At 50.1% G+C, this 143,484-nt stretch overlaps 1 protein-coding gene across 5 annotated transcripts; it reads left to right on the top strand.

Moving 5' to 3' along the window:
- The first annotated feature begins 29,156 nt into the window (after positions 1-29,156).
- CPLX2 (complexin 2) lies at positions 29,157-118,382 on the top strand. Of its 5 annotated transcripts, none has more exons than XM_012180649.5 (4): positions 29,157-29,387; positions 113,085-113,204; positions 113,348-113,523; positions 114,283-118,382. In XM_012180649.5, the coding sequence occupies exons 2-4, from the start codon at positions 113,174-113,176 to the stop codon at positions 114,478-114,480; spliced, it is 405 nt and encodes a 134-aa protein (XP_012036039.1). In that variant the 5' UTR covers positions 29,157-29,387; positions 113,085-113,173; the 3' UTR covers positions 114,481-118,382. The 5 variants fall into 5 exon arrangements, with proteins under 5 accessions (XP_012036039.1, XP_060274505.1, XP_004010239.1 ...); XM_060418522.1 differs by lacking the exon at positions 29,157-29,387 and adding an exon at positions 104,843-104,950; XM_004010190.5 differs by lacking the exon at positions 29,157-29,387 and adding an exon at positions 105,256-105,371.
- The last annotated feature ends 25,102 nt before the right edge of the window (positions 118,383-143,484 follow it).

Genomic DNA, 143,484 nt, shown 5'->3' with positions numbered 1-143,484 from the left:
AAAAAAAAAAAGGAGACTAGAGAACCAAGGAACACAACCACATAAACAGACTCAACCAATTTTTGACAGGTATAAAAGCATTTCATTGGATTTCAACAAACAATACTAAAGTAATTGGACATCCATAGGAGAAAAAAAACTCAACCTTAATCTCATTGCTTATATAAAAATTAACTTAAAAATGGATTTCAGTGTTCAATGTAAAACTATAAAGCTTTCTGGGAAAAAAAAGAAAAACATAGGAGAAAATCTACAGGGCCTAGAGCCAGGCAGAGAGTTCTTAGATTTGATGTGAAAAGTCAAATCAATAAAAGGGAAAATTGATAAGTTGGATGGATCTCATTAAAATTTTTTTTAAAAAATGTTTCTCTGTGAAAGATCCTCTTAATAGAATGAAAAGACAAGCTACCCACTAGGAGAAAATGTCGCAAACTACGTGTCCAACAAGGATGAGTATCTCGGGTAAATGAAGTATATATTTATTATATATGTATTTGAGAAGTTCTAAGAGTATGTAATTTATATATAATAACATTATATATACCATATAATGTAATGTAATATATATACATATCACTCTCTGTTGTAATTGTTCTATATCTCAGCTCTATTATTGTTAATATCTTAGTTTTGATACTGTAATTTGATACTATAATTTTGCAAGGTGTTCCCATCGGAGAAACCGATTGAAAGGTATATGGGGTCAGTGTGTATCATTTCTTACAAGTGCATGTCAATCTACAATTATCTCAAACTAGACCATTTAATTAAAAAATAATTGTAACATTGCTTGTATTCAGGGGAAAAAAAACTGGAAACGGAATACATATTCGTAAGGGGAATGGTTGTCTATAACATTAGCTCCATAAAATGGAATATTGTGTAGAGCCTAAAGGAAAAAGAAAAAAACTCTCTCTGACCTGAAAAGCTATGTCACAGAACTCTTTCTGTAGCATGGTGCCATTTATATTAAAATTCACACACATAGAGCGTGGTTACTGCGTAAATACCCACACCCTACGTTCTCAACGACAGCAATATTACCAAAGGTCAAAAATCAATTTGAGGGAGGCTAAGAAGTCTTACCCTCCTTGTATAAAAAGCACAGATATGCATGACTACATAGCAGATAAACGATACAGTAAAAATACTTCATGGGTGAGAGGAGATGTGTTTAGTATTTTTTTAAGTATTTAGGAAAAAAAAAGAGAGAGACTCTTTAGTGGGGGGCAACAGTAAAAAAAAAAAAAACAAGTTAAGAATTCCTAGCCTAAGCCAGTATTTCTCAACCTCAGCCCTACTGACATGCTGGAGAAGTCTTCATTTATAAGGCTGTCCTGTCATTGCAGAGTGTTTGGCAGCCTCCCCGGCTTCTACCCACTCGATGCAGGTAGTACGCGCCCACCTGTGACGATCTGAAATGTCCCTGGAAGGCACAGTTGCCCCTGGTGCAGAACTGCTAGACAGAGGGCGTCACAGACCAAACCCCAGCCATGCGGCAGGCAGCTCAGCAGGAGTGATGGGCACTTTCATTGTCGACAAGGAAAGTATATTCAGGGCTTACTTGTGTCATTAAAAATTAATTTTTCAAAAATGACTCTGACTGGGAGATGTAGTGCCAGAGGGAGGAAAAGACCTGAGAAGCCCTTGGACCTGGGTCCAGTCCCAGTCCTCCCCCTTCTGCTCTAGGACACCAGTAAGCACCTGCCCCCCGCTCTGCCTCCCCCAGCCCTGCCCCAGGGGAGCCTCTCGGGCTGCACCCCATGTGTCCTGCTTTGCGCCCAGATCGCCATGCTCAGGCAGCACGTACTCATCCCTAGACCCCAGGGTCCTGTCGTCCAAGAAGCCCTCCTCACTCCCACCAGATCTAGAGTCCTCTGCTGTGATGCCACAGAACTATCTCCCCATGCAAGATGCGCGCAGCGTTCCGGCTGTTTACGGAACAGAGTGGAGGTCCCAAATTGACTGCCGCTCGCCCTCCACCTCTGCACCTTCCTCTCAGCCGGGCTCCTTCACCTTCTTAATCTGTCTGGCTTAGCAAATGGGAGGCGCCAGCAAAGGATGGAGCGGGGAGGAGACTGGGGTGGGGGTTGAGTCTCTGGCTTCCTTCCAGCTGCCCCCCACCCCACCCCGCCCTTAGGCAATGCTCCTCCTAGAAGCACAGCTCTGGTCTGGCTCAGTTCAGTTCAGTCGCTCAGTCGTGTCCAACTCTTTGCCACCACATAGACTGCGACACACCAGGCCTCCCTGTCCATCACCAACTCCCAGAGTTTACCCAAACTCATGTCCTTTGAGTCAGTGATGTCATCCAACCATCTCGTCCCCTGTCGTCCCTGTCTCCTCTGCCTTCAATCTTTCCCAGCATCAGGGTCTTTTCCAATGAGTCAGCTCTTGACATCAGGTGACCAAAGTATTGGAGTTTCAGCTTCAGCATCAGTCCTTCCAATGAATATTCAGGACTGATTTCCTTAATGATAGACTGCTTGGGTCTCCTTGCAGTCCAAGGGACTCTCAAGAGTCTTCTCCAATGCCACAGTTCTCCAATTCTTTGGAGAACACAGCATCAATTCTTTGGCACTCAGCTTTCTTTATGGTCCAACTCTCACATCCGTACATGACTACTGGAAAAACCATAGCCTCGACTAGACGGGCCTTAGTCGGCAATGTCTCTGCTTTTGAATATACTATCTAGGTTGATCATAGCTTTTCTTCCAAGGAGCAAGCATCTTTTAATTTCATGGCTTCAGTCACCGTCTGCAGTGATTTTGGAGCCCAAGAAAACAAAGTCTGTCACTCTTTCCATTGTTTCCCCGTCTATTTGCCATGAAGTGATGGGACCCGATGCCATGATCTTTGATTTTTGAATGTTGAGTTTTAAGCCAGATTTTTCACCCTCCTCTTTTACTTTCATCAAGAGGCTCTTGTATAGTTCTCCCTCACTTTCTGCCGTAAGGGTGGTGTCATCTGCATATCTGAGGCTGTTGATATTTCTCCTGGCAGTCTCGATTCCAGAGTTGCTTCATTCCAGATTGTGCCACAGCTCTGGCAGAGCTCCAGTAACCATCTCTTCTTCTTGTCCTCTGTCCTCCAAGGGTGGTAACGGCTTCCCAGGTGGTACGCCATCTCTTGTTAGCCCTTTAACCTGGTCCCCGTCCTCCGAATGTTTCCTCCACTGAGCCCTTCTCAGTTGGACTCACATTGTTCCTGACAAGGCCCTGACCTGACACACATAGCCAACCCTGCAGCTCGACTATGAGCTCCCAGCGCATAAACACTGTGTCTTCGTCCTGCTTGGGTTTGTTTTTTTTTTTAATTTTTAACTTTTACTTTATTTTGCTTTACAGTACTGTATTGGTTTTGCCATACATTGACATGAAGGACTCCAGGGGTCGGCGCTGATAATAGCTAGAACGTGTGTAAGGCTCAGTGAAAGTTCATTGAATAAATGGATGAAAGAATGAAGAATAGGTGGATAGATGGATTTGCCAGTGGATGGAAGGACAAATGACCAGATGGATTCGTGTATGGGTGGGAGGATATTCAGACTCTACTTTTGCAAACATGAATAACCAACAGAAATTCTTGAATACTCACAGCTTGCCAGGCTTCACACCAAGCCTTTTGTGTATCTTCACTCAACCTCCATGATAGCCTATGAGACAAGAGTATCAACATGAGGAAAGGGAGGTTCGGAAGGGTTAGGTCACTTGCTCAAGGTCACAGTTGAGAGGTGATAAGACTATAGGATTCAATCCCACCAGCCTCCAGAGCCTGCAATCCTGAGAGCAAAGGGACATGGCTGGATGACTCCTCCAGGACCCCGAGGTCCACCGCTGTCCTAGGGATGGTCTCCTGGGGCCTCTTCTGTACCATGCCTGTCCCCTACCTCCAGGCCCTGGGTGGTCCTTGCTCTTTAAACAGTGGGCCTAGCTTCAGCACGCTTCCCTCTGAAATCGCTCTCTACCCCGTCCATCCTGAGTGTCTCTAAGGACATCTGGCTTGCACGTGTGGGGCGCAGAGAGGCACCAGGTCCCTTCCACTCCAGCTGACAAGCCCTTGTGTATGTCTTGAGCAGGCAGGAGCTTTGCAGTTCTTTGGGTTTCTGCTCAAAGGAAAAACCTCCTCCCCGGGCAAGAGCAGCCTGGGACACCCACTCCCCATGGGGTTGCATCCTGGAGGTAAAAAGCACCAGCCTAGGAGACAAGTGATTCCAGATCTGGGGTGTCATGCTGGAGCCTTCCCCTCTGAGCGCTGGTAAACCTGGGCTCCTGGTGCCTCCTGGCTGGGCCACGGCGAGCAGCAGATGGAAGGTCATCCACCTAAACTGCACGGGTAGTTAGCAGTCACCACCGCACACCCTCAGCCTGCCTTGTTCACCCGCTCTCATTTCCCCAAACGTTCCTGAGAACGGTTTGATTTGGCCATCTCTGTGAGGATTGCGGGCGCGCTCTCCTCCCCATTTGGCAAATGAGGAAAGTGAAGCTGAGAGAGCTTCTGAGGGCTGGCAGAGGTCACTCCGCAGGACAGAGGCAGGGTGGGGCTCAAACCCTGGGAGATCCCTGCCACTCCCCAGCATCCCGCATCCCCCACTGCACCTGCCCCCCAGGCTCAACTTGGTAGTGGAAGCAGCAGGCATTCTTTATTTCCATCATTGTTTATGCATGGCACGTTTGCAACAGGGCCCATGGTGATTAAAGCGCCTCGGGACAGAAAAGCTGAGCTGAAACAAGAGTGAAAACATTAAAAGGAAAACAAGACAGCAGCATCCACAGGGCTGTCTCCAGGCGGAAGCGCAAGAGGGCCACTGAGGACACGACCTCATCCAGGCGCTCAGGAGGCGACGGCTTCACTTTGGGGCCACCTTCTGGATTTGCCACCCCAGGACCAAGTCAACCGCCATCATTGTCAACAATGGGAGCATCAACCCTAGAGATCTGGGGATCAGGCACCCCTGATGTTTACCCCACTTTTGGCTGTGTGACCTGTGTGCTGGACCCTGGTTCCCAGGGCAGTTGGGGAGTATGGGAAATGATGCAGAGAAAGCCCTAAGCAAAAGACCTGCTCCACGGCAGCCTCATTAGGCAACAGATTTCTGTGCTTCTTTTACATTCTAAAAAGCTCTTTTACCCACATTTTAGGGAAGGTGAGCATCCAGGCTCTGCATCAGGTGGTCTATGAGGCAGCCTGCCTCCAACTCTAAATGTGTAGTGGGGAGAAGTTTATATAACATTTCAAAGCCTTATTTTCCACATTCTTCAGATGGCACGAACAGTAACCTCTATCCCAGGTTTGTGTGAAGTTTACATGCAATAAAACTCTTAGGGGCTTGTCACAGTACCCGACATAGGGCACTCCGTAACTGTTATTAATATCTTCCATCTTTCCAGCATGTCCCCTTGTTAGTCAGGGTGCATATTATTGCCCCTTTTTGCAGGTGATGGAAGTGAGGCTCAAGGAGGTGGAATGGTTCGCTCAAGGTCACAAAGCCAGGAAATGGCAGGGTTGGCACTCTGTACTGGGCTCCTGACCCTAAGTCAGTGACAATCCATGACAAGGGTCCTAAGGTAGTTTATTTCACAGGATCCTGTGTTCCTGATTGGCTCTTGGTCGGCTCTGCCAGAGAAGACTGGAAGACACCTTGCTAAAAAAAAAAAAAAAGAAGCAGCAGCCTAGTATCCAGCTTCAGGCTCATCCGGTTTCAAACCCTCTTTGCAGCTGTGTGACTGTGGCTGGTACACTTAGCCTCTCTAGTCTTCAGCTTCTCATATTTAACTCGGCAGTATAATTACTGTCTTCCTCTTTGGGGTCGACATGAGCAGGAAATGAGGATGGGGTAAAAAGGACCAGCACTGTGCCAAAGTCGCAGCAGGGCCTCAGAGAATGCCATCACTCCCTCCCCTGTCCCCATCAGTGCATCTGTTATTGCCTCCCCTGGGGCTCCTGGCACCAGCTTCGTTCCCAGCCAGAGGGACTGGAGTGACTGACGGAAACTGACATTCTGGCTGACAGAGCAGCTTCGTCTCCATCAGCCTGCCCCTCCCCGTCTCAGGCATCTTCCTCAGCCATGTCCTTCCACCTGGTCACCGGCAGCTAATGAGGCCATGAAGAGGGCGGAAGAGCCAGCCCGACTCCCCAGGTCCTGCCTCTCTCTTTCTCTCCCTCTGTCTTCCTCCCAGCTCTCTGCTCTCTCCTTCCCCTCATCCCCCTTGAAACTTTCAAGGAAGCACCCTAAGGCCCCTGATGACGATTCAAAAATTATTAACATCAAAGAGGTACAAGATGATTTAATTCTACAAATTCAGGGGATTCTCACTCTGATTGAGGGATGCTGAGAATACAAAGTAGAATAGGACATTGCCGTGCACTTGGGGAGTTCCAGAGAAAAATGATGATGCATCAACAGAATTGTACAAAACAAGAGGACGTCCCATAATAAGAATTATAACACCTGTCATTTATGTATTAGGCTGTTTGTATGTGCTCCTTTTGAAGACCACAGCTCAGGTTCAGCGGGTTCGTGAGTATTGCCCCAGGTCACACAGCCAGCAAGGGACAGAACTGAAATTCCAACTCAAGTCTGTCTGGTCTCAAAACTTGGCCTCCTGCTGCTGCAAACTTATCTCTGGATGTCCGAAACACAAAAGAGTCAGTGTACGACATGGCAAGTGAAGCCGAATGCAGGTGACAGTGTATGACCTTGCCTGGGGAGGGGCAGGAAACACTTCACAGAGCGTCCTCCTGAACTGGGGATGGTGGAAGAACGGTGGCTGTAGATGGATCTCTCTGCACCTGTGTCTATATTTCTCCTCTTCTATCTCCGCATGTCTGTACCTACTGTCTGGTCTCCTAACTCCTAAGCTCCCCAAAGAAAAATGTCCCCTCCCTCAGCACTGTGTATGGCGACTATAACTGAATTCACATAGCTGGGGCTGGGAGTCGACTGGTTAATCACGAAAGTCCATTAAAGCAGGAAAGTCATTTAGGTAATAAAACATATGTGGCCTGTCTTAGTCCAATCAGGTTGATATGACCACACACCCTAAATAGGATAGCTTATAAACAAAAGGAATTTCTCACAGTTCCAGACGTTGGGAAGTCCAAGATCAGGGTGTCAGCACAGTCGTGTTCTTGCGGAGGCTCCCTGTCTGGATGCTCGCAGCAGCTTCTGGCTGTGTCCTCACGTGGTAGAAGGGGCTTCGAGCTCTCTGGGGTCTCTATTATGAGAACACTAATCCTATTCATAAGGACTCCGCCCTCATGACCCCAAGCTTCTAATAATATCGCACTGGGCACTAGGGTTTCAGCATACAAATTTAGTTGGGGGGACTCAAATACTCAGACCCATACTACTGTGAAACATCTTATTCTAATTTAAAACATGTAAAATGTACATGTATCAGAACAATATTTAGATGGAAGCCTCTGAGGCCTTGAAGAATAGCCCTGTGGATAGAATCCTGCCTCTTTTCTCCATAAACCATAGCCATAATATGTCCAACATTTACACTTCAGACACCCTCAAAACGAAACTAGGAAAAGCAACCTGGGTGCAGAATCTTTCTGAATTTTTATGCTTATTTCCCTGATATTTTATAGGTATCTCACCCACACGTAATTTGACCAAAAAGAGATGTTAGCAACTGACCTTTATGGAGTGTTTCCAAAAGCATTCAACTTAGTTCTCAAAGAAATAGGACTTCCTTCCCTATATTTGACTCGTATTGAACCCCTTCTTGTAATTATGTTCTTTAGTTGAATAGGACATGAACCGATAAAATATGAATGCAAAAAAGAGAATGCGGCTGTTTCTGTGAAAGCTAGGTTAAATACTGGGGAAACGCGCCATAAAAATGAGTTATTTCAGGGTGAAAAATACAAACGGCCCCTGCTACACTGCAGCTCAATTGGCAGAGCGTAAAAACTGTCAGCTCACCTGGAGAATAAGCGACTGGCCTGGGTTTCTCTTGCCACCATCTTCCGGGATTCGAGAAGAGTCGTTTATTGAGGGAGATAGTTAAGCGAAAGCCAGAGAGAGACTGTTTTATACTTCTGAGCCCCTTCCCACAGTGTCCATGTTGGGTGGGGACCTGTCCATGCTCTGGCCTGATCCTTCTGTCACTTTTTCTCCCAAAAGGGAGGAAAGAACTAGCAGGACCCTGCAACTCTGAACAGCCTATTTTTACCAGTGGGTAGGGTCCATGTGCCAGGAAAAGGCAGCTCCCTGTCACAGCCCTCTCTCCTCTCGCTTCTGGGGCTCTCAGCTCTTGTCTCCTGCCTCACATTGGCGATAGGAAGTCATCAGGGCAGGCGTGTCGTGGGAGAGGCTGGAGTGACAAGTGGATCTGGTAGAAGATGAGGCTGGGAAGGAGGAAGTAAGCAGGCATCTGTCTGTGAAGGTCCTGGCTACGAGGCTAACGCATTTGGACTTTATCCTCCAGGCAACAAGGAGCAATTGAACAAGAATCTGTGCTCAAGGTTGCTTGAGCAGTTGACACAGAGAAGGGGGGACTGGAGGAGAATGGAGGCAGGGTACCACTGAGGAGGCTGCTGCAGCCACCTGGGCAAGAGATGAAGAGGTTTAAACTAACATGGGGAGTAAGGTGGGGATGGGGAGGGGGCCCACACCAGACCTAACAATGGGTTAGACACAGGAATGAAAAAGTCTCTGCTCATCTCCAGGTTTCTGTCTTAATCAATGGTCCCCACCCTGCCTCCAGTAAGATGGGGAAGGCAGGGTGGGGGGCAGGTTTAGGGTAAGGAAGATGAAGGCCTCTGTGTTGGCCATTTAATACGCTTGAGAGGCAGCCGGGAGATTTCCAGAGATGCTCAGACCTACTGAGGAGATGCCTCTCAGAAGCAGGGCTGTTCTAGCCGCTTAAACCAAGTGAAAGCCACTCGGCCTTGAGGATATTTGATTGCTCTTGCTCGATTCAATAATTGGCAGCAGAACAGGTACAGTGGAAAAAAACACGGTTTTGAGAACATCCAGATCTGGGTAGAAATTCCTATCTCTGCTAATATGCATTCCATGAGGCTTTGAATATGCGATTTCATGTCTCCAAGCCTCTGTTTCTTCATCTATCAAGTGGAAATAAAAATACATCTTCATGGACTTTGAGCTGTTCTGTGCTATGCTTAGCTGCTCAGTCATGTCTGACTCTTTGCGACCCCATGGACTGTAGCCCGCCAGGCTCCTCTGTCCATGGGGATTCATTCTCCAGGCAAGAGTACTGGAGTGGGGTGCCATGCCCTCCTCCAGGGATCTTCCCAACCCAGGGATCAAATCAAGGTTTCTTGCATTGCAGGCATATTCTTTTCTTCATGGACTATACAGAGAATCAAATGAGATCACGAATGTAAAGTTCCAAACTAGTACCAAGCACATAATAGTTGTTCAATGGTGCTAACTAGTCATTAGTGGTTTGTAATCTAGAAAATGTCATCTATTCTTTTATTAATCTTACAGAATTCTGAGAGTTGTAATTCTAGAGTGATAGGTCTAGTAACTCCAAGGGATTTAAGATATTTATTCGTCTAGGTTCAACAAGATTTTTCTGGGGCTCCCCTGGATGCTAAAAATCTAGGATGTGCTTCCAGAGCTTGCCATGTTTCTCCCCGCTGCACACACACATCCAAGTAGACAATCACGATCGCCAAGGGGGGCTCCCCCCGATTGTGTAAGAGCTCTCAAGGGCTGAGTTAAACAGACATTGCATGCTGGGCACTGGGCACATAGAGAATAATCGTGCCAAGCCTGCACCCTGGGGGCTTAGAGCCCAATGCTGGGTATCAGTGAGTCTTGAATGAGCTTTTTCTCCAGGAGCCAGTGTCCACCCCCGCCTCAGGCTCCCTGCCCATGCACAAGGCTGCCAGCCCATCTGTGTCCTTGAGAACATGCTGGGCTCCTGACCCAGGCAGCAGCTGGTCCACTACCTGCTGCCCCCAACCCGGCACCGATCCAACTCAGAGGCAGTGAGGACAGAGAAATAGAATCTGAGTGCCAGGAAGGAACGTGGAACTCATCCAGGCCACGGAATGCGCATCTCACTGACCCTGGAGCCTGACCCTGTTTGATTCTCAGCAAACTCAGCCCTCTACCAGCTCTGCAGGTGGAGGCAGGCGCTTTTCACTCTAAGCTTGTTTCCTTATCTGTAAAAGAGACACACCACATGTTCACTTCATAGGGTTACTGTAAGGGTCGTGCAAGAGATACACTATTCAAACTATTTTGACTAGAAATGACCAACACTGATTGAATGCAACTCAAGGGGGAAAAAATGAGGAGGTATTTATTGGTTCAAGGTCTAACTGTGAAGAGTCAAGAGAACATCTAACTTCGACAGCCAGGCCGTCAAGTGACATCATCAGAAATCTCTCTCTGTTGCTGCCTCTTCTACTATTCTCCAAAATTGCTTTATTTTCAAATAAATGTTCCCGTGAAGCAGCCCTAGACTTGTATTCTACCAGCAGAGACTGTTTCTTTACCAGTAATCTTAAGATTGGAAAGAGCTTTGCTTGGCACACTTTAGGCTAAATGTCTACTTCTGAAGCAGTCACTATAACCAGGGAAGTACCATATTCCTGTTGGCCAAGCTTAAGCACGGCCGTGTTTGAAACCCTGGAATCCAGGCTGGCTCAATCCCACCCAGTTCCAACAAGGACTGATAGCGGAAAAAAAAGTATCCAAAGGAAAGTAAGGAGGCTATTATAGATAAGGTAATTGTTCTGGACATGTCAAAATATAGACATCAATAAACATGCCTAGGGTTTGTTAATTTTCAACAAACAGGGTTAATTTTCATCATCGAAACCATTATTGTTACTATCACTGCCGTTATTAACATCATTATCGTCACAGGCACGTGATAAATCATACTCGTGTGCCTCTGTGAGCCACTGCCCCGCCGTGTAGCCTCTTCTACAACTATTCAAGAAGAAGGCTCTTTGCACTCAGAGTTTCTGAGAGCCCGAGGCTTCCCCTGCTTGCCTGCCCCCTGAAACTGTCCAGCCCCTGCCCTCATCTCTCCCCAGGTTCTGAGGCAGATCTGCTCCAGAGCTGGTGAGCTCTTGCCCAGCACCAGGCACCAGCTTTTACTCTCATAATTGAGGCCCACTGACCACCATTCTACAGACCCAGTTCTGTTCCAATTCTGGACAGATCAGGAAGTTTGAAAGACACCCAGCTGCACTCTCTAAAGCGCACCACACAATACCACGCATCTCCCTCCAACTCTGGGATCTGTTTCCTTCACTGGAGTTTATCCTTGGCCCAATATCCCCAGTCCCTAACTGACTATCTGCATTGAGTGAGTACATCAACAAACCTTTGGTTGCAAATAACAGGAAACCTCATTCAAATGGACTTTTAAAAATAAAAGGAATCTATCGGCTGATGGACATTAAAAATTCTGGAAGAATTTCAGGCTTCAGGCAAAGCTAGACCCAGTAGCTCAGTGACATTACCAAAGATCTGGTTTCTTTCCCCCTGTTAGCTCAATCGTCTACAGTGTTGCCTTCAGCCCAAAGCTGTTACCCTAGTATTCCCAAGATAGATTCAAGTAGCTCCCTAGGCTATATGCTTCTATTTTTATGACTAACAGGGAAGAACAGCTCTTTGTCACAGAATTCTTAGCATAATTCTAGCAAATTAATTCTGACTGGGCCAGCTTAGGACCAAAGCCCATGCTTGGTTGTTGTAAGAGACCCATGGTGGGGTCAGTCCCAAGCAAAGCACATATCTGGAAATTTGGAATCCTATTAACATTGAGGAAGCGGGAAGGTTGCTGGCCAGCAGTCAAATGATGTCCGTTACTGGATATTTTAAAGAGTTGTGCTCAAATTGCACCTGGAGGTGAGCCCAGGCTTTGCCTATATTCTCAGAGACATCCTGCCCTCTCTTTTCACTTACACTCTCTTTTGGAGTTGGGAGCCAACTAGTTGAAATTCTTTATTTTCAGTCTGAGTAAAAAGCATTTTGAGTTTCCTTTTATTCCTCTTGCTATTTCTCTGTAAGTTTGAAATCATTTCCAAATAAAACTTTTAAAATATCTATAGTGAATAACCCATGTTTTGCCCCCATAGGTTAAGTTCATATAATCTTGATTTCTGCTTTATCTTTGCTGAGGGAATAATAGAAAAGGGGGAAGTATTCAGCAAAGCTGTTCAGAATGTTGGGAGCACTGGAAAGAAACTTTTAAGCTTTGGTTGGCTGGCTGTGCATAAAGGAACAACAACAAAATCAAAGCCTTCCAAACAAAGATTAAGGTATGGAGCCTCACAAGTAGACACCTTCTTTATCAGGGCCTCATCTCCTGCCTCAGTTACCCCACTGCTTAATATGGGGTTGATGCAAAGGGGCTGGCTTGCTTTCCCCCTTTCCCAGTGAAAGTGTTTGTAGCAGATACACTGTGTTGCCTCATCACTTAGGCTGAAAGAGGAGGCATATAACTTACCGTTTAGCTCCCCAGTTCTTCGATTAAGATGAGTGACACTCTGGCAACTGTACCAAGATCCTGCAGCTGAGGAGCATCACCCACAACTGAACCTGGTTTAGACGACGTGATTCTAGACCTTGAGCTTGCACCTAACCACAGAATAGATGAGATTTAGGGAAAGTACTAGTAGGAGTGAATATATTTTGCATATGGGAAAAACGAATGATTTCTGATTAGGGAGTAGACCATGGTGGTTTTCAAATATGACTCCACAATTCTTTGACATCCCTTCCATCAAGAGCTTGGGTCTATGTCCTTTCTTGGATCAAAGCCAAACTTAGCAATTGATTGACCAACAGAGTATGGAAAGATTGACACTATTTGATTTTTAAAGCTAGATTAGACAAGGCATGCAGCTTCTGCCTGGTTCTCTTGAGATCTGCGCTTCTGGAATCCAGACATGAGGAAGGATGACCAACTGTGAGAAGGTCAGGTGGAGAGATATCGATCGGGGCACTATCAGTCCTCAATCCCAGCTGAGCTCCAAGCTGACCATCAGCACCAACTTGCCAGCCGTGTGAGTCAGCAACCTCAGGGCTGAAGTCATCAGCCCCAGCCAAGTATCCCCAGATGATGCTACGTGGAGCTGAGACCAGCCTTCCCCACAAACCCTGCCCGAACTCTGGATTAGTGACCTAAATAGATGATTGTTTCTTATCAAACCACTAACTTTTGAAGTGGCTTATTATGTAGCAAAAGTAACTGGAACACCATGCAAATGGATGCAAAGGCACTTCAAAAGAGCATAATTTTGATATCAAAGTATTAAGAGACACCCTTGGGAAATTTTTTTTAATCCATGAATATTTGTTCAAAAATGAGCCTCTTGATAAATGTACTGAAAAAGTCAAGTGAAAAATAAAGAAGATTGTAATGAGCTGTCCAATTTTACTGAAAAAAAAAATCAACACCCTTAAATTCAACACCTCATTCAACTCTTATTTGTCCTTAAAACCAACATATTGTTTTCATTATGACCTCTGTTTTGTTAAATATAGGCTATCATTCATTTTATTTCATTTTTAAACCCTTGACCAAGTCCAAATCAAATCTATTAGCCTGTATTTACTGCTAAGTGGTAGCCCCTGCTTGAAGTGGTTCATGTTGAATGGGGTATTTTTTCTTGTCCCCAATTAATCTTGAGAAATCAAGATCCTCTTCAATGACCTTGACCACACCGTGTTATTGCTGTGTTCCTTGCACCATCAGAAGAGGATGTTGCCCCATCTTTCAGGACATCCTCCCGCTGCCAGCCTGCCCATCCTTCAGTATATGCCCCAGGCCTTCCTCGCACCCACCGAGAAGGGCATCAGGGACAGCTGTCTCTTTCCACAAGCCCACCGTGCCCTACCGTAGCTCATCTCCTGCCTCCCAGCCTGCTTTCCCGTTTGTCTCTGCCTCCTTAGTTCCTCCTCTTTCTTCACCCTCTTCTCTGTGCAGTCCTCAGCTTTCCTCTTCATTCCAGATGTCTGCTCGGATGATACCAGCCTCTTCCAGGAAATAACCCAGACCAATTCCATCCAGCCCCCAGCACCAGTTCACAACGATTGCATTTCTGTCGGATTGACCCCAGAGGAAGAGGTAGCAGTTAACCATGCATTCGTTCTCAAGGAAAACCGAGACTGGCAAGCTACACTGCCTTGGGGCGAGAGGTCTGTGAATGGGACTTCACATCAGGAAATTCCAAATCCAATCTTTTTTCGTCAAACTTTGGGGACTCAGAACCAACTATATAGGTTAGAACCATAACAACTATATGGTTAGGATTCTTTATGTTGAAAGTATCAGAACATCCAACTTAAACTGGTTTAAACAATAAAAGAAATTTGTTGCCTCACATGAATGAAAAGGGCAGAAGTTGGCTTAGTTTCAGGTAAGGCTCGGCTTAGGCTCTCAAATGATGCCGCCAAGAATCCAATTTTATTCCATCTCTCTTCTCTGCCTACTACAACAATGTCTTCATTTTAAAGCTAGCTAATCCCTCGTCAGAGGACATCTGTCAGTATCTCCAAAGATTACTGAAGTTCACTTGCCAACAGCTCTGTATAAGTCTCAGAAATGAGTCTTTATCATTACATTAACTCAGTTCCATCAGAGCGACCATAATCCTTCCCCCAACATTCTTCCTGCCCCTGGTCCCCAGTACACACGTGCGCACGTGCATGCATGCCTGCACACACACACACACACACTCACACACACGCACACACGCGCGCACACACACACGCACACACACTCACACTCACACACACACACACACACACACACACACTCACACACACACGCACACGCACACTCACACGCACACACACACACACACTCACACACACGCGCACATACACACTCACATGCACACGCACACGCACACGCACACACACACTCACACTCACACACACACACACACTCACACACACGTGCGCACACACACACACGCACACACGCACACTCACACACACACACACTCACACACACTCATACACACTCACACTCACACACACATGCACACACGCACACACACGCACACACGCACACTCACACTAACACACTCACACACACGCACACACGCACACACACTCACACTCACACTCACACACACACACGCACACACACTCACACACGCACACGCACACACACACTCACACTCACACACACGCACACACACAGAAGCATAAAAGGATGCAAAGGAAAAAAATAAGCACTTGTCTCACCTCTCAGACAGTCCTGGAGATATCAGTATATGTTTTTTCAGCTTCTTAAAATATACGTTCTTGTTGCTGTTGTTCAGTCGCTAAGTCATGTTCAACTCTTTGGGACCCTATGGACTGCTGCACACCAGGCTTCCCTGTCCATCACCATCACCTAGAGTTAGCTCAGACTCATGTCCATTGAGTTGGTGATGCCATCCAACCATCTCATCCTCTGTCATCCCCTTCTCCTCTTGCCTTCAATCTTTCCCAGTATCAGGGGCTTTTCCAATGAGTTGGCTTTTACATCAGGTGGCCAAAGTATTGGAGTTTCGGCTTCAGCATCAGTCCTTCCAATGAATATTCAGGGTTAATTTCCTTTAGGATTGACTGATTTGATCTCCTTGCAATCTAAGGGACTCTAAAGGGTCTTCTCCAGCACCCCAGTTCCAAAGCATCAATTCTTAGAACTTAGCCTTCTTTATGGTTCCAGTCTCACATCTATGCATGACTACTGGAGAAACCATAGCTTTGACTACATGGCCTTTTGTTGGCAAAATGATATCTTTGCTTTTTAATGTGCTATCTAGGTTTGTCATAGCTTTCCTTCCAAAGGGAAAGCATCTTTTAATTTCATGGCTACAGTCACCATCTGCAGATTATATATTTATGTAAGTATATATTTAATATACATAACTAATATGTATATATTTAATATGTATATATTTAATATACATTTGTACACAATAAAAATGTCATACATACTTCATACTCAAAATGTTTACTATATACACTCATTTTGAACTTTTCCCCACGTTAATATTCTTTTATGATATAATTTCTAATAGTACCATCTAATTCTGTCCCTGGATCAGTACATCTTTGCAGGCTTTCTAATCACCAGTGTTTTTATTTAGAATTTCTAGCTAATGCTTCAGTTTGCTATTGTCAAAAACCTTTATAAAATTATTGTTAATTTTATGAGCCATGATAGTGGCATTATGGTTACTCGTAAAAAAGGAAGAAAAAGTTCTTATTGGTAAGAGGCACAAACTAAGTCAAATGGTAAGATTCTATGACTTGCTTTAAAATACTCCAGGAGAAATAAAAGTGAGGGGGACAGGAGATGGAGGTTGCTGAACAAGAGAAAAAAAATAGTATTGAATCTTATTAGCCCTGGTTGGCTGACTTCCATTATGTCACTGGCTGATCCTTGTGTCATTTCCATGACGACGGAGATGAAAGATACTGATGAGACAGGAGATGAGAGATAAAAGCTACTCTTATGAAGGGGAAAATAGATGTTGGATGACTAGAAATTGACTCGAGACCACAAGTCCTACATACTTCCTGAATGGAGGGTATGTTCCTTCTTGGAGCCTCATACTTCCTCTGAAAGGTTGATACTAGTAACCCAGTTGTCCAGATGAGCAAACTGACATTCAAGCCAAAAATACATGACCGGTCAGCAGTGGAGATGGACTTGAACTCCTAAATTCTAGTTTTTTTTTTTCATGAAAGTGCCAGTGACTTCTTACAAGATAAGTTTCTAGAAAACCAAATTCAAACCTGCCCCTAAATGGCAAAACCTGGTCCAGGCCTAAGTTCTTGGTCCCTGCCCTCCCCTCAGCACACAGATATATGCACTATGACAGCCAGTTTATACTTATGATTCTGGAAACCCTGCATTCCACCATCTGTGAGTCTAGGGGATGATTTGTCCTGCCTTAAGCCCCCCTGACAGCGCTGTTTCCCAACGGGCAGATTCACTCCCGGGATCCAAACCAACTCCACTGCCCTCCGGTGCTTTCTCCTGCTCTTGCCTTTACTTATTCAGTGCTGATCGAGTATCTACGCAGACCCAAAGCCCTCACCACAGCAATCAAGCTCCCCCACTTCTATTTCTCTGACTCCCCTTCTAACCACTTCCCCTTTGCTCAGCCCAGTCCAGCCAACTGAATCTCCAGCTGGATTCCTCAGGTGCGCCAGGCACACTCCCACCCCACAGCCTTTGCAGTCCTTGCTTGATGCCCACGTGGCTTGTTCCCTTGCTTTCTTCAAGCTGTTGCTTAAACAGCACCTTATTAGTGAGAACTTCTCTGACCGACCAGAAAAAATATTAAAATCCCCAGCACTTCCTAGCTCCATCTCTGCTCAGTAATTTCCCATAACAATGTTCACAGCAACTGTCTTACTCACATATATGTTTATTGTGTATCTCCCTTCCCATGAGAAGGTGAGCACTTCAAAGGCAGGGGTTGTTTTGTTCGTGGATGAATTTTAAGTATCTGAAACCATTCTTGACACATAGTAGGTGTTCAGTAAATATTGGTTGAAATAATGAATTCTATCAATATATAGGGTTCTCTAGACATAGATGATACCAACCTCGTGTCTTCTGACATCAGAAGATACAGATGAGACTCTCCAGGGGAATCTCCTTGGAGCCCTTCTTGCTCTTAAGGTGCTCCTCTGTCATCCCCATCACAGAGGGAGGGTAGGGTGGTACCCAGAAAGACACTAACTCCAAAGGTACCTTCTCTCTTTCTCTCTTTTAGCTTCAATCTTTTTATGCCCTTAAGTTTGGCCAAACTTGCTTCCAATGCTTTGGCCACCAGATGTGAAGGGCCTGATGCTGGGAAAGATTGAAGGTAATAGAAGAAGGGGACGACAGAAGATGAGATGGTTGGATGGCATCACTGACTCAGTGGACATGAGTTTGAGCAAGCACTGGGAGATGGTGAAGGACAGGGAAGCCTAGCGTGCTGCAGTCCGTGGAGTCGCAAAGAGCTGGACGTGACTGAGCATCCGAACAACAAAGACAATGACAAACTTGCTTCAGAATCGATTAGTACGTCTTTCATGGGTGGACCGGCACCTCACGTTGCCTAGGGTGCTTGGCACCTATATTTTATTTCTGGCTTTTGTGGTGTCAACTGACACGTAGCTAGAAACAGGCCATCTCCACACCTGAGATGTCTCAACACATCTCAACACCCTGCGATTCAACGTATCATTGAATTTTCACAAGGACCCTGCAACACAGATCTCTATTTTGTGGATAGGGGAACTGAAGCTCAGAGAGTCTACCCTGTCTGGTCTCTGAACCCAAATAAGTGCTCATGAAGTACTTGTCTCTCATTTGCCCTAGAGAGCTACGGGTAACGCTGTCTTCAGCCCCTGGATGCCACCCCCAGCCAATGAGTCCGGGTCTGACTGTCTGCTGTGTTCTCTGTAGGACTCTGCCTCCCACGCTGGCATTAGAACATTCTCTATCCCACAGCTAGGCAGTGCCAGAGGAGTTGCTGACCCCGATCAGCTGGACTGTTCTCCATTGCTGCAATAAGCAGCTTGGTGGGGAGATAAATGGATGTGATTATTAGCTCAAATGAGGCTTAAGGATTATCTCTGGATTTTCTCTATCCCTATGGCAGACACAGTGGAGAGGGGAGGGGCTGTGATTTCAGGAGCCAGGGGAGGGGACTAAGTACCTTGAACTGTACCAGCTTGAGGGTGAAGTGGGTTTGGGTTTGGATCCAAGCTCTGTGACTTTGAATAAGTCAGTTCACCTCTCTGAGCCTATTCCCTTTCTCTGTACAGCCAAGTGGAGCCATATTCAGAATGTTCTCCGCCGGAAGAAGATGACTCTCAAAGTGCTGCTTTGAAGGATTTTACAAACAACTCTAAAGTTTTACGTTAATTACCTCTAATCATCTTATCTCCTATTGCAACTCCTCAGCAAATCTTGAAAGAGCAAGCTGAGTTACTATTCAAAACAGCAATAATAATAGCAACCAACATTTACTGAGCTGTTTTTATACAAGCACTTTACAGGCATATTACCATTTAATCCCCTCGATAATCCTAAAAAAATAGATTCTATTTTATTCTCACTTTAGGTATGAGGAAATTTGGTTTCATGTGGTTTTCCCAATGTCACAAATTTCTTAAGGGATAAGACCAAGTCTAGAACCCAAGTTCTATTCCCTTAAATCAAATTTAAATCTGCTGAATGCCTCATTTTCATGTGCCACAAATTCTGTGGAATTGTTCTGACAGGGGCTTGAACTGGCTTCATTGCGCAATCTTTCTGCAATCTGATTAAACTATTTTTATGAGGACTGACTCCACTACGAGCCTCTCTGAGTCCCTCTTTCCTCATCTGTCAACTGAGGGTGAGAACGCTTTCCTTCAAATGGCTGTTTTGGGTTGAATGAGGTAAGTGCTCAAGCAATAACAATGTTTCTCATTTTCTCCTCAAAAATTAGGAGAATTTCCCCTCAAAAATTAGGAGAATTCTCCTCATAAATTGATTTGATGAAATTAATGACCTCTGGGATTTTAAGAACATCAATAAAAATAGGAAAATAAGTCAGGTGTGAAATTGATAATGTTGGAAATTTTCATGTCACACAACACTACAATGCGGGAGACCCGGGTTCGATCCCTGGGTCGGGAAGATCCCCTGGAGAAGGAAATGGCACCCCACTCCAGTACTCTTGCCTGGAGAATCCCATGGACGGAGAAGCCTGGTAGGCTACAGTCCACGGGGTCGCAAAGAGTCGGACACAACTGAGCGACTTCACTTCACCTTGCTCACTTCAACACTGCAACTTTTGAGACGCTGTGCACCGCACTAACACGAGAGTTGGATGACGTGGAAAACAGAGTGGAGAAGGCGTCACTCTCACTGAGTCAAAACCGTTCCTTGAGCCACCGTTTCCAGCCCTGTGAGCTCAGAGATAAAAGCAATTGGCTTGCTCTCATGGAGATTACATTCTGGTTAGAGAAACAGAAAACAAATGTTTCAAAGGGCAGTCATTGTTACTGAAAACAAAACAAGGTAATCATATGGAATGTGACTTGGGATGAGAAGGGGCTGTTTTGGAGAACATAGGCAGCTAAAACTTCCCAGAGAAGACATTTGTAAAAATGTCTGCATGTCGAGGAATACTCAGCAGTGGAAAGAGCTGAGGTCCTGAGCTGTGAATGAGACGTATATATGCAAGGAATGAAAAGAAACGTGCACCTGGTGTGGAGTGAGCGAGAGGGAAAGTGGCGGAATACAAGGCCTGACTAACAGGGGCCAGACCACGTGAAACCTTTAAGGGCATGATAGGAAGTCTGCCTTTTATTCTGGATTCAACAGGAGCGATGTATTAGAGAGATGTAAGAGGCTAACAACTCAATCTGTTTCATACTTTTAAAAGCCTCATTGGACCCAAACAAAACATTTATGACAAAAATAGCATATAGAACAGTGCAAGAGAAAATGGTCCTTCAGTTAATGGTGCTGTGTCAATGGCGTGGCCATACAGTCAGAACAATTGATCTTAACCGCCGCTTCATACTGTGACTAAAATCAATTCTTTGCGGGTTGTAAATTTAAATCTAAAAGATAAAGCAATAAAGATTCTGAAAGATAACAAGGAGAATGTTTTTGTCATCTTGTAGGGACAAAAATTTCTTAAACAGAACACAAAAAGCACTAACTGTAAAGGAAAATTTGATAAATTAAAAATAAAGCTAGCAACTTTTGTTCCTCAAAAGATACCATCAAGAGAGGAAAGACGCAAGGCACAGGCTGGGAGAAGGTATTTACAATATAGGTAGCCTGAAAGGATTCTTACCCAGCATATGTAAAGAATTCCCATAAATCAATAAGGAAATGACAGATAACACAATAGAAACGCTGATAAAAGAAATGAACAACCATTTCACAAAAGAAGTTTTCTAAATAATCATCAAACATGTGAATAAGCACTTGCTCAGCCATTCAAACTGAAACCACTGCATGTTCGCTGCATAAATAAAATGGCTGGAAGTGAAAACAGGTTGACAGTGCAGAGTGTTGTCAAGGATGCGGAGCAAGCGGAATTCTCAAGCCCAGCTTTGAAGAGTGTAAGTTGGTATCCCCATTTTGGAGAACTTTTTGGAAATAACTACTCAAGTTGAATATATACACACACCTCACACATTTATTTCATTCATGGGAATATTAAAAAAAAACTTATATATATGTATCAAAAGATCTACACAAAATTTGAAAACAACTGAAAAATCCATCAACAAATTGAGATACAGTCATATACTTGCTGTTATTCTGTCCCTAAGTCATGTTCAACTCTTTGTGACCCCCATGGACCGCAGCACGCCAGGCTTCCCTGTCCTTCACCATCTCCTAGAGTTTGCGCAAACTCATGTCCATGAGTTGGTGATGCCATCCAACAATCTCATCCTCTGATGTCCCGTTCTCCTCCTGCCTTCAATCTTTCCCAGCATCAGGGTCTTTTCCAATGAATCAGCTCTTCACATCAGCTGGTCAAAGTATTGGAGTTCCAGCTTCAGCATTAGTCCTTCAAATGAATATTTAGGGTTGATTTCCTTTAGGATTGACTGGTTTGATCTCTTGGCTGTCCAAGGGACTCTCAAGAGTCTTCTCCAGCACCACATTTTGAAAGCATCAATTCTTGAGCACTCAGCCTTCTTTATGGTCCAGCTCTCATGTCCGTACATGACTACTGAAAAAATTATACCTTTGACTATCTGGACATTTGACAGCAAAGTGATGTCTCTGCTTTTAATATGCTGTTTAGGTTCATCACAGCTTTCCTTCCAAGGAGCAAACGTCTTTTAATTTTATGGTGGTGTCATCATCCACAGTGACTTTGGAGCCCAAGAAAATAAAGTCTGTCGCTGTTTCCAATTTTTCTACATCTCTTTGTCATAAAATGATGGGATCAGATGCCATGATCTAAGTTTTTTGAATGCTGGATTTTAAGTCAACTTTTTTACCCTCCCTTTTCACTCTTGGCAAGAGGCTCTTTAGTTCCTCTTTGCTTTCTGCCATTGGGATGGTGTCATCTGCCTATCTGAAGTTATTACTATTTCTCCCTGCAATCTTGGTTCTGGCTTATACTTCAACTAGCTTGGCATTTCACATGATGTACTCTGCATAGAAGTTAAGTAAAAAGGGTGACAATATACAGCCTTGACGTACTTCTTTCTCAATTTGGAACAAGTCTGTTGTTCCATGTTTGGTCCTAACTGTTTCTTCTTGACCTAATGCAGGTTTCTCAGGAACAGGTAAGGTGGCCTGGTATTCCCATCTCTTAAAGAATTTTCCACAGTTTGTTGTGATCCACACAGTCAAAGGTTTTAGCATAGTCAATGAAGTAGAAGTTTTTCTGGAGTTCCCTGGCTTTTCCTATGATCCAACAGATGTTGGCAATTTGATATCTGGTTCCCCTGTCTTTTCTAAATCCAGCTTGTACATCTAGAAATTCTCAGTTCATGTATTGTTGAAGCGTAGCTTGAAGGATTTTGAGAATTAGCTTGCTAGCATGTGAAGTCGCTCAGTCGTGTCCAACTCTTTGCAACCCCATGGACTGTAGCCTACCAGGCTCCTCTGCCCATGGGATTTTCCAGGCAATAGTACTGGATTGCCATTTCCTTCTCCAGCAGATCTTCCCGACCCAGGGATCGAATCCAGGTCTCCCTCATTGTAGACAGATGCTTTTACTGTCTGAGACATGAAATGAGTGCAATTGTTTGGTAGTTTGAACATTCTTCAGCATTGCACTTTGAGATTGGAATGAAAGCTGACCTTTCCCAGTCCTGTAGCCACTGCTGAGTTTTCCAAATTTACTGGCATATTGAGTGCAGCACTTTCACATCATCCTCTTTGAGGATTTGAAATAGCTCAACTGGAATCCCATCACCTCCACTAGCTTTGTTCTTACTAATGCTTCCTAAGGCCCACTTGACTTCACATTCCAGGATGTCTGACTCTAGTTGAGTGACCACACACACCACTGTGGTTATCCAGATCATTAAGACCTTTTTTGTACAGTTCTGTGTATTCTTGCCACCTCTTCTTAATCTCTTCTGCTTCTGTTAAGTCCTTGCCATTTCTGTCCTTTATTGAGCCCATCTTTGCATGAAACGTTCTCTTGGTGTCTCTAATTTTCTTGAAGAGATCTCTAGTCTTTCCCATTCTGTTGTCTCACTCTATTTCTTTGCATTGATCACTTAAGAACGCTTTCTTTTCTCTCCTTGCTGTTCTTCGGAACTCTTCATTCAGATGGGTGTGTCTTTCCCACTGTGTAGTGGAGTACCACACAGCAAAGAAAAGCAGCATGTCACTGACAAAGGCAACAATATCAAACATGGTATTGAGCAAAAGATGCCAAATACAAAGCACATGGCGTATGATTTTATAAGTCAGCAACACTCATCTATAGCGTCAGAAGTCAGACATGCGGCTACCTTTGAAGCAGGGTAAGCGAGTAGTAACTGAGTTGCCATGAAAGGGACTTTACTGTCTGGGTGCTGGTTGCACAGTTGTGATCACTCTGTGGTGATTAACTGAACAACACTTTTCACAACTTTTGTTCTTTTTTGTTTGGGATTAGCATTTTAAAAATCACATTTGGGAGCAAGAGTGGAACCAGGGAGGTCAGTTTAAAAGCTCTTGCAAGAGTCCATAAGGAAGATGATGATGGGGTGGAAAGATGGGATGTGGTGAAGAGGAAAAGAAGTAGGCGAATATTTGTTAAGGGCTATAAAGTGGGAAAAAAGTGAAAGTGTTAATTGCTCAGTCATATGACTCTCTGCAACCCCTTGGACTGCAGCCTGGCAGGCTCCTCTGTCCATAGGATTCTCCAAGCAAGACCAAACCAGGGATCAAACCCCGGTATCCCACACTGCATACAGGTTCTTTACCATCCGAGCCACCAGAGAAGCCCTGAGTGCTATAAAGGAGCCTAATATGAGTCAGTCATCTGTAAGTTAGCTATTATCAGGGTCCACATGGACTTTCCAGAGGGGTGGAGAAACAGAAGGTAGATTTGAGTTCTTGAGCCAAGACTGAGTTTCATTAGCATGGTGATTGCCCTTTAAAACGCTGAAGCAAACAACGGCATATAATGTTATTGCCACATAATAGAGACCACTGGGACCAAAATTCAGGAGCCAAAAGATATAAAGAGTATACAACAGAGGAAATCCTGGCTTGGCCGGGTTTTGGCCGCCTAGGTGCCAATTTTCTTTTTGGTATGTTGGAGAGGAAAATTGTTGCGATTATTCAGCAACCATTTTGGATGACTAAATTCCAACCTCTTGAAGGTGCTTGGAGGTAAGAGGCCATAGGTTTTTCCTTTCCAGAGTCAGTAGTCCAAAGAATTCTACACTCTTGGATTAAGTGATGCTTCTCATCACTTCTCTCTTACTTGAATTATTGCAGCAGCTTCTAAGATTCCTCCAATTTTTTCCTCTTCAACAGATACTTACTTACTGGGCTCCTACGTTGTACCAGCTTCTCTGCTAGGTACTAGGAACAATAAGAAAAGCCCAACGATATGGGGCCGTCATGGAGCTTCAGGTCCGCATCACTCTAGAGCAGTATTTCTGTTAGTATTATAGAAAGCACTTTGCAAATTATAAAGGACTTATCTAATGTTGTTCTTGCGAGATGATCAAGGTGATGATGGCAGTTATTAAAGAAGACCTCTTGCCTTTCAATGATTCTCTGCTGCCTGTAGGATAAAGGCATACAGTCAACTCCAAACTGCATTCCAGACTCATTTCCCATCTCTCATCCCTCCCATCAGCCTTCGTCTCCATTCACATCAAACCAAGTCCCTTAATTTCCATACTTCAAGGATCTTGTACATTCCATTCCCTCTGACTGATATACTTTACCTTTTTTCTACCTAGAAACTCTTAATCCTTCAAGACTAAATCTCAACCTCCCTTGCCATGGATAGCTTTCATCCCTTTTTCCTCTCCGTCTGCCACACTCTCTACAGGAGTGCTTCTCAAAGGAGTTAAGATACAATAGAATGACCTAAAGATCATCTTCAAATTCCAGGCCATCTCTGCTCACCAGACATTCAGATTCAGTAAGTCTGGGGTGCATAATGGTTAAGAATTCAGGCTTTGAGTCAAACAAACTTGAGTTAAGTCCCAGCTGAGCTGTTTACCAGCCTCATGACCTCATCCAAGTTAGTCGGCCTCCCTAAGGTTCTGTTGCATGCTAAGTAGCTCAGTCATGTCCTATTGTTGCAATCCCATGGACTGTAGCTCACCAGGCTCCTCTGCCCATTGGATTCTCCAGGCAAGAATACTGGAGTGGGTTGCCATGCCCTCCTCCAGGGGACCTTCCTGGCCCAAAGGTTCTATTAGCTCTGAAAAAATGGGGATAGAAATAGGTAGGAATGATAAATGGAGACAACATGTGTAAGACCCTTAGTATAGTACCTGATACCTGGAAAGGACTGAACAAATTGACATTGTTATTGAAAAGAATTTCAGTTTATTCTGCAGCTGGTAGGCTATTCATTTCTTTTCCAACTCAGCCATCTCCAGGTTGAGAACCACTACTGTTATTCATAGAACTGCACTGAAAGTTGTTGAAAGTGTTAGTTGCTCAGTCATGTCTGACTCTTTGAGACCCCGTGGACTGTAGCCTACCTGGCTCCTCCATCCATGGCATTTTCCAGGCCAAAGGACTGGAGTGGGGTGTCTTTCCCTTCTCCAGGGTCCGTGTCTTAGTTCTAGATCCCCAGCTCACAGCACGGTACCAGGAATGGCATCACCACTTACAAGTTGTGTGATCTCGGTTAAGTGAGTCTCGCTCTTTTGGCCTCAGCTATTTTTCATGTTGGGGAGAACAATATGTACCAGATCGGGTTGCTATGATATCAACTGGGACTGTGGGTATGAAAGTGCTTTCTATGGTATGGAGAAGCGGGCCAGCGTGGTGAAAGAGACTGTGATTCAGGCCTGTCATCTCACAGCCACGTATCTATGGCCCTCCACTTCCTCTTCTTCCCCACCCCACGGAATGTCAGTGTGATCTTCTTTCCTTAATATTCTCGGTTAATTTACACCTAGTAGAAGATTGCATACTGACCAGCAAAATAGCTAAAATCTTCCCAGGGAGAAACGGACCATAGATGCATTGGTATGAGGTGAGTGCCCCTCGGATTGCTAATCACTTAAAATACTGCATGGAGTAAGACATTCATGATATTTGCCCTAGTCTCAATTCCAGTTGAAGGAAAGCCACTGATCAGCAAGAAAACCTACAAATAAAATAATGTCAGAATAATAATTACTAGGAAAAATAAAGCAGACAATGTCAAAGAGTAATTCAGAAAGCAAACATTAGTGTCGCCAGTAAGGGCCTCTTTAGGGGCAGACATTTGAGCTGAAACCCAAAAGACAAGAAGGACTCAGATCAAGGTTCAAGGGTTCAAAATAGAGAAAACAGAAAAAAAGAATTTGGGACTGGATCCTTCAGTCACACTGGTTTGCTCCAAACAGGACCTACTGGTTATGTGGCTCTTCCCTGTGGGTTTGGCTTCCCCCGGCTGGATAGGAAGATGCACCCTAGGTCTAACTTTTACTCATGGCTTCATATTTTCAGAGCTTCCAGAGACGCCTACCAATCTGCCACACTCTAAAACTCGTAGGGCAAGATCTATATTTCACTGGTATGATTATCTGGCTGCAATATTTGTTCCCTCTCTGGGAACCACAGATCAGATATTATCCTACGAGTTGATGCTCTGACTAACTTTCAGCCCTTAATGCTGAACAAATACAAATTGGAAAGGTGGCTTTACAAAACAGATTGGCCTTAGATATTCTAACGGCTGCACAAGGAGGAACTTGTGCCATTATTCATACCCAACATGAGTACTAATGTTACTCGCTTTACTAAACACATGAACAAGATGATTCAGACTATGGGTTCTCCTGAAGCCTCAGTCACCTCACTTGGAGGAACGTTAACTAGCTCCCCATGGTGGAAAACTATCTTAATCATAATCATTCTAATTGTTTTTGCTGTTTGCCTTACATCTGTAACTGTAAAACAGGGTTTGTTTCTAACCGTCTGAAAGCTTTTAGGTTACAAATGGTTGTCCAAGCTCCTACGAGTGGCACAACTTCCTCCAACTATTGCTTGGGGCCCCTGGATCAGAGACCCTCGATATGAGGGTTAGGAGAATACGTTGCCTCAACAATTTAGGGACAGTGCCCCATCACAGCAGGAAGTAGTTATGAAATGAAACGACACCCCTTCCCTTGGCAACATAATTCTCCTAAAAGAAAAGGGGGGAACGAGAGAGTCAATTTCTAGGCAGGTTGATAAGAAGTCCGGGGGTCCCCAAGGAAAGAGGGGTCTGGGTTTCTCAAGGAGGAGGAGAAGACAAGCATCTCTTTTTCTCTACATTCCTTAGTCTTAGTACATAAAACGCTTTTTTCTTTAAGCCAGGAAGTGATGATTATACAAGGAACAACTCAGTTTAAACTCTGTGCTAAGATTATATAACAATGTATCCTCCTTGAGGACAGCTTCTCCTTCCTGAAAACCTTCTGACTAACCCTATTATCTTAAAAGGTAAATTATGGGAGTGGGTCTAGTAAGATCTTTACAACCTTGAGACATTTTGATTCATTGTAACAACTAATTTAAAAAGTTATAACTCCCTTGCTAACACTAGCAAGGGGGGCACTCTCCATCCCCCTTCTGATGTCTATGTCAGAAGATTTCTCTGCCCCTTTTCTTACTTTAATAAAACTCTGCTACACACACACACACACACACACACACACACACACACACACAAAGAGCAGCTTGGTACAAAACAGAAGTTGCTGTAGGTGAAATTACTGAGTCAGGGGAGAGTTGATGGTGATGAGGCAGGAAAGCTAGGCAGGAATGCTGCCATGTGGGACTTTGCAGGCTGTGATTTATATATCTATTTAATATATGCATCCATGTATATATTCCTTTCCTTTATAAGATTACTCACTTGAATATATACTCATATGTTGAAGGAATTCTATGTTGATATAGTCATATATATGTACATATGTTCAAAAGAACAATCACAGGAAGGAAGGGAAGCTACTTTGACCTCTGTTTGTCATGTGCCCACTCATTCAGCGTACATAATTCAGCTATTCTGTTGTGTGTCGATCACCACACTAGGAGACAGAGACACAGAGGAAGACAAAATATGAAACCAGTTTTCATGAGCCTGGTAACAGGGGATATAGATACATAAGTAATTACAAGACAGTGTGACAAGGAGTCTAGTGAAGGAATGTGGAGGCTGAGGGAGCTTAGAAAAGAGAGTCGATTGTGCCTTAGAGATTAGGGAAGTTTTCTTTAAGAATGAAGACACCTTGACTCGCAGACAAAGCATAAGTAGTAAGGGGGAAGAAAGTTCCAGTCAAAGGGAGCAGCAGGTTCTAAGGCACAGCAGTGATCCTGTTCAGAAGGAATGCTTGTTTGTCCCGACAAGAACACAGCTGGAGAGGAGGCCCTTGGTCTTCCTGGCAGAAGATCTTTAAATTCCACACCAAAGTGCTTATATTTTATTACTGGTGCTAGTGCTTAGTCGCTCAGTCATGTCTGACTCTCTGTGACCCCATGGAGTGCAGCCCACCAGGCTTCTCTGTCCATGGGAATTCTCCAGAATACTGGAGTGGGTTGCCATGCTCTCCTCCAGGGGATCTTCCCAACCAGGGATCGAACCCAGGTCTCCAGCATTGCAGACTGATTCACCGTCTGAGCCACCAGGGAAGCTTGTGTTTTATTACAGATGCACGGTAAATAGGGCAGGTTTAGAAAGCTCTCTCTAAGGAATGGTAGATGATGGACTGGAGTTAGGCACGAAAGGCAGTTGGACCAGTGAATAGAGTTTGCCGCAGAGCAGGTACAAGATCTGCATTTGGTCGTTAACCCGGGAAACGAAGAGGGGCGGGGGGGAGAGATGTTTCCAAAGCAGGATGCCCTTTGTCCCTTAAGCAACAGGACCCTGTTGTCTCTAAACTTCAGGATAGAAATGACTCTGGGGAGCTCCCCCATGCCTCCCTCTGGGTTACAGACACCTCTGCTGGCGCCCTCTCTCGTCCCCGTCGCGAGCCCCCGCCTCCTTTCTCAGGAAGCTTGGGTCTCCCTGGGAGCGTGTCTGCCCTTGGGGGAGGCCTGTCGACTCGGCGCCCTGCAGCCCGACGGACATTCGGGGCGGATCGAAGAGGGGCTCGGCGCCCCCTGCGTGCACCTGTGCTAGCCCGGGCAGGAGGGAGCGCCTCCGCGGAGGAGTCCAGGAAGAGGGGGCAGGGAGAGGCGCTCCAGAACCTCGGTCCCGGGCGCCCTGGTCGGCCGCGGTGGAGCTGCAGCTTCCAACAGGTTCGTAGAACTCGCGCTCGCTCTCGGTTGCGGAGCCGCCACCTCCTCCGCTGGAGCAGGTTCGCGGGAGAGACCCTAGCCGTAGGCCCCGCGCTGCTGAGCTCCCTGAGGGCGGCTTCCTCCGCCCTCCTTCCTTCTCCGGGTAGCTCTGCGCTGCCGCCGGCTCTTCCGGGGCGAGGCGGAGGGCGCCACGGGCTCCAACTCGCTTCAGCACCACCTCGGGGACAGCTCCCGCGCCCCGCCGCGTCCTCTCCCTGGGGTCAGTTCTCGCACAGGCGGACCGCGCCCGCCGGGCCGGCTCCTCTAATGGTTCGGTCCGGGTTCAGTACCGCGGTCGCGGAGGACAGTCCTCCGCCCCCGCGGGCTCCGTTCCCCGCGTCAGCACCGTAGCGGCGGACAGCTCTCGCCGGGCGCCACCTTCCTAGCGAGCCGCGAACAAAGACAGGGGGCTGGCTGGGGCCTCCTGCGTTCCTTGGGAGTGGGTGGTTACCTCCGTGGGGGTCTTTCGACTTCCCCCAGAGCAGCGCCAGAGGCGAGCAGGGGAGGGGGCCTAGTCATATTCGCGCGTTTCTTGGCTTGGGTCTGCAGTTCGCCAAGGCCTGGCGGTGCAATGGCGGGTCCCAGCTGGAAGTCGAAAAGAGGATGGGAGGGGAGACGGCACAGAAAGGTCCCGGGCTACAGTTGGGCAGGTTGGGCCTAGGCTAAGAGGAAGGAGTGCGCCGCCCCCTCTCTCTTCCAAATCCCCGCCTCCACGCTAGCTCCGGACCGCGGACTTCATCAGAAAGCCTAACACAGATGCCTAAGGCTGGCAGCTGCAATCACTGACTCCGACTGTCCCCGGAACATCCCTAGAAAGTGTGAGGCTGAGTTTCCGTGGGGGGAAGGGGGCCGAGAAACCGCGGGGAAACCTCACGAAGCCGGCGGCTACACGCTCCCCCTCCCTCCTGCCTAGGGTTCCGCCCCCACCTCCAGAGTGAAGCCCGCAAGGAAAGAAGGGGTAAGGAGGGGACCTGGGCAGCAGGTTGTGAAAATGGCTTGACTCTGGGAGGTTGCAAGTGGCCAGAAAAGAGGATGAGAAGCTAGGAGATTCCCAAACAGGGAGGCCAGTTCGGCGACAGGAGATCAAATGTGGAAGAGGAAACCTTTCCTCTGCTGAAGCAGGGAGGGCCCTGGAATCACGTGATCCTCGCTTACTGAGAGTCTCACTGGGAGATGGAAAGACTGAGCTCAGGGGGCAAAGGTAATTTGCCCAAGGTCACTTAGCAATTTTGTAGCAAAATTGAGCCTATTCATGCTCCCCAAATCCTGGACTTGTTGTGTAAGATTGATAGAGAAGTCTTAAAATACCAGATGTGCAGAGAAAAGCCAAGTAGTTTCAGTTGAGTCCAAATCTCAGCTCTGTCACTTACAAGTCTGTGACCTTGGAAGTGACCTTCTGAGAAGACAGGTTAATAGTACCCACTTGTAGTGAGGCTTTAATGAAATACCTATATAATGAGATGAGGGCAATGCCTGGCACATAATAAGTGCTCAAAAAATAATAACTACTATTCCTGATATTATTCCCTCTGTAAACATGTGCTGAGGACTCATGTGCCCTGGCTGTGAGCTAGGGAGACAGAGAAGTGTCCTGAAAGGGACACAGACCAGCACAAGAAGCAGAAAGTAAACAATTGCAATGTGATATGATTGTGCTGTAATTAAGGTGAGTATGTGAGGCTGTGAGATCACAGAGGCAGGAAAGGAGGAAAACTACCTTGAACAGACAGAGCTGTGAGTAGGGGCCCCACGTGTGAAATCACAGCCACCAGGGTGATGTCACTGTGACACAGCGTCCTCAGGATGGGGACTAGGAAATGAGAGTGTAGAGAAAGCTGGAGTCAGGCTCCAAAGGCCCTTTTGTGATGAAATATTTCAAACATATTTTTTAAAATAGAAAGAATAGTATAATAAACCCCCCACGTACCCATCATCTAGCTTCAACAGTTGGGCAATTTATTTCATCTATACCCACACCCGCTCTCATCACACATACATGTACAAACACACACAAACACAGACTTATTTTGAAGCAAAGCTAAGACATCCTGTCACTTCATAAGAAGGATTTTAACATCAGCAACAACCTCTGCCATTCAAATGCCATGCCACCTTAGAAGTCACTAACTCAAACCATGGCTTTCTCTTCTTAATGTGTTCTGAACATTCCTGTTCCTTAGTATAAAGTTTTGAGAGAAGCAATCACTGTGGTGATAAGCCACATGCTTTAGAGAAACTATTTTAGGAAAAGCAAAGGGTACATCAACTCTCTACAAGTTTTACCAAGCCAGAATACTCTCTACTACCTATACTATGACCAGGGGCCAGTGACTATTGGCAAAACTGATCAAAAGGCAAATAGAGCCCCATAAAGAAGAAGAAAAAACTGAGATTCCTTTCAAAGTCATCTGAATCATAAGCTCATAAATACAGAAGCTATGAAGTCATGGAAACCATCCAACCCAACAGCCATATTTTACAGATGAAGAAGACAGGGACACAGATGGGGAGGAATGTATCCAAGTTCCTACGGGGCTGAGACCAGAGCCAAGACCTTTGAACTTAAAATTCCAGAGTTCTATTCAGTTCTCCATTTTGCCCAAAAGATTAGGCCTTAGAAGTTTCTCAGCCCCTCCACTTGAGATGCCATTTCCTTCCCCACCTCAAAGAAGCCAGAAGGAAGAGGCAGAAGTAGGGCAGAAGGGTCCTTTCTGGTTCTCCAGAGGGTGGCAATGTGTGACAACTGGTCTCTGAGGCGCCCTGACACAGCTCCCTCTCATATCTTTCTGGAGAAAGTTGAGGATGATGGTGCCTCTGTTCTTGCTGCTGCACATTAGCAATAGCTCTGCACTTAGCCACCTAGACCTCAATTCTGCGCATGTGTGTCCATCCTGCCTGCTTTAACCGGAAGTATGTGAAGACTTCCCATTTGCCCTGAATTTGGCTGCACATCCCTCTCGGCTACAGATAGCCATTCCTTTGGGGTTTTAAATGAGTAGCGTTTGGCCCAGGCACTGGCAGTGCTCAGCTCTTGTGCCTTCCTGGAGCATGATGTCTCTCCTGTTGTTGATGAAATGTGATGGCTGTGATGAGAGTGTGTGCTCCCATTGGGCTCTGGGCACTTCTCAAGTCAGCAGTTTTTCTTTTCAGGGATGTCCCTGCCTGCAAAATGGTGAGGGCAATATCTCACAAGTTTCCTTGAGTCTTAGTTGGACAAATTAAAACATGTATAAGAAGTTTAAGCATCCCTGATGAAGAGAAGTCAGCAGAGAATAGTCAATAAAGTGGCCTTATTTCTAGGCGTATGATTGCAGGTAAGATGTAGGCGGGTAATGAAGATCATGAATTTCAGCTTGTGAAATTATCCTAGCTTTTAGCCTGAGATGAGACCAAATTAGATAAGTTATATTATATTATCCGGGCTTAGTTGAATTGTATCTCCCCAAAGAGACCTTGGAGAGCATCTACTCTTCCTTCAACATGAACTCATTGAGCGGCTATTATGTCAGGCACTGTTCCATGTGCTGAGCAAGACCCTCCAGACCCCTGCTCTCATGGGGCTTACAGACTTGCAATAGACACAGTCATTAACAGTAAGTAAAAGGCAAATATGAAAACAGTTAAGCAAACAAACAAACAAACAAACAATAGGGGAGGTCTGTCTGCAATGGAGACATGGGACTGAAGCCCAAATAATAAAAAAAGTCAGTCATACGTGGATGTGGGGCAAAACATTCCAGGCAGAAGGAATAGCTCAACAGAGCATTTATTGTGAGCCTGGACTGTCTGCGGAGACAGGAACCAAAGTGGCTAGAAGCCAAGTGAGTGAGAAGGAGAGTGAGAGCAGATAAGGAGGGGTGGGCAAGGACCAGACCGTGCAAAGCCTTCTAAGTGCAATGGATTGTCACTGGCTATTCAAGCAGTGGAGTGATAAAAACTAGTTTTGTTTTTAAAAGTTGCCTCTGGTTGCAGCATGCAGAGTGCATGATCTGGGAATGCTGGGCTGGGCAAGAGGGAGCAGAGAGGGTGAAACACCGCCTCCCCCGTTGAGATGCTCAGCATCCAATATAGAGCACGATACACAAACCAGAACAAGTGTATTCCATGGGAAGGGCTACTGTGGGGAGATGTGCAAGGCGTCGCAGGAACCCCGAGACAAGAAGAGCTCATTCAACCTCGGAGACATCAGGGGAGGCTTCCTGGAAGTGGGCAATGTCTGTTGAGTTGTATCTAGAAAAGGAGATGGCAGGACTGGTGTCTGAAACAGGCAGGGAGGGAACATAGAGGCAGTGGGATGCCGGAAGAGAGCGCCAGCCGGCCTGGCCCATTTAGCAGCTGTGTACCCTCAAGCGAATTACCTACCTCTGTGTGTCTCAGGGTCCTCATCTTTAAGATGGAGATGAGAATCACAACACATTTCAAGGTGTTTCTGTTAGGATTCAACAGGTTACATTTTGTGAAGCATTTAGACAGTGCCTGGCATTTACAAAGTGACGAACGAGTGTTGGTTAAATAAAAATGTGGCAAAATGGGGGTGGGAAGGCAGGGAACGTGCTGGGAAAGTTCAGCGAGAGCCCAGCACTGAGGGGCCTTGACGCTCAGGCCAGGGAGGCCCGTCTTGGTTTGCCTGTCTTTTGTCTGCAAGCCAATGGCTGTTACGGCTGCGCCGGGTCTCTGTTGGGGCACTCGGACTTTCTCTAGTCGAGGAGTGTGGGCTTGTCCGGTTGCAGGGCGTGAACTCTGGAGCGTGTGGTGCAGTAGTTGTGGCGCATGGCCTTAGTTGCCCTCAGGCATGTGAATCTTAGTTCCCTGGCCAGGGATCAACTCAGATCCCCTGCTTTGGAAGGTGATTCTTTACCACTGGACCACCAGGGAAGTTTCCCATCTTGCCTTTTTTTTTTTTTTTCTTTTTTCTTTTTTTTTTTTTTTGCAGTGAGAAGTCATCAAAGTCTCTTAAATAGGGGGGATTAGGGGTGGAGAATAAACTGAAACCCAAAGGCCCAGAAATAGAAAGGAACCTACCCAGAGTCACACAGCCAGTTACTAGACACTGTCATCTGTCTCCCCTACAGATCCATTATTGTAGGAGGGCAAGGACACTATACATTTCACTTTGTTCTCCGTTGCAGCCTCAGGGTTATAAGAATGCCTAGGATAGTCTCAGCAAATATTTGTAGATACGCTGCTGAACCAATGAACAAATGGGGCAGGGAAAGTCAGAATCCTTGAATCCTTGAGAAGGTCAGGGCATTTTAGACAGTGGAGGAACTGCTCTCAGGAAAATAAACTCCTGGAGATGTTGACTTGGGGGCCTCAAGCCCCTCCAAACCCCAGCTTTCCCTGTGACAGAGACACTGCTGGCCACAGTCCCCCAGGCACCCCCTCAAACTGCAGCAAGCAGTGCTGCATGGGGTTCAGAAGTTAATCTTGGTAAAGTGCCTGGAAGATGAGAGCCGTTCCCCAGACATTCAGTGTGGTAATTGCCAATGCAGAGAAAATGCATCTCTCCATTGGCAAGAAGCAGGACTTTGTGTTCCACAAAAACCAGCCATTAGAATTCCTGTCTCTGACTTGTCAGATAGCTGTGACAGCTGGGCGGGCAAGTAGGGTCTTGCAGTTCAAGCAGCAGATGGCAAGATACTCAGAGGCACTCAGATCCAGTTTTCACATTGCTGACTGCCTCCTCTGAGCAAGGCATGGAAGTGGGCGCTTCTCCAAACTGGGGAGAACCCCAGCCCCAGACCTTCCCAGCTGGGTAAACTTGGGCAAGTCCTTGCACCTCCCTGGGCTTCAGGTTCATCAACTGTGAAATGGGAACACTACAGCCAGTCCGCCCAGGCTGTTTGGCCTCTGATTCTGACAGTGTGGGCTTAGAGTTGTACTTCATTTCACAAATGTGGAAACCGAAGCTCAGGATATGGCTCATTGATCCCTCAATACTTACTGAGCACCTGTGATGGGCCAGTAACTCTTGCGGGAGCTGGAGAGTCAGTGAAAAATGAAATAAAAACACATTCTAGTGGAGACAGAGGGAATAAGCGAGTAAACAAGTATAATTCCACCAAGTTACGTAAGTGCTAGGAAGGAAATAAAAGAAGAGGTGTGCTAAGGAGAGTGGGGCTGCTCAGGTAAGGAAGCCTGGGGAGGCTTGACGGAAGAGACATTGAAACCAACATCTGGACAGGGAGAAGCGGCTGATCATGAAGCAGCTGTCCAGGCAGAAAGTGCAAAAGTCCTGGGGTAGGAATAAGCCTGATGAGATCACAGGACAGAAACCTACTGAGCAAAGGGGAAGGTGGTAGAGAAGAGGGCAGAGCTGGCAGGGCCTTGAAGACTGGCTGAAGCAGAGAGGTGACAGAATCTAAGTTCTGAATCATTTACCTCTATCACACTAGCCATAAGGGACCTGATATGACAAAGCCCACATCGGAGAGATCCCTGGGACCTCTTCAGACCCACAGTCCCCACTGCCGCCTCCAGAGCAGGTCAGCCAAAAGGCAAGCAAAGTGATGGATTCTCCTGCTGGGAAATAAATCCATCAGCTGGCTGGCTGCCGGGTGGGCACCGCAGTGCCTCGCAGGCAGCATCCTAATGCCACGAGGCAGGAGAGGGAGGGGGAAGACACAGGGCTGACCCAGGCTGGGGGGTGGCAGGTGGAGAGGCGTCTGTCTTAGGTGCAAAATGTAAGGGGATGCTAAAAAGCTCAGCCATCAACATAAATATCATTTTGTGCAGTATTTTTTAATAAGATTAATGCAAAAAATCTATGATGATTAAAATACAAAATATTTTCAAGTAAAGACAGGATTCCAAAAGAGGTTGAAAGATGAGTCATTCGCGTACAGAATGTAATCCTGACCCTCAGATGCTCACTCCCCTGCAGGGACACTTCCTGGGCCAGGGCCCTGTTCCCACAGGGAGCCAGTATCTAAAACTAGTCTCTTCGTGATGAAAGAAACAAACATCTCCAAACAGGGACTCGGAGATCACTGCTTGCTTCAGTTGTGGAGACAGAGCTCAAGCAGGGACCACACAGCTTGGAGGCACTGCTAGGCCCACAACCCCCAGGACACTACATTAGTCAAGCAGTTCAAACCCATGTCTTGTACATGGTGGGATCCTGAGTAAGGCACACTGCATCTCAAGCCTCAGTTCCCCATCTGTGACCCTGGGGCCAACTAAACCTGATCCCCAGGATTTACTAAGATAAAGTCCCCTGGTGGCTCTGAGGGTAAAGCATCTGCCTGCAATGCAGAAGACCCGGGTTCGATCCCTGGGTCAGGAAGATTCCCCTGGAGAGGAAAATGGCAACCCACTGAGCCTGGTAGGCTACAGTCCATGGGGTCACAAAGAGTTGGACATGACTTCACTTTCACTTTCACTTTAAAGTCTTCTAGGACCTAGCTGGGCCTTCCCTGGTGGCTCAGTGGTAAAGAATTTACCTGCGATGCAGAAGACGCAGGAGATACGAGTTTGATCCCTGGGCCGGGAAGATCCCCTGGAGGAGAGTATGGCAACCCACTCCAGTATTCTTGCCTGGAAAATCCCATGGACTGAGGAGCCTGGGGGGCTACAGTCCATAGGGTCGCAGAGAGTTGAACGTGACTGGAGCGAATGAGCGTGCACTCACGCACGCCTGGGACCCAGCTACTCCAAGTGTGATCACAAACCAGGAAAGTCAGTATCTTCTGGGAACTTATTAGAAATGAGGAAGTGCAGCTGCTTCCAAGACCCATGGAATCAGAATCTGCATTTTAACGGGACTCCCTGGGAGGGGGAGGGGGTGGCATGCTTGTGAAAGCCTGAGAAAGTGGTCAATTCTTGGCACTTGGAAGATGCACAAAAAATGACAAGGTTGCCCCTGTACCCACCAGACCCTGAGTTAGATCCTGACTTGAGGCAAGAGGCAAAACCAAAGATGGAGAGACGAGATGCTGGTGTGGCCACCTCATTAAATTTTCAACAGTCAAGTTTTGAAGCCAGGGAGTCTGGCTGAGTTCCTTCTATACTTAACCATGGAGGCCCCCCATTTGTTCACCTGGAAAATGGGAATAATAATAGCTACCTTATTGGTGGTTGTGAATATGAAATTGTTGTGCTAAAGATCACTGAATGCTTGCTCTTGTTTCTGGTGGGGTGGGTGGCGTTTAATACATCATTACTGAGCACTGTCCGCGTGATGAAATAGGTAACATTCGTGTAGCTCTTTGTCGTTTACAAAGCTCTTTCCTACATACCGTCACGTGACTATCAACCCTTTGGATGAGATAGCATTCGATTTACTTTATAGAGGAAAGCACTCTAGGCTCAGAAATGTGCAGCAACTTGTCCAGGCAAACCAGGATTTAAATGCCTGCAGTCCAACACTAAAATCCATGCCATCATCAGAGCATCCAACCAATAACCACAGAAAAGATTAAACACGGGGATAACTGGAATAAGACAACATTATACACTAGAGACGGTCTTGTCCAATCTCCTTATTTTACTGAAGGGAAAACTGAGGCCCCAGGAGTGGGAGATACTGGACCAAGGTTACTCAGAGCACCAGGCCTGCAGTCAGAACACAGCTCAGGAGGTTCTCAGTCCAAGGTCTTGTCCCGTGTCCAGACCCACATCCCTCATCACATAGGCCAGCCTCCACCTGATCAGCCCCAGGGTGCTGGCAGCCAGGGGTGCAAGGCAAGTCTGGTGGACGGGAGGGACCCCGACTCCTCCTTCCACTCCAGCCCAGCCAGAATAGGGGAGTGCAGAGGATGCGGTTGCCAAGGTGAAGCCTGCAAGGTTGCTAGGACACATTTTGGGAGCAGTCAGGTGGCAGAGGAGGGCTTGGCTGGGCTGAGGCTGGGGCAGAGATAATGACCTGACCCACTGGTCTTCTTGGAGCTGCGGGCGGGCTTCCAACTCTGCAGGGTGGGTCAGCCAACCTGAGGGCTGACTCACAGAGAACCCACATCTCTGTACTCAACACATTGCCTGGAGGCTGAGAGGCTCTTTCCTCTGCCCTGCGCCTCATCAAACACAAGCTTGGCTGCTGAGTCTTCCCGTCCCCCAACTCATCAGCTGTCTCCCAGAGGAGCTCTCTAGAGCGCAAAGTCAAGCCCTCCAGGATCCTCAGAGTGAAGCTCACACCCTGCTAAACTGAGACCCCCTACCTGGTACAGACAATCTCCCAGCCTCATCTTTATTTCTCCCCAAGTCTCTGGCCAAACCTAACTCCTCCAAGTGCCTGGGAAGACCATGCTCTCTGGATGCCTTTGCAGATGCTCTTCCCTCTGCCTGAGAAACCTTTCCAGCCCCACTGTCCCTAAACCTCAGCTCCAGACTCTTCATCTCAGGGAAGCCCTCCCACTGCCTCCTGGCAGTGAGTCTCCTCTGACCAACCCCCCCTCAGGTGGATATCACATCGTATTTTAACTATCTATCCACTTTCCTCTTTGGGTCCCAAATAGGTTGTGAGCTTTTGAACACCTCACTCTAGAGTAAACCTGGGTTCCAGCTGTGCAAGATTGACACTTCTCAGAGCATCTGTGCCCTCCTCTGTGATGACAAGCATGACCTCGGCCACTCTAATGCGAGAGATTGTGGATGTGAAGGGCCTGACGCAGCTCAGTTACGCTGAAACTGCTGTCCCCATCCTGCCGCTTATGTCAATAACACTAACGCCCAGCGCAGAGGGCTCTCTTGTAAACCTGTGCCCAATGGGCCCTCACCTGCTCAGTGAGCATAATCACCATGGCAGGAAAGCTCTAGAAAGAGCAAAGCCCCACTCAAGGGTGAGTCATAATAACTCCAGTAGTTAACGCTCTTGATTCCCACAAGTCCCTAGACCTGTGTTGTCCCAACACACGGTCTGCCTACTCTTCACTCACTAAACAAAATTTGCTAAGCACCTACTATGTGCCAGGCAACATGCTGCCTCTTCGGGACTCAGCAGCAGGTAGACGCAAAGCACTTGACTGCAACGCCTGCACTCCTCTCCTTGCCGCCCGACCTTTTTTTTGAAGTGCAGTTCATTTACAATGTTTTGTTAATTTCTGCTACACAACAGTTATACACATGTTCTCTTTTAATTGTTTTCCTTTCTGGCTTATTCCAGGAGATTGGATATAGTTCCCTGTGCCGTACAGTAGGACCTTGTTGTGTATCCGTTCCAAATGTAACAGTTCACCCCCACTGACCCCAATCTGCCTATCAGGGTCAGCCTCCCAACTCAACACGCAGACCCTGCTCAGAGATGCTCCGGGCAGCCAGCACCCCCAACCAGAGAGACCCCCCACCCCCACCCTACCTCACCAGTGAGGAAGAAGCCACTCTGCCCTTTGGCCAATCCAGCTGCTAGCTTTAAATTCAAGCACTGTCAGCCTCCCCAGAGCAGGCAGCCCGCCTGCCCTGTTCACTGTGCTGTTCCCAGCGTTTAGAACAGGGCCTGGCACAGTCGTCCAGCCTCTTATTTACTTGTTCATTCACTCGCTCAGCAGATATTTATCAAGCCCTGCTAAGTGCCAGGCTCTGGGGAGCCAGCAGCAAGGCCCGTCCTCACTCGGCTCCTGTCTCAGCGGAGGGGCTGAGGGGGCAGAGGGGATTCTGTGAGGAGGCGATAGTGCCGGGAGCTCTTGAGACCCAGCGGGTTAGGGCTGTGCTACCCAGCGTGGTCCCAGAAGACCGCCAACGACATACAGGGCCTTGAGTCGGCTGGTCTATTGGAACCCCTGACCTGGGGCCAACCCCCCATCCCCAGCCCTGTTGCCGAGACCGGAATCCGCACTTCGTGTGTCGCAGCAAGCAGGACGCTGGTGGCGTCAGGAAGAGAAAATATTCGAGGAGGAGGTGACAGGTTGTGCTCAGGTCCCTGCAGTGGCTGAGGCCTTGGCGTCCAGCCCAGAGCGGAGCGGACTGCAGCAGGAGAGAAAGAGTGAGGGCTGCCGGGTCTCGCCTGGCTCCACGCTCAGCCCTGCGCAAACCGAGCGGATCATGCCCCCTTCCAGCCCCTGTGTGCGCGCCTACGATGTGAGAGCGGAGCATCGGCCTCGTTCTTCCGAGCCATGTGAAGGCAAACCTGGCGAACTTGCTGAGCTTTGCTCGATCGACAAATACTTACTGGGTACCCTTTGCCTTTTTAGGTTTATCTGGTACCTCCTAGAAGAGAGCAGAGGAAGGTAACTAGGATTTCAGGGGCTACCATGAAATAGAAATCTTCACAGGCATTGTCTTATGTCAGAGCACCACCACCAATAATAATAGAGGCTTCCCTGGTGTCCCAAACAGTAAAGACTCTGCCGGCAATGCAGGAGACCTGGGCTCAATCTCTGGGTGGGGAAGATCTCCTGGAGAGGGGCATGGCAACTCCAGTATTCCTGTTGGAAGAATCCCATGGTCAGAGGAGCCTGGGGGGACTACAGTCCACAGCGTCACAAAGGATTGGACGTGGCTGAGTGAATAACACTAACATTAACTAACGCAAAATAATAATGAGCAGCTGTATGGCACAATATATGAGGGTGGTGCTCTCAGTAGCCCCATTCTCTACAGGAGGAAACTGAGGCTCAGAGAAGTGGAATGGATTTCCCCAAAGCCAGAACTCAAGCCCAGATCTGACTGACCATAAATCCCACCCACTGACACCAGGCAGAAATCCCAATGAAGCCAGAAAGCAGTGTGGCCACTGGTACCGCAGCAGCATTGCCTGATCCGGTGACTAAGACGACCGACTGCTGTCAGGAGCAGGTGAGGTGGGGTCAGGGCTGGGTCTCCTGCCAAGCAGGACCCCATCCTGAACTGCCCAGCCCTTTGCCAGAATCCAGAGGATCAGTGCGGCCTCAACAGGGGCAAGGGCTCATCTGTCAGAGGGGTCTGGGGAGGGGTGCCCATTCAGGAAGCCTCCCCACCCCCTGCAGCCCTGTCCTCCCCGCCCTTACCACCCTCTCCCCACTTCCGGGGAGTCTGTGGGTCTCTGGCGTGTAACTGAAGGCTCCTGCATCTCAGCTCAGCCAGGAAGCAAAGGCGAGGGTGCTGTCCAGGCTCATGCCCATACGCGGTGTTCAGAGCGGCCCCCGCTCCTGCTCCTGGTGAAGGTGGTCGTGATGCTACTTCCCCTTGGTGGTCCCCAAGAGCACTCCCCAGTGGGAATGAGATGGGTCAATCTGGCCACGTGTTAGAATGGCCCTAGCTTACATTACAACAGGGAAGAACGTCTTTGTCTGTGCTACCTTATTCAATGAAGACCCTCCCGCCCCCAAAAACACCTTGAGGTATTATCCCAGGTTACAAATGAGGAAACTGAAGCATAGAGCAAGGGAAGGACTTGCCTGAAGACGGACAGCCGCAGGTGGCTAAGCCTGAGCTCCTACCCTCTTTTTCCTGTCTGTATCCCCAAGTGGTCTACGTACCTTTTAGGTGGTTGGTGTTTGTTTGACGAATGAATGAGTGAACTAATGAATTGCCTGAGATCAGTGGCAGGGCAGAGCAGTGCTGGAAGCTTACTCTCCTCTCACTCCCAGTTCCTATGCCTTTTGTTGAGCTGCTGCGTTGATGAGCTTAACACTCCCCTCTGCACCCCCACCCCAGGATCCCAAGCGTCTCATGTGGATGTTCATTACCCCCACCCCCTCAGCAGACAACAGGATGAAAGGTGGACCTGTCAGCCTCGGTTCCTCTTCAGGTGGCCCCCAAGCTTGGATTACACCCAGCCTCCCTTCATCCATCCACCTCGCCTCTTCCTCACCACCCACTACCAGTAATCCAGCGTGCATAGTTGTAAACTTGTTTCTTTAAATAAACAGTCTTGAGTTTCATACCAAATAGTCTTTTAAGAGGAGGAACGTCTCCAGGCCACCTCATATTTAGCATACACTGAGCCACATATTTGCACAGAGAGAGTGTGTGTGGATATAGAGATCGCTTGATCGCTATAGATATCATTGCTCATCCAGATGGGAGCTATTTATGATGCTGAGTCACTCGCAGAGAATGCCACTGAGGGATTCCAGGCTGGGCTCTGAGCCCCAGCATCACAGACCTCGTGGCTCTTTGCCTCATCCTCACTCTTCACAAACGAGAGAGACAGAGACAGAGTGGCCTCTCCCACCGCAGCTCAGGGACAGGAGGAGGCACGCTGGCCGCAGCGCGTGCAGACTCTCTCAGAACCAGGCCCTGTTCCCAATCCTTGTCCTCCATCCAGGACACCACAGCCCTTTCATCTCGTCCAACTTCTTCATTGTATAGGAGCAGAAACTGGGAGCCAGAGAGGGAAGGGGCTCGCCCAGAGTCACACAGCAAGTCGGTAGTGGAGCTGGTCCCAGAGCTCAGATTGTCTGATTGCTGTCTGGTGCTCCCTTCCATCCCCCAGCAGCCTTCTCCAGTTGCTCTCCGAGGTCATGCCATTTCACAGGAGCTTCTCTGTAAACCCCTGAGCATCCCCTTTCGTGGGATCTTCCAAGAGGGGAACTGAGCCTGGCTTGTTTGGATACCCCCATGCTTAATGCAGGGCCTGTACACACTAGGGGTTCAATGCTAGTGTGCTGGGTGTTATATAAGACCAAACTCGGTGCCGATTCCTGGGGAATCCTAGTTCCCTGTTTGAAAAAGCACCCATTTATCTCCACCCTCTCTTTCTTGTCTCTAAGCCAGTTCTCTATCCATGCAAAAATAGACTCCCTCCCACTCACCACCCACCTCTGCCCAGTTCTATAATGAATCAATTTTATTAATAGGCTTTGGGATGAAAACTTGACAAAGGCTTTTTGTAAAAGTCACCCTTTATCTCCGTATATAGTTCACTTCTCAAAGCATTCTACTAAACTGGTCAGGTGGGATTTTGCCTCACATAAAATATTCATTAATCCACTCTTTCCCTCCATATAGAATGTGCTTGTTTAAGCATTCGGGGATCTCTATGCTTTATTATGGATTCTACTCAATTGTTCTAAGAGACCGTGGGATGAGACAGAAAGAGAATAGGCTTTGAAATTAGGACTGAGTTACATCCTAGCTGACCACTTAATGGTTCTGCATCCACACTGACTGCTGTGAGAATTAAATGGTATAATGGCTGTAAAGTACCTGGCACGTAAAATGCTCAATGCATGTTTGTGAATGAATAAATGAATGAATGAATTACTCAGGACTCTTATGAATAAGCTATCCTACTCTGAAGTGTGAGAGGCCACTGACTCTGCAGTCTGAAGTCTTGAGGTCAGACAAGTTCAAGGGCAGTTTGAAAAGTCTTATGGCGCCAACTGCAGGGATTAAGCGACTAGTCAGGCTGTCTCCAAGCCCGAAAAGGATGTTCTTTCTGTGGCCCCTTTGGAAGGTGTTCATTCCCTCAGGAAGTTTTGCGCTGAATCTACATTCAAAATAGAAAACTCCTTGAGAGTAAAGATTGTGTCTTGTGGTCAGATTCTAACTTTTCCCAAACAGGAGCTGGACTCAAGGTAGTAAGACAAAGAGATGTGCAGTAAGTATGCACTGAAGTATGAGCATGCAGGAATCATGCACTGGGCCGCAAGGAGATCAATCCTAAAGGAAATCAGCCCTGAATATTCACTGGAAGGACTGATGCTGAAGCTGAAGCTCCAGTACTTTGGCCGCCTGATGCAAAGAGCTGACTCAGTGGAAAAGCCCCTGATGCTGGGAAAGACTGAGGGCAGGAGAAGAAGGGGATGACAGAGGATGAGATGGTTGGATGGCGTCACTGACTAAATGGACATGAGTTTGAGAAAATTCCAGGAGCTAGTGAAGGACGGGAAAGTCTGGTGTGCGGCAGTCCGTGAGATCACAAAGAGTTCAGACTGAGCGACTGACCAACAACAAGTGCATAGAGTTGGGTTGAGTTGAGTAGAATTGACTTGAGTTGACTTGGCTTGAACTGACTTGTTTTGCATTTGTTAATGGACTCAAATTAAGGACTACCAAGGGAGAAGCTTCCTAGAACTTGAGCCTGACTTAGACATGGTCCCTCAGCACAGGGGAGACCCCAAGTGTGCTGTTCTGGGGTCATTTGGAGCCTTCCAAAGATGGAGGCATTTCAGAGAGGCCATTGCCAAAAAGTAGCAGCATTGGCTTGGTTGGGGGCACTGCAAGGCTGAATGTCCTTCAGGAATCTTTAAAACTTATTGGCACTCTGTGAGGATCTTTCCATATTTCAGGGCAACAGAGTCTTCTCTTCCTGGGAGACAGAGGACTTTGGGGGATACCCACTTCAGTGGGAGGTGGACTCTAGCTTTGAAGGGCCAAATCAGCTCCACCATGAGGGGAGGAGGCCTGTGGCCGCCCACAGTTAGGCAGAGCCCCCATACTGCAGATGCTGGCAGAGTCATAAACTGGTCTTCCTGCTGGAGGGAAGGTTTGGGGTTCTTAGCGAGTATGAGTCTAACTCGAGACTTCCATCCGGCAGTGGTTACTAGAGGGAGCAGCGATGCAGAGCATTAGTGAGTGATCAGACAAGGCTTCTGGCGTCCCAATGCTGAGGCCAGCCAGCACTGCTGGGGTCCCCTCTGCTGGCTCCGTCTCAGTCACCACCCATCACAGGATGTGACCAGGCATCTGAGGGAGAGGGGACGGAGGGGACGAATGGGATTCCAGTGAAGCGCGGCTGCCCCAGTCTTTGTTCTGTCTGTGAGTCCCTCTCCCACGCTGGCTTGAGAACCCATCAGAGGCACGGCATCTGGGCTCCTCAGTCCCCCATGCCGTCTAAGAACCTGGGCACAGGTTAGATGCCAGTGTCCAACGAATGAACAATGAGAGGAGAGTAAGGCTGGCAATGCCAGTGGGAGATTTCCAGAGGGGCAGATGGAAAATGTCAAGATTTCAAGATGGCAAAAGCCCAGGGCGAAGACGTCCAGCCAGAAAGGATAGCATAGATTCAAGAGCTGTCCCTCAGAAGTGTGGCCTATAGGGAAAATTGGACTAAGGAGAGTCAAGAAAGATGGTGCCGTGCAGGTTTAAAATAATGTTCCTCAGAGTACCAGGCTTCGGAGGCAGACTCTCAGGGACCACCAGGGGATGAGTTTGAGCAAAGGAAATTCCCCCGACCCACCCTAGACCATGCCATTCAAATTTTTAAAACTGCAATTTTATCTATTCTATACATCGGATTGGGCTCCCCCAGTGGTGCTAGTGGTAAAGAGAATCCAACTGCCAGCGCAGGAGACATACGACGTGGGTTCGATCCCTGGGCCGGGAAGATCCCCTGGAGGAGGGCATGGCAACCCACTCCAGTATTCTTGCCTGGAGAATCCCATGGACAGAGAAGCCTGGTGGGCTACAGACCCTGGGGTCGCAAAGCGTTGGACACAGCTGAAGTGACTTCGCACACACGTATATTGGGTTTCCACACATTTTCATTTTCAAAGGGTTCTTTGGATTGAAAAAAATCATTTGGAAAGCACCAATGTTGAAATAGTCTAGGCATCTGCGTTAGGCCGTCTGGATGCAAATCTCAGCCCCTAGACTTTCCGCCTATGGACGTGAGATGGGGCCCTTCTGAGCCTCCACATTCTTGTCTGTAAACCGTCCTTCTTCCAAGGATGTGTGAGCATTAGCTAAGACGCTGTCGTATTTCCCGAAGGCTGCTGCACATGTGATTGATGGTGTGTGTGATGGTTTTAGGTGGTATAGGGATAAACATTTATTATTTTAATAGCTCACGATTGATGCATGTTAGAAAAATATAAGCAGCATATTAGGCTTCATGATTTATGAAAATAATGTAGCATTTCCTTTTAAAATAAAATTCTGTGCTTTTTGAAAGGCAAATCGATTTAAAGAAAAACACTAAGTAAATGAACAGCACTGATAAGAGCAGATACACAAATGACTGAAAGGTGGAAAAATCTGAAATGATGTATATAAAACAACTACCATAGTGCCTGTCATTTAAGGTGGGCTCAACATGGTAAATTCTTATGACTTTCTGTACCTTGCTGGGATGGCTCAGCCTAGAACCAAGCTCTCCACTCGGCCAAAGCAACTGTCCAGGCCTGGTCAGTCTGGAATCCAGTGTTTGATGGGCGTGGGGCAGGCAGCAGTGGTCAGTTTCAGGCAGGCAGCAGTGGTCAGGCCCCAGAGGGCAGCAGTGAGCGGGTCCTGGCAGTCAGCTGGCCACAGGATCTTGAAGCAGACAGAGGCTGCTGAGGCAGCATCCACAGGCGCCAACCACGAGTGGTCTATGAGATTGCTTGGAGAGTTATTCAGGCACAAGTCAAATACCCGCGGGAGAGAGTTACTTCCTTTTCAGCTGATTCCATCAAGGAGGAAGTCTCAGTTGGAGGGTAGCATCTCCTTGAGGCCTCTCTATTGCTTGTTGATCTTCATTTCCAAGACAGAGACCCAGTCTTCAGCTACCAAGAGCATCTGGCTGAAAATGAATAACAATGTTGTCTTTTCCATGTATTTTTTTTTTTTTACTATTACTTTCCATGTATAGAGCACAATACAGATATTCTGTTTATGAGAAGGATCTCCTGTTCCCTTTTCAAGTACATGTTTTAAAGGTTAAAAAGGGAGTGTGTTACTTTTGTTCAGCATAAAGGTAATAAAAGTACAATGCAGGATAGAGACATAGAAACAGACCAAGAAAAAACCCAGCTTGGCAGAGGCACAGCCCCAGAGTCCAGGCAGGCCCACCAGCAGGATGTCCTCTGGCTCGGCCACAAGCTTTGGGGCAAGCGTTGTCCTGGGGACGGCAGAGGAGGCCACATCCTGAGAAGGAGTCAGATTGCTGGGCAGATGACCCTGAGCTGCCAGGCTGACCAGGGCAGAGGCCAGATAGTAGTCAGGACAGCTAGGGGTGACCGCAGAGGGTGGGCCTGGGAGGGATCCCAGTTCCTAGTGAGGCTGGGCCTGCAGAAGATGGCTCTGACAGAGGGGAGGAAGGAGCTGAGGACTAGGGACAGGCAAGGCCTGCCTCCACAGCCTGCACCAGCTAGGTGCTCAGGAGAAATCTGGTGTGAACCCCAGCCATTCATACCAGCCTTTGAGAGGGGCTGGGTATGAGTTAGGGTGTGTTGGTAGCAAGCAACAGAAATCAATCAGCCTCACTCAAACAGAAGCAGGGATTATTAAGAGGGTATCAGATAGCTCCCAGAATCAAAGGCCAGGCTGGTTGTCATCCCCAGGAAAGGATAGGGGCTGGGGCAGACTAGGAGCTCGGGAGCAGGAACTGAAGTCATTTTTCCCTAAGTTCCCCTTCGGGTTGCATCAGCCACAACTGCTGTTTCCTCTTCGCCTCAGTCTTCACGTGACTCACAGCTCCAGGAGGGGCACAAGCCAGCTGCTGTATATCCCGTGTCCTCCCCTTGGCCAACAGAGAGCATGGCAGTTTGATTAGACTCACTCCAAGTTTGAACACCAAGGAAGGGGTTGTTCCCAAAAAGATAATCAAAGGACTACTACTAAAAGGAGGAGGGATGGATTCTGGGCAGCCAAAATCCAGGGGTGTGTGTCTTCTACAAGGGGTGTGTGTGGGGAGGTGCAGGCCTGCCTCTCTGGGACCATAAGGGGGCTTCCTTTTTCCCGCCCTGGCTGGACCCAGGGTTCCTCCCACTCTGGGGACATGGTCAGCCGAGGCAGGGCCTCTTGTGCTTCCCATGAGGAGCTCTTGGAGCCTCTGATGGTCTGGGAGAGGGAGGAGGCTGGACAAGCCTGGCTCGTGGTTCTTCAGACTTTTCATGGCTGAAAAGGATCTGCTGGGTGGACAAAGTCTAATGAGAATTGCTCACTCAGGGGTTGCAAACCTGACTCTGCTGGCTGGCAGGGAGCGAATGCATGAAGGTAACTGAGATGACCTGGCATAGCCGTGTCTGTCTAGAGGGGACGCCTCTGCCGGCTCCAGCCGGTTGTTGGAGCCGGATTCTTTTGCAGGTGGGGGGCTGAGCTGTGTCTTTACTGTGGTGCATGGGATCTTCACTGCAGCGTGAAGACATTGCCTAGCTGCGTGTGCGGAGGCTTCTCGCTGGCTCCACAGCATGCGGGCTTCAGGGGTTGTGGCAGGCCAGCTTAGTTGCCCTGCACCATGTGGGATCTTACCTCCCCGACCAGGGATCGAACCCTCATCCCCTGCATTGGAAGGTGGATTCTTAGCTACTGGACCACCAGGGAAATCCCTTTATCCTGAGTTTTTAAAGTGAAGCCCCAAATCCAGAATTTTACGAGACTCCTTGTTTTTAAATATTATTAACACTTAAAATACTGTGCTGACCAAATGGTACAAGCCACCAGTTTGCAGCCGTCGGACCGACTTCTATTCACCCACTACGACCCAGGTGAGAAGGGACTTCCCCCTGGGAAGCCTTCTGTGACTTGTTCCTCCCTCCACCTTGCCCACCCTTTCTTCGGATTCCTTGTGGATGCCGCATTTCTTCTTGTCACAGTACTGACACTCTGCATTATAAAAACTCATTTGTTTTCATCTGCTGCCTCGTCAAGGGTGAGGACACCCACCGTGTCTCTTGTCTCTTCCTAGCACAGTGCCTGACATATACGAGGCTGTGGCATTGCTGAAGGGGGGCTGTGGGGACTGTGTTTGTCAAGGTGGCTAAGTTATTCAGTGGTAACAAATTAATCCTGCAGTCTCTGTGACTTAGTACAACAAAGGCTTGTTTCTCCCTCCTGTGAAGTCTGCTGTGGGACCTACAGCTCCCCAGGCAGCTTCTTTCCGAGCAGTGACTCGGGGAACCAGACTAGCTCCATCATCAGGGAGCAGGGGGAGAGCGCCGTGGGAGAACTCACACCCACTCTTACAAGCCTCAGCCTAGAAGCAACACTGACCGCTCTCTTGACAGCCACTGGCCAGAAGGAGGCCCATGACCAGCCTCACTCTAAAGGCCTGGAAATATGGGTGGAAGGCAGCCAGGGCCCATCATTCACAGGAAACAATGGGACTCTTGAGGTCACCGCATGGAAACACCTCTTCATTTGTGACATCCAGAAAAGTAGGAAAGAAGTAGGGAGAGATTTCATTAGCTTGAGCTTTTTTTCCCAGTCAGTAAACACTAGGAACTGGAAATCAAACTGATGGAAAGTAGAGGTCAAACACCAATGAGCAAACCATTTATAGTGAAATCCCATCTGGGCCCTTGGCATCTCATCTGAGGTCCATGACGGCCTGGGAATGATTGCCGCTGCTCAAAGGATCTCTCTTCTATGATCAAATGCTGATGCATTCAGGGATCCTGACCCTTACTGCCACCCTTGGCCAGAAACTCAGCCAAGGGGGGGTTCAGTGGGCCCCCCGGAAGCTCGGAGACACACATCATACCTTCTACAGGCTGGGCACAATGCAATCGCAGATGTTTCCATGGAATGGAATCACAGGATGGTAGACATGCTCTAGAAAGAGGGCACGCTTTGGGAGCCAGAAACACCTAGGTTCAAATTCTAGCTCTTTCCTCATAAGTTAAATTCCAGGCAAGACTCTTCACTTCTCTGAACCTCAGCTTCATCGTCTTGGAAATGCAGATAATGGTAACACCTTCCTCCAAGAATTGTGCAAAGTCTATGAGGTAATACATGTAATGGGCCTGGTACACAGCAGTACCTCCATTGACATCATTTCATTTTTCCCTCTGGGTTGAAAGGACTGAATCTAACCTATCAATGGCACTCCTGAGTGCAGCCATCGAGTTCCCATTTTCATGCCGCTGTTGATAAGAAGTTCACTGTATATCTGGCCCCCAACCACCAAGCATCCTGCTCCATTTTTTAACCTCTCCCATGGTATTTGTAATGAGAGGATCTGACGTCCCTGGGGACTGGGCTTTGAGGGAAAGGTGCTTGGTCCAACTCTCCTCTCTAGATGACTGATCACTACCTCTGCCCCTAGGAGAAAGTAAGTGTAATGAGAATGAAGGAGGTGAGGGTTTCGGAGAAGGGGACTATGTGTCCATTTCCAGCTTACAGAGAGAGGACAGAGAAGCTCATCACATGGGAGACGGGACCCCAGAGAAGAGAAATACCTGGAAGACTGTCACAGGACAGTGATGCGGGCCTAGCCTGGGAGTAAATGAGGGAAGCTACAAGGGCGCCAGCAGTTCAGAATAAGAATGAACACTGCTTTATTCATTTCACAAGCATTCACTGTCCTCTGTGCCAGGCTCCATGCCGAGCCCTGGAGTCATGAATCAGCCATAGGCCCTGATATTGGGGAAGAGCATGTGATAATAATACTAAACCCATATGATGGGAGTTGCTGAGATCAAGGGAAGTACGGGGACTGTGAGAGCTCAGAGGAGGGGCCCCAGGCCCACCTGGGGATGAGGGATTTAGGAAAGGACGAGGAGGTGGGCAAAAATGGGGATGCTAGGCAGAGGGCCAGCACAGGAAAAGACACAAAGATAAGAAACATCCTGGCCTGTGGAAAGACCTACGCACTGTCCTGCTGCCTAAGGCAGGGAGTGATGATCGGGTGGCCGGAGCAGGCAGCAGAGGGCCTGGAATGACAGCCCAGAGCTGAGACCCTGCCCCAGACTAGGAGGAGGCTTGGAAAGGTGTGAGGCTTTGTGGGAAATGGTTATTGCAACACAGCCTACATTCATCCCAGTGGTCATATCATATATTCACAGCTCAATGGATTTTCACAAAACGAGCACACCCCTGTCACCAACCAAGAAACAGAAACTTAGAAGCAGCGCACAAAGCCTCCTTCACTCACCTTCCCAGACACCATCCCCCGCAAAGGAACCCCTGTCTCAGCTTCTAACCCCATTGACCGGCTGGCTTGTGTTTGAACGTCCTGTAAATGAAATCACGCAGCGTCTGTGTCTGACTTCTCTCTGTCAATATCACGTCTCTCATGTTGTTGCAGCACATTGAGTTCTTTCACAGCCTCCACTCTCATTGCTAAATTTTATTCCGTTGTGCAACTGGACCAAAATGTGTCCACTGCTCTCATGCCGAGGGGCGTTCAGGCTGTGTTCACCTTGGGCTCTTATGAAAAGTTCTGCCGTGTAGATTCTTGTACATGGCTTTGGATCAACATTTATGTACATTTCTGTTGCGTTTATGCCAAGAAGTAGAATCAACGCATCCTAGAGGATGCAGGTTCCCCGTGGAGAACAAACATTTTTGTCCAAAATGGTAGTCCCAGTTTACAGTCCCTGCCGTACTGCATGAACATTCCAGTGGCTCCATATTCTCACAAACACTTGACATTCTCTCGAGTTTTCCATTTCAGCCTTTCTTGTGAGAATGCACTGATTGTAATTTGCACTTTCCTGATGACTAGTAAGGTTGAAAACCTATTTGTAGGCTTGCTGGCCATTTGACCATCATCTTTGCTGAAGTACTTTTTCAAGTCCTTGGGAGGGGAGAGACAAGGTCTACGCTGCATTTCAGAAAGTTGTCTTGGGTGGCCAAGTAGGACGATGGAGACGGTAGAAGTAGGTTCTCTGAAATTTCTGGCTGATAAATGGCATCTCACGTGGGTGCTGGACTTATCTACTTCCTCTGCTTCTTCAACTGCCTCCTTATCAACCTCTCACAGATGAGGTGACTGGGATAACAGGGGGGAATGACTTGCCCAAGGTTTCACAGTTGGGGCTGAAAGTGAAGCCCACAGATGGGAGCCTCAGACCCTCAATTCATATCCTCATCAGTCTCAGACTAGAACAGGACATTGTGGAAGAAAAAAAAGAATAGGAAAAAAAAAAAAAAAAACCAGAAAGAAAAGTAAAGAAACAACTACAAAGACACTTATCTCACTTATTTTGCACCAGAGAAGGTTCTCTCTCCCTTTCCCCTCTTCCTTCCTCCTTCTCCCCAGAAGTCCAGCAGAGGTGCAGCCATCAGAAGCCGCCTGCCCACCAACCTCGATATTGCTTTGGACGCCCAGTGATGTGAAAGGAGGAGCGAGGCCCACCCAAGTCGGATCCCCGCCTTCCACCAGCCACTGTGGGCCCTAGACCTGTCACTACTTCCCTGGGCCGTAACGCTCTTCATCTGTTTCAATGCCGCCTTCCTCAGAGCCTGTGGAGGGGACCCAGCGAGCCAGCTCCCTGCCTGGCGTGAGGCAGCCCCAGTCTAGGTTACACACGCCCATTGCCTCCCTTGAGCCTTCCGGGACTGGGGGCAGGGCCCCTCATCCTGCCCACTGCCCCGTTCTTTGACTCCTGCCTTCCTGAGTGGCAGAAGCAGCATCCTCTTGTCTCTGGCAGCCACAATAGGCCCCAGAGGCTCCTCACTGCTGGAGTGCAGGTGTGGCAGGAGCAGGAAGGCCGCCCTCCCCTTTCACCAGGAGATCCATTTCCCCACAGCTGCCTACACGGGCTGACAGCCACACAATTAACCCCAGAAGGGTCTTTCTCTTCTCAAGGGCTCTCAGCTCTCAGCCCAGACGCCTTTATTTTGGGAGCCTCACTTTGCAAAGTGCTTTGTCAATGCCACCTCCAAGCAACCCTCCCACTCCTACCACACACACACACACACACACACACACACACACACACACACACACACACACCACAGTGCCATCCTGCCTGTCCTCCCATTCATTAATCCACTCAGCATCTTGTGAGCGTCCCAAGCACTGTGCTAGGCATTGGGACACCCGCAAGGTCTCTGCATCATGGAGTTTTCCCTTCAGGGAAGAGATGGATAATAAACAAGCAGATGGCTACTGTAAATAGGATCATTTCGGATGATACTGAGAGCCGTGACATGGGGAAAGGGGAAGCTTTGGTGGAGGGGGACAGGTGGGCAACCACTCAGTCCCAGAGCGGAGTGGGAGGGTCATAGGCCCAGTGCCTGCAAGGCTATGCCCTTCTCTGGTTTGGGTTCCAAACTCAGCTCCTAGATGGAAGGGTCACACCGCAGCCACCGCTGCGGGGAGGTCCCAAGACATTGTAACAGAAGGTCATAGCTGCAGTTGACCCCTAACTGCTTTGGCCCCTCCCCTCCAACCAGCTCCTTCAAAGTCTGCCTACTCTGGGCCCTAGCGGCAGGGACAGGGTCCTGGGAATTCTTTCTTGATCCACCAGCTTTTCCCTACCCATCCCATAGGTTGAACCCTCCAATCCTACTGGATTTGGAGAAAACAGTCTTTTCTAGTTGGTTCCCCCAACATAGCACCAGGGGCAAGGCCAACTGAGCCCTAGTCAAGGCCAGCAGCCCCTCCTGGCTCCCCACGCCCAGGACTCTCTCCTTCTCAGGGCCCCTCTTCTTCCTTCTTTTTGCCTTCTTGCTGACTCATTCTCTGTGTGTCCGTCTCTGTGTCTCATCTGGATCACCCCGCCCCCATCTCCCTGTCACTCTAATTCACATCCTAAATGTATGTCTTTTTCAGACATTAATTTACTTCAAATACTGATTTTTTTTTTTTTTTTAATGCATTGAGCCCCTACTGGGTGCCAGGCATGAGGAGCTTGGGTCTAATCAAAGATGAGTAAAGCATGCACTTCCCTGAATGGAGATGAGTCATGCACTTAAATAAGTGAGATGGGGAGACTGCAAGTGACCCGTGTGATAAAGGGGACACAGACAGGGGCTGAAGGGAATCAAGGAGAGGGGTTCCTGGGGGCTTCACGGAGGAGGTGACTTTTAGTCAGACACTGGAACATGCTCATGTCGTGGAACGTGGGCTGACTGCGGGGAGGAAGATTGCCTCCTATGGACTAGCTGCTCAGTGCATTCCTCTCACGTGGAAGTCTTGCTCAGTGTCCTCCTTGTTTAACCTCCAAGAAATCCTGAATAAAGCATGGACTTTGTGTCTGAAAGACCTGGGTCTGAGTCTCACTGACTCAACACTCTGAGCCTTCATTTCATCATCTGTAAACAGCCTCCTAGGGCTGTTGTGAAAATCAAATAAGACAAAGGATGTGAAAATGCTTTCCTACTGTTAATGAGGCTCTTTACCGTTAATGAGGGCTCTTCTGACTGCAAATGACCGAAATCCAGCTCAAAATGGCTTAAAGTAAAAAAGAAAAGTCTGACATGGCTTGTGTCAGGCACTCTTGGACCCAGAGACTTGAATGCTACCTCAAGCATCTCTTTCTGCAGCTCTTGGGTCTGCTCCCTGACACGTTGGCATCATTCTTAGGTGTGCATTCCTGCTCTGAGAGGCAGCACAGCAACCACCTTCCACTAGCTGAGTCAATCCAGTGGGAATAGGATACCAAATTCCCAAGGGGGGTTGAATCTCAGGGACCTGATTCCTAGTCCATCCCTACAGCCAGGCCTGGGTCACACACTCACCCTGGAGCTGGTGATGACCTGATCCTCCCACCTAACCCATGACTATGAGTGGGAAAGGGCTAGGTCCTCCCAAAGAGGCACTGTTACACTGCTATAAGTAGGGGTAATGGATATCTTATTTTTTTACTTTAACAGGTTGTTGTTGTTATGACTTATGACTTATCCTAAGTCGTGTCCTACTCTGTGACCCCATGGACTGAAGCACACCAGGCTTCCCTGTCCTTCACAATCTCCCAGAGTTTGCTCAAATTCATGTCCATAGATTTGGTGCTGCCATCCAACCATCTCATTCTCTGTTGCCCTCTTCTTCTCCTGCCCTCAGTCTTTCCCAGAATCAGGGTCTTTTCCAATGAGCTGGGTCTTCGCATCAGTTCAGTTCAGTCGCTCAGTTGTGTCCGACTCTTTGCGACCCCATGAATCACAGCACGCCAGGCCTCTCTGTCCATCACCAACTCCCAGAGTTCACTCAAACTCATGTCCATCGAGTCAGTGATGCCATCCAGCCATCGCATCCTCTGTTGCCCGCTTCTTCTCTTGCCCTCAGTCTTTCCCAGAATCAGGGTCTTTTCCAATGACTCGGGTCTTCACATCAGGTGGCCAAAGGATTAGAGCTTCAGCTTCAGCATCAGTCCGTCAGTGAATATTCAGGGTTGATTTCATTTAGGATTGACTGGTTTGATCTCCTTGCTGTCCAAGGGACTCTCAAGAGTCTTTTCCAGCACAATTAGAAAGCATCAATTCTTTGGCACTCAGCCTTCTTTATGGGGTAACAGGTACTGGGCATCAATTCACTTGGGCAATGGAGACAAAGACACAGAGGAAAAGAAGATGTACTCCTTGTCTCAGGAAGATGTACTCTCAGAAGATGTACTCTCAGGTCTCAGCCTAGTTGTCAGCACCTCCAAAATTCTTCTCGGAGCACTCAAGGCTGTATAGGGTACCATCACGACCACCACCCTCATGGTACAGCACCTTATGCTTCCGTTACCATCATACTCATGATGTTCTTTATAACTGTCTATTTCCTTGTCTGTTTCCTTCACGGTGTTGGGAAGAAAAGCACAGTGCCTGTCTTATGTGTTATGGTAGCCTTCGTGTTGACAAATGCTAGACACTTAGTAAGTAGTGGATGGACGGATGGATGATGGGTGGATGGAGGAGCGGTTGAATGTAGGGATGATGGATAGATGGTTAGAGGAGTGGATAATGGATGGGTGGTTGAAATGAATAAATGAAAGTGTGGTTGGATGAATAGATGAGAGGCTGGGTGGGTGGAGGGATGGATGGATGAAGATGGATGGAAGAATGAAGAGATGGATGGCTGGCTAGATAGACGAATGGATGGTCTGGAAGAAAGCTAGTAGGACAAGTTTGGGATGTGCTAAGCATAGGCTGCCGGTGAGTAGAGATGTCCCTTAAGCTGTTGACAGATGAACTTGGAATTCAGGAGGCAGGTCTGGGGTAGAAATAGAGATTTGAGAGCTATCAACCTGGAGGCAATTGTGGAGGCCTTGAGAGTTGGTCCAGATCACCAGGGAGGGGGCAGGAGGGGTAAGGGATGCATGCAAGGTCACGCCCATCACAGCAGTGACACTTGCTTTCAGGGCTGTGCTGTGTCTGCTTTCACTCCAAGGGAACCCGCCGCTCCTTGACGGGGGCAGCGCAGAGTTAACACCACTCCCTTCTCCCCTCCCTCCCCCTCCTCAAACCGCTCAGCCAGAAGGGAGCAGCTGCCTGGGAGGACAGAGAGACAGATTATGTAAACTGTGATTGCCACCCACAGGAGGAGGAGGAGAAGGAGAGTGAATAGGTATTGAAATGCGCTTTCAATAATGCATGTCCTCCTCCGCAGAGGCCCGGGGGCTTGGTGGAGGGGAGAAGAGCCTTAAAGGGACCAAGCCTCTGGTCCCTCGGGGCAGCCCACAAACACCCCAGCCACACGGTCCTCTGTCCACAGCTGGAGGGTCCATGGACATCGGGGTCCTCAGCCTTTCACCATCAAGGACACTTTTTTCCCCCTCTCCCGGTCCCAGGAGATTTGAGCTTTTAAAGATTCTGTTTCCCAAACACATTGCATTTAAGTCATGATTAATTCATTTTTCCCATTTTTTATTAATCAAAGACACTTAACTGCCAGTCAGAGCTTTGTTTAGCAAGAAATAAGTCACAAGGATATCACTCCAACCCAAAAGTGAGAAATCTGACAACATTGTTAGCCAAACCCACCTTGCTGTTAGGAAAAAAACCACCTTCTCTCCCCAACCCCCATTCATTACTGTTTTTGCAAAACAAGAGCTTCCTAGGTGGCTTGCTTTGGAAAACAGGAGCTTCCTAGGTGGCTTGCTGGGTAAAGAATCTGCTTGCAATGCAAGAGATGCTGGTTCCATCCCTGGGTTGGGAAGATCCCCTGAAGAAGGGCGTGGCAACACACTCCAGTATTCTTGCCTGGAGAATCTCCATAGACAGAGGAGCCTGGCAGGCTAAAATCCATGGGGTCGCAAAGAGTCGGACGCAACTGAAGCGGCCAGGCACACACCCACACGCAACTGGGGTACAGGGCTTCTGGGAAGCACGCCCACTTCACAGAGTAGAAAACTAAGACCCAGAAAGATGAATGGACTCGCCTGCAGTCTCAGAATCAGTGGGAACTGAAGGCTGAGGTCTGACCTCTCCAGCTTCAGTTGATTTAGAACTTGGCAGTGAGATAGGGATATGGAAGTCAGAGGATGGCAGGGGGCAAAGCCTCATAGCCAGCACCTTCACTGGAACCCTACTATGCACCTGGCCCAGGAGATACATTCTCCTACTTTATTCTCACGCAATGGCCCTGAGAGGAGAGGTTCCTGCGCCTCGTGATGCATACGAGGAAACTGGGCATCGAAGAAGCTCTGTGGGTTACATAATCCCCTTGGCTGGAAAGTGAAAGATCAGGACTCCAGCAGGTTCTCCCATTGACTGTGAAATTCATACTCACTCTCCCTCACCGGTCTAGCTGGGAGGAAACAAGGCAGCCACTCAGACTGGATCTCAAGCTCTGCCCACCTCTTACCACCCGTGTGATTTGGTTAATGATCCTATCTCTCTGAGCCTCCATTCCTTCACCTGGGGAGCTGGGGTAATATCTTGTTCCTTGAGTGATTGTGGAAGGTCAGAGGAGACAGCGGATGTTCAAGACTCCAGCACAGACCTTGGGGTACAGCGTTTGGAATTGGCTTCTCCTTTCCTTCTCCCCTTTATTTGTTAACAATCCAAACTGACAGAACTCAGCGTGAGAGAACTGATTGTTTATGTTTGGGGGCATTTCCTAGACTTGGGATAAGAAAAGTATTGCTCTGTTCTCCCTCCGTTATCAATTAAATGGACTGTCCTCCTCTGGCCCAATAATTCTAAGACAAGAGCCAAGTGTGGGACGAGGCCCTGTCCCGCCAGCTTGAATGCCCTCCTGGCCATCACCATCTTGTGCCATGTCTGGTTTTGTTGGTATCAGGTCAAGATGTCATGAAAATTCCACACCTCACCCCCACCCTCCTGAAAACCCCATTTATTTCCCTAAGTGGAAATCTTAGCTCCCAGCAGCTGGAGAGGGTGACCTGCCGTGGTTGTTGCCCTGGACAAAGGGGAGGTTGAGCAATTGACTCCCTGGTCCCTCCCACCCCGAAATGGTTTTAAATAATGAAGTTCAATGGACATGGTAAGTAGGACAGAACACTAAGAATTGCTCTGATATATGCAGTATATCAGAGATTTATGAGGCTGCTCCCAGGGCCAGCTGTGGTCTGGGTGCTGAGGACTGACGGATGAGTGGGCCCTGGCTCTGCCCTCCAGGAGCGCCCAAACTAGAGGGAGAGATGGATGCAAAACCAAGCTAGGACCGCCAGGCAGTTTAGAGATTGTGCTAGAACTCTGTGCAGGGTGTGGGAGCCCAGGGATAGGTGGGGCTGACTGGGTGGGGAGAGAAACACGGGGAAACTTCACAAAAGGTTGATGTTTATGCTGAACCTGTTTAGAAGGCAATTTCAGACAGTGGGACAGATGGAAAGACAGGGCTCTGGGAGAACATTTTGAGGAGGAGTCTAGGGTGCATGAATGGAAGAGGGTGGGCAAAAGGAAGACTGGGTCGGGTTAGGTTGGATAGTGAGAGGTCTTGAATGCCATTGCCAGTGGTGATGGATTCTAGGCTTTGGCCGTGGAAGCCACAGCACAGGAGTGTCTGTGATCAGACTAGCATTTTAGAAAGAGCTCCCTAATTGTAGAAAAAAGATTCACAAGGACAAAACTAGAGGCAGATGCTTTGAAACATGAGTGACAGTTCGTGTAAAAATCAGAGGGGCCTTGAACCAGGCTAGAGAGGTTTTGTGGAGAGTGAATGTATTGAATTTTATGGTTGGTTGGATGTGGGGATGAGAGGCAGCAAGAAATCCCTCAAGGCGGCACCTTGCTTTTTTGGCTCCTACCTGCCCCTCTACTCTACCTGACCTACCAGCGTCCAGGCCGACTCAGGTTCCCAAGGAACCTTGGAGAAGGATGACTTCCTATCAGTTATCTTCCAAAACTGAAGAGGAAGTTTAACTCTTGTACTCTCCTACTGGTCAACACACCCCCCAGTTGCAAGTGAAAGAAACTCGGTTGAAAGTAAACTTAGCAAAAACACAATTTATTGGCTTATGTGATGAGAAATTCAAAGGCTGATTGGCTTTCTCCCTAGCTGAATCAGGCAACTCGAAAGCTAAGAGCAGGTCTCAGCTTCTCAGGTCTTGGCTCTCCTTTCCTTTGGTGTTTGCTTCATGTTCAGACAGCTTCGGGTCCCTGCAGTTCTAGGCTTAGAGCCCGCTAGCTTAGCAACCCACCACAGAAGGAGGCTTCCCAACAGCTCCAACAGTATTTCCAGCGCTGAGCCTCATTGGCCTCTCATGGGTCACATGCCCATCCTCGAACCAATCACTGTAGCCCAGATGAATGGGCGGTGCTGATTGGCCAAACCCTGGCCATGCGCCACCTACTGGAGCTTCAGGCTGCCGGGCTCATTCATTCTAGTCACTGCATGAAAAGAGACTGGGAGAGGAGCTGCTCCCCCAAAGGAAATGGGGGTGCCTTCCTACAAGAAAGGGAAATGGGTGCTTAGTATGCAAAACTACCAGCTCTTGACCTCCTTTCCATTGCAGCCTGGAGCTATACAGAAGGGCCACCATGCCTTCTGGAGTTTGGCATCTATATTAGATCTTGCGCCCAGGCTGCTCAATACACCTTTAAGGCCTAGAGCAAGGAGATGCGCTTTTGCACTTTCCAAGTAACAACCAACTGACACGATTCGTTCACATAGTCATCGGCCGTCTACGTGCCCTGGCCAGCTCTGGCTGCTGCGGGTGATGATGGAAAGACTCAGACTCTTCCCCAAGTAATTCACAGTCTATTTTAAGTGTAGTTCTCTGATAATTTAGCAGAGTCAGATTTACCCTCCAAAAATTACATTTCACTGCATATTTTTTTCTGGCACTTGGATGCTTTTATTTACTTTTAGATTAACTGCCTCACATGAAAATCACAAATTGAAAAGGCCTTTAAAATTCCCTTTTTACTTCTGAGTCAATTTTGTCTTTACTAATAAAAAAAAATCTAGTTGTTATTGCATTTATTGAACATTCTCATTGAGGCAGCCTCTGGTGTTTTCATGATTTATTCTTTGGAAATCTGGATGTGACAAGGTGTGGTGGTCTCTCCGTAGACTAAGAGGGTAAAGATCTGTTAGATCAGGGTAAAACTGGAGACCAGACAACACAATATTGGTGGCATGTGATGCCTATTGTCAAATATCTACCTGTGGAAGCAATGCACTGTTGCTCTTCAGAGCAGAGGTTCAAGTGATTGGGGAAAAAATTTTAGCTCAGTGTGAATGAGAAATATTTAAAGGACAGAGCTATCACAAAATGAATAAGCTTCTATATAAGGTGGTAGTGAGCTCCTCACCCCTGGAGGGATGTAAGCAGAAACTTTTGGATAGGAAGTTGTACCAAAAGATTCAGACTCTTCCAACTGGGAGATTCCTGAACCACCAGTTGAGTCATTGTCCTACAATGTGGTCTTGGGTGAGGTCCTGCCCCTCCCTGAGCCTCAGTGATCTAGATAACTCTAAATGTCTTCATCTAAATGTCTTGCCTCAGGTATTCATACATGTTTGTGTATACTCAGGCAGTTTCTATCCTATGTATATCCCAAGGCTCCTAGTGCCTGAGAAAAGCAGGCCAGCAAACCTACAGGTGTGAAGCACCTTCTGTTTGTAGAGACGCTGTGATTCATAGCCAGAGGGACAGGCAGGTCTGTGGAGGGAAAGCAGCCCCTGGGGCAGAATGTATCCCACACACATGACTTGGCCTCCAGCATGCATCATCTCTCTTACCCAGGATGGGCCCTCCACCCACAGACCATCTTGGGAATTGGCCTTGTCCCCCCAGGTCAGGCAAAGGGCAGAAGAGGCTGGTGCAGAAACCAGTGTCATGGAGACAGAACGTTCCTCCTACCTTTTCATGAGTGGTCTTAGGCTTCTCTTGCTTTTCTCACTTCTCTTTTCTCCCTGCAAGGGAGGCATCCCCTTGGAGATCTGAAGCTCAGAGAAGCTGCTGATTGTCAGAGATCAGACAGCAAATAAGCAGTGGAGAGGGCCCTGGAGGAGGGCCACATGCCTTGCACTGTGCTCCCTTCCCAAGGATGCTCACCAGCTTACCTGCCAGAAGGAAGCATCAGTTCCTCCTAGGAAAGTGCCCCAGTGCCAGGATAGTGGGTGAGAGAGACCAGCACCTCAAGGCCCTCTGTCAGTGTTTGCCAAAGCATCAGGAGGAACAGGCAGGCCTGGAGCAACACCTGCCCTCTGAATTCTGCTGGGCCTTCTGGAACGGCTGTTGCCCTCTCTGGACTGACATAGTCCCTTCAACACTAAGGTCTAGGATTCCACCGTCCAAAGTCTCCTCACTCCCAGGTCTCCATCTGGATGGGGATGATGTCTTCTGGCCACATACAGGCTGACAGTATTTTCCACGGCCTGTCGACCCAGAAATGACCCTGAGACAGGGACAAAGAGGTCCGCCAGTACAGATGAAAAAACGAGAGGATGCGTCTTGTGCCCAAGCACACACAGTCAGGAGGCACAGAGCTGGGGATGAGGCCCAGACCCTTAACTCTGATGGTGACTGCCCAGAACCTACAGAGACAGAGCTCAGGGCCTCAGTGAGGGGAGCAAGGCAGGGTGACATGCAAGGGGAGCGGATGGGACCTATATTCTGTGGTTTAATTTTCACAATTCATGGGAGAGAGATGATTTGTACCATTTTTCAGGTGAAAACACTGATGCTCGGAGATGTTAAGGGATTCCAGGTCACAGCCAGCGAGTGGCAGAACCCAGGTGTAAACCACTATGTCACGCCACCCCCAGGAGGTGCGGAAAGCCCCCACCCTGGGTTGCTGAGCCAGTGGCCTTCCTCCAGGAGAGACAGGTTTAGTGGTGAAGCATACCCCTGCACTCACCGTCAGATACACTCAGCCTCTGCCTCTTGGCCCCAGCCCACAGCCACGACCAGGGAGGCTGGGCAGGCGTGCTGGAGGTCTCTCTGGGGTACTTTGCACACAGCAACCCAGACAGCAAGGAACAAGTAAAATCCAGTCTCTGGAGTCTTTATTCCCCAGGGCTTTCCTGGAAACAGCAGGAAGCTATTTTAAAAAGCTGCATCCGTAGGCAGTAACCTGGGAGATGAGTCCCCTACCCAGTCTTCACCCCTGTTGGTGGGAAGAGACGCTTATCCTGCTCATTGCTCAGCCCAGAGGACCACAGGGCCCCCACCTGGCCCAGGCCTGGGAGAGAGGGCAGGGGCACATGTCACGTGCCAGGGGAAGGGCCGCGTGTCCATTCAAAGCATCCCCACCCTGCCAGCTGGAAGGGGCCTCCGATTCCTCAAAGGCAGTGTGTGTGTGCTTGTGCGCCAGCACTCGTGGGTATCAATGAGACTTTCATCTGTTGAGTACTGTAAAGTGGAGTCTTGTGTATCTGGGGGTGGTGTGTGTCCACGGCAGCCCGAGTATCTGTGTCTCGCGCAAGTGTGACGTGCAAGAGGGTGTCTCTGTGCTTCTGAAGGTCAGTATGTTGATATGAATCTGTGTGTGTGTGTGTGCGCGTGTGTGTGTGTGTGTCTGGGTAGGCTCTATCTGTTTATTTCTTGTGTGTAGGTGTGTATACACATGAGTGTTTATGTGTGTCTGTCAGTCTCCAGGAAGCCCAGAAGGTAAACGTTTGTAATTTTAGATGCTGGAGGAACATAAGCTATCTCTTGAGCTCAGCCCCTGCTATCTCCATGGCTTAAGTCACAGAAGGAGAATTCAAAGCACAGAGAAGAAAAGGGATTTGCCTGATGTCAGGCAGCAGAAGAGAGGACTGGAATCCGGTTCCCTCCCTCCCCGTTAAAGCCTGTCTACCCAATCACAACATACAAGCTGCATTTCCAAGGTCAACAGCTGCTCCCATGCAAGTAAGGGTCAGTTGAGCCCTTCATCCCCACTGGGCTTTGAACTGGCGACTAAGAAGGGAGAGGTGTCCAGGGCAGAAGGGCATCTGTTCTGGGCTCCGAGAAGAACATTCACGAGTATAACACAGCCTTGATTCGGGGAAAGAGTGTGAGCTGAGCTGACTGGCTACTGAACCCTGGGGCCACAGAGATCCTGAGAGAAGCTCGATGGTGCCTGTCCCAAGAAGGCTGCAGGAGGTCAGGCAGGTAAACCAAAAACTGTGACCTGAGGGTAAAAGCGCCTGCTTTTCTGCACAGAGGCCGGGGCACGTGAGCCTGCCCAGAAGGTTGAGCAAAGCTAGTGAGGAGGTGACATCTGAGTTTGGATTGAAGAGAGGCAATGTGGCATGTCAGTAAGTACTCAGACACTGAAGAGAAAGGGCATTCCAAGCCTGGGGCCCAGCCTACAAAAAGGGGTCTTATTCACATCCTCACACTTTATTCTGTCTATCACAGATAGATTACCCAAGTGGTGCTAGTGGTAAAGAATCTGCCTGCCAATGCAGGAGATGCAAGAGCTGTGGGTTCAATCCCTGGAGAAGGAAATGGCAACCCACTCCGGTATTCTTGCTTGGGAAATCCCATGGACAGAGAAGCCTGGTGGGCTGCAATCTATGGGGTTGCAAAAGAGTCAGACAGCTGAGCACACACTGCTACTGAGTACCCTAGAGGAGCCGGATCCAGCTCCCTCCTGATCTACCCTCGCCCTCTGGTTAGTCTGCCCTCCACCCCTCTCTCCTGGGCTCCTGTATCTCCACCACATAGAACCTACTCTCCTTCAGCAAACGCGTCCTGGGCCCCGAATAGGTGCCTGGCCCTGAAAGTGATGCGGGAGCTAGAGACGGGACTTGAGCACAGTCCCAGACTCTGAGCAGGAGGCTCGGCCCGCCGGTGGCATCTCCTTTTTCCTATGTGCCTGGCCCTGTGCTCAGCGCAACGAGGGATGAGAGGACCCTGGGGGAGAGGAAGGAAGCTTAGTGAGCACCTTGCCGTGCCAGGCGTGAGTCCCCACAACAGCACAGAAACTTAAGTCCTGATGGCCCCATTTCTGGAAAAGAAAGTTGAGGCTCGGGGAGATGAACTGACTTATTTGAGATTGAGCACGATGTGTAGAGGCAAGCCAGGTCTGGGGAACTCTGGAGTCTGGGTTCTTTCCGCCAGGCCCAGCTGGCTGTCTGCACGACTGGGAACACAGGCTTTGGAAACTGCTGCTTCTGCTGTTCTTTTGTCTGTACCCATCTCTTCCCTGAGTCCTCTAAGCTTTCGGCTATGCTCCTTTTGGAAATGCCAGTCAAGTCAGTAGCAGGGCCTAGGCAATAGGGGGCTTCTTTGCCCTTGGGTTCAAAGAAAATGGGATCAAACGTCCACCTTTAAGGAGCCAACGTGGGCCCAGAAGATTTGAGGTCAGAGTACACGGGGAGGCCTCAGGGGACACGGCTGGACCTCCCAGTCTTCCATGCCTTCTATTCATAAGGAAGCATCCCTGCCCAGAACCCTTCACTACTCAGACTAAGAAAGGAAGTGCACACAGAGAGGACCCAGCAAGGCCACGCATGTGAGACTCTCAGCATTCTGCTTGCTGGGAGTAAGCTCTCCATAACATTAGCTAAGAAGAAAGTGACTAGCCCACATCGCGTGTCAGCTATAACATTTTGTAGGTTTTCAAAATCTTATTTATGACTGAATCTTCACAATCTGCCCCCTGCGATTAATAGCCACCTCCATTCACAGATGACAAGCACTGTCTCTGTGGAAATAAACAAACCATGGCCCTCACCCTCAAAGAATCATAGTCAAGAAACACAAACACACAGGGGGCCTCTAGGGTACTCAGTAGCAGTGTGTGCTAAGCTGTCTGACCCTTTTGCAACCCCACGGATTGTAGCCCACCAGGCTTCTCTGTCCATGGGATTTCCCAAGCAAGAGTGGGTTGCCATTTCCTTCTCCAGGGATTGAACCCACGGCTCTTGCATCTCCTGGATTGACAGGCAGATTCTTTACCACTAGCACCACTTGGGTTTACCCAGGTGATGATTGAGGGTACTCGTGGCTGTGATAGAAAGAAGCATGGAGAGGGAAGATAGGGGCACATCTAGAGGAGGAGAGGGAAGATAGTTGGCACATCTCCCAACAGGGAGAACTAGGGAAGGCTTCCTGGAGGAGGAGACCTCTAAACTGAGACCCGAGGGTGAGTCAAAGTTAACCAGGAAAATATGAATAAGAAGGAATGGTAAGCAATAGAACAAAGCTTCTAGTCCAAAGCCCAGGTTCTACCCACTCCAAGAAGTCTTAATTCAACAGTCCTCAGATGGGTGTGGTCTAAAAGCTTTGGCAACAAGAGTCTGAGGTAGAGACGGGAGACCAGAGAAGGGATAGTAGATCTCATCTCCAGAGTCAGCTGGTCCCCAGACTGGAGAGAACTCTCTTTAGCCCTTCCTGTCAAAACCGGCCGCTTTTTGGAAACCCCACCCAGGCCCTGGGCTGAGCTGCTGCCAGCCTCCCGCTGCCTGTTCCAGTTCTTCCGCATCACATCTCCTTTCCTGGTGAGCTGTGAACTTCTCACACCTGGAAGCGCAGGCTTCTGCAGGATACCTGCTCCAGCCCCCATCACAAACCAGTGCTCCTTCCTGGAGCACCGCCCCTCCAGCTGGCCACAGTTTCAACACAAGATTTCACTTCGGGGTGAATCCTACGATATTCTCCAAACCAACAGCATCTTGGCATGTAATGGAGATGGAGGGGAAACCACTAGACCTACAGACAGGAAGACTCACCTTTGAAAGGTAGTTTTGCCACTTACACAGCTTGGGAAGTCATCACATGGCTCTGGGCCTCAGTGTCCACACAAATATAAACTCAGACAATAACACCAGCTGCACAGAATTCTGTGAAGAGTCAGATGAGATGATGTGTGTGAAAACCGCTCAAAGACTGTTCAGAAGTATGCGTATATAGGGGCTTCCCAGGTGGCTCAGTGGTAAAGAATCCACCTGCCAGTTCAGGAGACGCACGTTAGATCCCTGGGGCAGGAAGATCCCCTGGAAGAGGAAATGGCACGCCACTCCAGTATTCTTGCCTGAGAAATCCCACAGACAGAGGAGCCTGGTGGGCTACAGTCCCTTGGGGTCACAGAGAGTCAGACACGACTTAGTGACGGAGCGTGGGCACATGCGCCTGTGGGTGTTGTTATTGCTGTGACTGTGGGCATGAATAGTGATAAATGCTCACTCACTCAACAAGCATTCATCCAGGACCCATGTGCCAGCCGCTGTGCTCAGCGCTGGCATCCCACAGTGAACTTAGTAGATGCAGGGTCTGCCCTCAAAGACTTCACCATCTGGGACAGAGATAGCCATAGACAAGTTCAATATAACATGATTTGTGCTTGGTTGTGGAGAGGCACAGGGGTTAAGGATAGCCACGAGAGTCAGCCAGCTCAGCCTGGGAAGTAAAAAAAAAAAAACACAAAAAAAACTTTGCCAAAGCAAGATCCCAGTGGTGTAAGCTAGGGCAGGGTCAGGGAAGAAAGTTACAGACAGAGGCAACAACATGGGCAAAGACAAGAAGGGAGGACCAAGGGGTCAATTTGGAACATTGCAGAGTGAAAGAAGTTGAAAATTAAGCAGAGCATATCTGCTTTGAGACAAGATCAAAGTTAACTGTATTATGTTAATATCTTTTAAGCAGGTTGCAAACAGTTTGTTTCTTTTTTTTTAAGTAAAAACAGAAAACCATGACACATAAACTCAGATGATATAACAACTGTCAGGGCCTGGTGCAGCCCGAAATAAGAATTCAGGTCACAAAATATTGCCACGAGCATCAAGTGTTTGTCCCTCAGCTCCTAGCCAGCTGGAAACATAGGACCCCTTTCCTTGTAACGCCAACAGAAGTCCTAGGTTTCATTCAAATTGGCTTGTTTAGGTCAGAGATCCCCAGCCTCCAGGATCTAACACCTGATGATCTGAGGTGGAGCTGATATAATAATAATAATAATAATAATAATAATGGAAACAAAATGCACAGTAAATGTAACGCACTTGAATCGTCCTCAAACCATCCTTCCCACTGTGGAAAAGTGATCTTCCAGGAAACCAGACCCTGGTGCCAAAAATGTTGCAGACTGCTGGCTTAGGTCACATGGCTTCCCTAAACTAGAGGGGTGCAGTGATCTGATGGGCTAGACGCAGGTGGACAGCGGGACTCTGGTAGCTCCCCAGGCAATACAGCAAGGGGCTGCTATCAGAAGGGGCACAGAAAATAAGGAGGCGAGGATAATGGCAATGTCGAGACAGCATACCCAGCTGGAAGTTCTTCCCCTTTCTATTCTGCTTTAAGAAAACTCAGAGTCATCCCAGGAGGCCCTCCAGCTTTGGGTTCCATATTTTCTCTGTTAATTTGATCCTTGCTGTGCCCCTTCTGAGGGTGTTAGCATTCCCATTTTACAGATCAGAAAATGAAGACTTGGAGAGATCAAACTGCATACCCAGGGGCCCAGAGATTAGAAGGGGCAGATTCTAGATTTGAGCTCTGGTGTCTCTGAAGCCCATTTTTATTGCACATCAGGCTGTCCACAGTCCCTCTGCTACCCACATACTTCGGGCATATTTTCTGGCCCCAAGGAAAACGTGAATGGCATAGCTGTCCTGGCTGCACTGGTCTTCCTGCTCAGGTCCTTCCCTGCAACTCTGGAATCCAGAGCCCACTTGTGAACACTTGTGTTCTGGGTTCTGGCCTCCTAACTGAAGAGGGCAAGTGGAAAGATGGGCCCAGAAGTGGGGTTCAGCCAGAGTGAGGCACACGCGGATTTTGTCCAAGCCTCCTACCTGCTGCTACTGTCCTCCACAGCCCGAAGGACAGAGGCCTGGAGCAAAAAGCAGGAAGCAAACAGGAGCAGTCACTGCCGTCCATACCTTCCTTTAAAGTTTACAAAGCCAGCGTCTCAGCCAATCTCTATCCTGCAAGGCAGCAGAGCAGGTACCAGCATCACGCCCATGTTACAGATAAGGATCGTGGTCATGGCTGGAGGAGAGCCCCACAGCGGTGGAGCCAGAGCTTGCTTTCACATCTCCAGGGTTCCACGTCCCAGGGTTTTTCAGTTCCCGGAATGCCTCTCCAGAGGAAAGCAGACCCAAGCTTGGCATCATAAAGGCGTGGATGGGACCCTGGTTCACGGCTCAGGTGCCACGGCCAGCGTTTTCTCACACTGGGTCTCATTCAGCCCCAACTCTGAACCTGCAAAGCACATATCATTGTTCTGAGGCTTGCAGAGGAACACTGACCTGGCCAAGGTCAGGCAGCTAGGGAGGGAAGTTCAGACTCCAAACCCTGCCATCCCAGGACCTTCACGTGGCTTTCATTAAGACCTCCCTGCAACTGCAGCGCGACACCCTGGGCTCCCACACCAGGCAGGGGCTAATTGGAAGGCAGAGCGCTGAGACTTCCCGCTTGGTGTGGCGCGGCCCCGCCCTCCCCCTCTCCACCTGGAGCCAGGGCCATCTGTTCCCTTTTGTCGGGATGCAGGGGAAGATGAAACTAAATTTAAATACTAATAATACTTAACATTTGTCTGGAAAATGTTTTGCACACTAATTGCTGATTAATCCTCCCCAGACCCCAGAGAGATTCTGTCTTTATATCCCCATTTAGCAGACTGGCTGATGGGACCCAGACCAGGAGGCTGGAGGGTGAATTGGGGGCTTACTGGGCAAGAGTCTAGTCAACTTCCATCTCTGCTCAGCAGGATGGAGGTGGGTGAATAAATTCATCCAATTCATTGTTGCTCCACAGCGAACAGTAAAGCTGTAGCTGGATGCAAATTGACTTGGCTGTCTACCAGCTGCCTGATCATGGGCAGCCCCTGAGCTTCTCTGAGCCTCAGTTTCTTCATCTGTGAAATGGGAATAGTGTTCCCCTTTGTCTCAGTTAGTCATTCACCACTGTTGGCTGAGCACCCAACTTGCTAGCCAAAGGCCAGGTCCTGGGAGTCCGCAGAACGTGATAGACAAGGCTCCTGCTCTCATGCAGCTGGTCCACATCTCACTGGGGAGACAGAGCAAGCAAGAGAATCACAGCTGCTGACAGTGAAGTTGTTAGAAAACAAATTCATAAATGTATTTTTTTAAACCACGATACACCTCTAAATTCTTCTGGGTGATAAAGTTGAAACCATACCTCAGATGGAATTCGAACCCAGCCAAAACTCAGATTGGGAGTCGAACCCAACTGTCTTTTAGTTGAAATTGCTCATCTGTGTCAGGACTTACCGAAGCTCAAGTTTTAACGTCTCAGCACAGAAGGAATTCAGTTAGAGGCAAAGAGAGGTAAGAAGCGGATTTGTTTAGAGAGACACACATTCTGTAAACAGAATTCTGTCCGTCTCAAAAGATGAGAAGGGCCCTGAGATGAGGGGTGGTTAGTTTTGTGGGCTGGGTACTTCCATAGGCTAATGAGTGGGAGGATTGTTCCAACTGGTTTGGAGAAGGGGCAGAGATTTGTAGGAATTGGGCTGCTGCCCGCTTTTTGGCCTTTGATAGTCAGCTTCAGAACTGTCGTGGCGCTAGTGGGCGTGTCTTTAGATGTTAATGTATTACAATGAGCATACAATGAGGTTTAAGGTCCACTGGAAGTCGCATCTTCTGACGTCTTTGACCCAGTCGCTTCTAACCAGTTTATGCCCTATCCTCAAGGGCTATGTCATTCTTTTAAAGATTGTGCCCTGCCCCCTTCCCTCCTCATGTTTTTTCCCCTCCTGTTTCAAAATGACTTATTTTTCTTGTAATGTTCATCTAGAAATTAGGCTTCCCTCGTGGCTCAGATGGTAAAGAATCCGCCTGCAATGCAAGAGACCTGGGTTCCATCCCTAGGTCAGGAAGATCCCCTGGAGGAGGGCATGGCAACCCACTCCAGTATTCTTGCCTGGAGAATTTCATGGACAGAGGAGCCTGCGGGACTACAGTCCATGGGGCTGCAAAGAGTCAGACACAACTCAGTGACTAACACTTTCACTTTTTCCCAAACTGGAGGGAGGGGTCACGTGGACAGAATCATGGGCGTAAGAATTTTGTTGGAGCTGGGGACACCCTAACATATCCTGGCAAATCCAGGGCAACAGCAGCATCCCACTCTTACATTCCCAGGTAGGAGTCAGCTGTTTCTAGCATTTTCCATATCTCTCCTCTTGTATCAATCACCCTTACACTTTCCCAGCGTTTCCAGAGCTAGGCCTTTCTGGTGGAGTCAGGGGAAGGGGGGTGGGGCATGTGGTTTGCCAGCTGTGTTTTCTGAAACACCAATATTCAACAAGAGGACTTGAGGTCCACCTCTGGGATGAGAAGGGACCCAGGCAGGGGCCTCCAGGCCCACAATCACCCCAGACAGCAAAGTTATTCTAACGTTCTTATCTATTTTCAAATTTATCTAAAAAGAGAATTCCATTTCTGTGAAAGAGGTTGAAAGAACAGCCATCTTTGTGGAGATGACCCAGAGTCAGGAGACCAGTATTTAAATTCAGATGTATCACTTAACAGCAAATGACCCCTAGCAGGCTGGGTGCTTCGCCTATAAAATGAGCTTGCCATCTGACCAAAAGAATGAGACCACATGGAGACAAACCCAGTGCAAAGCTTGGCTCACTGGAGGCTCTCAAAAAGCTTATTTAAACCTGAATTTTTTTCCCCTGGGTATTTAACAAGCCGGAATAGAGCTGAGTTGCAATGTTTGACTTCACCACTAGGTGGACCCTGCTTGAAAAGGTCATAAGATCCTCAAAACAAATTCACACCTTCATTTATCAAGCCTGTAGCTCCAAAAATTTTGGTTACCTATTCATTTAAAAATAGGAAACACCTCTGTCTTTAGTCTAAGAGCTTCACGTCTAGCCTTCCACAGAGGTGAAAAGTCCGCACAATTCATGGCAGGGCGAAGTCAATCACACCAGCTACATCGCCCCATCGCCAAGCGTGCGCTTATTCTCAGATACAGCAGGTCCGACAGGGTCTCGCCTCTTCTGCACTAGCTTCTGTCCGAGAAAGGGGTGAGCGTGGCCAGACAGCGAGGCGACTGTCTGTAATGACATCTGGGAAATATCCGGTTTCCACACACGTGGGGAAGCAAGAGGGACTGGGCGGGGTGTGACAAAACCTTCTGTAGCCCACTGAGCTCCCCGGACCTCCTCTATGCTGGGCACAGGGCTGTCATCTCGGGGCACCACTACCGTTCGACAGAGGAAACCAGGGCCTGGGAGAGTGGGTAGCTCACCAGCCTCCCGCACAGCAGATGGAGGAGCTGGGATTCGAACTGAGAACTCTCTCACTGGAGAGGCTGTGCCAGAACCGCTTGGAGGTAGAGACAAGGAGAGTGTTACATTTGGTCACGTGAATGATTCCAGAAGCAGAGAGTTTGAAGGGAAAGGTGAGACTCAGGACAGTGGCTGCTTCTCACCCTACACCCTAAACCTCCACGTGATCAAACATCCCCCCCGAACTGCGAACCTGTGCCTGGGTACAAACACGCAGAGGCCCAGTCAGAAACCACGGCTGCACAGGTGCGTACTTGGCACAAACCCCCAGCGGATGCACCACAGGCTTACCCATGTGCTCACGTGGGTCCAAACACAGCGACACACAGAGGCCCACCCAGGGAGCAGTCACACACATGGAGATAACCCAGACACACGGGAGACACACGCCAGGAACACACAGCCTGAACCTACAGGTGGAGACAGCTGGAGCGTGGAACTGCTGCGTGCCTGCGCCTGCTGTGGACAAAGCCCTGATCTGATCCTTAGGGTCCTGGGACCCCAAGCCTCCTCCTCCTCCTCACCCCACCCCTGCCCCCCTGCAGCACCGGAGGACAGAGGTCCTGGCTCGGCAGGGACTCGGGCGCCTCTGCTGCAGAGGTGGTTCCTGGATGTGTGCTGCTCAGCGGGCCTGCGGTGGACAGATGAGGGGCCTGCCTTCTACACACTAGGTCAGAATGGCGTCGTGATTGGAAACACAGACTGAGTGGGAATCCAGGGCCCCTCCTCTCCTGCTGTGAGTGATCTCAGACCAGTCCCCCTTCTCTCTGAGCCTCAATTTTCCCTTCAGCAAAATGGGAGTATGACACCTACCTTGCAAAGTTTTAGTGAGAAATGATATGAGGTATGTAGAACAGCTAGCAGGAGCTGAGTAAATCTGATTACCTTTCCCTGACCTTGTCCTTCCATTGTTCACTGCTCAATGCAGCAGACAGACAGACAGACACCATTCAGTCAGTCCCAGGCATTTCTTCCCCAGTCCCCTTTTCCAGGAGCTGGAGAATTATGGAGAAGACAGAGATCCAAACTGATAATAATGGTCTGACAGGAAGCGCTGGGAAGGAGGGGATACAGGGCACTCTGGGAGCTGAGAGGAGAGGATGGTAGCCAGGCCATCCGGGCTGCAGGGCGATTCTGGGGCCGCCTTGCAGGGCGGTACCACGGGGCCACGTACAGTCAGGGGCAGCTGGTCCACTAGAGCCCCCTCATAACCGTTTCCTTGACGACCCCCAACGTGGCTGGGTACTTCACACACAAGTTCCTGTTCAGTGAACCATCGCTCCCAACGACACAGCCAGACAGCTAGTATTATCTCATCCTACAGAAGAGGAAACCGGGAGGGGTGTGACCTTCTCGAGGTCTCTGAGACCTGGGCCAAGCCTGACTCCAAAACCTGTGCTCTTCCCCTCCATTCCGCGCTCTCAGCTGCTGCCACGAAGGACCCCTCGCGACTTGACTGTCTTCCTCCCCGTTCACAGGAAGTCACACGGCATCCCCCTAACCCGACACCTCTTTGAGCGCTTGGAGCCTGTGGAGGCATGGCCATGGGGTTGTGCTCCCAGCTTCTCAGCCCTGCTCCTCTGGCCCTGCCTGGCCTGCAACCTCAGTGGCCCTTCTTGCCCCCTGAAGTTGCCATGCTGTTCTGCAGTGGCCCGGGCAAAGGGCCCAGCCTTTGGGGGTTGAGGCAGCCTTTCCGAGCCCGGGATCCGCCAGCTCTGCCTTTCCAAGACTCTCACAGCACATCTGACTGTGGCCATTTCACAGAGGAGGAAACTGAGGAACGTACACCCAGAAGCCCCAGAGATGAGCTCCAGAGGCCTTGGGGAAACAGTGGGTCTGAAGGTATAAAGACCCTTCTTAATTTACCCAGGGAATCAGAATTCGTATCTCCAAACAGCAGCCAGCCCTCAGGCTGAGCCAGGACAGAGGCGGGCTTCCCAGGAAATAAGCTCCTGAGAGAGGCAAGTCTCCCAGCCAGCAGGGTCAGCCAGCCGGTGGCCGGGGAGGTCAGCGGGCCGGGGGGACAGCGTCACTGTCTGGCAGGCAGTGTCTGAGTCAGCCGGGCAGGGGCGGCTGGTCAGACGGCAACAACAAGCCAGCTCTGGCTCACACCCTCCTCCAAGGCTCCATCTCATCTCCGCCTTCCTCAAGAGTCTTGGGAGGACGGGCCAAGCTCAGCTGTATCACTGTGGCACCCTGACCTTCCTCAGCTCCTGATGAAGCCTTGGAGCACCAGCCAGAAAGCCCTGAGCTGTAAACAGTAGCCCAGTAGCATGTACTATGATCTCGGCCCCTCTCTCCCTCCCCGCTCACCCACATACATGGGTTCATGCACACTATGCAATATCACACATACACACACACACTTACAGAGGCATGTGCGTCCACACACGCACACATCCAGGCACACACACATGTGTACACACAGCCCCTCAGCCAGAGCACACACACCACCTCCTGTCTGCTCGCATTTTTGTAATGGAGGCACTCAAGTGTCTCTGCCTAAATCCATCACCTAAAGAACTGAAGAGACCTTTCAGGGGAAGAAGGCTGTCACCTCTCACCAGCAAGAGGTTAACGAGAGATCGAGAGAGCAAGACAGGGGATGGTTGGCTCTGCAGGCCCTAGCGATGACCCTTCAAAATTATGGGGAGGAGGGCACTGGGCAAACCGGCAGTGAGAGGGTTTGCAGGAGCCACGGAGCCCTGGGGAGGCCCGACCCCACCCTCCACCCCTGAGATCGCGGTTCACCACTCCTCCGCGCGAAAGGTTTGCTGAACCGCGTTCTCCAGGGGCTTGCCTGGGGTGGCGCGTTCAGCCTCACTCTTGACCTCAGTTTTCTTGTCTGTAGGACGAGGTTAATGAGGCTTGTTATTAATAAAAGGAGCCTGTCTCCGGAGAGTTTTGCAGACTGAAAGGGCTATTAGTGGCCAGCAGGATTTGGGGGCGGGGCAAGGAGGAACAGCTGATGGTTGTGTGGCGATTTCGAATCACAGTGGGAAGGCGGTGGGGAGAGGGTGGGGACCACCGGTAGAAACAGGGCCCCCAAGATAAACAGCAAGGTCTTAGCACAGGGAACTACATTTGATATCTTCTAATAAACCGTGATGAAAAAGTATGAAAAAGAATGTAGGTACATATGGATAACTCATCGCTTCGCTGTGCACCAAGAGCTAACACAACGTGGTAGATGCAGTTCAATTTTCAAAAAAGGAGAGTCGTGAATTAGTAATAACCAAACAAAAAATTCCTGTAAATGTTTATTAAAAAGTCAGATGTAGGGCACTCAGATAATCCTACTGCTGCTGCTGCTAAGTCGCTTCAGTCGTGTCCAACTCTGTGCGACCCCATAGATGGCAGCCCACCAGGCTCCGCCGTCCCTCGGATTCTCCAGGCAAGAACACTGGAGTGGGGTGCCGTTGCCTTCTCCAATGCGTGAAAGTGAAAAGTGAAAGTGAAGTCGCTCTGTCGACTCTTCGCGACCCCATGGACCGCAGTCCGTGGGATTTTCCAGGCAAGAGTACTGGAGCGGGTTGCCATTGCAGATAATCCTGGGTCAAATTAAAAACATTTTTTATTCTGAAATTTCTTTAACATGAAATAAAGTATTTGCTACTAAAAAGAGAGAGAGAGAGAGAGGGAGAAAGAAATGGAGGTGCCAGAAGGTAAGCAGCTTCTGTTTTCTTCATCAGGAAAATGAATGTCTATCTCAATGAGTGTCTATCTCAAAGAACTGGCCATTTATTCATTCAGCAACCTTTATTGAGCTGCTACTGTGGACTGGGTTCTGGGTTTATGGAGACCACAGGGCCCGACAAGGGCCTGCCTCAAGGGTCTTCTGTCTAGTGGGAGAATACAGCCCACAAGCACACAGATAATGGCCCCATTGACGATAATTGCTGGAAAAAAATAAAACACAGCAATTATCCCCAGTGACTAGGAAGGTAGCTTGTGGGTAGGAAAAAATCAGACAGGGCTTCTGAGGGGGTGGCCTGAATTTGTCTTGCCATCCAAATGGGAAGCTACCAGCCGTGTGAAAGTAAAGGAAAAAAGCAGCCCAAGTAGTGAGTCAGTTCAGTCACTCAGTCGTGTCTGACTCTTTGCGACCCCATGGACTGCAGCACACCAGGCCTCCCTGTCCGTCAACAACTCCCGGAGCTTGCTCAAATTCATGTCCGTCGAGTCGGTGATGCCATCCAACCATCTCATCCTCTGTCATCCTCTTCTCCTCCTGCCTTCAATCTTTCCCAGCACCAGGGTCTTTTCAAATGAGTCGGCTGTTCGTGTCAGGTGGCCAAAGTATCGGAGTTTCAGCTTCAGCATCAGTCCTTCCAATGAATATTCAGGACTGATTTCCTTTAGGATGGACGGGTTGCATCTCCTTGCAGTCCAAGGACTCTAAAGAGTCTTCTCTAACACCACAGTTCAAAAGCATCAATTCTTAGGCGCTCAGCTTTCTTTATGGTCCAACTCTCACATCAGTACATGACTACTGGAAAACCAATAACGTTGACTAGACAGACCTTTATCAGTAAAGTATTGTCTCTGTTTTTTAATATGTTGTCTATGTTGGTCATAGCTTTTCTTCCAAAGAATAAGTGTCTTTTAATTTCATGGTTGCAGTCACCATCTGCAGTGATTTTGAAGACCAAAAAAATAAAGTCTGTCACTGTTTCCATTGTTTCCCCATCTATTTGCCATGAAGTGATGGGACTGAATGCCATGATCTTGGTTTTTTGAATGTTGTTTTAAGCCAGCTCTTTCACCCTCATCAAGAGGTTCTTTAGTTCCTCTTCACTTCCTGCCATAAGGGTGGTGTCATCTGCATATCTGAGGTAACTGATTTTCTCCCTGCAATCTTGATTCCAGCTTGTGCTTCATCCAGCCTGGCATTTCACATTATGTATAAGTTAGAAAAGCAAGGTAACAATATACAGCCTTGACGTACTGTTTTTCCAATTTTGAATCGTCTCCTGTTCCGTGTCCAGTTCTAACTGTTGCTTCTTGACCTCATACAGATTTCTCAGGAGGCAGGTAAGGAGGTCTGGTATTCCCATCTCTTGAAGAATTTTCCACAATTTTTTGTGATCCACACAGTCAAAGGCTTTGGCATCATCAATGAAGCAGAAGCAGATGTTTTTCTGGAACTCTCTTGCTTTTTCTTTTCTTCAGCATCCGTTGGATGTTGGCAATTTGGTCTCTGGTTCCTCTGCCTTTCCTAAATCCAGTTTGAACATCTGGAAGTTCTCAATTCACATACTGCTGAAGCCTGGCCTGGAGAATTTTGAGCATTACTAGCATGTGAGATGAGTGCAATTGCGCAGTAGTTTGAGCATTCTTCGTAGGGACTGGAATGAAAAGTGACCTTTTCCAGTCTTGTGGCCACTGCTGAGTTTTCCAAATTTGCTGGCATATTGAGTGCAGCATTTTCACAGCATCGTCTTTTAGGACTTGAAATAGCTCAGCTGGAATTCCATCACCTCCACTAGCTTTGTTCGTTGTGATGCTTCCTAAGGCCCACTTGACTTCAGACTCCAGGATGTCTATCTGGTTATCTTAAAAGCTTGATTAAGATCTTTTTTGTATAGTTCTTTTTTTGTATTCTTGCCACCTCTTCTTAATATCGTCTGCTTCCGTTAGGCCCATACTGTTTCTGTCCTTTATTGTTCCCATCTTCTCATGAAGTGTTCCCTGGGAACCCAAGCAGAGGGAATAACAAAGGCAAAGGCCCTGAGGCAGGAATCACTTGTCACACCCAGAGGAGCAGGCTGAGACGCTGTGAGACTATGAATGGGTAGAGAAGGGGGGAGCGGAAAAGTGCATTTCCAGAGGAGGGCATTCTATAGACACATTCTGTAGGACAAAATTCCTACAAGATTCTGTAGGACACTGAGTCCTACAGATGGAGTGTTTGTCAATTGCAGAGGCTGGAAAGAGGCGACTCTGTTTGGGAGCTGGGCTGTATTTTTGGAAAATACTGTTTCAATGCAGTGGCCCCTGGGAGAGACAAAAGAGGCTGGCATAGACTCAGAGACACGGCTTGTTGGGCTTCCAGACTCCCCCTCTGCCTAGAATATCCACTAAAGTGATAAGTTCTTAGAGACAGCAACCCCAGACGGGCCTGACCTGTGGCTCCCGAAGGCCTTCCCAGCACCCTGGACGGTGTGTGGCTGCAGAGGCCGTGGCGAACTGTTCACTCTCCTGAAGCCTTCTCGTGTTAACTTCTCAGCAATCCTGCGCAAGAGTCACTGTCAGATCCCTTTTCTCGAACATAAAATTTAAGCTCTAAGATGTTAAAAGGCCAAACGCTTCTCAACACCTTCTCTGTCTGTCTCTCCCACCTACCCGCTTCTAACCCATCAACCCCCGTTTCAGGTCCCTGCCCTAATCTGTTCTCTACACACCAGCCAGTGTGGCCCTCTTAAAAGGCATCTGGGCCTGTCCCTCCCCTGCTTGTAACTCTACAAGGATCCACTACACTCACACTAAAATCCAGTCTTCTCTGGGGCCCTCACGGCCCCATGTGGCTTCTCACGGCTCAGTTCCCCAAACTCCCGCTGCTCTAAGGCACACTTGACTTCAGACTCCAGGATGTCTATCTGGTTATCTTAAAAGATTGATTAAGATCTTTTTTGTACAGTTCTTGCCACCAGATCCAGCCACACTGGTCTCCTGTCCATTGCTGCAAAGCATCAAGCTCATTCTCGCCCCAGGGCCTTTGCACCTGCCACTCCCTTCCCTTGGCAGATCAGCCTGCAGTGCAAATGCTACCTCCTCAGGAGGGCTTGCCCTCTGAGAGCAAGCCCTCCCAAGGCCCCTTCCCCTCATCCCATGCTCACTGTCTTCAGAGCGCTTATCACTGTCTGACATTACCTTGTCTTTTGTTTGTTCAGGTGTTGTCTGTTGCCCCTGCTAGATGGAGAGCCTCCTAAGGGCGGGGCTGTCATTGGTAGGGCCTGACATATTGCCTGGAGCAAGAGCCCAGGGGAGATTACTGGAATGGATGGATAGACCTGTGTCCAAGGTCACCCAAGCCTTTGAGCCTCCAAGGCCAGGGATGGTCTCAGGGGCACAGGACTGGGAGGGAACTCAGGATGGGTGGTCCTAGTTGCAGGAAAGGGGAGTCACCTGTGACTTCAACCTCTGCAGCCCAAGTGATACAAACGACCAGTCTCCTGGCTCACGCCTCCCCCTCCTGAATCACTGGGACCCGACCTCAGTGGGGACAGCAACCGTCCTGCCACCCCTGGCTCTTTCCTCCCTTCCCTTTGAGGCTTGTCTTACAGTTACTCACTGCTGACCACGTCCCACACACCCCTCAGCCTGGTGCCGGGCCAGTCCTCCCCAGGGGTGGGCACAGGACCAGCGCTAGCCGTTCAGGACCCCCAGAATGCCGACCTGTGACTCCGCAGGGCAAGCACGACGCACCATGCTCCACACCTGTGTGTCCCCGGGGGCTCGAGGGAGCACGTGCTCAGCCCCGCGGTGGGGTGATGTGACCGAAGGGCTGACTGGGGAGCCCAGGGAGGCTCCAGGCTTCGCCACCCACTTGTAGCAGAGTGACCTTGGGCAGATCAGTCCCTCCTCTGAAGCTCAGTTCCCTCATCTGCAAAAGGAAAGCAGCTTGGATCCAGTGATTTTTGAGGAAACTTGCAGCTCCAAAGAGGAAAAGCAAAGCCAGTGAGCCCACCTCTCTGAGCCTCAGCTTCCTTGTATACAACATGGGCAGGGGGCACCTCTGATCTTGGGGGACGTTGAGATGACTCAAGGAGACCGTGGTGCCAAGGACACAAAGGAGGTTCCAGATGGGGCCCTGAGTACAGAGACAGAGAGACATGAGGCTGGAGGGTGCTGTGGGTGCTGGCAGAGGAGGTGGGCTCGTCCCAGGCAACATGGGGCCACCACAGGAAGCTTCTGAGCAGGGGAGTGATATGATGGGAGTATTTTAGGAAGATTCTTCTGGCAACACAGCACAGGTTGGGTTGGAAGAGCTGTGTGGAGGAGTGTGAGCAGGATTTGTGCCTGGAAAACACTTCTAAGTGAGCCCTCCCCCACCCCTCCCCAGCCCTCCAGCATCTGAGGCAGTTTGCAGGTTGGGGGCTTCTTCTTCCCCAGCCCAGCTTGCATTTATGGCCCCAGGCTGAAGGTCTGCCCCATGGAAACTCTCCAGCTGGCTCCCCTCCTGAGCTGCATTAGCCCCTCGGCAATGATAAAGGAAAATAGCAGCTGGGAGAAAGAAATGGCAACCCACTCCAGCACTCTTGCCTGGAGAATCCCATGGCCAGAGGAGCCTGGCGGGCTACAGCCCATAGGGTTGCAAAGAGTCGGACACGACTGAACGACTTAACACCGTGATAAAGCACTTTCCTGCGCATCGCCTTTGGCTAGCCAGTCCATCTCAGAGCTGCGGCTGAAGCTGGGGAGCTGGGATTTGAACCCAGGTCTATAGGACATTGAATTCAATGCCCCTCCATTCAGTCACAGAGACTCGAAGTAGGTGGGGTAGGAATGGGCCAGTCCCCCGGAACCCTGAGTCTCCGATAAGCACTCTCTGCCCTCATCTCAGTCCAGGGCAGGATTAGACAGAGTGGAAAGCCTTGCTCAGCCCAGGGCCCTCCACTCCAAGAGAGGCACCAGCCTGCCTATACAAAACGTGCCTGGATCCAGACAGGCTCCCTTACTTGGTACCAATCACGACGGAGTTAACCCCGGCTTCCCCAGGCCTGACTAGTCAGCAGCAGAAAGAGCTGCCTACAGCTGAGCACCATGGTTCCCCATGCCCCCCAGCAGGTTGCGCTTCTGGCCCCGCCTGGGACCCTCCCCAAACGCTGTGCTGGCCAGTGCCCTGTGAGGTTCAGGTCTTCTTGTAATCAGTGAGGTTTCCAGCCAGCAATGCTGCCAGCGTGGCTCCCAGCTGCCACCTGGCAGCCGCCTCGCAGGGCTGACAGTCATTGCTTGTTCATCCAGTAAGCTGTCTGCCGTGCTTGCTGGACACCAGGTCCTGGACATGGCCCTGGACACCAAGAAACATTTAGACAGACCCCTACCCTCATACAGCCCGTAGGCTGGAGGGGAAGGTGCGAAGTTGCAGGATGGTAAGTGTGTGATAGGGGTGCACAGCCAGTTTCCAGAGACAGGGGTGCCTCATCCAGCCAAGGAACTCAGGAAGGCTCCCCAGGGCCCACCACGCCTGCTTACAGAGCTGGGGGGCATGGGGAGCCAGGCACAGAGAAGGGCGGGGAAGACGGAGGAGCGTCCAAGGCTGAGGCACGGCGAGAACCCAGGGACAGGACGGACAGACTGCTGTTGATGGGGCTCACCGACTCAGTTGTCAGGAAAAGTGTCCGGGCGAAGCGGCGCGGAGCTGAGCCGGCCAGGGGGGTAATGAGCCAGGCCGACAAACAAGGTGTCCCAGGCAAAGGGAGGAGCCAGGGGCCCAGAAAGAGAGGCAAGGACAGACGGGATGCCCTCAGGAAATCGCAGGTAGTTCAGAGTGACTGAAGGAGAGATGCCGGGGCAGGGGGCTGGGTGCAGGTGGATTAAGGCCCTAGAGGCTCACAGGGACTCGATGGCAGAGATCCTTGTCCACCACATGCGGGAGGCAGGGTTGTACCTGGAAAGCAGGGAGGAGCTCTTGAGAGCTCTGTGTAGGGGGGTGACACTGGTCAGATATGGGACGGGGGGTGGGGGGACTCAGGGGACCCAAGTCCAGCTAGAGAGCCGAATGACAGTCCAGCCTGGTGCAGAGGGCCTGGTCACGTGGGGGTGGCCTGGTGACGAGCGGGATGGTGGGTAAAGGAGGCAGCGACTCAGCAGAGGAGCAGGCAGCCGGGTAAGGACCCAGGTCCAAAGCCCGCAGACTGCCAGCTTCTACTCCCATGCTCCTTTCCCAAGCCCCTCAGCTAATGGGGCCGTGACTCCTACCCAGGGCCACCAGGGTGCTCTGTGTACAGGTTCCTGAACCTCTTCATGCATCAGTTTCATCATCTGTAAAGTGGGAATGTCCTCTGCCAGTGGATGGCAGGCTGGGATTTGAACCCTGGCCGTTAGCCCAAGTCCACATTCCAAACCACCCCCACTGTCTCCCAGTTGCCCTCTTGTTGGCAATGGGTGAAACAGGCAGTGGGACACAGCAGAGGCAGTTCCTGCCTGCATGGAGACTGTATTCTAGGTGGAGCGATGAGCAATAAGCATGTAAACAAACATCTAAAAAAGATAAAACCATTTCAGACAGAGGCAAGTGACATGAAGGCCATTAGATGGAGATAGGAAGTGATGGTCTCATTTAAATAGAATTTAGATAGAGTAAAAGAGGGGCAGCCTCTGAAGGGAGGATGTTTGAGGCAAATATGGATAACAAGAAGGAGCCAGCCAGGTGAGGATGTGGCAGAAAGGTGTCCTAGGCAGAAGGAACAGCAGGCGCAACAGTCCTGGGGCAGCAATAAGCTTGGCAGCGCAAGGAAGACAAAGAGCTGGTATAGCCAGAGTGGAGCTGATGAGGGGCAAGTGGTGGGCAAGAGGGCCCAGCTCCCGTGGGGTCCTTGAAGAGCCAGGAAAGTCCTAGGATGTCGTATTTCACTCTAAGAGTAGTTTTTTGTTTTTTGTTTTTTTTTCAAGCTAATGGAGGGTTTTAATCAAAAGCAGGCAATGATCTAATTTGCATTTTCTCAGGATTCCTCCGCATGTCAGGAAGACTGTGTTGGTGTGTTTTAATGCCAGTCAGCACTGTAGAGCATGCTGTAACCGTGTCCACATTTCAACAGGTACCAACAGAGAACAAAAGTTAGTCAGTTCTCTTGTTTGGGTGGGGCTGACCTACCTGCTGTCACCAGCCACCTCCAGGTGGCTGTTTGCAGCGAGAAGTGATGTTCTTAGTCATCAAGCAGGTCAGCTTCCCTGGAGCCAAAGGAGAGGGAAACTCATAGGAATGTGTGATGGTGAGATTCAGGGCACTGGACCTCAGCCTGTATCTTCCCAGGACTGTTCCCACAAAAGCCCAGAATCTTCCTTAGGCCTGGACACATTTCTCCCTCCCTCATGCACACGACTTCACGCATGCAGACAAACCCCAAGCTAGAGACTGGAGGTGTAAAGACAAATAAGCCTGGACCTTGAGGAACTCCCAGCCCAGTGGGGGATGCAAACCCAGGAGCAGAGGCTCTGGCTGAGTGTAGGCATCCTGGACCATGGGGGGATACAAACCCAGGAGCAGAGGCTCTGGCTGAGTGTAGGCATCCTGGTCCGTGGGGGGATACAAACCCAGGAGCAGAGGCTCTGGCTGAGTGTAGGCATCCTGGACCGTGGAGTGAGGGAAGGCTCCTGGAAGAGGAGTCCTGTGACGTGAGTCCTGCTTGGGTAACTTAGAGCAGAAGCCCAGCTCTGGCACCACCCTAGGCTGGGGTCACGTTTCCACGTTGTTCCCTCAAGCGCTCCATGGCGCCACTCCTGGGAGCTCCCTTCCTGGCACGCTTCTGGCCAATAGGTGATGCGCCAGGTGTACAGCGTCAAGACAGCGCCGTGCACCGAGAGCTCTCAGTAAATGCTAGCCTCTCCCAGAATATTAATAAGATCATTCCTTTAGGGGGAATGAACTTGTGAGCTGAGCATCAGAGGCACAGCTTTGCAAAGGTCCTATTTGCCTAGTGAATCAGGAGTTCCTAATGCCCCCCGCCCCCGCCACACATACACATGGGAGGCACTGTCTGTGTAGCGGCCTCGCCCTCCGCAGCTACTACACCAGGCATGCATCCTGAGTGAGGGGCCTGCACTGATACGGGCTAAAACACCCAGGTTTGCAAGTTTTTAAAAGCAAATCAGAGGGGATCCAAAGAGCTCCCCGTCATAAAGTCATGTTCAGAATGACCTGAGGGCAACAAGATTTGGGACTGTGGGTCCAGAGGAAGGCGAGAGAACTATGCCATCGCTCAGGAGAGCCGCTGCCCTTTGGGCTAGGGGCTTCCCTTGTGGCTCAGATGGTAAAGAATCCGCCTGCAATGCGGGAGACCCAGGTTCAGTCCCTGGGTCAGGAAGATCCCCTGGACGAGGGCATGGCACCCCACACTAGTACTCTTGCCTGGAGAATCCCATGGACAGAGGAGCCTGGTGGGCTACAGTCTACGGAGTCACAGAGAGTCAGACACGACTGAGCGACTGCACTTTCACTCAAAGCAAAGGCGGCTCTGGACAGACAGAAAGAGTGGGCTGGCAGGTGGGTGAGGGGGCGGCAGACAGCCGCAGGCGGCACAAGGAGCTTCCGGAGGGTCGCTTTCTGGGTGGAAATTTCTGGATGTTAGTGGACTGGCAGCTGGAAAGGCAGGCTTTGGCTGTGCTGTGAAGGACCTTGACCGCCAGGGCAAAGCACTCAGGCTCCAGCCAACACTGCAGCATTTCCCAGAGCACACGCCTCAGAACACCCCTTGCCTTGATGTTCCACACCGCAAAGTTCTGTGCTCAGATAAGCTCTAGAAATGCCAGGCTCTACGTCGCCTCTCAGAGAATCGTAATCTAAACAGCACATCAAAGGCCCTGAAAATTCCTGCAGGGAACAATCTGTTTGACTTCACTTAGCCCAGCAATCCCCACTCACCTGACCAAGGGCTCCCTTCCTCACAGAATCCCTGTGGACACCTGCACAACCCACTGGAAAAACGCCAGTGGAGAAAGGAGTGAGCTGCCAAGTGTTTTGAGCAGGGTCAGCACTGCGTGATCAGAGCTCAGCGCACAGAGGAGCTGTGAGTCAGCCTCATGCAAGGGATGTGGAGGGAGGTGGGGCTGAGGGAGCCAGGCAGAGGAGGGGAAACACGCCAGGTGGCTGGGCCACAGTGCAGGGGGAGCTGGTAAGGCCTGAGGAGTCCCCAGGGAGGAGGGAGGGGCGGGGGTGCAGGGAAGGCAGAGATGGCATGGGTGGGTAGTCCAGACAGAGCTGGGCATTCACACTGCCCGGGGCTTTGGGCTTAAAACAGGGAGACGGCAGAGCGGCCGCTTAACAACGGTCCTGATGGTAGCTGCAAGAGCCCAGTTTGAGGCGCCTTGCACGGGAAGAGCCTACGGTCAGGTGGCTGCACCCTCTGCTTTAGAGCCTGTTTCCTTTTCTCCCTGAAGCTACCCTCGGGTTAGGAAGCCCCAAGCAGGCCTGCCCTCCTCTGCTCCCTAACTGAGCACTCAGTCAATCCCTGGGTTTAAGTGGGGAGCCCGTGGATGACAATACTCCAGAACCATTCGTTCAACAGTAAACATTTGTCAGGCCTACCCTGGGCCAGCCAGGCTCAGCCCAGCAGCGCACAGACGCTGCCCTCGCTGAGACGAGCCGCTATGCCAAGCCACCAGGCAGGGAACAGGCACAAGTCCCAAGGAGGCGGGGACCAGCTCTGCGCAGAGAAGGAGATGTGTGTCCTGAGTCACGAGCCATTCTAAGAGGAGGAAGGGCACCCCAGGGGGAAAGCAAAGGCAGCTCGAGGTGCAAAGAAGGGCTTGGAGAAGAGGTCTCATCACAAGAATCACTGCATGGCCTGGACCTTAGATTTCCTACCTGTGAAATGGGTATAACAACCCTCATGGCAGGCTCCTCTGTAAGGACCACGGAGGAAGGGCTGCGATGCCCTCTCATCCACTTCCCAGGCACTCCCAGGCCCTATGCGGAGATGAATGAGGCGGGGGTTTGGGGGAGTCACTGAGCTGAACAAGCCGTGAGACCCAGGTGGGCTCCTCCATGCCGCTGTCAGAGGATATCTATTTTTCGCCCTCCGGTGCTTGGGAGGTGGTTATTGCTGCAATCAAAGCAGGGCCTGTCCTCGGCTCCCAGGGGCCCGGTTCCACATGTGCACGTCTGGCAGCAGCGCCTTGGTCCTGGCGCCAGTCTGAGGCTCCGTGGGCCGCTCGGGGAGAGGCAGATGTATTTTGACAGGCCTGCCACAGCTTCTACAGCATCCTGAGTCAAAATAAGCCCTTCTCATGGGCAGCCCCTGGGACCGGGCTATTTCTGCACCACGTTCCATTTTCCCACATGGGGGAGGGGTGTGGTGGGGGGGGGGGGTGGGCAGGACTCATCAGCAATGGTTCCAGCTAAAAACAGAAGCTGCCTCAGCTGGAGCCCACGCCGTGCCCCTCTGCAGAGCTATCAGCTTGCGCCTGCCGTGAACTCCAGAAGTCTTTCATGTGGGTTCAGACTCGGATAATTTCCCCTGAGGATATTGGCAGGCCAACCTCAGAAACACTTCAACAATCTTCCCATCCCAGAGGGTCACAAGTCACAAAAATGAGTCGTTCCATGTGTGCCAAACTTTGCCAATGAGAGTGTTTTCTTGCCCACACAGCGACTTGATGAGGCGGCTGCTACTGTTCCCTTTTGTTTGGGCCATTTTGGGGGGGCTATGCTTGCAACTTGAGGGATCTCCATTCCCTGACCAGGGATTTCCTCCCTGGGCCTGCCAGTGAAAGCACCAAGCCCTAACCACTGGACCCCCAGGGAATTCCCTGTTGTTCCCATTTTAAAGATGAGCAAATTGACGCTCAGAGAAGTGACCTGACCCTGGAGGACATGAAGGAGAGAAGATCTGAGTTCAAGGCTGTCAGAGTCTCTAGATAAAAAAAAGAGCCTGTGAGAGAGAAAATGGAACTGCAGCAAAGGTGGCGGCAGAATTGTAAATTAGATTGGATTGGGATAAACAGGCAGGAAAGCACGCCGCCTGAGTGCCCGCTCACTGTGCCGGGCACCATACAAAGTCACTCTGACACACAGCATCTCACTTCAATTTTCAAACGGTCCTGGAAGTAGGAACTGTCATCCCCATTTTCTAGATGGGGAAACTGAGGATCAGAGAGACAAAGTGCCTCCCGCTTGGCTACAGGGAAAGCTGTTTCGACTTGGGGCCTTTCCTCCAGCAACCAGCCTGCAAGGCCGTGGCTTCCTTGGTGCTGGAGGAGCTGAGGCCAAGGAGGCCTCTGGACAGAGGGGAAGCGAGGTGAGCAGTGAGGTGCCTGCGGGTATTTGCCGGGGCCCAGAAGCCTGGGTGCCCCGATGACTGCAGGTCCTTCGGGAGGTGTCCCTTTAGAGAGCAAGTCGTTGGCTGGGTTTACGCCTCCTTTTCAGTTCTCTTTCAGTGTTTCATCGCGCCTGGGAAACAGGCTCGGCCGAGTCCTCACAACTCTCCAATTCGAGCCCTTCCCCTTCACTGCCCTCAGGCGTGGGGTGCACCCGCCCCCCGAGCACAGAGCTGGACACCTGCACGCAGTGGGTATGCACCCTGTTACCCCCTGTTACAGCAAGTGACACTGGTTTTCCGGTGTGAAGTGGCAAGTCGAGGTTTCCTTTCTAAGTGAGCGAAGTGAAGGGTTTTATTTTTGCAAGTGAGTGGAATTAGAGTGTGGCGTTAAGTGAAGAGCAGAGGTGCTGTACATTTATGGCAAACCCGCGAAGGTGCTACTCCAGGCAGTGAGGCTGCCGCAGCGGGCACCTCACCTCTGGGCCGGGGCTGGCACCAGCCCCACGCGGTGACCTTGGAGCTGACTGGGGGGCCCCGAGAAGCCAGCTCCAGTGTTTCCCCACTCACAGAGCAGGCTGGGCTCGGGGTCTTGTTTTCCTGGGTCCGGCGCCAGCGCAGGCCCCCACACGTGGGCTGACACATACCTGTCTGCTGCCCCCTGAGATCACCAGGGAGAAAGGTTCATAGAGGCAGAACCATGAAAAGAGAAACTTGGAGCCTCAAAGAAGCGATGGTACCAAGCAAGTAACTGTCCACCTGGCCCCTTCTCCCACTGAAATCCAAGTTCAGCCTTCTTGAGAAGAGCACAAGGGTAAGGAGAGGTGTGGACCCACCCAGCCAGAGCACGGCCCAGCTGCCTTGCACATGCTGGGAGATGCTGAGCCAAGAGGCCGCGCAGCCCACCAGGCCCCTGCTCTGCAGGGTGGGCCCACTTCCTAGGGGTCTTCAGAGGGACACCTGAGTTCATGGAGGGGAAGAACCACAGCAGCCCCAGCAAGTGGCTTGCTCCCTGCCCCAGGCATGGCGCCTGTTACTTGGTGTCAGACCCTGGCTAGGCAATTGCCAGGTGTTATGTCAAGGCTGATATCTGCTCTGCAACATGGGCTCGGAGAAGTGCAGCCCCTTACCCCAGGTCACACAGCCAGCAAGCCCTGGGCCAGGGCAGGAACCCAGGCTCTCTAGCTTAATCTGGTGCCCTTTCTACGGCACCTGAGTTCTCCCCCTACCCCACCCTCATGCCCTCAGGGTTCCCCTCCCGCCTCACTGCTCAACCCTCCACTGACCTTCACAGTGAAGATGCTTTTCCTTCCAAGAGGGCACAGCCAGGCCCTTTTAGCCCTGCTTCAGCCTTTCTGCTACTCCACTTGCCTTCCAACCCAGCTCGCCTTCCTGCATTAAAGTCACTAGGAGAGTAAGTTCTCTTCTGAGTGCATGCAACAGAATCTCAGCTCTAAACTAGGGAAGCAAAGGAGACCATATAACCTCTCTGAGCTTGAGTTTGCCCTTAAGTATAAGCGGTCATCATAGTATACCCACACACATTGGGCATAAGGATTAAATGAGGCAATGCATGTTAAAGCTTCAGAGCTGAGCCTAGCAAATAGTAAGTGCTCATTATTAGTATTATTCCTTGTATTGTTGTTGTTATTATGATTACTACTACTTGAGGGATGATGGTTGGAGACACTGCCCCAGTTTCCAAAGAATGCACTCTCTGGTATGTACACTAAGATAAGTAAGCATCCAAGGTCACAGGTACCCTACACTAGAATGAACTAGAATAGAGGGTGAGCAGATTTTGCAGTGTCAGAATGATACAAAACTGCAGTCAAACAGGTGCACAGTGATCCAGGGCCACCGTGGGAGCAAAGAAACTGCACAATTCATTTATTCAGCAAACATTTACCAGGCACCCACCACAGGCCAGGCACCATGCCAGGCATCAGCGCTGCAGAATGGCCAAACAGACGTCATCTCTGCCCCCGTGGGACTCCCACCCAGTAGAAGAGATAAACCTGGAACAAATCATTATTGAAGTTCAGTGGAGCTAAGAAGAAAAAGTACATTGTGCCATAAAAATGTCTGCTAGGAAACAGAGCTTAGTCTGAGGGTGTAGATGGGAAAGGCTTCTTTCTCACAGGAAGTGGGGATTAAAGGGGATCAGAGGAGAAGCAGGGAGAGCAGCTGGATGAGATCAAAAAGTAGAGATTGTAAGAGATATTTAGGAGGTAAAACCAGCCTTCTATCATAAGGGAAAGTGATCAAGGTGTCTAGAGTCAAAATGCCTGAGGTCTAATCCCAGCTCTGCTATGAACTAGCTGTGACACCTTCGCCAATATAATAAATCTCTCTGAGCCTCAGTTCCCTCATCTGCATAATGGGCACCATGCCAATATTCTCACTGGATTAAAGGTAATAACATACACGGCATAGCTAGCACAATGCCAGTCAATCCTATTTTAGAAATAGAAAATAGTAGAAAAACCAAACAAAGTGATTTAAGGGCAAAAAAGGATTGTATTGGTTCATGTATCTGGAAAATTCAAGTGTAGTGGATTTCAGGAAAGGTTTGATCCAGGAGTCATGCAGTATCATGAGGGTTCGGTCTCTCTCCCTCTCTGTCTATCAGTTCTGTTTCTCTCTGGCGTGGCTTCCCCCTTAGGCAGGCTCTTTCCACACCATGACCCTGCAGCTCTAGGTTCACACTTTTTCAGCTCAGTAACTCCAACAGAAAGAGAATTTTTCTAACATTTCCAAAACAAGCTTCAGGACTGAGTGTCCCTGGGCCGTCTTGAGTCACATATCCATCCCTAGGCCTGGGTTATGTACCAGTGGCTAGAGCTTGAGGGAAAGAGGACCAGAGGACTCCATGCGAACCACACAGCCAGAGAACAAGGGGAGGGTGGGTCCTCTAGGGAGTACTAAGCTGCTGAGCAGAATAGAAGCTACAGGGTGAGATAAGACAGCCGTGTCTGCCCCAGCAAACACGCAGAGACACAGGGGCCTGTGCTACGGCAGTCGGGGACACACTGACCGTGCTCAGAAATCTCTCAGAGTCGCCGCAGCCTGAGCCTGGTCATGGAGTGAGTCCCGCCCCCAGGTAGATTCCCTGGTCCCAGAGAGGTGAGTGCCTACTCCAGGACCAGACAGGCTGGATGCAAGTCCTTAACGGCAGCTTCTGGCTGTGGGACCTTGACAACTTTCCTGTCCTGTCTCCGCCTGTTTCCTCATCTGTGAAACGGGCACAGCGGTGACACCTCCCAAGGCGGTTGCGCAGCATAAACAGGGCAGCAGGTATAAAGCACACGGCAGCTCAGCCATGCTGGCTGCTATCACTGCCATCATTCCACAGGTTCTGAACCTCAGCGGTCGTGTTGATTCATCCCTCCCCACAGACAAAGCCCCTTCCCCCCGCTTCCAGAACATCCACCAAAAGCCAATGGAAGGCCATATTTGACCTTCCACTTGGTGAAATTAGATGGAAATATGAAACTCTGGGGCAACAGGAAATCTAAGTGAGTAGATGCTGTAATCTGGGGGAGTCTGCAGCCAGCCCTGAGTTAAAGTGAACTCCCAGGAGGGGGCATCAGAATCCTGGACCCCTCTGGCTACCTCCTCCCAGGGACCAGACTCCCCTCCCTGTTACAGGCTCTGTGCAGGTCTGCTCGGAGAACCAGCTTCTTCACAGGACATTCCCAAGGAGCTCAGCTGTGTTCCCTGTCTGTCACCTGTCTGATCCTACAGGCGCCCTGTGTGTGCACCCTGATCTACCCCTCCCCAACCCAAACATCTAGGAGGCAGAACGGATGCGAGAAGCAAGAAAAGAGGTAAATCACAGTCGTGAATCACCCTGAGCCTGTCCCACACTCAGCTGGGCCCTTGTTTACAGATTCTCATTTGATCTCCATCATGAACGTTAGTTACCATCCACTACCCAAGCTTCAGGTGAGGAAACTGAGGCTCAGAGACGTGAAGTGACCTGCCCAAGGTCACCCAGCTAATGAAGGAAAGAGCTGGGGCCCAGCCGAGGCCTTTAGATACAGCGTTTCAGCTCCCACTCCCGCCATGCTCAGCTCTGAACCACAGAGGGGAATCTAACAACCAGGCAGCCCTAATCCAAAGAGAGAGCAGGTTTCCAAGGAGAAGGAGGAGAGGTGTTGGGAACATGCAGTTATTTACAGGATGCCGTGTGGGTTGCTGCAGGAGAGAGGGAGCCGTCCTGAGGTGAGGAGGGAACGGGAGGTGCTGGGTCCTCAGTTTCCACATCTAGAGAGCCGAGGGGATCACGCCAGTTTCTCTGGGAGGTGCAGCCAGGAAAGGAGAGAGCATGCATTCAGGGATCACACTGTGCCTGGAGCACAGAGGGGCTTCGAGCAGCCGCGCTATCCCTCAGGGGGGACCCAAGGGGACTGTGGCCTGACCCCAGGGACTGCGGCCTGACCCCAGGGACTGCAGGCCCCAGGTTCCCCTGAAGCAAGGGAGGAATCTGCTTAGATCTGCAACGGAGGCTCTCAGTTCTCCCCAAATGGCAATTTGAGAAAGAAATTACCCCAGCTGATGAGATTAGAGCACTTGGGGCTGGGGATAGCAAAATTCAGAGACTCTCCGTGAGTTTGACCTGACCCTTGACCTCCTAGCAAATGACCCCATCCCAACTGAGTAACATTCTGGCCGCTCAGTGTGGCTGACAAGGACCCAGAGGATGCCCAGCTCTCTACCCCCGGCTCCCTACACTTCCTCCCACCCGGGCTCCTTTCTGTTCCAGGAATAGGCCACTCTCACACTCAGCCCAGGGAGAGGGGGGTCCTTCAGCCCAAATCTGCTGCCCCACATCATCCCACATTCAGGCCAAGCTCCAGTGTCATCCCCAGAAGCCTTTCCCAGACACCCCCACCCCATCTTTCTTTCTCAAATCTCCCTGTTCTGTTCCATCAGCACGCTCACCACGCTCTGAAACATCTGTCTTTCCATTTCCTTGCTAATTGCCTGACCACGCCTGCCAGAAACACTCCGTGAGGCAGGTCCCTCTTGTCTCTTGTCCACCCTCTTCCATCACCAGCCCTGAGCAGGTGCCTGGGGAGCCGTGTGACCTGGATGCCACTCTCTCCAAGGCAGGGGTGTGACAGCCATTCCCTGCGTGCCTCCATGTGCCAGCCAGCGCCTGTGCGTGCACGGTCTCAGCTCTCCAGTGCATCTTAAAGAAAGTGGCAACGCCCCTTTTGCCGATGAGGAAACATAAGCAGGATAGGCCTGTCCCACGGGGACAGTGCCGTTCCCCCAGGCCAGCATTGGTGGGGAGCCATCACCACCTCTAAGCCCGAAGGGCAAGGAGGGAGTAGTTGCCAAACCTGGAGAGGGTACATATGCGGGAAGGACCACTTGACAGGAGCAGTGGCCTTCAGACAAGGGCCGCTTTCATTTTGCTCTAAACATCCTCCAGTCCCTGCCAGTAACTCCCATAAAAAAAATAAACCAGAAGCTGAAGGGCAAAGAGAGCCTGCTGATTGGTCCATATGGATGAGCCTTGTGGGCTGGGCAGGGAAGGGGAGCATGGATCTGGAGCAGGAAACAGAATCGAGCCCACAAGATCGCCTCCCAGCTGGGGCTATGGGAACCTCTGTGATGTTCCAGCTCTCCCTTCCTGCCACAGTGACCCTGGAAGCCACATATCGAGTTGGCAGCATCATCAAGACGATAGAACTTTCCTTGAGCCTCACCAACCTTGCACAGAACCTCCTTCTCCAAGCCACAGCTCAGCATGGCCTGACTACTGAAGTCAGAAAGAAAACAAGATAAAACAATAAGCTAAAGAGAGGTGCCTCAGAGGCACTGCAAGGAGAAAGGCAACTTTTGAAAAACCTTTACAAACTAATGACTTAGGCTCAAGAAGCTTACCCAGGACAGCGAGACCTTGAAATGATGTAGTCCAAAGACACCCCAAAAGTCACCTTGAGAAGGACTGTGGGGACAAGAATCATAGGTCTTTCACGTCCATCAGACGGAAAGAGATCAGATAAAGGACCAGCAAGATGCTTTCTGATCACAGTTCTGGGAGAGAGCTCAGAGATGAAAAAGAGAAGTCTGGACTATCTGAGGGAGCCTCAGCATCAGCCTTGACTGCGAAGGACCTCAGGGAAATTCTTGCTCCCAAATTGCTTTTTGGAAGTGGGGACGCCAAAGGCGCTGTTCTGACGGGCAAATGTTCCAACTCCAATTGACAAACGAGATGCAGACAAATCGCCAGAAAGAGACGGCACCCGCCCAAGAAAGCTGATGCCACTCAAGGGTGAAATCGCAGAGCTCTTGGCCAAAAATATGTGCATTTTTGAGGGGATGTGGATATGTGAACTGGAATCTGTGGATATAAAGTTTGGGCTTTGGCAATGTGAGCTCCTTCTCTCGCTGAAATCAACATGACCGCGGGGACCACTGCACTGATGACAGAGACGGAAAACGGGGACCAGGATGGGCAGCTCTTTCTTTCCCAGGATGTGAGAACATGAAATAGAAGGTCCTTCCAGGGTCAGAGCCTGCTTGATTAGAAGCTTTCGGAAGGAGGGGACATACAGCTCCAACATCACAGATTCCAGCAAGTCTCTCACAGGTGGCAACGGTAGAAGCCTCATTCAAAACAACTTAAGCAGCAAGATGGCATTTACTGATCACATAATGGAAAAGTACACGAGCAGATGATGCTTAAAGGCACACCGAGATCTGGACACTCAAATGCCGCCATCAGGAATTTGTCTCCTTTCCTACTCTTGGCTCTTCTCTCCTCTGTGTTGGCATCACCCTCAGGCAGGCTCTCTCTGGGTGGTGACAAAAAGGTCCAGCTGCTCAGGCCCACATTCTGCCAACCTTGCAAATCCCTTAGAAATAGAAAGCTTCTTTCTCATTGGTTCCTACTAAAGTCCCAGAGCTGACTCTCATTGGCTTAACTTGTGTCACTCGCCAACCCCGAGCCAATCACAGTGGCCAGAGCTAATAGTGCTCACTGGCTGGCTGTGAGTCTAATGCCCACCCGGCTCATGAAGTCTAAAAGCAGGGAAGAAAAAATGTCAAAGAGATTCCAAACAGGCCAAAATGTGCGTCACCACAGCAAATGACACCAAAAATATGCCAACGACAAAACACCATAGTGATGGGGCCAAAGCATGGAAGGGACTCTGGGGGTCATGTGTATGGACTAAGAAATGCAAAAAAGCAAAACAAGAAGGGATACTGGGGAGCAGTACAAGATTTAAATGAGGATGCTAGCACTATTCTTGTGGTCTGTGGCCCAGCAAGGAGCCTAGGTCTCCAAGTTCCCGCACCTAAGATGAAGGTCTTGAGGCTCACAAGCCATTTCAACCCCAAGTGGCAAGGTGATGCAATGCACAGATGCTGCCTCTGGAGGGAGTCATTGAGCGTTCACAGTGAGGAAGTTCACTGTTTGATGCTGGGGATTCAGGAATGAGCAAGACGCATTCCTTGCCCTCAAGCAGCTTACACTCCAGCAGGAGAAGACAACCGAGGATACACAAACTAATAGAGGAACAAAGTGAACGTCAGAGTGTGGAGGGGACTGCAGCAGGGAGCGGCTGGCGGAGGAGGCCGGAGGCAGGTCAAGGGAGGCCCTCGTGGGTCTGGACTTGCTGTAGGCAGTAGTGAGCCACCGAAGGTTTTGGAGCCCGGGAGTGGTACAAGCAGGAAGAGGTTTCATCGGCTTTATGGAGCCAGATAAAGGCCAAAGGAGAGTCACAGAGGGGATCAAAGGGCTGGCGACAGGTCTGCAGAGGGAGACGCAGAGTGAGGACTGGAAAGACAAAGGCCAGGCCCAGACTCGACCCAAGTCAGGCAGAGGTGCACCCTGCTTTCTGACATGGGACCGAGCCACATCACAAAGTCACAGAGAAGGTGGCTTTGTTTAACCCCTATGGGGACAGGTGAGTGCCACACAAACAAAAAATGCCCGTTTATGTCACTGGGACCCCTCCATCCCCACAAGAAGGGGCATAGGCTGGAAGTGGGGAATAAATCACTAACAAAGACGTCCTGGCAGAGTTCTGAGCAGTCTTCATAAAGGAAGGCTGAGGGGCACCCGGGTGTCTGGGAATGTTCCACATTCATTCATGAAGAAAACTGCTCCCTGAGGGCCTGCTTTGAGCCTGGCTCTCCTCTAGCCTCTGAGCCCAGAGACAGGGGCAGGCTTCCCCTTATTACCTCACAGCCTGAGCGCCTTCTGAAATGAACCCAGCGCTGTGTTTGTTTACTGGAGCAGCGTTTGCTTCCCCCATCAGACAAGACAGAAGTTTGTGAGTTGTTTTTTTCTCTCCGTGCTGTCTCTAGGACCCACAGGAGTCCCTGGCCTGTTGTAGACGCTCAGTACATATTTGCTCACTGAATGAAGCCCTCATGCTCAGTGAGTCCCCCCTCCTCAAAGGGCTCAAAATCTAGGGAGAAAGACAAGGAGATCAACAACCAATGTAAAATCTCAAGGGTGCTACAATGCAGAGGTCGGTGTGGGAACACATAGGACACCCCAGACTCAGCTCACTTTCCAGAAGGGTTCTTTTCTACTTCAGCTGACCCATGCCAGTCAAAGCGGAATAGGGCAGGCAGGCCTCCACTGGGAGCAGCCAGCGTGGGCAGAGGTGCAGAGGCACCGGGGTCAGGCAGCACAGATGGCATTCATGGAGCTGGAGAGACCGTTTCTGGTCTGGGAGGGCCTGAAGGACCAGTCTAAAAGGTTGGCACTTCCTCCTGAAGGCAATCAGAAGACATTAAAGGACTTTTTGTGTCAGTTAAGATCCTTTTCTTTGCAAGAAGAGAAAAAACTAAAGCAGCTTTAAGGAGAACAAAAAGGGAAGGGGTGGTTATCGGCTCATAGAGATGATAAGATCTAGGTACAGCTTGAGCCAAGGGGGAAAGAAGGTCACTAGGCTAGGGTTTTTCCATTCTCCTTTTCTTGACTCTTCTGGCTCTGAGCTGGTCCCCATTCTGAAGCTCCTCACAGTAGCTCTTGGGAAACCGATTCATAGAGCTCAGTAAAGTGAAAGGGAGTCCATGTCCCTTAGTTCAAGCAGTAATTCCAGAATCGAGCGTCTCTGTAGCCCCAGCTGGTCTGACTTGGGTCCTGGGACTGTCCCTGAACTGATCTGGGGAGCCAAGGAGAACGAGATGCTGATTGGCTTAGCCCAGGTCACGTGATCCATCCATGGCTCCAGATGAGATACATAGGCTGGCTCCTCCAGAGCTGATGGCACGCGCGGGAGGAGTGGGTGCGAGGTGGCAAAATAAGCTGTGACCACCATGTGTTTTGAGGAGGAGACTGATGCAATCAGGCCGTGTTTTAGAAAGCTATGGTTCTCCTACAGATCTGGAAGCCAGTTAGAAAGTCAACATGCAGGAAGACCAGAGGCAGAAGCAATGGTGAGATGCCAGTGTGAAGAGCCAGGTTGAGCCAGCCTGAGCAGAAGTGAAGCCAAGGAGTGAGCCAAGTGTGACAGAGGGGGCATTTTTTTCATTGAAATCCTCAGGGCCCTGACTTACAGCCCCCATCACCTATAATCACCTCAGATTTGGAACACCCAGCCCCGTTAAGGACAAGCCTGTGGCATGATCCCCATAGAGGGGCCCTAGCAGGGTCACCTATACTCTGGGACCAGTTGCCCCAAAGCTGCAGATCCCAGCTTGGTTGCCAGAAACCCACCTAGTCCCCCTCTGAAAATGTGGCCACCTGTACAGACTTACCAAGTTCCAATGCCGCTGATGCTGCCACCTCTCCGCTGTGCTACCCCACGCAAGGCCCTTAACCTCTCTGAGCGTGAGCATCGCCACCTGAATATAAAGTGGACACGGTGACATTTGAGGTATGGGAGGCGTCGGTGTGGGGATTAACGCGGATAAAGATATGAATCACCTAGCACAGTGTGAGGTTCAGGATGTGAAAATTCCTTCCTCTTCAAACCCTTCAGCTTTTCCCTGGTTTCATATTCCCAAGACCTTTCCAATCCCTTGCTTGTTTGCCAAATAAAAGGTGTTTTTTGTTTTTTTGTTTTCCTGCCAGATAGAAACAACTGGAGGTTGAGTGGCACAGAGCAGCCATTTTTAGATTTGTGGGTGGAAAATTCTTCATGTTCTCAGGCCCGAATTTAAGCCCCCTCTGGACTTCCACCAGGCAGTTCCCACGTGAAGACATGATGCTCCAACCCCATGTGTGCTGGAGAGGAAGCCCAAGGAGGGGTAAAGACGTAGAGGAAACATCCCCCTCCCCAAACCCAGCTTCCTCTAAGCTTCCAATTCTCCTTTCTCACCCTAACTTGACCAAACTCAGAGGACTCATGATGCAGAGTCCTCTGACCAAGAAGTTCATAAAAGGAGGCTTTGTCTAATGATCACCCTGCCCCAAACACCAGAAGAAATCCCCACCTTCCTCGGCTGTTGGAGGGAAGGAGGTTGCTGAGACTGTGCCGTGATTCCCTAGGCACTGTCTTGTCTGAGTCTAACAATTGCCCTGGGAGCTCAGGATTGTTAACCCATTTCACTGAGAGGAAACTGAGTCTCAGAGAAAAGCCACTGTCTCCAGAAAGGGCAGAGAGCTGCTGAGATTTCACCCATCTCTGTGTGAGCAGAGCCCTTGCTGTCCCCTCCACGGTGTCTCTGAGATGACTCCCACAGCCCCAGAGCCAGCCTCCCTGTCCTTCCCTGCTCTGGGCTTCCAGTCCCATCTGGCTTGCAAGCTGTGTTTTTGAGTCTCCTCCTCAGAGCTGGCTCTTCACTAGGATAGCACTTAGTATGTTGACTGTTGGTGGGCACCTCTCCCCGCTCACTCCTGAGTGCTTCAAATCAGAGCCTCTGATCTGAAAGGATCTTGAACGTGTGAATTGGTCCTGCATTATCTCTCTGGGGAATATTTGCATCTCTCGTTGCAGAATCAAGAGAAGAGAAACTCTGAAAGTTCTTATCTTTGCCTGCCTAGGAAACTGCCTGGTGTCAGAGGCCTTCCACACGTTTGATAAATGAATAACTGAGTGAAAAAGACCTACCACATCGCGTTGTCATGAGCTGAAAGGGTTGATGTCTGTAACATCCCTAGAACAGTGCTTGGCTTGCTGGAGGTGTTTTAAGAATGTGATGCTGAGTTGCAACTGGGAAAGAATACTTATCCAGGAGTTAGGGGTTTCAGTGACTTGCCACGTGGCCTTAGAAAGTCCCTCCCACTTTGGGGGTTTCGGTTTCTCATCTGTGAGTTGAATACATGGGTGAGATGGCCAGAAAAGTACTTTTCAGTGCTGCTGAAATGCATATGCTTTTTCATGCATGTTTAATTGCCTCCCTTCACTCCGCCCTCCCCAAACACACACACACACACACACACACACACACACACACCCCACATGCATTCCCGTCAGTCTCCAAAACAGCATTCTGCTGCCCCTCGGCATTGTCTGTCTTTCATTTCCTTGACCAGAAGAAGCTCCATGAGGTTACTAACCATTATTGTCCATGTTCCTCAGCTATGACTGCTTTAGCAAAACAGCAATAATGGCCCCTCAGATTCATTTTATCAAGCAGCAAAATCTGTTTTGTGGGCCAGGGTGCGCTGGTCCTAAATGGAAAGTAGAAGTCATTTCCAGCTCACTTGCTCCATAAACACAGGGGTTCTGTCGGCCGCCTTTGCACCCAGATGGAAAGAGCATTTAACTTCACAAATGTAGGCAACAGCATGGAGGCAGCCCTGCAAGGGACAGGGGGAGAAACCTTCCATCCCAAAAGGAGCGGTGAGGCTGAAAAGGAAAAATTCCTCCTAGAACGTGAACAAAATCACACTGTAGGATCACTTTCAAAGCTGCAATTCAAGACATTGTTAAAGTTGTGAGTGAGAGTGTGTGATTAGTTGAATCTTAGCTTGTAAAATATTCTATGATTCCTTGATTTTTTCTATAAGACCCAGGATCATATGGTAGTCAGATTTTCCTGACCCAAGCCAAGGATGTTTCAACTAGTTTGCGTGCTCAGTCGTTCAGTCGTGTCTGACTCTTTATGATCCCGTGGGCTGTAGCCCATCAGGCTCCTCTGTCCATGGGGATTCTCCAGACAAGAATACTGGAGGGGGTTGCCATGCCCTCCTCCAGGGGATCTTTCCAACCCAGGTCTCCAACCCAGGTCTCCCGCACTGCAGGCGGATTCTTTACTGTCTGAGCCACCAGGGAACTAGTGGGTGTATTGAAAACTAGTGGGTATATTGGGGTCTTGGTAACCAATGCAAATTCCTGGGCTCCCACCTCTAAGATTGCTGTCCATCCACATGGGATGAGCCCCAAAAGTCTGCAATCTTTTTAACACTTCCCCCCATCGCATGGGATCTGAGTAGGAGGTGACCACTCTTGGACATAGTGTTTAGACAGCCTGTCATTCTAGATTCTGTGATTTTAAAAGCGATTCTGAAATGGCCTTTTGCTTATGATTCTAGAATTCTGGAACTTTTATTCTGTTTCCATATGTCTAAGGACAAGATTCTAAGGTCTAAAGATTATCTTTCTGAGTAAAGTTTTTTCACTTGGGGAAGGGGAAAAGGGATCCAATGTCACGGGGTTAGAGGGACGTTCTGGAAGGGGGACTTCCTGAGGGCACAGCCCAAAGGTTGATGCTCTACCGATGTGCCTGAGAAGTCCAGCTCTAGGACTCAAATGAAGAAGCTTGGCGGGGTGCGTTGGCTGGCTCTGGGATGACACACGCATGCAGGACCATTGGGGGAATTCCTGATGGACAGAGAGATCCAACCATGTCCCAGAGAGCTGGAAGGGCTGAGGCTGGAGGAGTGGAGGTAGTAGTCAAGCAGAGAGCTCAAAAAAGAACCTATGGCAAGGGAGGAAGGATTCACCCCCAAACATCCTCCCTGCGCCTGTGCTGGACGGTGGGGGATGTGCAGACTGGTTTGGCAGACATGGAAATGTAAGGTTTCAGGAAAACCCAGGACGAGAGGGAGCCAACTGTGTGGGGATATCCCAGGGTACAATGTGTGGGCTGAAAGAGGACTGCCTTGACATGCTAATGAGTGCCTGGATCTGGGAGGGTGGGGATGGGAGGATGGGTAGGGAGGACCTCTGAGGAGCTGGTAGGCAGATGCTGGGCTGGGGAGGAGCTCTGAGTTGGGGAGTAGAGTCTGGAATAGAGAGGGTTTCCTCAGAATGTTCCCACACACATTCCACTTGCCACCAAAGGGTCAAGATTCAGCTGAGGAAACAAAAGCGGAGGATGGAGAAGGGAGCCAAAAGTTTCCGGCTTCCCAGATGGGGCAGGCTGGGTTACCAAGGGTTTCTCTGAGTGGGAGTGGGGGATGGAAAAGAAAGCATTGCTCATCCTTGGTGACATGTTTAGGCTGTCTGCCTGCACGGCGGTGATGACACACTCCTGGCTGCATGTGCAAGCCCCTCTGTCCCACACAGGGACAGTGACATGTGTGCCAACTCGCTGTGACACACTTACACCTGCACCCTTACCATCAGTGATGGCACCACTCCACACTGACGCTAACACACAAGGTGTCATCTGTCATGGACAGGAACACGTGGGACATCCATCATCACACAGAAATGGTGACATGCCCCAGAACTTTTGCACCTGGCACGGTCTACATAAAGGGCACCCTCTGTGGCTGTGCACAGCACACCCTGCATTCAGTTCTGTTCAGTCGCTCAGTCGTGTCTGACTCTGCGACTCCATGGACTGCAGCAGGCCAGGCTTCCTGTCCATCACCAACTCCTGGAGCTTGCTCAAACTCATGTCCGTGGAGTCAGTGATGCCACCCAACCATTTCATCCTCTGTTGTCCCCTTCTTCTCCCACCTTCAATCTTTTCCAGCATCAGGGTCTTTTCTAGTGAGTCAGTTCTTCGCATCAGGTGGCCAAAGTATTGAAGCTTCAGCTTCAGCATCAATCCTCCCAATGAATATTCAGGACTGGTTTCCTTTAGGATAGACTGGTTGGATCTCCTTGCAGCCCAAGGGACTTTCAAGAGTCTCACTTCAGTCACTCAGTTGTGTCCAGCTCTGTGCAACCCCATGGACCGCAGCACGCCAAGCCTCCCTGTCCATCACCAACTCCCAGAGCTTACTCAAACTCATGTCCATTGAGTCAGTGATGCCATCCAACCACCTCATCCTCTATTGTCCCCTTCTCCTCCTGCCTTCAATTTTTCCCATCATCAAGGTCTTTTCAAATGAGTCAGTTCTTTGCATCAGGTGGCCAAAGTATAGGAGTTTCACCTTCAGCATCAGTCCTTCTAATGAATATTCAGGACTGATTTCCTTTAGGATTGACTGGTTGGATCTCCTTGCAGTCCAAGGGGCTCTCAAGAGTCTTCTCCAACACCACAGTTCAAAAGCATCAATTCTTTAGTGCTCATCTTTCTTTATAGTCCAACTCTCACATCCATACGTGACTACTGGAAAGACCACAGCTTTGACTAGATGGAACTTTGTTGGCAAAGTAATGTCTCTGCTTTTTAATATACTGTCTAGGTTGGTCATAACTCAAGAGTCTAGCTACATATAATACCTGTGCCTTACATCCAAACCATCACCCCATGCCATTATCATATTCTACTGTAACAGCAACCCACTTATAGCTCTACACAAAGTCACACACTCACACCAGAGTCACTTCAGATCAGAAGGGGTACACCACCTCACACGGAGACAGACTCACACCTGCCCTGCTAGCCCCTGTATGCCCCCACAGGGATGCTGCCCACTTCCACCTGCACGGTGTCCAGAAGTGGGCACACACACACACGCAGCTTTGCACATCCGCGGGTTTGCCTTTGTCCTGGTTCACTACATGTTGAAGGAAAGAGACTGGGACCCTGACCTCACAGCTTGACAGTGATGGCACCCTAGCCTTATCAGGGACAAGAGGGGAGGCACTCACCAGAGGAGTAAGGTGGCCTAGAGCCCTTCCCTGTGCACCACCCCCATAGCTCTGGTCCTGCCTCTGGCATGCAGCCACCCCCTCAAACCAAGACCAGCTCTGCCCCTCCAGGCTCTAGTTAGAATGGCAGGATGTAGAGTCAGCATCTGGAGCATTCGAATGTCTTCTTGCACTGGCCAGCTAAACTCCTGGCGGAGGTCAGGGCCAGCTCAGCAAGACCCCCCCCCCCCCGCCCCCCCATCTCCCACAGGGCAGCCAGGGCGCCGTTTGGAGGAGGCAGCTGCAGGGAAGAGGCGGGCTGACCTTTGGACAAGGGCCGTTCTCACTGATCACGTTACTCTCTGACAGCTGTCACTCCTCACACACCATCCCTCACTCCGCACACAAAGTACTGACATTCGCTCCTTTCATTGGCTTCTCAGTGAGCACTCGAGACATGTACACGATCATTTTAAAAATCTGTTCAAACCTGGCCTCTGCCCCAGCCCACAGGGCTCATAAATAAAAGTAGAAGTTCAACACTAGCCAGGGTAAGACACCTTAAGCAGAGCCATATTCAAATTTTACCCGGTGACTCTTGGAAGCTGTCTACAGAGCAGGCTCTGCAAGGGCCAAGGCTCAGGGTGGGGGTGGGGACTTCAGCAGGCTGGATTAGAGATGCCGGAGATGAAGGACATGCTGACAACCCACATGACATGAGGACCCCAATCTGAATGTGAACTCATAGCAGGTTTTTCTTTTTTCAAGCGAGAAACTGGAGAACAGGGAAGATGATAAATGTCAATGTAAAAAAATATATCGGCAGAGCAAAAGTTACATTTCCATAGGCTGTGGGATGTGTCAGAAGAGAAGCAGCCCAGCTTGGTGGAAGGCCCCTGGAGCCCAGTGTCATGCCGTCACGGGCTGGAGTCTTGGATCTGCCCCAAACTCACTATATCTCCCTGGACCTTGCCTTCTGTATCTTGAAAATAGGGGTCTGTGTGAACTAGAGGAGAGAATGTACTTTATGCAAAGCACCGAAGTGAGCACCTAAGACATAGTTGGGGCCCAATGGTCATATGATCAGCAATAATATAATCAGTAGGAAATCTTCACAATATTTAGCAACATTTTGGCAATTATAAAAGAGTATTTGGGAACCATGTCTCCTGGTTCGGTGGTAACACCAAATGTTGTCCACTGGTACAGTGGTAACAATGAACAGGAGCAAGCGTTCATTTTTTATCACCTTTTTTTGACAGGAAGCATCAGTGGCTAATACCATGTCTTAATCGTTCAAAGGATAAAGCCACCAAAACTTGATTGAGCTGCCCTTTTTTTCGCCAGTAAGATTTTCTGCAGCTAGACATGACTCATGTCAGCTCATGAAGTTTTAATAGGCTCATGGAAACCGGGGCTCAGAGAGGGTTTTAGCTGTCACTTACCACCCACCTGCTATCTTCCTGGGATAGGGAACTCAGCACCTCACATGGGCAGTCCATACTATAGTTGTCCAGCTCCAGCTGGTAGAAGGTTCTTCCTCCTAGAGCTTCTGTCGGCCTTCCTTTACCTTTCTCCCATTGCCCCTATTCTGTCATCAGCACTGGTAAAAACGATAGCTCCTTTTTTCCCTTGCAATGGTGACTTATTCATTCAACAACCATTCTTTAGCTCCTGCTTTGCCAGGGGCGTACTAAGTGCTGGAATTACAAATGGAGCAAAACTTGCCAGTCCTTGAAGGGCTAATCCCACTTAAGAACCCTCTCCTCCAGGTAAAATGCATCCTCAAATCCCTCAACCATCCCTCATTTAACCTGATTTCCAGACACTCACCACTTAACTACCCTGCTTCTTTTCTAACCATATTTGAGCCTACTAAAATCTATCTTAATGTGTTGTGACCAAAATTGAGCTTAGCATTTTTTTGAAGGCTAAGTTGGATTTTTAGCCCAGCTTAGTCAACATCCATGTCAAAGGCGATGCCCACTGTGGAAAAAGCCAAATTGCAACTAGAGTGCTGCCAGCCAGATCCACTCGCTGAGCTTCTGTTCTAGGAGAACAGGGAAAAAGAGGGGAGCGGAAAGGGGAGGACTATGACTCTTGAAATGACAGGATGTCAGATCTCTCTGCCCAGAACTCCCCTCCAGGCATTAGTGGCAAGTCTAAGTCACTCTAATCAAACAACCTCCCCTCTGCCCCCTCCATTAGTGTCTGCCTCTGAAAAAGGAAGAAAAATTTTAAATGAGCCTGCTGATGGGCCAACACAGCATGGAATGGAAAACTCAGCCATAAAGGAAGGGACTCCCCTACATCCAGTCTCACAGCCTGTAAGGGGAAAGCAGAGATAAGCTTTAGAAGGTGACTCCATAGGTGAGGAAGGTACGTCTTCCAATGATTTCTCACGTGTGTGTGTGTGTGTGTGTGTGTGTGTGTGGCCGGATTTTGGGGGGGGGGGGTCCTGCATTTTGAAGTCTTTGCTGTCAACATGAATAAAGAAATAGTCCCCATTTATTGGAATAAAATCATGCCTCCTGCCTTTCCCAGATCTGTCCTTCTGCTGCTCTTATGCTCCCTTCCTGGAAGGAAGCCATCCCTTACAGAAGCAGGAGTCATCTCCACTCTGACATAACCCTGATTGATGCATAAACTCCTGCAAATCTTTCAAAGGCCTGGTGCATGGCCCCTCCTCTCTGAAGCCATTTTCCTACACATTGGGCTGGATTAAAGGAAGCATTTTAGAGCCAAAAGATGCAAGCAGAATAGAGAGGCTCATAAGGGGAGAGTAATAAAGTGAAAAGATGAGTGTGAGGAGAAGAGGAAAGAAAGGCTGGGGTGGGGGGAGGCATATGTGGTCCTGCCTCTTGGTAGCCCCTTTTCTTCCCTGGGCAAAGCAGAGAAAATATGGCCTTCCAGAATAAACTTTGCCAAAGAATTCCTCATTCTTATTCTTCACGGAATATCAGATCTAGAAGGTCCTAGCAAGTGACTTGCCCAAGGTCCACAGCAATTTTGCAGCGGTTTTCTCCCTCTGGGTCCATGTGGAACGTTCCTTACTGCCTATGGAGGCCTTGCTCATATGATCCATCAGTTTCCTGAGTGCTCACATAACAGGACAGGATGCTGAGGGGCTGCAAAGATGATCTGACGGTGGTCCTGTCATCCTGTAGGAGCTCACAGGCAAGAGACAAGCAAATAGAGAAACAAGGGTGTGCCTGGGGGTTGAGCAGAGGTTGAGCGAGAGGCAAGTGTGATCAGTTCTGCCTGGAGGAATCAAGGTGGGCTTTCCTAACTTCCCTGGTGGTTCAGATGGTACAATGCAGGAGAACCGGGTTCAGTCCCTGGGTTGGGAAGATCTCCTACCCACTCCAGTATTCTTGCCGCCACCGTCCCGTCCCCCCCACCCCCCAAAAAAGCGGCTCAAGGTGGGCTTTCTTGAGCAGTGGATCTTGGATTTCTGCTTTAAAAAAAAAAAAAAACAACCCTCCCTCCGTCTCCTGACTCGCACTACCCTTTGGAACATTGAAGGAGCAAGCTTGCCGTCCGGAGAGCCTGGCCGCCCAGGATAGGCAGCTCTATCCTGAATCCCTGCGGGAAGGATTGCTGGGGGTGTCTGGAGGAGAAGGTGGGAAGGGAGGTGGAGAAGGAAGGAGAGGGGAGATTTCTCTTTTTTTAGGAGAGAGGAAAGGAGGGAGAATGGGAAAGGGAAACGGAGGGGGAGGAGGAAGAGGGAGGGAGGGAGAGACGGAGTAACGGAGAGAGAGGGAGAGAGCGGGAGAGAGCCGGAGGAAGAAGAGAGGGGGGAGAGAGGGGAGAGAGAGAGATTTGAATTTCCCATCTGGAAGGGGAGCGGTAGCACGTCAGGGCCTGGCTGACGGGCGTGATTGGAGGGCGCCTCCGGCAGCCGCCCGCGGCAGTAGCCGCGGCCCCAGCTCACCGGGCGGAGTTGCACGAGGCGGCAGTGGGAGCTGGAATCGCAGAAGGAACTGCCTCGCTGAGTTCGGCCGGGGCCCTGCAGTGGCTCAGACGGTTGCGAGGACCGCCAGGTCGGTGCTGGCCGCGGGCCGGGAGGGCGGAGCCGGGCTGTGGGCAACAGGGTCTGGGCTCTCGCCTCGAGGCCGCAGCGCAGCCCAGGAAGCTGCGGAGTACAGCTTTCGGAGGGTCAGCTCCCTACGACTACCCGAGCGCTGGAAACGGAGGCTGCGCGGCCGCAGCAGGGACCCCCGGGCGCGCTCGCGGTGGTGCTGAAAGGACAGCTCCCCGCGAGGAGGGGACGCCTGCAGGCGGGAGGGAAAGGCAGTGAAGCTCCAGCCAACTGGGAAGAAGGGGTGGGTCCCTCAGCCGGAGACCCTCGGGCAGAAGCCCGAAACTGCCCTGCTCCCGGGGAGCCAGGACCGCCCCGAAGGCGGCGGGCGACTCAAGTCTGAACCTAGAGAACAACTTCGAGCTCTTGGCGGAGGGATGGGGGCACGTCAATCTAAGCTACTTCAGGTTTGTGGTTAACCTGGAGGCCGCCAGGGCCCTCTTCGCCCAGGAAGAGAGACGCCCCCCGCCACACTCGCCAAGGGGTACGGTTCGGGCATCCGAGTGAGTCAGAGGGCGGCGGGAGTGGGGCGGACAGGCCGAAGGTGGTGGGGAGGAGAGCCCACACGTCGACTGGGGGTGGGGAATCGAGAGGACTCTGTCGTGGGAGGAGGAGGGGCCGGGGTTGAGGCTGCCCCTATCCGCTGCCTGGGGTCAGTTAGGACAGTCGCCGGCCCTACTCTGCCCCCTCCCTCAGCAAAGTTTGAGACCCCTCCAGGTCTTGAGGTTGGAGCTCTGAGTGTTGGGGGGCGGTGGGGAGGGGCGCTTTCAGCGGCCAACCACGAGCTCCAGGTAGAGCAGCCGGCTACGCTGATCTCCGCTGGGGACCGATCGAGGGGCGCCAGGATTTCTCTTCCCCTCTTCTGCTGGGAGAATTACGAAGCCCCTGCCTCTTCCGCTTTTCTCTAGGAGCCAGTTCCATACCCATTCCCACCCTCCACTGCTCCTTTCTCTCCCCTAGCGCTCTCCCTTCTAGCATGGGGTGGGGGTGGGGAGGGGGGTTAGGGGGACATCCCCTGTCATTGGACCGCATTTGCATAGAGTCCCCCGCAAAAAGCAAATGAGTGTTGAATTGAGTTGCTGGCCCGGACATGAGCTATTAAAGAAAAAAAAAGAAAGAAAGAAAAGAAACAAAAACGGATAAATAGTCACAAGGACAAACACTGCAGGTGCTCGAGTCTGCTTGTCAGATGGCGGGGCCCAGTCCTAAAAACTGCCTGAGGCTCAGACGGTCGAACCTGAGGAGATGCCTCAGCTGCCTTCGGGCTGGGATGGGTTGGGAGAGTCTGGGAGCGGAAGCTGAAGGCGCGTGCTGCATCCCGGGCGCGCTAAGGGCAAGGAAACCTGGTGCTGCAGCAGCATCCCTCCCCCACCCCTCCTTTGCATCCCCTCCCCCAGCCTTCCGTCCCCACTACCACCACCACCATCGCCCTTCCCGCGCAGGGATCGACCAAGCTTCCCGCAGACCCGCTGAGGAGCGCCTCCTGGCGGTCTGGCCAAAATCAACTGCAGGCAACCTGCCGGACCTCAGCACTCCTCCAGGCATATCTACACACAGGCCTGCACTCACGCTCACGCAGAATCACTATGATGCCTAAGTTCAGACACACAGGAGCATACCTTGAACGAGTACACTCTCACATACTCCCTAACACACAACATTCAATTCGATCCAGCAAACATGTCCTGAGGCTCTACCATTAGCTAGGAGAGGTTGTAGATTCTGGGAAAGGAAAAAAAAAGCACAAGATACAAGCCCTGCCCTGGGAAGATTTTAGAGTGGCTGGGAAGGAAAAGACGCATAGGTGGACAGAGCGCATGAGCTGGAGGCAGGCAGGGTTACCCTAGAACGTGCCATGGGCCTCAAAAGAGGAAGACTCTATCACATTTCACCAAGGATATCTGGGAAATTTTATGGCAAGAATGATGTATGAAGGGAACCTTTGAAAATTAATGCTGCTGCTGATGGTGATGATGATGACAGCTAACATGTACTGAGAACCTACTATGTGCCAAATGCTGATCGCTTTATTTGCATTATTTAATTTAATGCTTACAAGATGAATTGGGCATAGGTGTTATTGTCCCCGTCTTACAGATGAGAAAAGATGAAGTCATTTGCTCAAGGTCACTCTAAGTTGAGAGGCCAGGGCTTGAACTGGCAGAGATGAGGTTAAGAGGTTCCAGGGCTGTGGAAATAGCTTGAACAGATGCCTAAGAGTTTGATACTGAGCCACATGCAAGGAATGGGAAATGAGTGGTGAGGCAGGAAGATGCTAGACTGTGCAGGACTTGAAGGTCAGCACAAGGACTCTAGTTGGTTTAACCAGGCCATGGGGAGCCATTGCAGGGTATGTTTGCATGAGCACATCTGCCCTTTAGGAAGATTAATCGGACAGCCTTGTGGAGGATGGATGAAAGGTAGGGGAGGGACAGAGTTAGAGGTTACGCGCAAATTCAGAACACGGAGGCCCTGAACCAAGGCATTAGTAGCCATAGGAGAGGGGATGTGTGGATGCAGGAAACACTGTGAAGCTATAATCCTTGGGCTGCTCCCTCAGAAGCCCATCCCAATTATAACTTGCCAATTCCCTTTGCGGTTTTTGTTTAGCAACTACCTCCGCAGCTGACTGAATGCTGTGAGACCAAATGCAATGCTCCCTGCCGCAGCCCAGCACCCAGAACAATGCCTGGCAGACAGAAGATGCTCAAAGAACATTTGTAGTGTGAGTGAGTGAAAGAATGAATGAAGCTTTCACTGATTCTGGAGTTTTCCACTGAGGCCATGGGAACAAGGCATGCCAAGGGAAAGGTGGTTGGTGGGGGCAAGGGGAAAGAGAGGCGAGGATGAGATTGAGCTTTGGATAGATCCAAAATGAGACTGTCTAGCAGAGAGTTAAATGCACAGGTCTGGGGAGAGAGAGAAGCTTGAGGAAGGGCATAAACCATTAAGAGGAGGTGAAATTTCCCAGGGAGACAGTAGGGGAGTGAGGGGGCATGGAGGGGAGTCAGCAAAAGACAGATAGAGGAAGACCATCTGAAAAGCAGGATGATGACCACAGGAGGGCTGTGTCACGGAACTCAGGAGATTCAAGAAGAAGGTTGAAAACAGCAGGGTGAGTGAAAGGGCGGTGAAGGGTCCTCACTGGCCTTGATGCTGCAAAGGGATGGAGGGGGAGCAGGAGGAGCGCCATGGAGACACTCCTGGGTCCGGTGTTAGGAGGACTCTGGCAACTCCGGCCAGGGCAGCTTCGGCGGCAAGGGCAGCAGTTGCACATCTCCAACCTCATAGAGACAAAGAGTTTGACCGGGAGGTGGAAAAGTGGTGACACCAAGGGGAAACCACTTGATCATGAAGCTAGGAGGCAGAGATTAAGAGAAAGATGGGCGTCAGAGCAGGAGCTGGAGAAGGAAGGGATGAAAGACACCTAAGGAGAAGAGACTGAAGATGTGAGGCAACGGGAGTAATAAATGGATCAAGGAGAAGATGCAAAGAGAGAAACTCTGAAGCTAAGGCAGATGGATAGGCTTCGAGACTTTTCTCCCGTTGGGAGTTGGGGAGGGCATGCAGGAGCTTACACTGGCAAAACATTAATTGTTTTGATAATGATAACAGCCACCATTTACTGAACTTCCATCCTATGCCAACTGCATTCCACAGATTATTTCTAAGCTTTCAAAAGGGCTTTATAATCCTCACTCTATAAAGAAGACCGAGACTCAGAGAGGTCGTGTCGATTACTCACTATCACAAAGCCCAAAAGTGGCAGATCTGGGATCTGAGTCAGATGTGCCTGACTCCAGACCTCCTGAGCCTTCAGCTGCACCACACCACACAGAGTGGGAAGGAACTCACCTGCTGAGAGGGATGAGGGAGGAGTAGGTTGGGCCTTAAGAAACTGGTCAGGGGGAGTCTCACCAGGGTGAAGAAATGGCTCAGCAGCTGAAAGGGCTGTGCTGGGAGTCAGCTGCAGGACCTTGGTGGTGGGCCCAAGAAGCTGGGCTCCATGATCCTGGCAAGCTGGGAGTAAGAGGCAGCCGGAGTGACAGGGGTGTAGCATGGAGAAGACTCGAGTCCTTGAGTTGCTTTGCATGCAGGGGCTGGGCGGTGGCAGTGGAAGTTTTCTGAGTGGATGCAGAGACAGAGGAGACGGAGACTGTCTGGTGATGGAGGCGGCCTGTCGCGTGTGGTGCCACGGGGCATTCAGGGGGAGGCAAGTGTGTTTCTTGACTAATTTGCCCATTTCACACGCATGCGCGTGTGCACACACACTCACTCACATGCACCCCAAAATGTAATCTGCATGAGGGCGGGACTTAGTCTTGTTCACTACCATCTACCCAGTGCCTAACACACCGCCTGACACGCAGTAGGTGGGGCTCAACTAATGCTTATTGGATGAATGAGTATCTGGTCTGGTGCCCAGATAAGATGTCTAGGTGCTATCAGTGTTAGTGCCCATGAAAGCCCCTGGAAAGGATGAGTTCCCCCAGGGAAAGATTAGAGACGAAAAAGAGATAAGGACTGAGGTCAGAGTCCTGGGGAACTCATTTTGAAGAGACAAGAGGAAGAAAAGCAGCAGCAAATGAAGGGAGGGAAGGAGCAGGAGGCGAAGAAAGAACTGAGCCACAGAAGCAAGAAAGGAGAGGGCTTTGGAGATACAGTGGGGTGGGGAGCAGTTCAAATGTTTCAGAACTGCTTCAGCAGAAGAGCTGGGAAAAGGGCCCAGTAGATCATCTGACTTTGGAGAGAAACTTGCCAGATCAGCAAGTTAGGGATGAGGCAGGAACTAAAGCCCAGGTGCCCTGTGGACCAATTTGAAACATCTCAAATTAGACTCCTGCGTCCTCCACCACCACCTGGCAATTCCTTGAGCTGCATGTAAACACAGAGAAGGAACCCAAGAGTTCCTGAAATCATTTGATTATTATTCGTTTCCTGTTCTTAGAAATGCAGTCTCTTTACAATATTTTTAGTCAAGTGAAAACATCTTGATTGACTGAGCTGAGCCGCCTTCAAACTCAGAATTCTGGATCAGGGTGGGATCTCCTGCATTTCCTGGAAATCCTCTTCCTTTCTGGAGTGTCTTCATAGCCATGCAGTCAGTGATGGCTGGCATTAAGGAGGACCAGCCACACACCAGGCACCTGACCAGTATCTTACCTTCCCCTTCTAACATCAGTGCAGGGTTAGCCTCTAACACTCCTTCATTTTGCAGGGAACAAGCTGAAGCTCTCCCAGAGAGCCACAGCCAGTGAGGACTGGGGGTGGGGGCAGGATTTCAAACCAGGTATGTCTGATACCAAAGCCGCTGGGGATGGTTTTCAACTCCATCATGACTTTGTCTCCTCAAAACAAGCCGTCAGGTGATGTGTTCACGTAAAAGTCCTCAGATGAACTTCCAGGACCATTGTACGCAAAGATCTCAGTCTACTGATATGTCTCCTCATTTTGAAAGAAATGAGGAAAACCCATCATCAGAAAACAGCCAGTGACCTTGAACTCAACCTGTTTGTAATATCCGGCCTGACTCCTCTGCCACCATTTCCTAGGACCCCTTTTTCCTCCTAGCCAAGCATAAAGACCCCAAGGCTGTGTAGAATAAAAGGCCTCGGGGAGTAGGTCTGGCTTCAGTTGACCATCAGGGTGCACGACACTTTGATTAGCTCATGGATGTCCCCTCCACACCTGAGAAAGAATTTGTGGTGGCTTTGCCTACAAAGGCACCAGTGAAATGGAATGATTAAAATAAAAAGAAAGTGTCTGAGAGTTAGAGCATCTGGGTTCACATTCTCAGGGATGCAGGAAGAACAGCATAAGAAGGAAGCCAAGGGTAGAGAAAGGCTCTAGGCTACCCCTCCACTCCCACCATGGCTGGAAGAGTTCCATTTTTATGTGTTTTGCATAATGAGATTCCCATTAAGAGTTTATTTGGAGAAAATCTTCTGAGGCAAAAAAATAACAATAAGAAACATAATAGAAACTGAAAGTTGGTGATTTAGGGAGAAGGAAAGGAGGACTAACATAAGCTGAGTGCTTACAACACCCAGTGCTTGGCACTTTAAAGGCCTAAGCCCCAAGAAGATTAGCATGTCTCCAACCCCCTATGCATAATTCAAAATAAAAATCAGTATTAAGCTATAAAATAGAAAACTTACATGTATGATGCAATGAAAATAACTTATTTCTCCATTTGTCTAATTTTGGAAGTCTAGATATGTTCAATATAAGCTGGCTGTTCTCATTTTTCCACCCACTTCTGATTTGCTGGGGCCCCAAGTGCAAGCTCACTCCTTCTAGGGCTTGATGCAGCAACCCAGGCTGGAATTCTCTCCAGTCTCCACAGCAGCTCTGAGAAAGGAGGCACTGCCATCTCTGTCTTACAGAGAAGGAAACAGGGGCTCAAACAGATTGGATTACTTGCGTGGAATTCACACAGTAAATAAGGAGTTCAGTTCAGTTCAGTTCAGTCACTCAGTCGTGTCTGACTCTTTGTGACCCCATGAATCGCAGCATGCCAGGCCTCCCTGTCCATCACCAACTCCTGGAGTTCACTCAGACTCACGTCCATCGAGTCAGTGATGCCATCCGGCCATCTCATCCTCGGTCGTCCCCTTCTCCTCCTGCCCACAATCCCTCCCAGCATCAGAGTCTTTTCCAATGAGTCAACTCTTCGCATGAGGTGGCCAAAGTACTGGAGTTTCAGCTTTAGCATCATTCCTTCCAAAGAAATCCCAGGGTTGATCTCCTTCAGAATGGCCTGGTTGGATCTCCTTGCAGTCCAAGGGACTCTCAAGAGTCTTCTCCAACAGGGTAGCAATTAGAATCCAGCTCCACCTGCATCCAGATTCTGCACTTTCTACAGCTTTCCTGGGCTCAATCAAATTAAAACAATACAGAAAAGATGAGGGCTTTAAAATATGGATCAGAAGTCATTTGACAGCATCTATGTGCCTGGCACAGAGAAGGCGATGGCACCCCACTCCAGTACTCTTGCCTGGAAAATCCCATGGTTGGAGGAGCCTGGAAGGCTGCAGTCCATGGGGTCGCTGAGGGTCAGACACGACTGAGTGACTTCACTTTCACTTTTCACTTTCATGCATTGGAGAAGGAAATGGCAACCCACTCCAGTGTTCTTGCCTGGAGAGTCCCAGGGATGGGGGAGCCTGGTGGGCTGTCGTCTATGGGGTCGCACAGAGTCGGACACGCCTGAAGCGACTTAGCCGCAGCAGCAGCATGTGCCTGGCACAGGGCTTCACAATAGCTCAGTGGTTAAAAAAAAATTACCTGCAGTTCAGGAGACATAGGAACCATGGGTTGGATCCCTGGGTCAGAAAGATCCCCTGGAGAAAGAAATGACAACACACTCCAGGATGCTTGCTTGGGAAATCCCATGGACAGAGAAGCCTGGTGGGCTGCAGTCCATGGGGTTGCAAAGAGTAACCAGACAGGACTGAGGGACTGAGCATGCTCACGCACTCACACCTTGCATGAAGCAGGTGCTCAGGAAACAGTTCCTTTCCATCCCCTTTCCCTGAAGTACCAAGCACTGGGTCTTAGTGTCTGACTGATGGTGCCTGATGCTGAACTAGAGTAAGGCGTTCCTCTGTCTGACTCCACCAGCCTGCCTATGCATAGGCCTCACCCATCTGACCTCCAACGCCTCTTTTTGCAGGTAGCCGCATCGCCCCCAAGCCAGGCCTGCCTGGAGCCCTGCATGCAAATTCAGCCGCTGGCTAGGGCACACTAAGGCACGTTGTAGGCATGGACTTCGTCATGAAGCAGGCCCTTGGAGGTGAGGCCCCAGCCCTACACTCCCTTCTCCCCGCCCCCCACCCGCTCCCCACTCCCAACCCAGGGGCCTCAGTGCCCTGGGGCTCCCTCTGCCAGCCTTGCTACCATGACGCCGCCTCTTCCTCCCCCAATCCTTCCCGACAGGGGCCACCAAGGACATGGGGAAGATGCTGGGCGGAGAGGAGGAGAAGGACCCTGACGCACAGAAGAAGGAAGAGGAGCGGCAGGAGGCCCTTCGGCAGCAAGAGGAGGAGCGCAAGGCCAAGCACGCCCGCATGGAGGCCGAGCGTGAGAAGGTCCGGCAGCAGATACGAGACAAGGTCAGCACCATCCTCCCGCCCATCCTAGAGTATAGGGGGTAAAAGAGGTCCCCCACAACCTCAGCTTGCCCTGAATCCCAGGGCTCACCTTAGACCTAGTTCCCTCTGAGCCTCACTCTTTTCATCAGAAAAATGCATGTCACAGAACACCCTCCCTCAAGCACCGTTTTGGAGATTAACTAAGATAGTGCACACAGTACCTGCTCCCGAATGTTTGCTGCTATAGGTCCATGACCTTGTGCCCGAAATCCTGGAGACCATACAAGTTTGGAATCCAGCATTTAGATGTTTGGGGGAAGGACTATAGTGCCCCAAGCACTGTCATGGGTCACTTCCAGTGGGTTTGCAGCTGCCACCCTGTGCCAAACAGTTCAATACTTGTCTGCTTGCCCTGCAGAAAAATCAAGGCTCTAAATAGCCTCCCATCAGCTCAAGACAAGTTTTGTCACCAAAATTGGGTCCCAAGCATGTGGGAGACCCTTCAGTATTCAAATCTTGAAAGATTTCAAACAAAAGCAGAGAAATTATGGGGGCAGGTATTTATTTTAAAAGAAACCCCATGCATCGTCTCTCTCTTGTTAAAAACCCACAGAAGACAGGCCCAATCCCACAAGGAAGATGCCCTTATGCCCATTTTACAGATGAGAGGCCCGAGGCTTAGCAAGTTCCCATGGGCTGCCCCAGCTGCACGTGCATGACTGTGAGACTCAGCTCTCTCCTTGCCCCATTCACGCTCCTCTCTACTCTTCCCCTCCCCAGTATGGGCTGAAGAAGAAGGAGGAGAAGGAGGCCGAGGAGAAGGCGGCCCTGGAGCAGCCCTGCGAGGGGAGCCTGACCCGGCCCAAGAAGGCCATCCCGGCAGGCTGCGGGGACGAGGAGGAGGAGGAGGAGGAGAGCATCCTGGACACGGTGCTCAAATACCTGCCCGGGCCACTGCAGGACATGTTCAAGAAGTAACCGGCCCCCTCAACCCCCGGCCCCATCCACTTGTTACTTTTTTTTTTTTTTTTGGTTCTTTCTTTTCTTTTTATTCTGTTAAGTCTCAGTTCTGAAGGGGAAAACCTCAGTTGGCCTCTGCCCCACTTCCCTGGCCAGGGGCTCCTCCCCCTCAGCACTCCTTCATGGCCCCCTTCACCCAGGGTATCCCGCCTCCATCACCTCACTCGCAAGTTGCTTGAAAAGAAGAAGACAGCTTCTCTCCAACAGGAAGTGTTGAGCCCAAGGCGGGAGGCACTGGAGGCCCCCTCCAGAAGCCTGAGGTTTGTGCCGGTGTGGTGATGCCCATACATTCCTTCACGCGCCCCACTGCCGGGAGGACCGCTGTCCCCAGCCAGCCAAAATCACGACACATTCCAGCCCTGCCCAGCATGCTGACCTTTGGCCTCTAAATCCCCGTGGGCCTCCAGGTCAGGGCAGGGGTTGAGTGGCCTGGCTCTGAGAAAGGGAGTCAGGGTAAGTCTGGCCTATCAGGGCCTAGCCTGAGGCTGGCCTGCTCTGTTGTGGCCAGGCCCGGGGCTGGGCAGGAGGCTGGGGCTCTCCTTCTTGCCTCCCTCTAATGACACCCGGTCCAGGAGCACCCCTCCACCACCCCCACCCGAAGAGGCACAGCCCCTGCCAAGCCAGTCCCTCCACACGGATCCTCTGTGGACTTTGACTCATCTATGGAGGGACCCCAGGGTAGGGCAGCCCCTTGTCCCTCCCCCCACTCCACTTAGGTCTGGAGCCCCACTGCCATGCTGGGCCCCCCCAGCCAAGGGGCTGCCCAGGCCCCCAGAAAACACTTGGAGCCATTGGGCAGCGATGGCCCATGCCGTGGGACTCCCCCACTGGCGCAGCCTCGCTGCCCCCATTCTTACCCACCCCTCTTCCTCACATTGTCCTGTTCATGGGCTTCCAGGGCTCCACAGTCCCCAGGAAGACCACTGTTGACCTTCCTGGCCAAAGCCCCAAGCTTTTGGGGAAAAGCCAGTTCCCACTTGACAGAAGGTGTCTGTTCATTCATCTCACTGGCCAAGAACAATCTCTCCTCTAGGATGAGACGGACATTTGCTCCCCCCACCCCAAAGTTTCAAGGCCTCCTTCTCAGTCAGTCGTGTGAGACCGAGGGAGTCACGGAGCACATGAGAGAGGACGGTGTGTGTCCAGCCATGCATGAATGTGCAGGTGGAGACTGTATCAGCAACTGTGTGTCCAGAGGTCACACATATAGCCAGCCCTATGCTTGGTGTCTTGAGATTTTGTGTGTGTGTGTTAGTCATCATCCCTGTGTCAGAGACCCATGTGTGTTAGGCAGCCTTGTATACGTACGCTTGTTTGAGGCGGTATGTATGAGTTGAGATTGTCATATGTGCGAACTAACCATCTCGTATGTGTGTTACAGCTTGCATGAGTTAGCCCGTATCTGCAATTGTTTTCAAAAACAGTGTATACATCAGGAGTGGTAAGAACGTGTTAGATATTGTAAAAGTATGTGTTTGAGAGAGCTGTCAGATATGCTGAGACTATTGTATGCACGTGTGTGGGCTCTGAAAAAGCAGTTGTGTGCTGGATGTGTGCTTGGGGAAAAGGAATATAGGTAAGATGACTGCTGTTGGACCCAAAACCACTAGTCACGGGTGCCCACATCCAACAGGAGACCTTGTCCTTGGCCTGGAGTCCTCCTGCCCTTGGGGGGTTCCTGCCTGAAGTCCTAGAAGTCCACTGAGACAGACACAGGCAGTGCCCCAAGAAGCCATGCTGGCCCCCACTAGGGCCTACCCCAAAAGCAGGGGCCAGGGAGGGGGCGACTTGCCTGCCCCGAAGCCCCTGCCCCATTGGCCCCAGTTTGCATTCTGCAGGTTTTCCATTTTAGTGAATTTATGCTTTTATTTCAGAGACAGACATGTGTCTTGTCTGTCTGTTTCCAATAGTTAAAGCCATATCAGTTAGACTGCAATACTTTAAAGACAAGACGAAACAATCCATATGTTTAGGGAACCTGAAAAGTCCCCTGGTCTGTCCCTTCTCTGGGGAGCAGGGCCTCAGCAGCTCCAGTTCTCTGGACACGCCCTTCTCCCCCGCCCCTACCACCTCCGCTGTGCCCCCGTGTCCTGCCCCCCAGGGGGCCTGTGTCTGTGCCTGTGTCTGTGATGGGGAGCCACCTTGCACCCCTGTTGTCTGCTTGTCTGTTTGTGTCTGTTATCCTGGGCAGGATGGTCATTCTCAGGGGCCCCAAGGGCCTGAGGCAGAAACAGACAGGGTCCAATCTTGGGGCCGCAGACCTCCCCGACCCTGTGTGTAGATTCCACCTAGACACAGGGATGGACCCCAAGTGTTCAGAGAGGTCTCCCTCTTGACAAGGGCCCACAGACCTCAGAGGTGGTACCAAGGCACAGAGAATGAGAGATGGGCAGTGGAGACTAAGGTGCAGGGGGCTTCAGATGCACAGGGGAACCTAACCACACATGCAGGACATCCCAGGCAGGCCTGAGGAGCGCCAGACCCTCAGAGGGTGTCTCTCAAGTCTTCACAGCCCCTCTGCACCCCCAGAGTGGGCTCAGGGCTTTTCCCAGAGGAGAGTGCCTTCCAGGCTGTCTGGCTTTAGGCTGGCGCACATCCTGGACTCCTCCAGCCTGCTTCTGAGCTGCAGGATTAGCCGTCTTTCTGGAGGAGGAGACAGGGGAAGAATTTCTGCTGGGGCATACACTTCCAGGGGATGACTCCTGGGTCCAGAGAAACACGATGACCATCGTTCTTGACACAGACCTCACTGTGGAGAGAGGCTAATATGTGACCAGAGCGGATGTCATGGGCACACCTGCCGGGGCACAGAATGTTTGTGGGGCACTCTAGTCGGGAATGGATGGTCCCATGAAGTACATGGGGTGAGAGGGACATGAGGCCGCTGATGGGAGGACACAGAGCATACGTCACACCCAAATGGGGCAGTGTGCATGCCACACACTCAGGAGGCGGGGCAGGGAGGGAGTAACCCCACAATCCACACGCGCACGCACGGCATACAAGGGAGGCATCCCCTAGCTGGGAGAAAGGAGCAGTCAGTGCCCATGAGTGAAAACAGAACAAGAGGCCAAGGGAAGGCCTCCTTCTTGCTGTGTGTCTGGGAACTGACCATCGAAGAGCAGAGAAGGGGCTTCTCTAGGCCCCCTGTGCTGGGCACAGGTACATCCTGCGTTCCAGGGCCGGAAGGTGTCCTTAACTACGAAGCAGTCTCCTCCAAATGCAAGGTCAAGAGACCCTTTCAGATGTGAGAGAGGGCAAGAGCCAGAGAGAGACAAGGGGACAGAATAACTCCAGCTCAGGTCCCTTTCAGATGAGACAGCTGGTGAGCAAAACAGCCTCCCCACAGGCACCTGGCTAGAGTAAAAGGGGGGCAAAGCAGCAGCCCCAGGAGCCCCTGAGCCCAGCTGGCAGGGCTGCCCGCCACCACCATGCCGCTGCTCCATCTGGGTCCCTCACGCCGTTGACGTGGGGACCAGCACGGGGACTGGGGTCAGACTGGCACTGAGGACAGGCCCCCCCCCACACCACCTCTGCTCTCCTCCCACTTGTGTCCCCCATCTTCACTGCAGAGAGTAAGAGGCGCTCCTGCTGGCCCTCGGGGCGGGGCTGGGGGTCCCAGGGAGGCCCGGGCGAGGACGGCCATCCTACCCATGTGGGGGAACCCCTTCCCCACCTCTGTGCTGTGTCCTTGTTGCTCTGCTTCCTTTAAATGTGTCAGTGCCTGGGGGAGGGGAGGGGCACCCCTTCACGCCCCCTGAACCTGACCAAAAGCCATGGCTGTTGCTCCCCCTTTGTATGACGCAGATGCTAAGATGTACCAAACCAACCACGACACAAAGAAAAGACCTTGTACAGTAGCTCTCGGTCTGTCTGTCCTCTTCTGTCCATCGGCACCGCCTGGGCGACGTGCGACACCGGCTGAGATGAGGGGCCAACCCACAGAGCTGGAGAGGCCCCAGAAAACCTTCCCTTTTACCTTCACTTCTGGCCAGGACATTCTGGCAACGAGTGACCCCCAGAAACCAGCTGAGGCCAGAGTGAGGGCTGGCTCCAGAGATTCAGGGCCATTCACATCCTGCCCTTCAAAGCCAGCTGGCAACCCCAGGAGCTGCTGGCTCAGCCTGACTGTAAGCCCCACACCTCATCTCTTGCCACCCTTTCCCACAAGTTCCTTGGGTGTGGCATCCTGACACAGAGTCAAGTCACATCAGTTCAGTTCAGTTCAGTCGCTTAGTCATGCCCAACTCTTTGTAACCCCATGAACTGCAGCATGCCAGGCCTCCCTCCATCACCAACTCCCAAAGCCCACCCAAACCCATGTCCATTGAGTCAGTGATGTCATCCAGCCATCTCATCCTCTGTCATCCCCTTCTCCTCCTGCCCTCAATCTTTCCCAGCATCAGGATCTTTTCAAATGAGTCAGCTCTTCGCATCAGGTGGCCAAAGTATTGGAGTTTCAGCTTCAACATCAGTCCTCCCAATGAACAGCCAGGACTGCTCTCCTTTAGGATGGACTGGTTGGATCTTCTTGCAGTCCAAGGGACTCTCAAGAGTCTTCTCCAACACCACAGTTCAAAAGCATCAATTATTCCGCACTCAGCTTTTTTTATAGTCCAACTAAGTCTGTCTCTGGTTGTCTCACCAATATTGATGGAGTTTCTACCTCTGCTAGGCTGTGTGCAGGAGGCCGGGGACCCAGAGAAAGGATGCCATTCAGCATTGCTCCTGGACACAGACACATGCCAGGCCTTGTTGAGGGTCAGGACTAGATCACCTTTGGCTACCCCTCCCCCGCATAACCCTTCCTTAAGCTAAGCCTCTTCTCTCTGCTTGGATAGACATTCATTCCCCACACCATGGTCTCCTAAACTGTATCTCTTCCCTTCTGTCCACCCTTTGCCCACCACCCCATCCCACCTAAAAGACTCATCTAAAACTCAGACTTAGCCATGTCACTCTGCTGCCCAACATCCTCCAGTGGTTTACAGGGCAGCATCACCATTGTCAAAATGGCCGTGTGTGATATGACCCCCGCCGGCTAGGTCTGACCCCACCTAACTGTGCTCCAACCACCACCCCGCCCCCCACTGGTTCCCACACATCTCATGCTGCTTCCTGTTTGCCTATTCTGTCCCCTCTGCCTAAAATGAACGGTGCCCTTCCCCTCCCTAGCTTCTCAAGACCCAGTGCCACTGTCCCCTCCTGCATGACGCTGGAAAAGACCCTGATGCTGGGAGGGATTGGGGGCAGGAGGAGAAGGGGACGACGGAGGGTGAGATGGCTGGATGGCATCACCGACTCGATGGACATGGGTCTGAGTAAGCTCTGGGAGTTGGTGATGGACAGGGAGCCTGGCGTGCTGCAGACCATGGGGTCGCAAAGAGTCGGACATGACTGAGTGACTGAACTGAATTGAACTGATTGGTTAGGAGTCACAGGATCCAACCACAGTTGCAGGGAAAGGACAACACAAGGGTACAGACGCTGGGACAGGGGTCACTCGGGTCATCTTAGAGTCTGCTCCCACAGAGGCCGAGGCAGCCCCTTCCCCACAGAGGAGCAGGAGTTAAGCACAGCTTCAGTGGAGCCAAGCCACAAACTTCTTCTGCCCTGGATGGTGGGGGAAGTGTCTCAGAGCAGGGCAGGGGCCAATGCTATGCTCTCTTGGGGCTTCTCCAAGACTGAGGCCATTCTCAGAGCTGGGGTCCAGGTTCCGAGGCCCTTTTCTAGCCTGGGAGTTGGAGAAAAATGGTCCGTGAGGGCCTCTTGCTTCCCTGGCAGTCCACCTGTGTACTCCACCAGTATGCCAGCCATGTCCCTCCAAGGCCCAGGTCCCTCCTCAGTAAACTAACAGCTCCAGGCATTCAGATGTTTATTCTCTGCCTCCCTTTCCTCTCTTTTACCTCAGATGCACCCCAAAGCGCCCTGGTGGGAAATGCCAGCATTCTCTGACTCTGGGCCTTGCATGTTTTGTCCTAAAGAGTCAGTTAAACAGTACTTACTGTGCTCCCACCACCTGCCAGGCAGCAGTAGGTAGTTCTAGGTACCAAGAACATCAACTAACAGCCCTTCCATCCAGAAATCTACTCATTAGTGGAAGAAACGGGCAGATACACAGACCTATCACCCACCTAAATATCTGCAACAATACAGGCAAACTCCAGGCACTTGAGGAAGGGTCCCAGAAAGAGGCGGCATCTGAAATGAGTCTTAAACGAGGAAGAGTCAAGCTGGTAGAGGAGGGCACCGCAGGCAAATGAACTGGCATTGCCTGACATGGGTGGTGGAGGAGGTTAGGAAGAGGTGAGGGATGTCTACAGGAACTTGAGTTCTTGGTGAAAAGCTGAGAGTCTGGGGACACCAACCAGGGTGGGATATCACACAGTGGAGCTTGGGCTCTTCCTGCAGGTGGTGGGGAGTCCTTGAAGGGTCCTTAGAAGAGTGTGACCTGATCAGATTGAGGAAGACCATTAGGGTTGTGAAGAGGATGAACTAGGAGCCTAGGGAGGAAGTGGGGCAATATCAAGATCAGACATGGCAATACCTGACCTCAGGCAGTGGCAAGTGAGTGGGGAGCAGTGGGTAGACCAGAAGGCCATATAGGAGGGAAGACTGGCAGGACATGAGGATTGGCTGTGAGGGGTATGGAGAAGGGCCAATGCTTGTGTCTCCAACTTAAGTGTTAATAGGAAGATAATGAGTTTGATCTGGGTTTCTGGGTTTGAGGCACCTGAGGAAGAGTCCAGTAGGAAGTCTGGAGGGCAGGAGAAGCACAAACCATGTGATTGCTGGGCTAGCCCTCCAATGGAGTGATGTCTTGACCATTTAGCTCACCACAGGGATCAAAGCACAGGACATCAAGCAACCTGGACTGGGAAGAGGATTTAGCTAAATGCGTCCTCCCATGCTACTCAGGGGTCCCTCCTGTGCCATCTCTGGTACAGGGCACTCTGCTTTCACGTTTCCCGTGCCCCGCCCCCCCACCAGAGTGAGGGAGAGACCCTTACAGAGAGAAGCGGACAGGTCCTAAACCAGGAGCTGCCAGGAGACGGGGAGTTAATGAAGCCTCCTCCAGCATCCCTTTAATTGGCCGCAAAACTCTGCTTTCAGAGCACTCACTTAGTGCCTGTAATTAATTGGGGCTTTCTGCCTTATCTGAGAGATGATTTGATACCCCCCAAGGACAGTGTTTTCTTAGCTGGATCCTCTAGCTGGAGCTGTGTCTGCACACTGGCCTCTCCATGGTGCACCGACTGTGACTGCAGGCTCCTGCAGGGCTCTTCCCCATTCCAGGCAGGAACAGAGTGGTGCAGACTCAGGGTACAGGCTGAATGCGTGGGGCCAGGGGCTGACATTACCACCTCCTTGGGCTCCAGGGCCAGGCACCCACTCCATCCTGGGACAGGCCCATGGTCTCCAGCTCTTGGCCACACTGACTCACATTAACTCTCATAGTAAGAGGCACTTGGCATGACCTTGTCTACAAGAGGGTCAAGGCAGTGCATCTTAAAGTATATGGGGTGGGGGCGGAAGCTTCCACTTACGAAGCCCCTGCTACATGGCATCCACAGGGTGGATTGCTTTAAAGGCATCACCTCTGCTCATCCTGACAGGAGTCTCTGAGGTCAGGTTTGTGCTCGTTTTCCTCATGAGAACACCAACGCTCAGAAGTAGAGGTTTATAATGGGAATAGGCACAGGCTTTGGTTTTCAGACAAACCTGGCTTTGAATCCTGATTCTTTCTGTCTGGTCTTGGGTAGATGATTCAATTTCTCTGAACCTTGGTTTCTTTATCTTTAAAAAATATATATTGAGTACAATAATGCTCAACCTGACTAACACCACCAGGGTCTCTGAAGGAATTAAAGAAAATAATGTCTATAGGTCTACTGGCACAGTACCCAGCATGGAGCAGGTACCTAAAAAGTGACAGCCATTACTACAAAATGCTACTTCTTCCATGGGCAGACTGATGAAGACAAGTAAGAGGAGGACCGGAAAGGAGGGAGAAGATATGGAAATGAGAAGGAAAAGAATTAATTTCCATAGTAAATTGACAAGCCTGGATTTAAAGCCAAGTGTATTTCATGTCTTTTCTCTGTAACACAAGACAAGCTGGGAGACAAGGGTCACAAGTGAGAAGGGAGGCAGAAGGGAGTAACTGTCTTTTGCAGGAAGCTCTTTTCAGCTCAAAAGAGACTTAGGAATATGTATTAGTTATCTGTCACTGCGTAGCAAATTACCCCAAACCTTAGTGGCTTCAAGTAATGAACATCTCTTTTCTCTCTCAGTTGCTAGAATTTTGGAGTGACTTGACTTGGTGGTCCCGGGCTGAGATCTCTAGTGAAGCTGGGGCTGCAGTCTCATCCGAAGGCTTGACTGGGGCTGGAGGACCCCCTGCCAAGATGGCTCAGACACATTGCTGGCAAGCTGGTGCTGGCTGCTGGCAGGAGGCTACCTTTTCAGGAGGGCCTCTCCTGAGGGCTTCTTGAATGTCCTCACAATGTGGCAGCTGGCCTCCCCTGGAGTGAGTAATCCATGAGAGCAAGGTAGAAGCGGCAACATCTTCCATGACCTAGGTTCAGAGGTCACCCACCATCACTTCTGCAATATCCTGTTGGTCACATAAACTAGCTCTGATTCAGTGTGGGAGGATCCTGCACGGGACATGGGCACCAGGAGGAAAGGGCACTGGAGGTCGGGGAGCATCCTGGAAGTGGACTACTTCATGATCCATGCCTCAGCCCATCTTCACACTCTAGTCAACAGACATTCCCTCCTTCCTCCATCCACATGACAAACTCTTCCCAAGGGCCTCCTCATGGCCAAACACTGGGCTAGGCACTGACCCTCCAATCTGAATGACACAGTCATAGGAGCTGAGAATTCAGAACCACATACCAACATACGGTAAATCGCTGTGAGCAAACATTTGGACTTTTCCCGTCAGTTCTGGCCCCAAACCCAGCTTGTAACATTGAAGCAATTTGACCTTGAGCAAATTATTTTATCCCTCAGAGCCTCCATATAAAAGGATAATAGTATCTGCACTGCACAGCAATTGCAACAAGTGTATTAAAATACCTAGCACATAGCAAGTTCTCAATAAATGATGACTAATACTTTCAGTATTATTACTTTGAGTAAATGGAGAGTGCACTCCCAAATCTAGGCGGTGGCCCTATCTAGGCTTCCCCTGCCCCGCGAGAGAGATCTGGGGCTCTTTGACCCCAAGGCTGCCCCCTGGGTCCTGCCTGTACCTCCTCCCAAAGCCCTGCCGTGACTGACAGTCTGAGACTCCTGGCTGCCAGCCCTAATCAGTAGCTCCAGCCGAGACTTCGAATTGATTTGCCATCGTTTAGCTGGGAAGCGAGAGCTCTTCTTGACTCTCAGCCAAAATCTATTCTGTGATAGCAAAGTAATCACCTCCGTGGCAGGTGTGCGGAGACTGTGATAGAGATCTCGGACAAAACTCTCCATCCTGCACCCAGAACCTGAGCTCACTGCAGTTTGTCGCTGGTCCCCCTTCTGCCTGTGTGTGGCTTGCTTTGTGCATCCCCACAAGCGGCATGTGTACCCCCACCCCAGCCCTGGCACACACACATCCATACTTCACGTGGTCTAATGCAATGAGCAGTTGGCAAATTTTGCAGAAAGTGCAACAACCTGGGGATCCTTAAAAAATACTGATGCCTGGCTCAGGCCTCCAGACATTCTGATCCAATTGGTAAGGGGTGCCCCCTGGGCACTGGGGTTCTCGTCAGTTATCCTGGAGGTTCTTATGGGCAGCAGGGTTGCGGAACTGCTAGTCTGGTGCCCACAGCAGTAGCTTCACCTAGATGCATGTCCCTCCACACTCATTTAGCACTCGACAGTTGTTTACTGAACATGGACAACGTGCCAGGCACTATTCTAGGAGATGGAGAGTCCACAGAGAACAAAGTCACTGCCTGAGCTCATGGAGCTGGCATTCTGATCAAAGAGGCAGATGAGAAATTATGACAAAATTATAAGGAAAACACATAATATGCTAGATGAGAATAAATGCCTGAAAGGTCACACGTGGCCAAGGCCACCTTTATATGACACCTGGGTCACCCACACACCAGCTGGAGCTGCCCCCTACAGCTGACCAAACCCAGGCTGAGCCTCCACTTCAGCCGTATATGAACCCAACTCTCACAAAGACCCCCACCTGGTCACACTCTAAGCCCTGACACCAGGCACAGGGTGAGGTTTAGCCCCAGTGGCAGATAAGCCCTAAGTCCTGGTAGTCCCCGACCATCTGCTCAGGCCCCCAGTTCTCACATGAACCCAGCACTTTATCTGGAAGATTAAGCCTCTCTGGCCCCACTGCAGATCCCAAACTTAGCCCTACTCTCCGAAACTTCCCCCACAGAAAAACTACAGGGTTTTCTAAGAATTCTTACTACTAGTATTTAGAGGCACAAGAAAACAGATGGACTAAACAGATGGGAAATGCCCCCAAGTGGTAGGGTTGTTGATGCTGGAAGGTCCTTTAGAAAGCATCCCACCTCTCCCCTTCATTTTACAGCCAGGCCCAGAGAAGTTAATAAGTAACTTGCTCAAGGGCACACAGCAAGCCCACAGCAGAGCCAGAATGGGAACCCAGGTCTCCTCTTAATTCAGTGCTCTCTCTGCTACCTTCTGTCCTAAGACAGCGTAGGGAGCATTGCCCATCTGGTAAAATAGCTCCGAGAATTTCCTTTGGGAACCCACTCTTCCCCTATTCTCTACCCAGGATTGGGTCAAATCCAATCCACCCAGCACCAGGTATTCCCATGACCCTGTGATCAGTTGTGGGCAAGACTCAGGAGCCAGGGGAGGCAAAGCAGAGACCCAGCAGCTCCTCTGGAACCTTGAGCTATGGGGCAGGAGTGGCTGCCGCCATATTGTTATTTCATGTGGACTGAGGACTAAGCCAACCTGGGACGGACAGCCCATTTGGGAGATGAAGAGAAATGGAGTTGCACGGACATCCGCTGACCCCAACCACGCCATACCAAGAGGAATTCTCACCTCTGGTTCTTTTTCAGCTTCGTGAGTCAAAAAAATCCGCCTTGTGCTTAAAGCCAGTTTGGAGTGGGTTTTTCTTACCTGAAGATCTGACCACTACAGACAGGAATCCCTTTCCAGCTCTCTCAGAAACTCTCTCACTTGCATCAAATCACCTACTCTCTGACCCCACCCCACCTCTTTTGCTCTTGGTCTCCCCAACTCTTAGAGTTTCACAGAGTCTGGTCCCTAAATTCACACAGTACTACTTCTCCCTTCTTCCACATTGTGTTGGGCAGAACAGGGTTTCCCTGCAAAGATGTGCACATCCTAATCTTTGGAACCTGTGAATATGTTGTTACTATACACAGCAAAGAGGAATTAATCCTGCAGATGAATTTAAGGTTGCTAATCATCTGACCTGAAAAAGGGAGATAATCTTAGAAACTCCAGGAATTGGTGATGGACAGGAAGGCCTGGCATGCTGCAGTCCATGGAGTCGCAAAGAGTCGGACATGACTGAGCTACTGAACTGAACTGAATACAGTTGGGCTCACTGTAATCACCAGGATCCTTAAAAAAGAGGAAGCCAAAAGGGAGAACCAGAGAAATGGCAACATGAAAAAGACTCAAGCCAACATTCCAGACCTTGAAAGTGAGGAAAGTGCCCACAAGCCAAGGAAAGTGGAAAAGACCCCATAAGCTAGAAAAACCAAGGAAATGGATTCTCCCCTAGAACCTCCAATAGGACTCTAGCCCTTTCCACCGTTTGAAGCTGGTCCAGTGAGACTGACTCCCATTGGATCTCTGATCTCCAGAACTGTAGAAGAATGAATGTGCTGTTTAAACCACTAACTTTGGGGTGATTTGTCATAATGGTGATGCTGTTGTTGTTCAGTTGCTCAGTTGTGTCTGACTCTTTGCAGTCTTATTGACTGCAGCGCGCCAGGCTTCCCTGTCCTTCACCATTTCCCAGCACTTGCCCAAACTCATGTCCATCCAATCAGTGATGCCATCTAACCATCTCATCCTCTATCATCCCCTTACCCTCCTGCCTCCTGAGGGTCTTTTCCAACAAGTCAATTTTTTGCATCAGGTGGCCAGAATATTGGAGCTTCAGCTTCAGCATCAGTCCTTCAAATGAATATTTAGGATTGATTTCCCTTAGGATTGACTGGTTTGATTGCCCCACAGTCCAAGGGACTCTCAAGAGTCTTCTCCAACAGCACAGTTCAAAAGCATCAATTCTTTGGTGCTCAGCCTTCTTTATGGTCCAATTTTCAGATCCATACATGACTACTAAGTAATATACACATTAAATGACCCTGATGTTACATTAAAGAGATTGGTCAACATCTCATTTCTTTCTGCAGTTCTGGTCAAGCATTTACCATATGCCTAAGCTGGATACTGGGAACACCAACCAGACACCTGACCCTGGCCTTCTAGGCTCCCACAGCCAGCTCGGAGCAGAGGACAGGATCTGTAGTCAATTTGAATGGATAGTGCTAAGTATCATGATGCAGAAGCATATGGGATGCTATGAGAGCCCACAGGAGATGCACCTAAACCTACCAAAGGCAGGGAGAAGGGACATATTCAGGGAACATTTCCTGGAGGAGTCAAAAGCTGAGATCACAACCGAAAGCAGGGAAAGTTGTTCTTGGGGGATGCAACAGCAGACACAAAGACTCAGTGTCTAGAAACATGGCACGTTGTGGGACATGGAGCATGCAAAGGGTGGGAAGGGGTATGGGATCAGAGGCTCCAGCAGGGGCCAGGCCATGTACAGGCTAGAATGCCAGGATGAATATAAACGTCATCCGCAGGCGGGGGGCATGCATGCATGTGTAATCAATACCTGGTCTCCTGCATTGCAGGCAGATTCTTTACCAACTGAGCTACAAGGGAAGCCCATAGTCACTCACTCGTGTCTGACTGTCTGTGACACTTTGGACTGTAGCCCGCCAGTCTTCTCAGTCTGTGGGATTCTCCAGGAAAGAATATTGGCATGGGTTGCCATGTCCTCCTCCGGGGGAGCTTCCCAACCCCATGGATTGAACCCATGTCTCCTGTGTCTCCTGCATTACAGGTGGGTTCTTTACCTATTGAGCCATCAGGGAAGCTCACAGGTGTGGGGAGCCATGGAGAATTTTAAGCAGGAGAGAGATATGAACAGGGAGCAAGGAGGGTCAAGCAGAGGTTCAGAGACCCACATGCAGACTCCAGGAAAGAAGGAAGGGTAGATGAACTAGGGCACACCCATGGAGAAGGGCGCAGAGAAGACACTGAAGAGCTAATGAAGAATGGAACAGGCTAGGTGTGGCTTCCCATGGTGCATCCAGGAAGGGAGGGGGCTGGGAATAACTGCATTTCCTGGTCTGCTCTAGTGGGAGCCCTTCTCCAAGATGGTGGCGCAACAGAGGCGGAGCAGACTTGAAGGAGAAATGAGAAGAGGTAAAGTCAGTGGAGCCTGGAAGCAGCCCCAGGAGATGTCCAGGAGGCAACTGTTCAGAGTGAGTCTGAGCCTGGGGGAGAAATGTGAATTAGCACAGATGAGCTTCGAGGCTCTGGAAGCCGATGGCCCAACGGAATATTGGGAAGAGAGAAGAGGAGAGGCCAGGCAATTCAGTCACTTAACAGATTTCTCTACAAATGGGAGCAGGAAGACACTTCAAGACTACAAAGAGAATTGTCAGGATACTCAGAGACAGACAAGACAAGGACTGAGGGTCCGCTGGACCCCACAGCTCCCTGCCTAGCCATCATGGCAGCCAAGGAGACTCCAGGATGGCAGTGCATCTGGGAGAGGCCTAGGGACGGCTCTGGGGTCAATCCACCTCCATGACTGCATCCGAGGATGCTTAGGACACCAACCCTACTGCCAAAGAAGTTCCAGTACCATGGTGACAAGTTTAGAGCCTGGAGAACCCCAGTCTCAGCCATGCCCTCATATAATGAGGAGGGGTTCCCCGGTCTGGACAGAGGCAGACAACCTCCCGCAACTTCCACAGTTGCTTTCTTCCGTCCTCTGCCAAGCTCACCATGCTAGGGAGCATTTAATAACTGGCTGCCAGGTCTCCTGGGGACAGACTAATGAAGCTGCCTTCGGCCTCCTGCAGCCCTTGGGGCTCTGAGCCCTGCCCCTCCCCGCCTACTCCCACCCCTCCTGTCAAACCTCCCACTCTCCCCTTTGAAGCGCTCAGGCCTGGGGGCCTCCGTCTGGGCCTTAAATTGTCAAGCTTTAGATGACAAAGGGAGCTCCAGGCTCCAGGAGAGGCCACAAAAGGAGGCACCTGTCTGGGGCAGGGGATCCTGGGGCCAGAACGTCCCTTCCTGGGTCTTACATCTGAGTGTTCTCAGAATGTCTGCTGAGTGGCTGCAGGAAACAGCCAGCACACCCACCCGCCTCCCTTCTAAGGGCATGAGGCTGCACATAGTTCTGCATCCACATCAAAGGGGTCCCGGTTCGGAAGAACCAGGGTTTGCATATTAAACGAATGTCTCTGCCTCACAATGTGTGACCTTGGGAGCCTAACTTCTTGGAGCCTTGGATCTCTCCTACTTAAAACAGGGACAATGATACCCCCTCACGCAGAACGGATAAAAGGAGGTCATGTATGTGAAGCGCTTGACACAAGGCCTGGGGCACAGAATGTTCGCAATAAATTATACGCCAGAATGTTTCAAACTGCACTCCCTGGCAAGGTGAGGTGTCCAATCAGGATGTGGCTGTTGCCCTGGAAACACAGGTTTCTCTGTACAAAGGGTGAGTGGATGCTGCGGGACTGGCCTCCCCTCTCTGGCTTCCCCTAGGCCGGTTTCTGTCCCTCCAGGGGTTGGTACTAATTTGGAAAACCCTTTTCCTCCTCTTGCTTAATCACCGCGAATCCCTGGAGTGATTTGTCAGACAGATTCCATGGTTAGGCCCATGGATCACAGAAGCTCAGATCTTTCCATTAAACCTCCTTTGTGCATGAGTGCATAGTCGCTTCAATCGTGTTCTACTCTTTGCGACCCTTTGTACCGTACCCCTCCAGGCTTCTCCGTCCATAGGATTCTCCTGGGAAGAGTACTGGAGTGGGTTACCGTGCCCTCCTCCAGAGGCTCTTCCCAACCCAGGGATTGAACACGCAGCTTTTATGTCTCCTGCACTGGCAGGCAGGTTCTTTACCACTGCACAACCTGGGAAGTCCCTTTAAACCTCCTTACTCCAAACTGTAATCCACAAAGTGTGGGGAGGAAACAGGATGCTGCCTCCCCACCTGCGGGGCTGCCTGTGACCAGGCCAGTCCCTAGCAAGGGCCATGGCACTCCTAGGTGTGCTGTTGTCTGGGGCCCTGATTGCCTCCCCTACAGGAGCGCATGAGGGCTTTCCTAACGCCCGGATTTCCCTCAGCCGGGGTCTAAGGAGACCCAGGGGCAGGTCTGTCTCCACAAACCTCTTCTGTGGGCTCCTCTGGGCCCTGTGAGGAACACCCACTTAGTCGGCTTGCATGTCATCTCCTCTCCTTCTAGATGTGGGACCCAATATAACCTTGAGGAATCGCTTCTCCCGCACTCTCAACTCCTGTAGTGCCGGATGCCAGAGCTTTAGGTGTGGTCACGTGACCCGGGTCTGATCTGTGAGCGGCTCACACCCTCTAGCCATTTGATTGGTTCAGAAGTAGCCATGTGACCAGGTCTGACCTGTGAGAAGGCCACATTCTTTTAGCCAATTGATTGGTTCAGGGATGGTCACATGACCCAGGTGTGACCAATGAGAGGGCCCCATGCTCCTAGGCATAGTGATTGATTTGGCAATGGCGTGTGACCCAAGTCTGACCAGTGAGAGTCCTACCTGGGACTTTACCTGAAACCACCAGGAAAGAGGCTCCATCTCTCCTGTGCGGTGGCTGAGTTGGCCCAGTAAGAGCTTTGAGCTTCCCGCAGTCATTTTACTACTTATGTGGAAAACTCATCTGGGAGGGCCGCTTATACAGAGGAGCTCAGGGCTAAGCTATGGTGAAAGACACTGATTTGAGCTCTTGAGCACCAGGCGATCACCCCTCCTTCAAAAAGCAGAGTTGCCCATGTCCCACAGCAGCCAAACTTATAAACTCTGAGTTGCCACCTGAATGAATCTAGGGAGTGATAGCACTCCCAAGTGCTGAAGTGAGCATTGACCATCAGGCTCAGGGTCAGACAGAACTGGTTCTGGGCCCCAGCTCTGCATTCCTGCATGCTCAACCTCAGGCAGGCTACGCCTTTTGTATGAGATGCAGTTACATTCTTTTTGAAATGGAGCTAATACCTGAAGGCAAGCTAGAAGACCCCTTACTATTCCTTGGTTAGAGAGTACTACTTCCTCTTCTCTGTCTTGTGAACTCCCACTTAGCCTTCAAAACCCCACTCATTGTAACCTCCAAGCAGTCTTATTATTCCTTCCAACCCTCCCCCTACAGAGATAATACATATTGAGAGCTTACTCTATGACAGGCATTGTGCTATTGCATTAGGGTACACAATAACCCTAAAAGATGGGAGCTAAAATATCCCTATTTTTCAAAGAACGCATCAGAAACTCAAAGAATTTAATTAACTTACGCAGAATCATACCTTCCTCTCTGGTGTTGTTTCTTGTTAGTCTCCCCTCCCCACCCCCAACAAGATTCTGAACTCCTTGACCTTGTGCAGCCCTGCATCCTTATCCACTCAGCAGAGAGCCTTTACCATCAGTCGGAAGCATTCACACACAGGCTGACCACCAAGAAAGACTCATGCATACTCCTTCCTATTTATCTAGCCATCTTTCTCCTCACCTACGTCGCCCTGACATTCACCAAGTGTCGCCAGGAAAGATGAGGAGGGTGCACTCTAATGCTGATGCCAAAAGCTCAGCTTCTCCATACATCAGTGCTGAATAAAATCTTGGAGACAGAGTTTGGTTGAAGTAGGAAAGGAGAGCTTTATTTTTGCCAGGCAAAGGGGGCCACAGCAGGCTAACACCCTCAAAACCATGTGCCCCAACTTGCCAAAGACAGTGAGAAGTTTTATAGTAATTGTTCAAAGAGGGTGTGAGCAGCTTGTGGACATTCCTCTGATGGGTTGGTGGTGAGGCAAGTAGGAGTCTGCATCATCAGCCTTCAGGTCCAGCTGGTCTGAGGTCTACATGAGTGTGGGCAGCATATGACTAATCATTAACCTTCCCACCTGGAGGGGGTTTGAATATCTGCAGAATGGCTCAGAGATATGTTGTGTGTATCTGTTGATGGGGAAACAGAACCTTGCCCCAAGGCTGCTCTTGATTGCTTGTTTCTCCCTGGTCTCGCATCCCCTCCCTTCCCTAATTAACAACTGCTTGAGTCCACCGATCGGAACTCAGGGAAGGTTATGGAGGCTAAATGAAAGCTGTTTCCTATAATCAAAGAAATGAGGGACACAGAAAGGCCTTGTGCCCTGGAGCCCAAGGGGGCACAAGGGGGCACCAACAAGGTCCCTGCACAGTATCAACGCCTCAGGGACCCAGTGGGTCTGTAAAGAAGAAAGTGGGTGGCAAGGAGACTTCAGTTAAAGGAGAACTGACTGCTCTGGGTGGCCAGCGACTCTCTAAAGATTTGGAAATATCTGCTAGATACATCATTAATAGCTCAGTTAGTAAATCATCTGCCTGCAATGCAGGAGACCCGAGTTCGATTCCTGGGTCGGGAAGATCCCCTGGAGAAGAAAATGGCAACCCACTCCAGTATTCTTGCCTGGAGAATCCCATGGGCAGAGGAGCCTGGCGGGCTACAGTCCATGGGGTCGCAAGAGTCAGCCACGACTTGGCAGCTAAAACCACCACCATTGTAAGTGAAACTCAAAGGAATATCTATTCTTATTGTTTGTTTTCCTTAACCAAAACTGGGAGGATACACAAGAATCTAATACAAGGGTTTATTTGTGGTGAGGGGTTGAGAACAGGCCGGATGGCAACAAGTGTGGGAGTTTAGACTTTTCTTTTTATTCTGTTTTGTACTGTTTTGATTTCCAAACTCTAAGAATGTATTATCTATTTAAAATAAAACAAATAGAAAATGTTAAATAACAGAAGAAGAAAGCCCCATTTATCTCCAGCTGACTGTTGCCATGCAAAGATGTGGGTCCTGCATTGCCAGAGTTTGCAGTTCAGAAGAAAACAGAATACAGGATTTTAATGTGAACTAGCCCCATTTTTAAATGTCAGGAATGACGTTTTCACATTTGAAAAATCACTGAATTTGGGGTTCATCTTGCAATTGATGGCATGTCTGGGTTTGTGAGCTTTTCTTCCTTAATGGTACATAAAATGGAGGTACATCTTCAATCAGTCTCACAGTAGGTTTGATGAAATAATACAGTAATGGTAATGTAAATAAAGGACTTCCCTTATAGCTCAGTCGGTAAAGAATCTGCTTGCAATGCAGGAGACCTGGGTTCAGTTCCTGGGTTGGGAAGATTCCCTGGAGAAGGAAACAGCAACCCACTCCAGTATTCTTGCCTGGAGAATCCCATGGACAGAGGAGTCTGGCGGGCTACAGTCCATGGGGGTCACAAGAGTCAGACACGACTGAGCAGCTAAACCAACATCAATGTATTCAAATGGGTGAAAACACTGCCCAGCCAAAGAGAGCACACCCCAGATAGGCTGGGGGCTTCTGAGCCCAACACCCCTCAACCATGAGCTCTGAGCTGCCTTGTCCCATGAACACGATGTGGCCAGGCCCTCAGGCACCCCCAGCCTCTCACTGGAGAGGGGCCATCAGCTGCCACCACCAGGGCTCAGCACTGGGGCTAAGAAAAGCAGAGGCTGAAAACGGTGTACTGAGTGGATACAAGAACGCAGAAGGAATGATTTAAGGACAAACTGGAGTGGGAGGTGGCCTCTCAACCCACCTGCATTTAGCCTCTGTCCCAGGACCCAGCCTGACGTTCCCCAGAGTCAGGTCCAGTGGGCCAGGAAGCCATAGAGATGCTTCCATGTGAGACACACCCTTGAAAGCAGCACATGCCCCCAAATAGGCAAGACCAGTCTGATGCCCTTCCTCCTCTAGATAGAATGAAAGAGGTCTTTCCAGATGGAGAGGGCATGGATACTTGTCTTTGGGTTGTTTACTTTTGTTTTTTAACTAGCATCTCCCTTTTATTTTGCTCAGAGTTTCTCAGTTTTCCTTTAGGAAACTTCTCCCCAACTTCCCATCAAGAGGGGCTAATTGCATCCCTCACCCCCCACCCCCACCAGCTCTAGGGATGGGCACATGACCCAGGCCTGGCCAATGAGTGTCAGCTCTGAGATTTACCTCAGAACTACTCATCCCTGGGTGGGATGAGGGGTGAGGGGTGGCTCCCTCTGTTGCTGATCTGGCAGGACATGGGCTTGAAGCTGTTGGTGGCCATCTTCCAGTCCACAAGGCCAGACTGCCTCAGACTCCAGCTGATGCAGAGAAGATAGGGACTTAAGAGATGGAGAGACAGGTGTGTGAACGTGGCGAGAGATTAAGACCCATCCTGATGACATCTTTTGAGCTCCTAGACCCATCCATTTCTGAAGTCCATGCCATCTTCTTAATTATATAAACAGTACATATCTTGTATTACTTAAATTATTTTGAGTTGAAGTTCTATTACTTGTTCAGTTCAGTTCAGTTGCTCAGTCGTATCCAACTCTTTGAGACCCCATGAACTGCAGCATGCCAGACCTCCCTGTCCATCACCAACTCCCAGAATTCACCCAAACTCATGTCCATCCAGTCAGTGATACCATCCAACCATCTCATCCTCTGTCGTCCCCTTCTACTCCTGCCCCCACCCTCCAGCATCAGGGTCTTTTCCAATGAGTCAACTCTTCGCATGAGGTGGCCAAAGTATTGGAGTTTCAGCTTTAGCAGCAGTCCTTCCAATGAACATGGCATCTGGTCCCATCACTTCATGGGAAATAGATGGGGAAATAGTGGAAACAGTGTCAGACTTTATTTTGGGGGGCTCCAAAATCACTCCAGATGGTGATTGCAGCCATGAAATTAAAAGACGCTTACTCCTTGGAAGGAAAGTTATGACCAAACTAGATAGCATATTCAAAAGCAGAGACATTACTTTGCCAACAAAGGTCTGTCTAGTCAAGGCTATGGTCATGTATAGATGTGAGAGTTGGACTGTGAAGAAAGCTGAGTGCCGAAGAATTGATGCTTTTGAACTGTGGTGTTGGAGAAGACTCTTGAGAGTCCCTTGGACTGCAAGCAGATCCAACCAGTCCATTCTAAAGGAGATCAGTCCTGGGTTCTTTGGAAGGAATGATGCTAAAGCTGAAACTCCAGTACTTTGGCCACCTCATGTGAAGAGTTGACTCATTGGAAAGGACTCTGATGCTGGGAGGGATTGGGGGCAGGAGGAGAAGGGGACAACAGAGGATGAGATGGCTGGATGGCATCACGGACTCAATGGACATGAGTTTGGGTGAACTCTGGAAGTTGGTGATGGACAGGGAGGCCTGGCGTGCTGCAATTCATGGGGTCGCAAAGAGTCGGACATGACTGAGCGACTGAAATAAACTGAACTTCCAAAGAACTCAACTTCCAATGTTGAGCTTTAAGCCAACTTTTCCCACTCTCCTCTTTCACTTTCATCAAGAAGCTTTTTAGTTCCTCTTCACTTTCTGCCATAAGCGTGGTGTCATCTGCATATCTGAGGTTATTGATATTTCTGCCGGCAACCTTGATTCCAGCTTGTGTTTCTTCCAGTCCAGCGTTTCTCATGATGGAATCTGCATATAAGTTAAATAAGCAGGGTGACAGTATACAGCCTTGATGTACTCCTTTTCCTATTTGGAACCAGTCTGTTGTTCCATGTCCAGTTCTAATGGTTGCTTCCTGATCTGCATAGAGGTTTCTGAAGAGGCAGGTCAGGTGGTCTGTATTCCCATCTCTTTCAGAATTTTCCACAGTTTATTGTGATCCACACAGTTAAAGGCTTTGGCATCGTCAATAAAGCAGAAATAGATGTTTTTCTGGAACTCTCTTGCTTTTCGATGATCCAGCAGATGTTGGCAATCTGATCTCTGGATCCTCTGCCTTTTCTAAAACCAGCTTGAACATCTGGAATTTCACAGTTCACGTATTGCTGAAGCCTGGCCTGGAGAATTTTGAGCATTACTTTACTAGTATGTGAGAGGAGTGCAATTGTGCGTTGAATGGTTCTACAAAGACCTATAAGACCTTTTAGAACTAACACCCAAAAAAGATGTCCTTTTCATTATAGGGGACTGGAATGCAAAAGTAGGAAGTCAAGAAACAATGGGAGTAACAGGCATATTTGGCCTTGGAGTACGGAATGAAGCAGGGCAAAGGCTAATAGAGTTTTGCCAAGAGAACGCACTGGTCATAGCAAACACCCTCTTCCAACAACACAAGAGAAGACTTTACACATGGACATCACCAGATGGTCAACACCGAAATCAGACTGATCATATTCTTTGCAGCCAAAGATGGAGAAGCTCTATATAGTCAGCAAAAACAAGACCAGGAGCTGACTGTGGCTCAGATCATGAACTCCTTATTGCCAAATTCAGACTTAAGTTGAAGAAAGTAGGGAAAACCACTAGACCATTCAGGTACGACCTAAATCAAATCCCTTATGATTATACAGTGGAAGTGAGAAATAGATTTAAGGGCCTAGATCTGATAGACAGAGTGCCTGATGAACTATGGATGGATGTTCATGACATTGTACTAGAGACAGGGATCAAGACCATCCCCATGGAAAAGAAATGCAAAAAAAGCAAAATGGCTGTCTGAGGAGGCCTTACAAATAGCTGTGAAAAGCAAAGGAGAAAAGGAAAGATATAAGCATCTGAATGCAGAGTTCCAAAGAATAGCAAGGAGAGATAAGAAAGCCTTCCTCAGCAATCAATGCAAAGATATAGAGGAAAACAACAGAATGGGAAAGACTAGAGAACTCTTCAAGAAAATTTGAGATACCAAGGGAACATTTCATGCAAAGATGGGCTCAATAAAGAACAGAAATGGTCTGAACCTAACAGTAGCAGAAGATATTAAGAAGAGGTGGCAAGAATACACAGAACTGTACAAAAAAGAGCTTCACGACCCAGATAATCACGATAGTGTGATCACTCACCTAGAGCCAGACATCCTGGAATGCAAAGTCAAGTGGGCCTTGGGAAGCATCACTACAAACAAAGCTAGTGGAGGTGATGAAATTCCAGTCGAGCTATTTCAAATCCTCAAAGATGATGCTGTGAAAGTGCTGCACTCAATATACCAGCAACTTTGGAAAACTCAACAGTGGCCACAGGACTGGAAAAGGTCTGTTTTCATTCCAATCCCAAAGAAAGGCAATGCCAAAGAATGCTCTATCACTTGTAAATATCCTCAAATAACTACCTATCAAGTATACAATAGCTTATGGAATCCTTATTGATTAGCCAAATACCAGCTAAGAACTTTTTCATCTTTCTTTTACAAATAAGTACACTCCTTGCATGGATAATGTGATACACCACTCAGGTACCCTTTCAAGAATAAAAACCTTTTTATCCCAACTACAGAAAATTGCCTCCATCAGACAGTCCTCAGCTATCAGCTCCTTCAGGGATTGCATCACAAGAAGGGGGCCTTCTTACCTAAGGTGACTTCCTGTTCTCAGGACTTCACACATCCTGTGACTGATCAAAATGGGGGTATAAAGGCCAGGCCCATTTGCCCCAACTCAAGACACCTCTTAACGTACTAAGGATATGCCACTTACAGAACTCACCCCAGGGTCAGCTGAGGCTTCGACTGTCAGAGCAGGGCAACGCAACTTCCCTCTCTGCCCCATCCTGCTTCTTTCCCTTTCCCTCCACAGGTGTTGATTCTAAGAATAATTCTTAATAAATATCCTACACACTGAATTCTGTCACAGAATCTGCTTCTTGAGAGCCCAACCTGTTACATACAGCTGGTACGGAAAGTGGGTCAGGAAAGCAGACACTGGGATGAGAGCTTGGAGCTGAAATACCTGCTAACCAACCAGCTGGCAATCCCCACCCCCACCCCCAACAGATAGCCCCCAGCATAGGTGATAAATTAGGATGGCAGCCTGGAAAAGAGAATTCATTAACTGGTGTGATACATTTGAGAAATACGGTGGGAACAGTAACTAGCAGGACAATTGAATTGGGTGGCTATTGTTAAACCCAACTGATCTGGAAAAACATAACAAAGGGTAGAGTGTGGTTAATCAGCAATTAAAAGCTAAATGGGAAAGCCAGAGGCCCTGCGGTTGGCATTTAGAGAAGCTGTCATCTCCCTCCATGGTAGGGCAGAGAAATGAAAACTCATCCCACGCTCCAAAGAAGGTTTGACTCCAGCCAAGGCAGGTCCGCTCTGCCACAGTCAAAGCCCCAGCTGGGAAAGAGTGGCGCCCTGACGCCTGGGATGGAGACCTCTGGATTGACTCTCCAGATTCTCCTGAGCCCTCTAAGCTTGCAGAGGACCCACCCCTTCCTGCTGGGGGCTAGCGCTGCCTCTTCACTGGAAGACTGCAGAGCCCATACAGACACAGGATCTGCCCCATTTCTCCTGTTGCCACTGGGCCAACAACAAGGCTTAAGTCACAACAGAAACTAGCTGTGTGCATGTTGGTCCTGATGTGGAAAGATGGGGGTTATACCCCAAAGGAGCAGCAGCACAGAGTCTATGTGGGCCTAGATTTGGACAGAGGGCATTTGGTCAAGAGCCCCAGATCATAAAGTTGGATAAAGGGTGAAAGTGAAAGTAGCTCAGTTGTGTCTGACTCTGCGATCCCAGACTACAGTCCATGGAATTCTCCAGGCCAGAACACTGGAGTGGGTAGCCTTTCCCTTCACCAGGGGATCTTCCCAACCCAGGGATTAAGCCCAGGTCTCCCGCATCACAGGCAGAGTCTTTACCAGCTGAGCCACAAGGCAAGCTTATCAATTTGGGAGCATTCTTCCAGGATGCAGGATTTAATACTCTGACAAGTACCCCAAGAGACTTGAAGTGGGCAACGCAACTTGAAGTGAGAAGCAGCCTGGCACACAGGAGAAGAGGGGATGGAAAGGCTCAAGAAGTGGGCATGCCAGAGGAGATGTACTTTGTAAGGGTGGAAACCCCACCCCACCTCCAAAGGCCAGTGTTACACCCAGTATCCAGAGAAGACCCCACTCAGCCAGGCTGTCAGGAGAGTGCAGGTGAGCAGTCTGCCCCAGCCCCCATCACTTGGAAGTCCAATGATGGCTCTTCCTTGTAGGCTGGGGCTGGAGATAGATAGATGCTGTTACACAACTGGACTTGTTCACAGCAATGGGGAATATATGAACAACAACAAAAAAAAAAAAAACAGAAGCCATCCAAAGGCAGAAAGACGCAATTTTGTGATGCGTGGCAAGGTGCAGGAGCAAACAGGAAGTCCTGCAAAAAGTGATGGAGTTACTGGAACGCATCCCTAGGGTAACATAGGTGGGCAGCTAACAAGGGCACGACTCCATCTGCAAAATCCAAAGAGATCAGGGACGGGTGGTCAGGAGGCTGACAATAGTCACCCCAATATAAAATAATAATCCCTTCCCTAGTCTCATACTTGAGCAGGTTTTTGGACCTGGAACTCATTAGCTAAAAGGAAGAAGGACCCCAGTCCTTCCCCAGAGTTACTCAGATAACTGAAGGCTGTGGAAAGGGGTTAGCCAAGCAATTCTAGAACAGCTGGACACAGAACTGAAACTCACATTGATACTTGTAAAGCTAAGCATCCTCATGGTCCCTGCTAAGATGAGGGGATTGATGAATGGAGCTCTAGCCCAGGACGATCTCACAGTAGTTCCAGCTACACCCCACCCCATGGTCTCCAAATGGATAATCAGAACTGACATGCTTAAAGCGTCTGCCTGCAGTGCAGGAGACCTGGGTTCGATCCCTGGGTTGGGAAGACCCCCTGGAGGAGGGCATGGAACCCACTCCAGTATTCTTGCCTGGAGAATCCCATGCACAGAGAAGTCTGGTGGGTTACTGTCCATGGGGTCCCATAGATTCAGACATGACTGAGTGGTACACACACACACACACACACACACACACACACACACACACACACACTCCTCCTAATCCTGTGACGTTAAAGCTGTCATGATCGGAAAGATGGATGAAAGTTTTGAAACTGCCGCTTCTGGCTAAAACAGTAAATCAAAAACAGTGTTACATCCCCAAGGGATGACAAAGATTAGTGCTGTTTCAAAGATCCAAAGGGTGCAGGATGGTAATTCTTTGCTCCTTTGAACTCCTGGGTTTGGCCCCCATGGGAACTGCAGATGACCAGGAATGTGAAAAGTGGCAGCCCTGTAGCACGTGCCTTACCAGGAATGACACGGCCGCTGCAGAGGTTAACGTGAACTCTGGAAAACGTTATGAGGCCATTCATTTGCTGAATGTATTCTCCTCAGGCTTCCCTGGGGGCTCAGTGGTAAAGAATCTGCCTGCTAATAATGCAGGAGACTCAGGAGATGCGAGTTCCATCCTTGGATCAGGAAGATCCCCTGGAGAAGGAAAGGGCAACCCACTCCTGTACTCTTGCCTGGAGAATCCCATGGGCAGAGAGGAGCCTGGTGAGCTACAGTCCGAGGGGTCACAAAGAGTTGGACACAATTTAGCAACCTGACAACAAACCATCCCAGTCAAGAAAGAGAATCAAAAAGAGTCCATACTCACAAGGCACAGATGACAGTGTGCATCCTCCACTCTTAACAGGGCACTGCCTGGGTGGTCCAAGGAGATGAGCGCCATTCGGCCTGCTGCCAAGCGTCACACTGATCCAGTACACCGCCCACACTGTGCCGATAAGACTGAGGACCAAGAGGTACCAGGGAGCTGGAGGCCAGAGGCAAGAGAGAAAACTAATAAAGACCCAGGGGCCCACCGCATCAGTAAAATTTCTGAGACTCCAGTGGTCTGGTAAATACTGGCGCATGTCTCCGAAGTAAAGGCAAATTATTTCATCTTTCACTTCCCATCATGAAGAAGAAAACAAAACACCTGATTGATGAGTCGGGAGGCGACATACTCCATTAGCTGGGACTCCTGCTCCAACTCCCCAGGCAGGTGACATGAAGAACCACCACGGCCCAGAGCAAGGAAGGGCTCCACAGAAGGTTCCAGCTGCTGCTACTGTTAGCCTTATGGCTTGGGCCGTGTGGCCCCGCAGCCCCTGTGGTGTCAGACATAAAGGACAGTGACATGCACAGAATCAGGTAGTGACAGGGTACACTTCCCGCATGGTTCAGAGGGTAAAGAATCTGCCTGCAATGCTGGGAACCTGGGTTCAATTCCTGCGTTGGGAAGATCCCCTGGAGAAGGAAATGGCAACCCACTCCAGTACTCTTGCCTGCAGAATCCCATGGACAGAGGAGCCTGGCGGGCTACAGTCCATGGGGTCGCAAGAGCTGGACACGACTGAGTGCTATCTTTCTTCCTTTTCTAGTCATAGGAAGGCTGCCACATGACACGCGGGCAGACTCTAAGGAGAGAATCACAACCGCGGTCTCGGGGATTTCACAGCAAGGAGATCATTTGCAGCCAAGAATCACACACCTTCTTAAAAAGAGGTTGTGGTGTGCTCCTGAAAACAGAGCACCCGATCACAAGACACTGAGCAATCCTGACACCAGGACTGCCTGACACGGGCCGGGTCTGTCAGACCCACCCCCTCAGAAGGTGGGCGCATCTTGAGCAGAACACAAGCAGGACTTGAGTTCACAGCAAGCTACACCGCAGGTAGAAAGACCCCTGGCACCGCCACTATTGCACCAGCACCAGCTCGTGCCGCCAGCCACATCGGGGTCCTGTGCCACCTAGCTGGAGAGGAAGACAAACCTCTGGATTGGTTTGGGTCAGTATGCGGCAAATGACTATACAGGACTGACCCCGCCGCCCCCGAAAGACCAGGAGTAGAGACTCGCCTTTCCTGCCCAAGGTTCTCTACCCAAGGGCTTATGAAGCATTTGATTCAATAGCACATGACCTCCCATAACCTCACCTCAGATCGAAAAACCCACCTTAAGGGCTATAATCCAGGAAGTGTGGGATGGGCTGGCCCGCAACCGTAGGATCCACCAGTAACACCACACAGCCCACCACCCCAAATCTCCAGCCAGATGGAGCAGTGTGACGGGGTGGAGCTGAGACAGCGGAAAAGCCAGCTCAGAGACAATACCTCATGAGGCTTTGGCACCGTCCTCCAGGAGGCAGGATCACCTTAAATCAAACACCTTGTATTGCACTGTGTCCCCAGTGGGTAGGATGCACGGGTCTAACAGTCAAAGGGTGGAGGCCAAAATGTTCTCCCCATCATTCCACGGACCCCTCTCTGCTTAGGGATTCTGTGGTCTCCATCCCTCAGCTCCGGGCTCTGTGGGTTTAGACACCCTTGTCTCCAAAGAAAGAACACTCCTGCCAGTGGACACAGCAAGAATCCCTTAAACTATAAATTTCAGTTGCCTCCTCGGCACTTCAGGCTCCTGTGTCAGGGGACCAGCAAGCAAGAACAGTCACCATTCTGGACAGAGCAACTGTCCCTGGACATCAGAAAGAGGTCATCCTTGGGGACAAGGAAGAATGTGCTGACACCTCGGTGGTGCCCTTGGGCGCCTCTTGGCACTTCCATGACCATGTGGATAGTAGACTGACCAGTGCAGCCACGCTGGCCTGAAAAGGACTCAGTGACCAGAGTCTCAGTCCCCGGAGAGATGAAACCCAAGGCGGGGGGTTAGTGAAGAGGGCTGCAGAGGAGCGTCCTTGCAGCCCTGAGACCACAGCCTCGGCGAGGGAGCAATCGTTCACCCACTAGCCTCTCCCTTCCAATGCCCGGAGAGGTGCATCTCCCAGAAGAAGGCTGTCAGGCACTGCCCAGGTCTCCCTGAACCGATAAAGGACTTACCACCCTGGCTGCTGGGCAGCCGTTGGCAGGTGGTTGTCAGCCCCTCCCACTTCATTCCCCGGTCCAGGAGACATACATGCCATGATAGACCAACACGCAGGCACCCAGGCTCAGCCCTTTCACCACAACTCAGGACTCCCTGAAGAGCCATCCTGTCCTCGGAACTCCCTGCAGGACAAGCTGAGCTTCTATCGAGACAGCGTCATAGGTGGGCATCCCCTATGGCCCAGTCCCGTGTCTGTCCTCTCCCTTCCAAAGACATCGATCTGCAGAGCATTCCCTAATAACCCCCTGCCTGCTGCATCACAGAGACCAGCCCTAAGTCACTCTCTGAGTCCTAGCAGCAGAGACCGCGCTGCAGAACTCTCCTGGCCCAAAGCCCATACACCTTCCTCTAGAGCATCAGGCCTTCTTTACCCAGAGACCCGAGGTCAGCACATGCAGGCCCCAGAAGAGGAGATGCCGAGCAGGCCTCTTCATGGAATTCACAGCAGCCAGATTTGGGCTCCATACTAGGAATGTCCATCTGATTCCCTAAGCTGCTGCACGGTGATGGGCGCTATCGCTGAGTCCCACCCAGCGCAGAGGAGGGCAGACGCTCAGCTTCGGTTTCCTCAACTCCAAAATGGGACCAGTAAGGCTGTCCACGTGCATGTTTGCACGCCTGCGGGGCTCCTGGCAGGCAGACACCTCTGAGAATGCAGCCATTATCATTCAGGAGCCGTGGAGCTAATTAGCCTCGCTGCTGATGCAACAGGAACTCACAGCGGCAACTGGCCTGCGGAGGGGAGGAGAGGCTAGAACATCTCATTTTGACAAATGGCTTTTGTTTACCCATGACTGGCAAACAAACGCTCCACGCGGTGTGGCTAATCACCTAAAAATAACAGCACATATGTTCCCTCTGAGGAGTGTTCCTTGCTAACAAGCACAGGGGCTGTAGGGTGTTGGCGGGGGGAGGCTCTATGCTCCCTTCCCTGCCCCCCATACCCCTGCGAGAGTACC

Source organism: Ovis aries, chromosome 7 (genome assembly GCF_016772045.2).
Source record: "Ovis aries strain OAR_USU_Benz2616 breed Rambouillet chromosome 7, ARS-UI_Ramb_v3.0, whole genome shotgun sequence".
In the NCBI taxonomy this organism is placed as follows: Eukaryota; Metazoa; Chordata; class Mammalia; order Artiodactyla; family Bovidae; genus Ovis; species Ovis aries.
The sequence above is the reverse complement of the archived record's forward strand: the minus strand, read 5'-3'. Positions and strand labels throughout refer to the sequence as shown.

Excerpts from the sequence above, each read along its gene's own strand:
- CPLX2 (XM_012180649.5), top strand. The coding sequence starts at position 113,174 with ATGGACTTCGTCATGAAGCAGGCCCTTGGAG. Across the intron at positions 113,205-113,347 it reads CATGAAGCAGGCCCTTGGAG|GGGCCACCAAGGACATGGGG; the intron begins GTGAGGCCCCAG and ends CCTTCCCGACAG. Across the intron at positions 113,524-114,282 it reads GGCAGCAGATACGAGACAAG|TATGGGCTGAAGAAGAAGGA; the intron begins GTCAGCACCATC and ends TCCCCTCCCCAG.